This window comes from Loxodonta africana, chromosome 15 (assembly GCF_030014295.1).
Source record: "Loxodonta africana isolate mLoxAfr1 chromosome 15, mLoxAfr1.hap2, whole genome shotgun sequence".
NCBI lineage: Eukaryota > Metazoa > Chordata > Mammalia > Proboscidea > Elephantidae > Loxodonta > Loxodonta africana.
This window is the reverse complement of record NC_087356.1, coordinates 78,538,129-78,651,532: the sequence shown is the minus strand read 5'-3', so window position 1 is coordinate 78,651,532 and position 113,404 is coordinate 78,538,129. Positions and strand designations below refer to the sequence as shown.

At 49.2% G+C, this 113,404-nt stretch overlaps 2 protein-coding genes across 10 annotated transcripts; one reads left to right on the top strand and one right to left on the bottom strand.

The window, feature by feature from the left end:
* The first annotated feature begins 3,146 nt into the window (after positions 1–3,146).
* On the top strand, positions 3,147–49,359 carry PHLDB1 (pleckstrin homology like domain family B member 1). 9 transcript variants are annotated; one of them, XM_064268982.1, is made up of 23 exons: positions 3,147–3,225; positions 9,120–9,200; positions 9,885–10,008; positions 10,997–11,167; positions 18,307–18,432; positions 20,081–21,429; positions 23,773–24,054; positions 24,487–24,627; positions 24,719–24,856; positions 27,661–27,789; positions 28,142–28,297; positions 31,460–31,570; positions 31,734–31,823; positions 35,434–35,529; positions 36,034–36,174; positions 36,329–36,431; positions 37,780–38,074; positions 38,192–38,282; positions 40,657–40,803; positions 42,553–42,669; positions 42,906–43,008; positions 47,025–47,110; positions 48,015–49,359. In XM_064268982.1, the coding sequence occupies exons 2-23, from the start codon at positions 9,141–9,143 to the stop codon at positions 48,153–48,155; spliced, it is 4,197 nt and encodes a 1,398-aa protein (XP_064125052.1). In that variant the 5' UTR covers positions 3,147–3,225; positions 9,120–9,140; the 3' UTR covers positions 48,156–49,359. The 9 variants fall into 9 exon arrangements, with proteins under 9 accessions (XP_064125052.1, XP_064125053.1, XP_023413967.2 ...); XM_064268983.1 differs by lacking the exon at positions 3,147–3,225 and adding an exon at positions 3,265–3,386; XM_023558195.2 differs by lacking the exon at positions 3,147–3,225 and adding an exon at positions 5,549–5,673.
* Positions 49,287–56,582, bottom strand: TREH (trehalase). Its single transcript, XM_003418252.4, has 15 exons — positions 56,494–56,582; positions 55,254–55,354; positions 54,980–55,124; positions 54,806–54,893; positions 53,513–53,613; positions 53,300–53,392; positions 53,076–53,192; positions 52,823–52,945; positions 52,521–52,570; positions 52,214–52,408; positions 51,218–51,435; positions 50,913–51,024; positions 50,477–50,589; positions 50,167–50,220; positions 49,287–49,931 (listed from the first exon to the last, which is right to left on the bottom strand). The coding sequence occupies exons 1-15, from the start codon at positions 56,580–56,582 to the stop codon at positions 49,779–49,781; spliced, it is 1,752 nt and encodes a 583-aa protein (XP_003418300.2). The 3' UTR covers positions 49,287–49,778.
* Between the last annotated feature and the right edge of the window lie 56,822 nt (positions 56,583–113,404).

Sequence of the window (113,404 nt, the reverse complement as noted above, 5' to 3'; positions counted from 1 at the left end):
CGGAGGACTCTCTCAAAAGGAAGCAAAAAACTCAAGAGTTGACTCCCCTTTACTATACACATCCCTCCCATTCTAAGCACTCTGCCCCCTTTTCATAAATAATTCATATTTGCATTTCTAGAGCTGCTCTGAAGTTCCTGAAAGATGCACAAGTAGGTCGGTCGCTGTGCGTTGCCATTACCCAAGGGCAGACAGCGTCTCTCCAAGTGTCAGCCTCACATCCTTCCTTGGGGTGTGATGCAGAGGCAGGCTTCTAGAAAAATGAGACCAGCTTTCCAAATCAAGCTTTTATCCTCTTTCACATAACACAAGCCAAGCTACCCGACAGTGTTTAGAAGCTTGGGCCACCTTTCTGCCCCAAAATGAGGAAAGTTTTTTGTCCTGTTCATAGGACAGGGGTAAAGGGTTACTTAGGGCTTAGTCCAATTCTGGAAAGCTCCCACAGACATACTGTATGTAATCAGATTGATTACTGAACCAGGATGGGCTGTTTCAAAAAGAGGCATTACAAATTCAAGGCACTGAGAGAAATGGAAATTGGTCGTTTCCCATTCTTTAGCCCAAATGAATGCTTGTTCTCTTCGGCTCATAGGAAGGTCCTGAGCCATGGGGGTAGACAAGACCAGTCTTCTGCCCTACCCAAATTACCTACTGAGTTTGGACACAACTTTAGGTAGAGGTGTGGGTTGTACAATTTCTAAGATAAACAGGGAGGAGAAGTGCTTCTTTGCAGCTGCTAAAGCTGGGTTTGAACTTTGTCCAAAGTTGGGTGCAGCGAGGTGTTGCTGCCACCATACCTACAGTAATGATGTGTGCATGCAGGATCCAAAGAGGCCAGAAAAGGATAGCTTTCTGGAAGAGTGTGTATCTACAGGGATTTCTTGCTGTAAGGGCAGTGGTCACCTCTGTCTGCAGCTGGAGCGAGTACAGTCTGAGAGGAGGCACAGAGGCAGGAAATGTGCTGCGCAAAAGCACGAGGGCTGTGGAAATCCACGCCTGACATTCGTAGCCAAGTGCAGTAGGCCTTAAAAAAAATCCACTCTTCCTTCCACTCCCAGCCCTTGCCCTCTCCCCCTGCTTCCACTTTGGAAAGTCTGAACCATGCCTGTAAAGCTGTTTTCTACTTTCTTCCCCTCCCTTCCTCCCCCTTTCCTGAGCTCCCAGCTGCTCAGCCTCTTGCGTAACTATGAGAGATCACTGAGTTTTTTGATGGGCTCCAGATGTGGAACTGGCAGGGGGTGGGGGGCCACGGGGGTGGTAGGTCTTTGGTCCCCTGAGTGCTCTAACTGTGGGAACATAGAGCCCCAACAGCAGAGAAGAGGACCCACTGCACAGAGCCTTTGTCTTGGGGTCAGCTGGTCCCTGGGTTGGAAGGAGAGTGAGAGAAGCTGGGTGCTGTTTCAGCCCTCTCCCTCAGCATCAGCTGCTTCCATGGCAGGATTATTATTCCCTGAAATTCCTCCTGACCAACAAAGTAAAGAACTAAAATGTGGAACAGATTTATGTGAAAAATCTGTCAGGTACCCTAATCCAAGCCCTTCCCCTCAAATGTGGGGTCTTGGCACATAGGATACAATGGGTTTTTCTTTTTCTCTTTTTCTTTCTTTTTACTAGAATAGCCTGGAAATAACTGTTGTGATCTGCCTCATGAAGGGTGGCCAGAGTTAAAATATTTTCATAAGCCTCAAATAGTAGTACGAGGAGAGGAAGAATAAGAGTCTGTTTTTCCCTAAACCCTGGGGTTTCCTGGCACCCACCACGTATGCTGGAGCCTGGTCTTTCCACCTCTGTCAGCTAAAGCAGGTAGCAGCAAAGAGCACCCTTTCCCCTCCCACGTGTCATTCCTGCCTGGCTCCGGCCAGCTCTAGCCTCCAGCCATAGGGGCCCCCTGCTGAATTTTGGCCTTGTCAATGAGTGACCAGAGATTCCAGCAGTTCAGCCTCCTGCTGTTCTTGGGTTAGGGAGTGAAGGCATAAACTGAAGCCGCTGAATCAGAACAGGGTTTGTCCATCCCAAAGAGGACATGATTTTCCGCATTCCGCCACAGCTGGAATTTCTGCTAGCCTTGGGGTCTTTCTGCTCCTTCCTTCAGTGAGGAAGAGTCTCAGGGGTCCCTCTAACCCAGTGAAAAACCCAGTGATTCGGACTCAGGACGGAGTAGAACTGAGGGGACAGAGTAGCACAGGCTAAAGAGATTCAGTCTACCTGAGTTCAGCTCCCCAGGGACTGTGCAGCCAGTCTCCTGGGGCAGGGGCTGGCTTTGCAAGGTAAGGATCCGCAGTCAGCGTTGGATTTTGGGGCAGGGGTTGAAAAGGAGAATGACTTCAACCAGGCTGTTTCTAGGCTGCTCTTGGGTTTTTAGTTGCCGCTGTTTTTCCTTATTAACTTCTACTGTTACAGAGACCCAAACTACCATAGAAGGGTGTACACAACTGTATGTCTATAGCTGGCCTGGAACCTCCCAATGGTAATCCTGCTGAGCTGTGGTGGGAGTGGAGTTACAGGGGATGAAATAATAATCCCACGCAGTTTTCTTGTGCTTGACAGTGTGTGTGGCGATTCGACCTGACTTATTATACCTATGCCTAGGAAGACCTGTGAAGCCTGATGTGCGGGGTTATCAATCCATTTTACAGCTGTTCATGGTGAGGCTTGGAATAGGATAAGAAGGGATGACGGGAAAGACCTGGGGTCCCTCAGTAGACGTTCTGGGGGAGATGTTTCAGGATAGCATTTTGTAGAGGCCCGACTAGGGGATTCACTGGGAGCTGACGGAAGATTCGGGCATCTAAGGTTAAAGAGAGAGAGAGAGAGAGACTGTCAAAAACACCCTAACGCCCTCTGGGCAGAGCGTCAAGGCCTTGGCGGGGGGGTGGGGAGGGTGGTCTAGGAGAGTCCGAAGGGAAGGCGGGGGGGGGGGGGTGGGGTGGTGTGGACAGCCCAGCTGCAGAGATGAACAAAGCCAGCGCTGTGCAGGCGGGGGGGAGGTGCTGCTGTGGGAAAGGGTGGGTGGGTGGGTGGGTGGGGGGACCTTGAGCTCCAGCCCCACAAGGGCGTCTTCTCTGGCTGGCCAGGCGGACGGGACGGGACGGGGGCGGGGACTGGGGGGGGCGGGACGGGCTAGGTCTCCTCCTCCTCAACCGGCTCCCAGGGAAAAACAGTGTCCTCCTGAGCCTGAGGCCGCGGCGGCCGAGGCGGGTGAAGGGACTGGACCCCCGCCTCCAGGTAAGAACGCCCCGTCCCACTACGGCCGCCGGGCCCGGCCCGCTTCACTGCTCGGCTGGGACTGGGGAAGAGGGGAGTCGCAGGGGCCTGGCGGGAGCCCCCTGGTCAGCTCTGGACTAGGAAGCCTGGAAGAAACCGTGGGGGAGGAGAGGGAGCCCCAGGTGAGTGTGTGGGGCGGAAGGGGCTTCGCGGAGAGTTGGCTCCGCTGCTTTCCCGCCAGCTGCTTGCCTTTGCCCTCGCCGGCCGCTGCCCGCGCCGCCACCAGAGGGGGCCCACGCGCTCTGCCCCGGGAGGACGCTGAGCCTTGTCCCGTGAAGACTCTCGGAGGCACCCCCGCGCCCCTCCCGGACCCTGACAGCCGAGCGGACACTCGCGGGGTTTCTGGTGGCGTCTGTGCGCGTGTCCTCGTCCTCCTGCCCCTACACTCCCCTCTCTCCCGGCACAGCAAGACTGGGAGCACCGAACGGGGAGCGGCGATCCTCTGGGGAGTCTCTCCCCTTCTGTCCCTTGGGGTGTCCAGGAGATGGAAGGCCCTCCTCCAAGATCCCACGTCTTAAGGGGCCAGGGAGTCCGGATGTGGGATCCTGAGGCAGTGAGTCTCAGGCTCTTGTCACGCCCGTGCGGTCGGGATTGGAACCCCTTGCGGAGTTCCCCGGAGCGGAGCCGGGTTGGGCCAAGTCAGTGGGGCTCCCCCGGGAGAGGGAGGTGCGGGCTGGCCAGCTGGGACGGCCTGCGCGGGGTTGCCGGAGTCGCCCGCAGACGCTTCCGCTGAGGCAGGCGCTTCGCCCGGCTGCTACACGGCCAGGCGGGGGACTCGGGGCGGGGCGCATTCTGGGCCCGTTAGCTCAGCGGTCCCAGGCTCCCCGAGGGTGACTCATCCGGCTCACCCCCACACCATCACACACACAGACACAACATCCCCGCACACGTCAGGCATCCCACACCGCAGACGCACACCGCAGCCCACCCCACATCACCCAGGCACCCTGCCCACAGCGCAGCCCACGCATACATCCCTGTATCCCACACCACACGTTACACATGGGAAACCCTTACACACACCTACACATCAACACACTCCACACACGCTTCACACTGCACGCATCCTCACACGCAGTGCCATTCACACACGCAGCACCCCTCGCTCAGGCTCACACGCAGCAGCCTCCTGCTCACACAGGTACCCGTACCCCCATTCATACACATCCCCTCACGCATACACTCCCACTCACATACGCAGCCTCCACTTACACGCTCACCCCCTCCGCTCACACACGCAGCTCCGTTCCCGCTCACACGCACTCCCCTCACATAAGCACCTCCACTCACACACGCAGCCCCCCTTCTTTCAGCCGGGAGCGGGCGGTGTCTATGGTGCCTCTCCTTTCCTCCTCTGGCCGCACAAACAAGTGAGTCCTTCTCCCTGCCCTGCCAAAGAAAGGCCGCTTGTCCCGCAGCCGGGGCGGGTGGGGCTGCCGTGGTAGGCGGCCCAACACTGAGGCCTTGTCTCCCCTGGGCAGGAGCAGGCCGAAGGAGAATAGGGGGCAGCTCCCTTACAGAAACCCCATTCCCCTCGGCCCAGCCAACCTCGGCCAGGTGCACCTTTCCAGCACACGCCCTCCCCCAAATAAAAGACACAACCCAAAAGCTACACTCGTGTCCCCCTTCCCAGCTCTCTATCCTTTCTTTTCTGGCTCCTGCGGTCTCTCTCCCACTTCTGGGTCCCCAGGTCTGTCGCTAGTCTCCCTCTTTTTGCTTCAATTCCCCAATCTCCCCGCTCCTCAGTTTCCCCCTCTACTGCCCTCAATACCCGCTACTCCTTCCCTAGTCTCCCTCTTTGTCTATCATCCCCTATACCTGAGAACCCTTCTGCCCTCAGTCTCTCCCCAGTTTCTTTGTCCCCCAGCCTCTCTACCTCTCTGTCCCTCTGTCTCCCCCCACCTCTGGGTCCCCTGGACTCTCTGTCCTCAGTTTCTCCATTATCTTCTTTGTCCTCCCTCTCTCCATCTCTCTCTTCCTCAGCCTCTCCCCCGTTCTCTGCCCTCGGGTTTCCCTTCCACAACTCTGATGTTCTGTCCTTATTCCTCAGTCTCTTTCATTTTTCCCTCCAAATCTCTGTCTCCCCTCTTCCCCGCCTCGTCCCTCCGCAGACTCCCTTTTTTCTCTGCTCCATTTTCCTCATTCCAAGTTCTCTCCGCCTCCCCAGGCCCTCACCCCCCTCCTTCCAGCTCTGGCGTCCCGCCCGCTGGGTTCCCAGCCTCAGTTTCCTTCCCTTCCCGACTCCTTCCTCTGCCGGCCGCCCCTTCGGCGGCCCCTCCTCGGGAGCGGATGTGCGTGGGGAAGGCAAAGGTGGCGGCTGGCCGAGGGATCCCAGCAAAGCCCCGGAGGCCTCCGGCCACAGCCATGCAACGCCCGGGTGGAGGCCGGGGCTGGTCCCCCAGGACACAAGTGAGGGCCGGGCCGATGCCGAGGGGTTGTGCGGGAGCACCGAGCAGTGGGGTCGCGGAGGGCCGGGCCTTTCGCTCTGGGGCTGGCTTTGAGTCTTTCACCTGGGGCCGGATTTGGAACCCTGGACCTCTTTCAGTGCCTTTCGGTTCCAGAACTTTTCGGTCCTTCCACTCATTCGGGTGCCGAGGTCCCCGAATGGTGAGCCAGGGCGTCCAGTCGGAGAGGGCTGGGGGAGGGCGTGGGAGCTTCAGGGCCCATCCCGCGTGGCCCGGGTACCGGCACGCTCCAGCTGGGCGAAAAGGCCGGAGGGGCCGGGCGGGAGTCGGTCCCCTGCCGGAGCCCCAGCCTTGGCTCACACCGGGGCCCTCTCTGTCAAGTCCAGACACCGAGGCCTCCGCCACCCTGCGCCCGAGGAGGCGCTTGGGCATGGGTACCTGGGGGGCGAAAGAGGTCCCAGGGCTGCAAGCCGGGGGTGACCGCGGCGCTTCCTCACTCTAGACCCAGACTCGCAGCGCGGGGGCCTTTTTCTGGCAGCGGGGCGGGGCGGGGTTTCCCAGACGCCCCGCGGAGGCAGGGGCGGGCGAGTGGGGTGGGTAATTACAGCCGGGAGTAGTGGGGAGCACCTTGCTTGCAGGAAGCGGGGCTCGCCGGTCGGGGACGCCGCTTCGCCACGCCGCTTCGCCGCCCAGGCCGGGGGTAGGGTCCGTGGAGAGAGCGCCCCAGGTGGCCCCCTTTGTCAAAGCACCGCCGGAGCGCTGGGCGGATTGGTCTGGTGTCTCTTTCCATTTCGCCGGGGTTGGATTTCTGAGCTGGGGCCATAGCTCACACCTCCCAATGTCTGCATCTTTTCTTATCTTCTCGGTCTCTCTCCACGCCTCTTTCTTTATCTCTCTCTCTCTCTTTTCACCTCCTTATCCCCTTCTCTCCTATTCGCTAATCACTCTTGTTCCCCATCGACCTTATACCTTCACAATCTTTTATCTTCACTTGAAGTTCCACTTGAAGTAAATAAATGAGCACTCCACAGCTTGTTCACAGAGAGAGTGACAAATACCCCAATTTGACAGATAAAGAGACCGAGGCCCAGGCAGGTGAAGTGATTCGGTCAAGGTCAGGAAGCTCATAATAATACTTTGCATATTTATACTGCTTTGCATTTCAAGAGTGCGTTTCATAGGCATTTCTTTTTTTTTTTTAATTAACAACTTTATTGAGGTATGACTTATATGCCATAAAATTCATCCATTTTAAGTGTACAATTCCATGATCTTTAGTATATTTACAGCATTGTGCAACCATCCTCACAATTTAATTTTAGAACATTTTAAAGGGAAATCTTGTGCCTGTTGACAGTCACTCCTCATTCCCTCCCTAACCGGTTGCCTTAGAGTCAATAGCTGATTTTTCTGAAGTAGATTGCCAGGCTTTTTTTCCGAGGCACCCTTGGGTGGACTGAAACCTCCAACCTTTCAGTTATCAGCTGAACTTGTTAACCATTTGCACCACCGAGGGATTCCACACCTAGCCCTACCAAAAACCAAACTGCTGCCTTTGAGTCAGTTTCGACTCATAGCGACCCTATAGGACAGAGTAGAGGTGCCCCATAGGGCTTCCAAGGAACACCTGGTGGATTCGAACTGCTGACCTTTTGGTTAGCAGCCCAGCTCTTAACCACTTGCAGTACCAGGGCTCCTATCTAGTCCTTACCCAAAAAACCCCAGGGCTGTCAAGTCGATTCCGACTCATAGCGACCCTATAGGACAGAGCAGAACTGCCCCATAGAGTTTCCAAGGAGCGCCTGGTGGATTCGAACTGCCGACCCTCGGGTTAGCAGCCGTAGCACTTAACCACTATGCCACCAGGGTTTCCCATCTAGTCCAGGCAACCATTAATCTTTACAATTTTTTAAAAATCATTACTCCAGCTTTATCTCACAGCTAATAAATAATAAAGTCAGTGTTAGGATTCATGGCTCTTACAACCGAGCCTAAAGCTCTTTCCAGTAAACGTGATGCTCTCCTTCACAATTATATATTGTTTTGTTTTTCTTACCCACTCTCTACATACACTCTCCACCCCCAACCCATCTTCTCTTACTTTTCCTTCCTCAGAGGATGCTGAGGGAGCTCCCTGAGCAGTCTCTGTCCCTAGAAATTCTTCCCCAAGGCAAGAATTTCCTGGGGAGGTGCCAGGCAGGCTTGGTGTAGATTTCCCTCTTCCCAGGCAGTGTTGGGGCGGGCCCCAGCCCCTGTTCTGGCCTCTCTTCCGCCAGCTTGGGTGGAAATGGTGACTTGGGTGGAAATGGTGACGGAGATGATGTGGTGCAGGCCCGGAAGGGCGGAAGCTGGGAGGGTAAAATTAGTAAGTCCATGGCTGAGGCCCTTGGGCCTAACTGTCAGGGTCAGACACTCCTTGGAATGCTAGCTGCTGCTGCCACTTCCCCTCCAAGTCTTCTGGTAGGAGGCTGGAAGAAAAAGGTGGAGGGAAACCCTGTTTTCCTGAGGCCCCTTCCCTACCCTCAGTCACACTCTTCTCAGTAACATTTCAGCAGCAAACAGGAAGTTTTCGACCTTAGTGAGAGTTGGCCAAGGGATGGCATTTAGGTACATATTAGTACAAGGAGGTCATTGAACACATTTCTCAAGTACCAAAGATGTGAGCCAGGAAGAGAGGGATGGGCCAGGGGAGTTCAAGTTCTGGCTCTGCAATCTATCTTACCCCTGGTTCTAAGGGCCTAAGCTTTCTAGAGCACCAAGTCAGGATAAGAGTCCACAAATCCTGTATTCCCAGTATTAGTCACCATGGAGTTGCTTTATCAGATTGAGTTGGGGTGAGGTTGTTTCTGGTGAAGAGAGGGTACAAAAATTGAGACATACAGAGATGACAGGAATAGCTGGATTTTTCTTGTTGTGTCTCCTTTAAGAAAACATCCTACTGAGACCCCTCGGAAAAGAGACAAAGGGAGAAGAGAAGAAGGAAAAGTTGGGGGAGGGAGCACCTGTCTCAGGCCTGCCACCTACCTGGGGGCCCTCTGGCTACCAGTGTCCCAGGAGGGTCCTCTATTCTACTTCTCCCACCAAGGTAGATTTTCCTGACCCCGTTTAAGTCTCCAAATGGCTGAGAGTCATCAGGCTGCCAAGCCCTGGGTTCTGGGTATCATAGGGCAAGAAAGCACAGAAGTACAGGTTGGGCCATATAGAGCTTTTTGTGCTTAGGGTGGCAAGGGCCAGGGTGGGTAGGGTGTGGCATCTATGATGTGGCTGAAGACCTGGCACCGCCTTCCCCCGGGAAGCTCCTGAGCTGCCTCCACTTCCCTTCGGCATGAGCGTGCTGAGAATGAGGGTGGCTGGTGCTGCCCCTGCCCTGAGAATCCTACCACAAAGCCCATTCCTTTCCCTTTTCTGCCCTAGCCTCCCTGCCTCACTTGCTTTCTGCTGTGTCCCTAGGTGCTCTGGCGCCCCAGGACCATGGATGCTCTCAATAGGAACCAGGTAGGCCCTGGACGCAAGACCCCGGCCATGGTGCAGGTGAGTGGGATTAGGTACTCATGGAGGGTGCAAGAGGGCTGCAGCAGGGCTCCGGTAGCTGGTGAGGATGTGTTCTGCTCTTCTACCCACCTGTGGCCCCAGCCAAGGATGAGAGCAGCAGTTCTCTCCCTCTCTGCCCTTCCCCAGGCCCCAAGCCTATTAACGGCTCAGTCTTTATCTGAATCAGGTTAATTGGTTCACCCAGAAAATACCCTTTGAAAGTCAGGAAGCAGCTTTTAGATTGACCCCAAGCTGCAGCATTCCCTTCCATCCATACTCCACCCTCCCTTGTAATTTAGTTTGTCAGGGGCAAGTGGTGGCCAAATGGATTCCAAGGACAAGTCAACAGCTCAATTGACACCCCTCTACAGTACCCCCTCTTCTTTACCCGGCATCCCTGCCCCCCCTCTTGCTTACATTCGCCTCATCTCTGTCTTAATAGACAAAGGGGGGCACTTGAGCCAAGACTTGAGATAAATCCAGGGGGACCAGTTAGTGGCCTAGATTCAGATCTAATTACGATTTAGTGGAATGCTGCTATGTGCAAGGGTTTGTGCTAAGCCTTTCAACACCCTCAGAGCCCTCTTCAAGACTGGAGAGAGTGACGATGTGGCTGGGAATAGGGTGGTAAAGTGCTGGCCTGGAGTTTTAACAATGCTCATCCCGCACTCCCACTACCTGCAGAAAGGACCCTTGGACCTGATCGAGACAGGCAAAGGACTGAAAGTGCAGACAGACAAACCCCATCTGGTGAGCCTGGGCAGTGGGCGCCTCAGCACAGCCATCACCCTCCTGCCGCTGGAAGAAGGTGAGTTAGGACAGAGGACAGGGCGTCCAGTGCCATCTGCCACCTCTCCAACCTTGTAAGCATTCCTGCCCCGGAGTCCAGGCTCCTGCACATGCTGGAGCCCCTCTTTTGTCTGTGGCAATGTCCCTAAACTGGAGGCTGTGCACCCACCCCACGGTTTGCTTCCCTGGTCTCTGCCTCCCAGACTGCCTGCTCTCTTCATAGATAATCTGGCTCCATGACTGGGATTAAAGATTAGTTTAGACTCCAGGAGGATAGCATTAAGAGAAACAGGAGAGCACATTGCTCTTAACAGCCAGGGTGTCCCAGGAAAAAGGGGCCCCACGCCAGGGCAATGCCTGGCATGGGAAAGGTACTGGTAGAGAGCGGAAGGATAGGAGAGGGGGCAGGCCTCCCAAGATAAGACCCTGGCATAGCCCCCACCTCACCTTTTGGCCTCTGCCCTCCCTCACTCAGCTCCTGGCTGCACTTGTTGCCTGGGTGATACTACATTCCCCACATTCTCCAAATACCAGTCCCAGGGGCTCTGCTGGGGGAGAGGCTGTGGGCCGGCTGAGCTGCCCATAGTTTGAGAGAGGCTAGGTGAAGGAGAGAGGGAGTGAGGGGAGGGAGAGGCTGCAGGTGGCACAGAGAGGGAGAGGAAGAGAGAAAGAAGGAAGGAGAGTTAGAAGAAAAGAGAGGGGCATAGGGTGAAGAGGAAAAAGGAGTTAGAGAGGGGGATTTGGGGAAACTAAGGGAAGGTGTGCAGAAAAGAGGTCCCCCTCCTCTTGGCTTTCCCTCCTCTGGGCCAGAATTTTCTCTGACTGAGAGGAACTTCTGCCATTGCTGCCTGGACCAGTCACAGAGGCCCATTAGGGGTGTCCAGCGGTGGCCAATGATTCTCCCTGGAATAGGAGGTGGAAATGTACTTCCATGTGGCCCTCCTTGCCCTGTCCCTGCCTCCTCAGCCTGGTCCACCTCTCTGACTCAGTTTGCCTCCTGTCTCCAGGGAGGACTGTGATTGGCTCTGCGGCCAGGGACATCTCACTCCAGGGCCCAGGTCTGGCTCCAGAGCACTGCTACATTGAGAACCTGCGGGGCACGCTCACCCTTTACCCTTGTGGCAATGCCTGCACCATTGATGGGCTCCCTGTCCGGCAGCCCACCCGGCTCACTCAGGGTAAGGTCTGATACCCCAGAACAGAGGCGGCCTCTGTTTAGAAGCTTGTGCATATTAGATGCAGAGGAAGCTTGTTGCGGTGGTTGCCGTGGTAACTGTCCCAGTGGCCTTATTGCGGGTGGGGGTGCCCAGGTACCTCTGGATGTGCCTAAACAACATCCCAAACCCCTCCAGCATCCAGACTTGTCTTCAGCCTGCTTTTCTTCTACGGCACCCTCACCCTACCTCCCACACCATTGAAAGAGAAGAGATCCAATTCCTGATATCAAAGGGCGTGGCGAGTGATGGGATGGTTGTTGGCGGGACAGCAATTGGAGCTGTGAGAGGGGAACAGAGGCATTATTCTAGGGTGCCAAAAGGAAGTTGTTTTGAAAAGCTGTGGAGGTGGGGGAGAGGACAACATCATGGATGAAAATGGGGCAAGGGCAAAATCTGAGGACGTGCCCACCCCTGTCACAACACTGGTGACAGTAGCTCTGGGGTCATGAATGTGGTTATCACCCTGTTCCCAAAGCCAAAACTGTTATGTTAGGTAGCTCAAAACTGGGTCCCTAGTTACTATGGTTACCAGGTAGGTAGGGGGTTGGTCCAGTTGGTACTTGACAGACTGGCTGTGTTCACCCTAGAAATGGGGTTCTTCTGGGTATCAATTCATATACGGAATTGTCAAATTAGAGGAATGAGAAAAGCATATTTGGGTGGCGGGGAGAGGTGAGGTCAACATGGGGATGGGGGCTTTGGGCTAAGCCTGGCTTAGAGCAGGAGGACTTGATGGCCTGGCATTGTTTTCTGGGTATTCTTACTGGCTGGAAGCTCATTCACATGGAAATCCCCACCTCACTCCACTGCACCCCTCTCCCCTGTTCATACTCGTGACTTTAAATGGGACTCCCTTCACAACTGACCCAGGAGACCAGTCCTTGCTCCACCCTTTCTTCCTGCCCTGTGTGAGGCACAGCTGACTTGAGGGAAGCCGGTTGGACATCAGCAGCAGGAAGGCTCTTACCTTCTCCAGGGCTTCCAGATCTCTGATTCTGGATGAGAGGAGGAACCCCCATAAACGGGTGCTTGGACTGTGATGCCATCTGGTTCATGATGGTCCTCTTCAATATCAAAGAGACCATCTTCCCCAAGATTTGGGTGTGTGGAGGTGCACAGTAGAACAGCAAAGAAAGTTAGGGACAAAGTTTAAAGAAGGCCGGAGAAAGAGCCCAGCCCTTACCCCGCCACCAGCCAAATCACATCCCATTCATGGTAAGAACATTCTTGGCATTTGTGTGGTGAACAGGGTGGAGAAACTGATGCTCTGGATGCCTCTCTGTCCAGCCTTCCCAGTGCATCATGTAGCTCCCTGGGGAGAGGGTGACCTGGAACCAAGATGGAATTCTTAGGCATTTCCTATGGCCCCAGTGACTCTTCCCAGCCAGAAGCCCACCCTGCCAAGTATGCATGCTCCCACTCTCTTCTGACCCTAAACCCCCTTCCCTTTTTCTCCCCACCACCCCCATAGCCTTCTTGTCTGGGCTCGCCTGTCTCAGAAGTTGGCAGCCTGGGGAGGGGTAGGCAGAGGCACAAAGGAGCGGGTGTTCTTCTCCCCAGCCCTCCCCCTTCCCTGGGCTCCAGGAGCTGAGGGTTTCCTTGTCTCATCTCTGGAGTAAGGCACCAAGCCCAGCCCTGCCCGGCCCCACTCCGGACATTCTTGGGAGTGCGTTTCCCTGGAAACTGGGTGGCTCGGGGTGCATGTGCTATCGCTGTGTGCCTGCGTAACTGGAGTGTGTTTATGTATCTCCGGATGTGTTTGTGACTCTGGGCTTGTGTATCTCTTTGTTCGTGTCTTTCCTTGTGTTTATGGATCAGCTTGTTCATGTGGGGGGCAGGGGTGAATTCTGGACTGCGGGTACCAAAGTGTCTGTGTGTGCACTCCTATGTGTAGAGAACTCACTGGCCACATGCCTATCTGTGGGCATATGTACAAGAGGAGTTATTTTCCCTGTCCTGTTCCCCTAACCCAGCCTTATAGACGGGACCTTCCTCTTTAAAAACAGAGGGCTACTCTGGGAATAACAAGAAGCCCACTCTATCTGGGCCAGGCCCGAGATGCATCATTCTGGGCACTGTGCCCAGCTGTAGGCAACTTGGAGAGGCCCACTTCATGGCCAGCAGAGATGGCAGTGACAGGCTCTTCTAGGAGGAATATGCTTGGGCGGGGCAGAGGGGGAGGCAGGCAGAAAGCAGATTCCAACCTTTAGCCTAGAGCAATGGACATGGGAGCCTGAAGTGAGAGGGAGCCAGGAAGATCTCGGTTCCACCCCTCCCCCCACCGGGTACCTTGGCATGTCCCATGTCCCACACTGCCCTCCTCTCTACAGAGCAAGGAGTGGAGCTGGGAACAGGACCAAGGAAATGAGGAGGAATCTCAATCTGGGCCTAGGCTGCCCCACCCAGGACCACAGTGCCAGACCACATGAAAGATCTGGGAGGGACCTAAGCAGGGGAGGACCCAGAAAGCCACACAGCGCAGGGCCCAGGCTGTCTAGACAGTTGGTCCCCATCCACTCCTACTATTCACTGCCTAGTCTCCACGTGTCCTTTGCTCCCTAAGCCCTTCATTGGTGGTTAGGGCTTGTGTGAGGGCAACAGGGAGGATCCCGGAGCATGGTTGTGTGGCCAGGGTTCCTGAGATATCCAGCTCTGTGCCTCTGAGTACCAGGGTGTCAATCCTCTCCCTCTCCTACCCAATTATCGGTGATTTCTTCTGAAAACTGGAAGTGAAGCCTCCAACCTTCCTGCTATAAGGCTGATAAAGATCTTGCCTAATAAAACTCAAAGGAAGGAGAACCCCTAGCTTCCCACTTCCTGGTGCCTGCCTCCTGCTTAATTTTCTCACTGGCAGGCGTCCTTCGCTTCTGTCTGGGTCTATCCAGCTGGCTCTCACAGTTTCCATACGGTTGAATCACTCTTCCTGAGATTAAAAAAAAAAAAGGCTCCCCTTTATTTTGCATTTGACCCTATATGGTTCTCCCCTTTTTGTTCAGAAGGGGAGCAGGACATGTGTGCAGGAGTGTGAGTGTGTAGTAGGCAATGTAGGTGGGGGGCGGGGTAAGGGGATATCCAGCAAGGATGAAAAAATTGCTCATGATTCATTCCTCTACGAGGGCTGACTTCTTATTTCATAGTCTCTCTAGGGGTTGAGCGAAAGGATATCTATGAGTGTGTAACTACGTGGGGGCTTGGTGCCTGTGGGGATATGCGTGTGTGAGAATAAATGTATGAAATAGAGTGAGTGCGCTTAGCTGGGGTGTTTGGCTCTGAGTGTGCACAGCTTACATGGTACCGGTATGTATGTGAGAGAAGGTGTATGGGGCTGTGTGAGTGGCTGAGCACATGCAGTGTATCTGAGAGAATGTGGTCTGTCCATAAAATATTTCTGACGTGGCCCCTGGAACAAGAGGAGCTCTCTAGGCTTCTGAATGAGTGGTAGGTGCCTTCCTGGCTGAGAACTTCAGCCTGACCTTGGGGACTCAAGAGGCAGGCTACACTGTTTCCCAGATGGGTAAGGTGCCTTATTGGGATCAATAGGGAGCTGCTTGTTGTGGCTCGCACAACTGGAGGTTGTGGCTGGGAGGAGGTATGGTTGGTTTCTGGAGGCCTGGAGAAGTGGACTGGCTTGGAAGAGTCAGTGCCTTGGTCCAAGCTGGAGTGTGGGCTAAACTGTGGGAATGGAGGCCAGAAGAGGAGGCATTTAGGGTGGATACAGCAGCTGGGCTCCGTGCTTCTTGCATGGCATTGGCCTGAACTCCTGGGCGAAGGGCTTAACCTTGTCAACAGTGGCAGACTAAATGCCAGAGCTGGACCTAATAATGACCTAGCCAGCTCCCTGGGAGTTCCGGTCTTCTTCAGAATCTGATATACGGAGCCATGGAATGTCAGAGCTGGACCTTTGAGGTCATTGAGTCCAGCCTCCTCATTCTGTAGATAAAGAATCGAATCGGAAGCTAGAGGGTGTGATTGTCCCAAGATCACACAGCAGTCAGGGCCACAGGTGGCCCCCAGTCCACTGACTTCCTACCAGAAAAAAAAAAGGGGGGGGCTCGAAATGAGAGTCCTCACTGCTGCCAGCTGGCTCAGCCTCTGGCCTCTGTGTTTACATCTCACGTTCCCTGGTCACCTCCTGTGAACCTTTCCTCCGCTGCCCCACATTTACCCCAGCCCAGGACGCAGAATCCCGGGCGCTGGCTCCCTCTCCATCCCCCGCCCTGCCCCGCCCTCTCCATCCAGCTCCCCTCTCTTCTCCTCCATCACTTCCTTTTCCCCTCCTACTCTCCTTTGTCCCTCCCTCCCTGGCTCCCTTCCCCCCGCCGGTGGTGGCCGGCCCGCCCCTCCCCGAGCCTTGGCGGCTGCTCGCTGCCTTACTTACTGCTTGCTCGGAGCCTGCAGCCGGCAGCGCGGGAGGTCGGTCTGCCCGCTCAAAAGCCGGGCTGGGCCGGGAACCTGGAGGGCCCAGCTAGCGGAGCCCAGCGGCCCGGAGGTCCCGGCCGGGCGGTGAGTCCTCGGCCCCAGCCAGTCCCATCCCCCGGCAGCGGGGCGGGGAGAAGCACGGGCTGGGTAGCTGCGGCCAGGCGTGGGGTGGGGTGCTGGGCGCCAGCCGGGAAAGGGGACCTCGGTCCCTCTTTGGGGGCTTGAGAATGTGAGGCCCCGGACATTTCCGAGTGTGGGGTCTGGGCTTGGGGGCACTCCTCAGCGGTGTCCCGAGCAGGTCCCTTGCACAGACCACCTCCCGCTGGGAAGAGGTATCCTGGTTAGGATGAGGGGGGGCCTGCGTTATGGCCAAGGGGGTCTCTGACACAAGGGCCAAGGCTCTTCCTTTCATTTTCCCCTCACCCAGCCTCCCTGTGGACATTTGTGTGGCCAGCCAGGCAGTGACTCGCTGTGTGAGTGTGTGAGCATGTAGGTCTGAGTATGGCAAGTGTGTCTGTGTGAGTCCTTGGGTTTCTCTGAGCATCTGTGTGAGGGATGTGTGTGTTTTCCCCTTTGTATCTCTCACACATAGGATCCACTCTCTCCTTGGCCCCTTTTTCCCCCCGAGATGTGCAGCTCCCTGACCCACCTGCACACAGCTGGGCCCTAAGCCCCTCTGGGCTTTGACTGATGCGAAGGGGTTCCTGGGTTTCCTGAGTGGGCTGGCTTTTGGGGATATGAGGCAGGAGTGGACAGAGACTTTCCAGAAACTGAGGCTGGCCTGGCTCCTAGGGGCAGTAGGGGCCAGAATTGCATTAGCTGGGGGCCCCTGAATACAAATAGAAAGTTAATTTGGGCAGGAGCTGGCAGCTTTCAGTCCTGCTGCCCCCCTGCCCGCTCTATTAATATGGCTCCAACTCTGGTGCCTGCTATCACCTATTTATAGCCCAGAGGCGGCATGGCCACACCCCCGTGCTTGGGAGGGTGAGGGGCAGAGGAAGGGGCAGGCAACTCATAGCTACAGGGGCCAGGGTGGAGGGTCCCTAGATGCCAGCAGCCTCCTTGGGTGGGCCCGGAGCAGATAGGCGGGAATCCACCCAGACTGCCCACCTCCGTCCACACCTGGCCTGGGTGGTCAGGCTCCTGATCCCCACCACTGTGTCCCCATGTCAACCTAAGGTTGAGTGAGTCTGTCTAGACCCTCTGAACTCATCATTAATTAGCTTGTTAAATGACTGAAATGAGGGCTCTTTATGAAACAGCTGTGGTAATTAGGTGGACGGTGTGTGGGTGTGTGGTTGGCTATTATTTTTTTGGTTGTGATTACTCTGGGATTCTCCAATTGGTGGCTTGGCAGGGATGGCTCCCCTCCCCCAACCACCCATCAGCCTTTAATTGTTGGTGTGTGCCTATGTGGGAAGGCCTGTGGGTGTGCCAAGGTAGTGGGTAGCTTTGTCCACTACGGCTATCTGCTTTGGGGTTTTCAGCCTGCTAGCCCCCTCACCCCACAGTAATGGCCAGGGTCCCAGCAACAGGCTGCTGAGCTTCTCAGTGGGGGCCTGCCAAGGTACCCACGTGGCCTGGGATGCTCCTTGCCCTCGCCGCCTGCCTCAGCTGAACGGTCTCAGCGTCCAGGAATGTTGACTTCCTTGCCAATCTAAGCTCAGACTGGCATGAAGCTTGGGCTGCCAAGTGGCACCAGATTGGCTCGTCAGGAGGCTGGGGCCCAGGGACCCAGTGTGTGAACATATTGGAACGGTGGGTGAGTAGGTGGTAGAGAGCATCAGGGCTCTGGCTTCTCTCAGTGCAGCATCTTTTGAAGGAGCCCTCTAGCACCTGGTGTGGCTGGGAGGAGGAGTTCTGCCAGCCAGGCTGTGGTCACACCTGCTGCTGTGCACACTCCTGGTGCCCCTGGCTACATTTTCTGGCTCCCACATCCCTCCCCGCCATGCACTCACACTTCCTGGGCAGGACTGGGCTTGTGTCTACTGGCTGGGAATGTGCTAGGCTGAGGTCCGGCCTAGCAGCCTAGGCTTGGCTAGATTCTAGGGGAGACCAGGGAGCAGAAAGATGTCAGGCCAGAGGGTGCTTTGTCAGGAAGAAAGAGAGTGGCAGTCCCCAGACTCTCAGAGAGGATGGCAGAGCTCTCCTTGGGCCACACGATGATAAAGAGCCAGACATTTCCCTGTCCCCAACTCAGAGCTCCCTTTGTGATCCTGGAAGTAGTTGCCTCTCCAACTGTCCCTTTTATCCAAGGGGCAAATAGCTAGGTCACGGGTATGGGTTGGGGTGGGAGGACATGAGTGTCCATGTTCTCTGAAGAGCCTTCTCCATTTACAGAGCACATTCACGTGCACTGTCTTATTAACCTGCAAGATCAGGAGTATTGCCCCATTTTTCTGGTAAGGGAACTGGACTCGGGGTAAAGTGTCTTCACCCAAAGATCTCATAGCCATTAAGAAGAAGAGGAGTTAGGACTAGGACTCAGATCTTAGAACTCTCAAACCAGTGCTCTTTCCACTGTGCTGTGTGCTATAAAAACCTGAAAGGCCCTGTCTCAGGTATAGGTGGGGTCAGGTGCCCTGGAGGACACTTGTGAACTGTGTGGACACTGTGGGTGCAAGTGGGGACACCTGTGGTGAGCCCTGGCCTGCCCTGCCAAGCTTTTGCTTTCTCTGCAGGCTGTATGTTGTGCCTGGGTCAGTCCACCTTCCTCCGCTTTAACCACCCGGCTGAAGCCAAGTGGATGAAGAGCATGATGCCGGCAGGGGGCCGGGCCCCTGGGCCCCCCTACACCCCTGGCCCTGGTGGGTACCCAGTTGAGACAGGGGATTGGGTTGGTGGTGCCCCTTGGCCTCCTTGCCCACTTCAGTCACACTTTGAGTGTCAGGGGAGGATAATACCCATGGTCTGGGCTTGCTGCCACCTGCCATGGGCCACTGGGCGAAATCCAAGGCAGAACTGCTTGGCTGGAATTGGGGAATCATGTGCCCAATGGGTGGGGGGCTCTGCCAGCCTATGCCCCCCTGCCCTGGAAGATGGCACTCAGTCTCTGGGACTCTGGCCCTCTGTGTCCAGGAAACCAGCACCAGGGAACCAGCAACACCTTGGCCTTACCCTCAGGGTGGCCTGATGGGCAGAATGAAGCATTAGGTTCTACCTCTTGTAAGCGCTGGTGGGTCCCACCTGCTGGTGATCATGTCCTTGGGCTCTGCCCCACCCCCAGGCCAGGCCATGCCAAGCTGATGACTCAGTGCAGCAGCTGCAGTTTGTGTGTGAATTATTGATCCCCAGAGGAGAGTTGGTGATTGTCCCAGGGGACCAGCACAGCCCCCCTCAGCCCAGCTGCCCTGGGGGGGCGGGGTGCCAGTGCACTTCCCACCCGAGACTTTGCACTGGCATTCAGATGGCTGTGGGATGCAGTGCCAACATGGTGCTGGGACAGGTGAATGTATGCCAGGTAAACCTCGTGAGGGGGCATCGGTAGCATAAACAGATAGACCGGGACCTGAGGGAAGGTGGGTGGTCACTGGGATCATCAATATCCATGAAAACTTCTCTGACTTGTGGTCCCACATGGTCCCCATAGTTTTGGACTCAAACAGTCTTGCAAAGGCTGTCTCCCCTACCCCTCTCAGTCTTTTCCAGTCCCCTGGGGGATCAGAAGCCTGGTTCTCAGTCCAGTTCCTGGTTAATTTTACCCTCTCCCCCACCCCCGCCTTTGTCATACTGCTCCCTCAGCTCTTTAGGGGCAGTGGTTCCGGGGACTCCTGGTTGGTTGACTACCCCTGGGGCAGGGCCAAGGCGGCTCTTGCTGGCGTGGCTTAATGGGATAATTGGAGGCCCTGAGCTGCACCTAGTTGCCAACCAGCCTGGCTTCTAGGAATTAGCTATTAGCACCAGACCCCTCCCCTACTTCTGATTGGACAAAGTGGTGCCGCACACACCCTTCATCCTGCCTGGCCCTGGAGCCTTTGTTTTTCCCTGGGCCTCTGACTGCACCTTGGAGAATGTCCTATTAGACCGGGAGCCTGAGGAGGTCCTTCTAGCCAGCTATGCGGCAGGCCCCCATTCCCTCTGCAGGCCACCCACCTGCCCTTCCTGAAGGAGAGGTACAGGAGGTTGGGGAAACCAAGGCAGGAAAGGAGCCTAGTATGGGGTGAGTCAGCAACAACTAGGCCTAGAAGTGCCTGGCATTGTCTGCCCTGAGACATCATCACCAACTCTGCCCTGCCCAGAGCCAGAAGGGCCCTGCCTATCCATCCTGTTGCCTACAGAGGGGAAACTAAGGCACACTGAGGGCAAGTGGCTTGACTGAGGTTGCACAGCTGGTCAGTGGCACAGCCTCTGCAGCCTCACCATGCTAGGAGGAGGTAGGGGCCTATCCTCTGTTGTGCATATACAGCTCCCCGAAGTGGAGACCAGGGCCTGAGGCCCCTTTGCCTTTCCCTTCAGCTGAATCTGAAAGCCTGGTGAATGGAAACCACACCCCACAGCCTGCCACCCGGGGACCCTCCACCTGTACCAGCCACAGTTCTCTGGTAAGCTCTATTGAGAAGGACCTGCAGGAAATCATGGACTCACTGGTGCTAGAGGAGCCTGGAGCTGCTGGCAAGAAGCCTGCTGCAACCTCTCCACTGTCGCCGATGGCTAACGGTGGGCGCTACCTGCTGTCCCCTCCAACCAGCCCTGGCGCCATGTCTGTGGGCTCCAGCTATGAGAACACCTCGCCAGCTTTCTCTCCACTCTCTTCACCAGCCAGCAGTGGAAGCTGTGCCAGCCACTCGCCCAGCGGGCAGGAGCCAGGACCTTCTATGCCTCCGCTGGTTCCTGCCCGCTCCTCCAGCTACCATCTGGCCCTACAGCCACCACAGCCCCGCCCAAGCGGTGCCTGCTCCTCTGAGAGCCCCCTGCTGAGCAGGAAAGGAGGGCACGAGCGGCCTCCCAGCCCTGGCCTCCGGGGTCTACTGACAGACAGCCCCGCAGCTACCGTCTTGGCAGAGGCCCGCAGAGCCACTGAGAGTCCCCGGCTGGGTGGGCAGCTGCCCATGGTGGCTATCAGCCTGAGTGAATACCCCACTTCCGGTGCCCGCAACCAATCCACCAGCATTCCGGGCAGCCCCAAGTTCCAGCCTCCGGTCCCTGCACCCCGCAATAAGATTGGCACACTCCAGGACCGCCCGCCCAGCCCTTTCCGCGAGCCACCCGTCATCGAGCGGGTGTTGACGACCAGCCCCTCGCGCCAACTGGTGGGCCGAACACTTTCAGATGGGTCAGCCACCCGCACCCTGCAGCCTCCTGAGAGTCCCCATTTAGGTCGACGAGGCCTGGACAGTATGCGGGAACTGCCCCCGCTGAGCCCGTCTCTGTCCCGACGGGCTCTCTCCCCCATGCCTGCCCGGACCACCCCGGATCTCAAGCTAACCAGGGAAGTGGCAGAGAGTCCCCGGCCCCGGCGCTGGGCAGCCCACGGGACGTCACCAGAGGACTTTTCCCTGACGCTGGGTGCGCGGGGCCGTAGGACACGGAGCCCCTCGCCCACACTGGGGGAGTCCCTGGCACCCCGCAAGGGCAGCTTCAGTGGCAGGCTGAGCCCAGCCTATAGTCTGGGCTCACTGACTGGGGCTTCGCCTCGCCAGAGCCCCCGTGCCCAGAGGAAGCTCTCCAGTGGGGACTTACGGGTGCCTGTGACCCGGGAGCGGAAAAACAGCATCACGGAGATCAGCGACAACGAGGATGACCTCCTGGAGTACCACCGGCGGCAGCGCCAGGAGCGGCTCAGGGAGCAGGAGATGGAGAGGCTGGTGAGTGGATGCCAGGAGGCTGCCTGCTGTCCAGGGCAAGGTCTCTGCCAGGGCCTGGGTAGGCCAGCTGGCAGAGTGGGAGGGGGCCTAAGAAAGGGCCTGGCCTTCTCAGGCTTCGCCACCTCCCGGTTCACCTTAATGACGGTGCTGCCAGGTTCTAGTGCCCTGAAGAACTTTCTTGAAAATCGCTAAAGCTTTTTTTTAAATGCATGCTTATTTTGCATTTATTTTACAACACAGCATTTGTCGTAATGTATAAATTAAGTTTTACGTTATTTACCTTAGCACAGTGAAGCTGTAGGAAAACGCTCCACATTTATGGTGAGGCAATTTCTCCTGACGAGAAGGCTAAGGCCCAGAGAGGGGAATGGGTTTGTCCCGAGAGTCTGCTGTCTTTGTGACCTTGTCTGGGGCTTGTTCTTTAGAAAAGCTCCTGATCCTTCTTTATTGCTTCTCTTTGGCCTCTACAAATGGGCGGTCTTGGCTCACCTTGGCCCAGGAGAACCATTTGGGAGTGGGGATGACAGAAAGAGGGCAAAAATGAGTGGGCAGCCCTGGCCTGACCCCAGGCTGGTCTGTGTGATTGTGTGTGTCCACGTGCATGTGTGGGAGTGCATGCGGGGGCCGGGTGTGGCTCTGGGCAGCTGTCTGGAGACGGCATCTGAGCTGGGTGGGGGCCGGGATTCCCCAGATAGCACAGGGAGCTCAAGGGGCTCTGGGTAGTGCGTACACATGGAGCCCACGTACAGGAGGAGAATGGATTCAGCTCTTTCTCTTGAGAGCAGAAGAATGGAGCTCCTGGGGGGTTAGGAACCCTGGGATTGGATTGAGGAGGAGAACCAGAGCTGAGAAGGTTTGTCTGGGGACAAGGGACAGCTTTCGGTGAGGGTGTTGGGCAGTGTGTTTGTGTTGGGTAAGGGAGGGACGAGGCAGAATCTTCTTATTCTTTTTACCTTGGCCTAGAAGAGAATTGTTGGCCCACCCTGGGGTCACATCCTAGAGAAGGGCAATGAGCCTGGCACAGGCCCTGTGGTGGCTCAGACCTCACCTCCTCCATCCAGCCTCCCCATCCCCCATCCCTACTCACAAGCACACACCTCACCACCAGCCCTGACCTGCCCCACCTGCCACTTTAAGTCTTGGACGGTGCCGCCCTGCCTCTCCCTCCTCACCCAGGCTGCTTATCTGGGTCCTGAGGTGGGGTGGGGACACTAACCCAACCTCCTGGCTACTGAGGCTCGGTTCCTGGTCTTTTTGCCATACAGCTGGGCCAGTAGCAGGAGGGAAGCTCCGAAAGTGTCTCAGGGTCATGACCAAATTGTAGATGGTGACAGACACCTGAGGAGGTCAAGAGGCCCTGAAGAGCCGTGGGTGCTTACGGGGGCTGAGGGGTTTCTTCAGGGCCGGGGTGTTATGAATGGGGTGGGGGAATGCAGGCCAGGTACATGATTGCACCATCCCACCTTCACCTCCTTGGCCATTGCGGGGGAGCTGTATCTGGGTGGGAGGGGTGTGTGTGTTTGTGGGGAGAAATTAAGTGGCAGGACCATGAAGTACTCACACCTAGGTCTGTGCGTTCAAGGCAGCTGCCCATCCTACTAATAAGGAGCTGAGGGCTGCCTGAAGAGTGACGTGGAGCCCAGAAGGGGACAAGGAGGACTGCGTCTGGGGTCTGCCTCATTTGCCCCCATGTGTGTCTGGCTGGGTGTGTCCATGCCTCTGAGCATACCTTTGTGTGAACCTATGTGTCAGGTCCCCATGGGCCTGTGGTCAGCTCTCCGCTGTCTGTCTGTGTGGGTGTCCACCTGTCTGTGTGCTAGACTGTGTTTATCCATGCCTGAACGTCAGTGTGCATTTGTGCATGTCAGGGCTGGTGTTTGCGTGTGTGTGCCTGGTAGTGCAGGGCCAGCGTGGAGGTGTGTCGGGTAGTCAGTGAGGGTGTCTCTGTATGGCTTATCTGTAGGTCTTTGTGCATCTGTGTGCACGAGCGCCTGAGTGTTTGTGTCTGAGGGTGGTCCTATGTCTGTGTACCAGTATGTGTTGAGTGTGCCCATGCGTCCACGAGGGAGCCTCTCCTGGGACAGAATGAGAAGGGAAAGGAAACAGGAAGATGGGAGGAGCTGGCCACGTGGGCAGGTGACCCAGCAGCCTGGCTCGTCCTGCCCATTGTTAGGGTGCCCTCCTTCCCTCTGCCTCTAAGACCTTGGGGTTGGGGCTCCTCTGACTTGATGCCAAGCCCCTAGGGTCCCAGTTCTCCCTCCGGCCAGGATACCATGCCTGGCTTTAGCCCCACCACGACCTAGCCTCCTCCCCCTCATGCCCTGCTCTGTCCACCCTGCCCAGGAACGCCAGCGTTTGGAGACCATCCTGAACCTGTGTGCTGAGTACAGTCGGGCCGACGGGGGCCCTGAGGCTGGGGAGCTGCCCAGCATTGGGGAGGCCACCGCAGCACTGGCACTGGCTGGCCGGAGGCCCTCAAGGGGCCTTGCAGGGGCCATGGGGGCTCCTCCACGGAGCAGCGAGGAGCCTGGAGGTGCCACCCAACGTCTGTGGGAGAGCGTGGAACGCTCCGATGAGGAAAATCTCAAGGAGGAGTGCAGCAGCACCGAGAGCACCCAGCAGGAGGTGGGATGGGGTGGGCAGGGTGAGGGGGCCAGCTGGGCTAGGGCCAGCCTACTAGGAGGTGGAGGAGGCTGGTCTGGTAGTTGCTGAGGACCAGGGAAGGGGAAGTAATGGAAAAATCAAGTTTGGGAAGAGACCGAGGTCCAGAGGTGTAGAAATGAGGAAGCAAGGAAGAGAGGAGAGGTGTTGTTGAGGTTCCCAAGCTGTAAACATGATTTATGACCTGCCCTTCCTTGTGGCCCCACCCAGGCCTGGCACTCAACAGTAAATCTTTGTGCCCTCAAGCTGAGCCCTATTGCTCCCTATGCAGGAGAATTTGCCTCCTATCTCAGTCCAGCTACCCCTCCAAATGGCCTTGGAAATGAGGCTCTGTTCTCTTAGTGTGACCCTGGAAGGCTCCAGGCTTCTCCAGCTGATGACTTCCCTGCCTTCCAGCATGAAGATGCACCCAGCACCAAGCTCCAGGGAGAGGTGCTGGCCCTGGAAGAGGAGCGGGCTCGGGTATTGGGGCGAGTGGAGCAGCTCAAGGTCCGTGTGAAGGAGCTGGAGCAGCAGCTGCAGGAGTCTGCCCGGGAGGTGAGCCCCAAGGGCCCCAGGCAGAGTGGAGAGCCCCAAAGAGGGGCCTGAGTTCAGCAGCCTTGACACAGACCCTGGCATCTGCTCACAGGCCGAAATGGAGCGGGCACTGCTTCAGGGGGAGAGGGAGGCTGAGCGGGCGCTACTGCAGAAGGAGCAGAAGACAGTGGACCAGCTGCAGGAGAAGCTGGCAGCCCTGGAGACAGGCATCCAAAAGGAGAGGGACAAGGTAACTCACACCTGGCCTGGTGCCGTGCTGGGTACCAGTGGCCTGGGAGAGGAGAAAATGCCTTTTCTGGGGCCCCACACCCCTCACCTCATCCACCCTGCAGACCAGGAGGTCTCTGTGCCCGTCCAGGGCCCGGAGGCCTTGACCTCTGTGTGAAAGGTACCAGCTTCGAGGGCACTGCCAGGGGCTGGGCTGGTGTCTGGGGCGTCCTCTGGGCCTTTTTGCTACCTCTGGGTGCCTGGGTACCTGCCATTCTGGGCCCTTCATGGCCCTTCTAGGAAGTGCCAAAGCCCCGTCTTGGGCATTGAGCACAGTCCAAGAGCACTGGTGCTGGGGAGTGGTTCAGGTTTGGGTCTGACCAGCTGGAGCACGTCTCCCTCCAAGCATGACTCCAGTGCTCAGGACGTGGTCTTTGGGAGATGGCCCTCAGGCCTCTGCTTCCCCTGAGCCTTCCAGACCTGCAGCCTTCCAGATGGTCCCAGCTCTGCCCTGCCCCTTTCAGATTTCGTGCCAGCCTACAGGGGCCACTTCGTCCCACAGGGGCCATGCCAGCCACACTCAAGATGCCCAACAACGTGCCAAAAGTTCTGAAGTGGAGAGGGGCCATCTATTTCTGGATTTGACAGTATTTTTCCAAGAATGTAATTTTCCTTCAGGATTTTTTCAGAGTATTTTCCTCCTGCCTTTAATATTGAGGCTCTTAAAAATTCTTTGACCCATTTTTTGGAGCTTTGGCCCCCAAAACCACACTCCCAAATTCTGTGCCAAATTAACTCCATGCTTGCCAAGCAGGCCTGCACTAACGCCCCCTCTAATCACTGTTCTGGGCTCTCTGCATGCCCTAACTGCCAGTGCCATCCAGGCAGTGTCAAACCCCTGCCTTTGCACTAACTCCAGGGGCACCCCTGGGCCTCTCGACTCTCCCCCTAATGCTGCCTCCTCTTCTTGGTGTGACACCCCAGGGATTTGATCAGAAAGGGATGGGTAGGGGGGCACAGCTCAACCCTACCTAATGGGGCATTGGCAAGAGGGATACAAGGCTGGGGGAATTCCCTGGCTGAGGAGCTCCCCCCATTTGGAAAGGCCTGGGTTGCCCTCTCTACAGAACGTTGGCAGTTTTCTGCACAGCAGAGAGAGGCAGGTTGTCCTCCAAGTACCCCTACCTTCCCTCTGGAGCCGGAGGGGTAAGGAGCTCCCATTGTGGCATATTTTGTGGAGGGCCTGGACGGGGGCTCTCTGCCAACACAGGGCTACTCTTCCTAGCTTTCTCTTGGGACTTCCTAAATTCAGTTACCCTAACCAGAGAGTGGAAACCCAGGTGGCACAGTGGTTAAAAGCCACGTCTACTAACTCTAAAGGTCGGTAGTTTGAATCCATCAGGTGCTCCTTGGAACTCTGTGGGGCAGTTCTACTCTGTCCTATAAGGTCGCTATGAGTCGGAATTGACTCAACGGCAACAGATTTGGTTTTTTTTTTTTTTTTTTTTGGTTTAACCAGAGACTGGGACTGGGTAGTCCTCCTCCACCTCAAGCCACCTGGAACGTAGGCTATTTTAAAGGCCAAGCCCAAGGATGGGGAAGTTTATGGATTGGGTCCTGAATTGGGTCTTCTGCTCCAGGGAGGGAGGGGGTGTAACAGAAGGGTGGGTGTGTGGGTGGGGAGACAGGGTTCAGTATAGGTGCTTACTCCCAGGGGTGAAGCTCAGCATTTCACAAGGAACCTGTTTAGCCTCATTTCTGCTTGACCTGGGATTATCTGGAGGCCTGGATTTTGCCATCTCTCTGGGCCAGGTTACTGGAGGTTGTGGTGGTGATGCTGGTGAGGGCAGTGGGGATGGGTTGGTGGCGGTGGGGGTGGTTCACTTAGCTTCCCTCCCCAGCCCCAGCCCCAGCCCCAGTCCCCAGCCCCATCCCCAGTCCCATCCCCACTGTGGCTTTGGAGTCAGTGATCACAGTTTCTCCTCTGCCTGTCCTTCAGAGGGGTGACTCACCAACTCCTCCCCTCATCCCCCTTCCCACCCTCAGAGGTGTCATCTCGCCCCAGACAGAGCCATCCACCTCCTCTCAGTACCCACTCCTGGGGCTCCTGTTACCATGGCAACGGCCAAACTAATTGTAACCCTCATCCCTGCTGAGGTTCAGCTTGCAGTGCCAGCATCCACTGCCACCCCCACCCTCACCCGGGCAGGGGGGAGGGAGGTCAAGGGCAGGCTGGGCTGGGGTCCCCTCCACTGCACTGCTGTCGCTTTAACATTCTCAACTCCTAATTCGCACCCCACCCGTGCATTTAACCCTTACCGTCCCTGCCCTTTCCCCAGGGTTAGATTTTGGTCTCTGGGCAGCAGAAGGGGCGGGCGGGGGGAGCGGAATGAGGAGCTAGAGGCCCCATGTTTGTGATGCGGAACCAGCCTTGACTTTGACTGGTTTGGAGAGAAAAATGGAAGGTCTTTTTTAGAACCTACCCAAACACTTGTAGTTGAAGGGACTGCAAGAGACCACAGTTTCGGCCCTGCGCCTACTTTCTGCCTTTGACAGCCTCCCCTGCACCTGAGTCCCGTCCCTACACCGCAGTTTCTTGCCTCTCGTTTCCCCTCCCTCCTTATTCTTCCCCTCTCTCCTTCCCCCTTTCCCCTTTCTGTTCTTTCCTTGGCTTTCTCCTTTCCTGGTCCTTCTCCTCTTTCATCCTTCCTGTCCCCCGCCTTCTCCCTCCCCCGGTCCCCTTCCGTCGCGCCCGGGCCGGGCCGGAGTTGAGGAGTGTGTGTTCTGTTTCTCCCCTGTGCCGCCCTCCCGCCTCCCGCCGACCAGGAGAGGGCGGAGCTGGCCGCGGGACGGAGGCACCTGGAGGCCCGCCAGGCGCTCTACGCCGAGCTCCAGACGCAGCTCGATAACTGCCCCGAGTCAGTGCGGGAACAGTTACAGGAGCAGCTGAGAAGGGTCAGTGTCACCAGCCCCCCTCCCCCGGCCCCCCCCCGGGCCACCCGTCCAGAAAGAAGAGGAGAGCGGTGGGACGGGACCACCTGGCCCCGCAGTACCTGCCGGACACCAGGGTCGGTGCTGTGGCTTGGGGGGGGACCGGGTCGGGTTGGGGGCGGGGTCAGCCCTCTCCTTCCGGCCGCTCCCGCATCAGGGGCGCAGCCAAGCAGAGGAGAGGGGCTGGGTGGAGTGGGAGCCGGTCCGTCTGTAGTGCTCCCAGGCCCAGCCCCGAGAAGTCACTTCTCTGGTCTGGCCTTCCGGGCCGGAGTGGCCTCGTGAGCTCTCCCAATCCCGTTTGTCACTATCGTTCAAGGAGGCAGAGGCGCTGGAGACCGAGACAAAGCTCTTCGAGGACTTGGAGTTCCAGCAGCTGGAGCGGGAGAGCCGCGTGGAGGAGGAGCGGGAGCTGGCCGGCCAGGGGCTGCTCCGGAGCAGGGCCGAGCTGCACCGCAGCATCGCCAAGCGGAAGGTGTGCCCCATGGTGGCCGCAGTGCGCGGCGGCGGGGGCTGGAGTCAGTGACCCGGGTGTGGACCTCACGCAAGTTGACTTCAGCTTTCTGAGCCTAAGTTTCCTCATCTGAAAAATGAAAATGATAACAGGCTTGTGTGAAAATGAAGAGAGAGGACAGCACAGGGTATGCTAGATGTAGACGCTCAGTGAGCAAGAGCTGTTACTAGTAAGCCCTGACTCCCCTCAGCCTTCCCGTGGAAAGTGCACTCAGCTCTCATTCGGAGCTGGGCAGTGGCTGGGCAGGGAGGGCAAAGACGGAGGAGGAAGAGGAGGCTGGAAAGGAGGCCTGCCCTTGCCCTCACCGAGTTCTATCTGGTGGAAATGCTGGGATGCACGGAAGGGCCTGCGATCTGGATAGGAGAGTTAGCAGGGCCCTAGGAAGGGATCCCCCTGGGTTTCAGACTTGACTCAGCTTGTGCTTGGCTAAGGCAGCTCACCTGTCAGACTATAAAATAAAGGAATGGGTGTCCTGGGGAAACCCTGGTGGCGTAGTGGTTAAGTGCTATGGCTGCTAACCAAAAGGTCAGCAGTTCAAATCCACAAGGTGCTCCTTGAAAACTCTATGGGACCGTTCTACTCTGTCCTATAGGGTCGCTATGAGTTGGAATCGACTCAACGGCAATGGGTTTGGGTTTTGGGTGTCCTGGCTGTCTCTGAAGCTCTGGATGCTGTGATGTCTGCTCCTTATCTCAGCCATAGTAGGCACAGAAGGTGACAGGTGGTGGGGAAGATGTGTGTGTGAGGGCAGAGTAAAGTTGCGAAGGCTCCCTGGAGGAGGCTGTGTTGAACAAGGGTTAGGAACTGTGGGGAAGGAGGATGGGGAGACGGCCCTCCTAGCTTCCCTAGGGCTGGGGCCTGTGTGTCTGTGTACACCCATGTACACACGTGCAGCATGCTGGGTGGAGGGAGTGTGGGAGGTCATGGATTGAAATGGGAGAGAGGAGTCAGAAAGTGGTGAGTTGGGGGATTGATGTCTAGCCTGAGTTTGTTAATGAATGGGGAGCCCCTGGGTCTTCCCTGAGTCTATATCTCTTGCTTCTCTCTCTGAGCTGCTCTGCTGTACAGGTGTATCCACTTGTAAGGTTGATGAAGGAGGGAAGAAAAGGACACTTCGCAAGCACATGGGCACATACCAGGCATCCACCCAGGGAGGAGGCTTCCTGGGGTTGTCTCATGTTGTCCTTAGGATGGTTCACAAGTCAGGCAGTCTTATTCCCATTTTACAGGCAAGGAAGCTAGGGCTCAGAGAAGCTACATATTTGCCTAAAGCCTCCCAGCTTATAAGCTTCAGAAACAGAACTGGAATTCAGCCCTGCTGGCCCTTCCACTATACTGCACTGGGGCTGGGGGCTGGCACTTCTCAGCCTCTTCCTCTTTCCTTCTGGAGGGAATGCAGCAGGGAGCCTTAGATCAGCCAATCCCAACCCTTCAAGGTGCTGGTGGGTCTTAGCTACAGGGAGTTTGAGAGGGGTCAGCAGTAGTGGACTCCTGTTCCCTCCTCCCCATGCCCACCTGGTAACTGGAGCTCAGCCAATGGGACCCAGGGGTCACATTCTCCCCCATGCATTTCCTCCCAAACTTTGTCCAGCCTCCATCCCCCAGCGCCCTGTGTCCCACCCAGGCTTTCTCTGCCTTGGTCCCCCAGGCTTCCTGTCCTCTCCTCTCTGGTTCAGAGTGTACAGATTGTACTGGCCTTGGAGTCTAGCATATCTAGTTCTAATCCTAGCTCCACCACTTACTAGCTATGAGACCTTAGTTCCTAAATGTGTCAGTGTCCTCATCTGTCAAATGGGCATAAAGATACCTGCTTCATAAGGCTGTGGTGGGGATTAAGTAAGGTAACGAATGCAAAGCCTTAAGCAGAGTTCCTGGCTCTTAACAGGTTCTTAGTAGATGGGAGCCCTGGCAGTGAGGATTACCATCTGGCCTGCTTTGGGCTCTGCTTGGACTGACTCCAGATTTAGGACACACCCCTTCTTCATCCTCCCTCTCTCACGTTTTGCTCCTAAGGGTGGTGGTTTAAGGTAGCCTCTTTTAGGAATCCCTCTTGGGATTAACCCAGCTGATTCTTCCCAGTCCACGTTCTTCCCCCTCACTTATTCTTTTCATTTTCTTTTAGCACATGGTTGTTATCATCCCTGTGCCAGGCACTGTGCTGAGCCTTCCTGGGGTTACAGAGACAGAAAAGACACTGGCCCTGCCCTTGGATCTTATGGGCAGGGGTAGTGGAGAGTGGAGTAGAGACAGACGTGTTCATAAGTCACAATAATTCAGGGGAGATTGTGACATGACATAAACTGAGTACAGAGGAAGGAGCAAAGAAATTGAATGGGGAACCAGGGAACACTTTGGAAAGGAGGTAGCAGTAGGTCTGGTCTTTTGAGATAAGCTCCTGGTGGGTGGAGAAGACAGGGGCAGCTCTTCTGACCTAAGGGAGCAGCGTAAGAAAGGCCTGAAAGCTTGCAAGGCTGAGGGTGAGAAGGGCTGGGCTGGTTATGGGAGCCCTTGTGTTGGGTAAGAATTTGTGCTTTTTTTCTATGAGTAATGAGGAGCCAGTGACTATTTTTGAGGAGAGGACTGATGTGACTTGACTTGTGGATTAAAAAAAAAATAATTCAAGGAATATGTATTCTTTTTAGAAAGATTAGAGAATTCCAATAAGCAAACCAACCAACAAACAAAAAATCTGACTGCTGTTTTAGGAAGAGAGGTTGTGGCAGTATGAACAGCGGATCAGAAAGTTCAGAGACAGGAGGCTGGAGGCTGGAGGCTGGGGACAAGTCCAGGCCAGGAAAGCAGAGGGTAGAAGGGGAAGGAAGGGGGCAGGTTGAGTGTCTCCAGGCTTTGGGGCCCATAGGCTGTGGGCCTAGGGAAGGGAGACACCAGTGGCGATTGGGGTCTGGCTGGTAGTGCAGGAGTCACTGGTGGAGGGAGGGAGAAGTGAATGGGACCTGAGCTTGAGTTTCCCTGGGGTGAGTTGAGGCCAAGCGGAAGGGCCAGTGGACTCCCTTCACCCAAGCCCAGGGTATCCCTGTGCAGGATAGTAGCCAGTGCGGCCGCGGCCTCCCCTTGGGCACAGCCCTGTCTCCCTAGGCCTGACCGACCCCCTGTCTCCTCCAGGAGCGCCTGGCAGTCCTGGACAGTCAGGCTGGGCAGATCCGAGCCCAGGCTGTGCAAGACTCAGAGCGCCTGGCCCGGGACAAGAACGCTGCCCTGCAGCTGCTACAGAAGGTAGCCCGTCAGGCTGGGCTGGGGGCTCAGGGTGGGGGAAGGGGTGGCTGAGTGGGAAGTAGATGCAGAAGGGCTGGGGGGATTGGGCAGCCACAGAGGGCCCCTCTTCACCTGGTCTCCTTCCTCCCCCTCCTCTGTGACTCCTGCTGCTCTGGGCTTGCAGGAGAAGGAGAAACTGGCTACGGTGGAAAGACGATACCACTCCCTCACAGGGGGAAGGCCTTTCCCGAAGACCACCTCTACCCTCAAAGAGGTAACCTGCTTGGGTCAGCCCCAGCTCCAGGCCTGAGGGGAGTCCTGGGTGGCTCCGCCTGTGCGGAAGGATGGGGGCAACTTCCTGAGCTGGAGAGACTTGAGCAGGAGTGGTCCGAGGTCTGGGATTTGACCCTCTCTGGTTCCCAGCTGCTGCTTTTCCCTTGCCTTTCTGGCTCCCAGGGGCCCACTGATCTTGCTGTTTTGGGTGGTCGAATATATTTGGAGAGCTCTGGGGATGGGTGTGTGGTGTACAGCTCAGAGGTTTGTTACAGACCGGGCTGGGCAGACTGACCTTGAGGGGAGCATAATGATCTAGGGGTGCTGACCCTGAAGTGCCGTGGGCTCCAGTCTAGAGCCAGTCTTGGAGCTCAGAAATGAGCACTGAGATCCCTTCGGCCGTTCTTTCCCAGTCCTTGCATGCTTGGTGTCTGAGGACCTGTCTCCTTCCTCTCTGCCTCAGTGCACAAACCATTTGGGCCTGGGGCGGGGTGGCTGCACTGAGTGTGGGGCTCCAGCCCCTCATCACATACCCTCTCTGTAGGCTGAACTGCTCATCTCCGAGTCCTCAGAGGTGGGGCTGGGGACTGAGGCTCTGGGCCTGTTCTCAGGGTCCTCTCAGGCTGGGGCCTCCTCCGTCCCCTTAACCCCACCTACTTCCACTCAGCTCTGCCCCAAAGCGCAAGAGGTAATCACAGCTAACTGTGTGTTCTGCTGGGCCTGCTCCCTGCCTGCCTGCCTGCTCAGCTCCCGCCTACAGCTCCACCCAGGGCCCAGCTGCAACGGGGCAATAATCCTTGGGCTGGCCAGGGCTTGGGAGAATTCCTGCGCTGATCTGCCATTACAGAGTGCCTGGGCAAGCCCATGCAAAATCAGCGTGCTGATTTGCGTATTAATTTGCATGTGTTCTGCATGGCATTCCTTGGTTCTTGCAACACACTGGACCCTCCTGGCTCATTTTCCTTTATGGTGGCCCCTAGAGTACAGTCAGCCTCTGGAGTTGGGCCCGGAGGGGCTCCCCCTGCATAGGGCAGACAAGATACTGTACTGGGATTCAGCATGCGTTTGGGGTGCCTCCCATGCCCCCAACACCTAGATGAGCTTGGGGTTCTAAGGATGTGTGATGAGTATGACAGTCCCTGTCCTTCCAACCCACATTCTAATGGGGGTGTGTGTTGGCATCTTTCCAAGTCCTAGCCTGGGCACTGGGCCTATTTTTCTGCCAGGCCTTTTAGCTGCTTCCTGCTAAGGCCTCTTGCCTAGGCCCTTGGCCCTATGAGTGAGGTACAAGGGGACCCTCAGGAATGGCGTGACCAGTGGTGGATGCCTGTGTGCACCTGATGTTGGAGACGGGGTTCCCAGAAGCTGGGTCCTGACCCTCAGTGGGTTCTTGAGAAGCCTTCCCTAGGCTTCTTTTCTTGTCCTCAGCCTGGGCAAACCCACTGATGGGCTGGTCAGGAGTGCTGGGCAGGGACTGGTACCAAGGCTCCCCCAGAAGTGAAGGTCAGGAGGAACCTTCTGACGTTCAGTCCTATACTTCCCTTTCTCCTGAGCTCCCCACCCTGCTCTGGGTTTGTACTGATGTAGAGTGACAGTCCTGTAGCCTGCCCTGGCATGAAGTGTGGGGTGTCAGGCACCTGGTTGAGCCCTGTTAACCTCTTCTCTGCCCACTTCCCGGGAACCCTAGGAGTATGTGAGCCTGGCAGAGGTTCTCCAGCTGTGTGCCTGCTTGGACCCCTCTGCTTCTGCCACTTCTCCCCTGCCTGACAGCGAGGTACCAGCCTGTGCCCACCTATGCCCAAGGGCCTCCTGTGGATGCCCCTCAGGTTGGGGTTGGGGGAGCAGCAGGCTTGCCTTCAGCAGTGAGGGAGAAGGGGCGTAGAGCATTGGGGGTGGTTCCCTCAGCTCTTCCCAGGGCTCTCGTCAGCCCCTGATGGCTCAGGGAGGGGCAGATCCTCTGCCCTAGGGCGAGGGCAGCATGCCCAGAGGTCTCTGGCACTCCTGGCTCTGCAAGCTGCCTCTGCCCTGTGCTCCACACCCATTCCCTCTCACCTGTGGGCAGGGCCGTCTCTTGGGTACCAGTCCATTAACCTTTTGTATTCCCTCCTGTGCCCGGCCTTCCCCCAAGTACGTGACGCTTGAGCAGCTAAAGGCCATGTGGGGCTCCTTGCCCACAGCCCCCTCCCCTGCGTCAGGCCTGCCTCTCTGGGCCTCTGCCTCCCGGGACCTGGGTCCCACCACCTGCCTTCCTCCCGGGCTGCCCTCTTCCTCTTCTGCTTCCATCACATCCTTCCCCAAGGTTGGTGGTCCGCGTGTTCCTGCTACCCCTGGCCCACTAGTCACGTTGCTCTGTCTGTGTGTGTCTGCCCTGCTCGTCGGCTTCTAGCTCGAGGCCAGCCCGGGGGGTGCCCAGTGCCTGTGGGGCTGGCTGGCTGGCTGGCTGCCGCGTTGCTGGCATAGCACATGGTATGGTCTGAGCTGTGTGCTGACTCTGTCTCTTTGCCCTCAGAGCAGACTCCTGGCAACTGTTTTCTCACCAGTGTTTTCTTCCTTCTCTTTATGCTCTCCTCCCTCCCTTCCTTCCCTCACTTTCCTGTCTATTTCCCCTTCCTTCTTCCTCCTTTTTCCTTTCCCCTCACTTCCTTGCCTTTCCTCTCCTCCTTCCTATCCTGCCTTCCACCCCTCTCCAGATGGAGAAGCTGCTGCTCCCTGCTGTAGATTTAGAGCAGTGGTATCAGGATCTGATGGCTGGGCTGGGGACCCGCCCTGCTGCCGCCTCCCCTCACTCTTCCCCTCCACCTCTGCCTGCCAAAGCCTCCCGTCAGCTGCAGGTAACCCCCTCCGGCACTGCCCACCCTCTCTGGCCTTGCTCCTCTTTGCTCTGAACACCCCCTGCCGCTCCACCAGCTACATGCCTTAGGCTGGGGGTTAGCCCCACCAAGGTGGCCAGGGGGCCCCTGGACTCTGAGGAGGGCAGTGAGGGTCTCCCCATAGGCAGTCATCTGGCACTTGTGGCAGCTGAAACCACCCTCCTGAGTCCAGGGAAAGGGATTCTGGAGCAGTGGTCAGGTTGGGATCTGTTTGGTGCCCTGCGCTGGGCCAGGCCATGTGGGGCTCCCTGACTGTGGACCTGCTCTGTCCTTAGCGCCCCCAACCCTGGAACTTCTCACCCTACCTGAGGACCTAATGCACTCTTGGCTCTGATACAACTGGGCTAGTATGTCCTGGGAGGACTACCAGTCTTTTGCTCTCCTGATCTTCTCAGGGATGACACTTGAAGGCAGGATAGAGGGGGACAAAGACCCTGAAGTGAGAGCCCTAGGGACATGCCCAGGAGCTGCCACAGAGGACATGGGCCTGCCTGACAATGGGGGCGCTATGTGTACTCAGACTGTCTTCCCCCGCCCCAAATTTCACTCCCCTGACCTGCTGTAATGCCTAAGGTCCCTCCACTCAAGATTCATTCCTGCGAGTGAAGACATTTCATCTCTAAGACTGACCTCAGCTGAGATCCCACATTCCCCTTGGGAGGAGTTTGGTTCGTAATGTGTGTGGTACCTCTGCTTTGTACCTGACTAGTTAGAGACTTCCATTTGTTCTGATTCATCTAGTCATTACCACAGACCAAACGCTGGGGCTCAGAGAGGACAGGAGATCTCCTCAAGGCCACATGGCTGGGAAGTAGCAGAGCCTCTGCTGAAAGCCAGGTGTTTCTGACCCTAAAGACCTTATTCACAGAACGTTAGTGCTGCAAGGGAGCCAGGCAGTTATTCAGTCTAGTGCAGCCCCCTCCTTTTGCAGACAAGGAAGCTGAGGCCCAGAGTGGGAGGTGCGTGGTCCCAGGTCACGTAGCTCTTGGTGGCAGAGCTGGGGCCAGAAGGAAGCAGGCCTCCAGTTGGTCCCTTGCACCACTTTTCCTGACCGACAGTAACTCCTTGGCATAGGTCGTTTTACAAAGCCCTTTCTAAGATCCAGAGTTGGGCCAGGGATTGGCCCAGAGAGGAAAAGCATGGGAAAGAGGGCTGGCAGCTGCCGGCAGCAGCTGCCCATTGGGTTGGCACAGGAGACTCAACACGGTTGTCAGCTAGAGACAGACAGCTGTAGAGGCCTGGTGCCAGAGTGGCACCTCGAACCACAGCCAGACTAGGTGACATGGGGGTGGTGGCCAGTGAGGGTGCCAGGGTTCACCAGGCAGTATCTCTTCCCTCCAGGTTTACCGCTCCAAGATGGATGGTGAGGCCACCAGCCCCCTGCCCCGGACCCGAAGCGGGCCCCTCCCCTCCTCTTCTGGCTCCTCCTCTTCCTCCTCCCAACTCAGTGTGGCTACCCTGGGCCGTAGCCCATCCCCAAAGGTCTGAGGACAGTAGGTGGGCTGTGTGAGTGGTGGTGGGGGATGGAGAGTGCTTGGCGCACTGCTACCTGGGGAGAGGCCAAGGCCACCCCCGGAAGCTTTGGGGGAGGGCGCCCTTCGAGCTTCAGGTGCCAACTCACCACCTCCCTCTGCAGAGTTCGCTACTCACCCAGAATGGCACCGGCAGCCTTCCTCGCAACCTGGCAGCCACACTGCAGGACATCGAGACCAAGCGCCAGCTAGTTCTGCAGCAGAAGGGTGAGTGACTGCAAAGCCAGTCCACCTGCTCTCCTGGGGGGCCCTGGACGTTTCCACAGATGCCCCCATGCCTCATCCATGCCCACGCTCTCCACAGGATGTTCTTTCCTGAATTGGGATCCAGGCAAGAGCAGAGAAGATTTAGATTAAAAAAAAAAAAAAAACGCATTGCTGTCAAGTCAATTCTGACTCATAGCAACCTTGTAGATCAGAGTAGAACTGCCCCATAGGGTTTCCAAGAGCGGCTGATGGATTCGAACTGCCCACCTTTTGGTTAGCAGCCGAGCTCTTAACCACTGTGCCACCAGGGCTCCCCTCACCTAAATTTCCTGGAAATTTTTCAAAAGACTCCAGGGCAGGGGACTAAGGGGATCAGGGCTGTGGCATCTTGTTTTCTAGAAAGCCCAGCAAATAAGGGCAATGCTTGTTGACCTGAGTAGGGTTAGATATTGCCCTGTCTAGAGGTAGGGGGATGGACTTGACCTCCAGAAATGGTTCCCTAAAGATATTGGCTCTGGGGGCCCAGTAGTTTTTGTTACTTGTGAATCTGCCGCCCACATACACACCTCCCAGGTGGATGTTTTGGTGGTTTTGAAAGTCCATGTCTGTGCCTCTCCTCTCATCCGCTCTGTGTCTCTCTACCCTGCCCGGGGCCCCCTACGCCAGTTGAGTTGCTTCCTGCCGAGCCCCTTGCAACTGATGACCCAGCAGGTAGAATGTTGGCATTAGCCAAGCAGCCCAGCCCAGACTTCAGCATGGTGTCACCTGTCCAGGCCCTACTGCTTGTAGGTGGGCTGGGCTGAGCCAGGTTGGGGTGTTGGCTTGCCTCACCGCCTTGAGCTGAGCTTACTTCTGTCCTCCGCTCCGCTCCACCTCGTCTCCCCTTCCTTCTTTCCTGCTGTCGTTGCTCTTACTTCTGCATTGCAGCTGGGGTCTGCATTTGACATCTCTGGGTGCTCATGGGGCTTCTGCCATCTCTTCCTTCTCGCTTCCCCAGCAGGCAGGGTGGGCGCATGTAACCTGCCCACCTATTCAGTCCTCGGTTGTGAGCTGGAGCTGTCTGGCCATCATGCTGCCAGGCCACGACCAGAGCAGGCTCTGTGCCTTGTGTGGGCTCAGGGTGCAGAAGGAGCACTGAAGCCAGACTCTGGGGCTGTGGCCAGTTGTCCAGGTGACTGAAGCATTGGCAGGCAGCCGGACCTGGAGCTGTGGGGGCTTCAGGGAAGCTGGCGGGCATGGGGTGGCCCTGTGTAACCTCTCCTGCTCGCCTCCTACCTGTGTCTGTGGTGCTGCCAGTGTCCTCCCAGGTGGGTGGCATGCCCACCCTAACTCCGCGACCCTCCTTCAGGGCAGCAGGTGATTGAGGAGCAGCGGCGCCGACTGGCTGAGCTGAAGCAGAAGGCGGCGGCTGAGGCGCAGTGCCAGTGGGATGCCCTGCATGGGGCAGGCCCCTTCCCACCGGGCCCCTCAGGCTTCCCCCCACTCATGCACCACTCCATCCTGCACCACCTGCCAGCTGGACGGGAGCGTGGAGACGACGGGGAGCATGCCTACGATACGCTGAGCCTGGAGAGCTCAGACAGCATGGAGACCAGCATCTCCACCGGGGCCAACTCGGCCTGCTCCCCTGACAACATGTCCAGGTACCTAAGCTCCCTCCTTGCCCAGGGGTCCAGCTCTGCCCTTCCTCACACCCCTGGAGTCCGTGTGGGCCCACCACCCCTGCCAAGTGCCTCCTCAACTCCCTGTCTGTCCCCCAGCGCGAGTGGCCTGGATGTGGGGAAGATTGAGGAGATGGAGAAGATGCTGAAGGAGGCTCAGGCAGAGAAGAGCCGGCTCATGGAGTCAAGGGTGAGGCAGACTGGGGCCAGGGAGGCAGGAGGCGGTGGGAGCCCCGGAGTCGCCCTTGGCCTGCCTGGGGCCTGGGCACCCTCCCAGGCCCTTTCACACACGTTATCCTGGCAACACTCCCTTGAGGCAGAAACATTCTTTAGTTCATAGTCTTCAAATGGGGATACGGCAAAGTGGTAAGATTGGCAGGTGTCATAGCTCTTAGGAAGAGAGGCTGCAGCATATAACCATTGCCCACCATGATTTCCTTTATGAGAACCTCTTTATATGTTTCCTCTGTGGACTTGCTGTTGCCCATGGGAATTTTGATTCCCTATTACCTGCGTGGCAAGGTCCCTGTGTGGTGCACACGGTTTGTGCTAACTACTGACCTAAAGGTTGGCAGTTTGAATCTATCCGGCAGCGCTACTGGAGAAAGGCCTGGTGATCTACTTCCGAAAGGTCACAGCTGAGAAAACTCTATGGAGCACGGTTTTACTCTGTTAACACATGGGGTCGCCGTGAGTCAGAATCCACTTGACGGCAGCAGGTTTTTGGTTTTACCTGCGTGGATAGTTACGCAAAGTGGGAACTGGGGGGTTGGAGTGTAGGAAAGGAAGAGAAAGCAGATATCCAAGCGAGAGCAGCAGAGGTGTCGGCTGGGAAGCCTTGAGGAGCGGAAGGGCCTGAGGAAGTCACATCTCCTTCATGTGGGCGTGGAGCTGGGACACTAGAAAGAGGGGCCAGTGCCTGGGAAGGAGGTGAAATAAAGGATGTTCAGAAGCTGTTCTATTCCACCCTCCAAGGCCCTCTGTACCCCTTGAGACTAGAGTGAGACCCAGGGAGTAGGAGTTGGCAGCCAGAGGGATTAAAAAATAAAAGATGCTGACTGTTTGGGTGGAGGTCCAGGCAGAAAAAAATGCCTCTTAATTTTCTTTACATCAGAGTAGGGCATGTTTACAGGCATTTCTTGGCAAATAGAGGGAAAGTAGATTCTGCTAAGTTTTGAGCTGGAGAAGAAGGCAAACAGAAGTTAATGAAATGGCGGGAGTTATCACTGGTTAAGATGTGTAAAGCGTCATTGACATGGTCTGTAGTTCATGGTTTGCTTTGATGACTTTTAAAACCTTTTTATAAAGAGCCCTGGTGGTGCAATGGTTAGGGGCCCAGCTGCTAACCTGAAGGTTGCTGACTCGAACTCACCCAACAGCATCTCTGAGGAAAGACCTGGTGATCTGCTCCCTTAAAGATTACCACCTAGAAAACCCTCTGGGCAGGTCTACTCTGTCGCATGGGGTCGCTGTGAATCAAAATTGACTGGATGGCACCTAACAACAGCACCCTTTTATAATGGCTTTCATAATTTCAATTGTGATCTTAGTCTCCATCCATATTTTTTTCCCATAAAGTTTGAAGTTCAACTACAAATGTTTCTAATTTGGGGTTTCAAAGGATCTCAAATTAGTAATTGGGGAAGGGCAGTAGCATCACTAGGGGGTGCAGGAGATACAGCCTGCACTGGGTGACCCTGTCAGAGGACGTGACACCAAAATGACTGTCTATAAAGTTTTTGTGCAGTATTTCAGAAGAAATTTATTATTTATAAAGATATCCCTGTAGTTAGTTATAACAACAAAGTTTTTTTCACAAGCCCAGCTTACACATATCAATATACCTACAAGGCTAAAGCTCTATGCTAATTTACTCTTTGAACCCTTCAACGCACCCCGGCCAGAGCTGTCATTAGTACCCAATTACAAGGATGCTGCCAATCGTGTGCTTTCGTCTGCACGCGCTACAAGCACGCGCTGTTGTTTTCGTTGCTGCTGCTGTTTTTATGGTTGCTGATTTTGTCAAAATTTCCGGTGTTTTAGCTACAATATTGTGGTAATTAGCATGGGGGGGTGACACCATGAGTTACTGCACTGAGGAAGGGCTACTGAATATGTTAGCCATTAGAAAAAGTTGTTTCGATACCCCATATTGTAAGAATTCCGATAAAAATGATAGAAGTGCCATTTATTGATTGAACTCTTCCTTCCTGCCGGAGTTGGTGGTGGATATGCACAGACATGATCTCCTTTAATTTTCACTACAGTCTTAGCCCCATTTTACAGGTGAGGAAACCAAGACTTATGGCATTTAAATGATTTTGTCAAGGTCACAGAGCTTGTCAAGGTGGCAGAGCCAAGGTCTGAAGCCAGGACAGTCACACTTTAAAGCATTTACCCTTAACCAGCAGGGCCCTTGGGAAGGTGGGCTTGGGGGATGATGGCTCCTCATGCCGAGTGACCCTCCCAGGTGGATGTCTGCTGTGACTCTGTCCTGGTCCTAAGGAAGGTCAGTGGGGGAGAAGAGGGCGGCTATGGGCACTGACCCCCTGTGTGGGCGGCAGGAGCGGGAGATGGAGCTGCGGAGGCAGGCCCTGGAGGAGGAGCGGCACAGGCGTGAGCAGGTGGAGCGGAGGCTGCAGAGCGAGAGTGCCCGGAGGCAGCAGCTGGTGGAGAAAGAGGTCAAGATGCGGGAGAAACAGTTCTCCCAGGTGAGTGGATGGGAGGGGTACAGTACATGGCTGCCTTGAGAATGAGGCTGTGGAGGGCTAGGGATATCCCAGGGTACTTCTGCTGGGCTAGAAAACTTGTTCTATTCCAGAAAGGATTGCTCTTGGCTTAGCATAAGCAGATTTATGCCTGGGACTCCTTTGACCCCAAGGAACAGAGACTCACTTGAGCTTGTTCAAGCTAGTGTGTATGTGGGGGCGTGGGGGTGGTGGTGTTGTGAGGATGTGGCAGGCCTCCTTGTAGACATCAGGGGTCAGAGAAGAAGGTATGGCCAGGCCTCCCAGAGACAGGAGGTGGAGGGTCAAGAAATCAGGGTGGCTCCTCTTGGCCTCTCTCAAGGGCCTCAAGTCCCCTCATCTCTGCTTCGCAAATTTGCTCAGTACCCTCGCAGCCCTTCCCCTGGGCTCCTCCTGCTGTCCTTGGTGCTGTCCTGGCACTCAGCCCACAGGACCACCATCAGCTGATGGTCTCACGTTAACTGTTGGTTTACATCTCCAAGAGAGTGTTGAATTAGTTTCTCTTTGGGACAGAAATCCATCCTTACACAAAACACAGCACTGGGTTTTTCCTTACCCAGGAGTCCTGCCTGAGCAGAACAGAGGAAGCTAGAAGGAGAACTTGGGCTGAGCAGGGAAATCTGCCCGTATCTGATCCCAGATCCTGGCCCCTGTGAGAGCCTGTAGGACTCAGACAAGCTCTCCCTTTGTAGGTTCCCCAGGGTGAGGGTCCTGTGGGATCTGCCCACCCTGTTAACCACAGCAGGTCCCAATTCCCTACAATGCAGCAACACACATTTTAAGGGGCAGGCTGCCTGGTTTGACTTTGGGAATCAAGGAATAAATGGAAACTCTGTGAGTTTGACTTCTGTGGGTGGAATCCTTGTCAGATGCCAGGTTTCCTTTCCTGCCTCAGCCACTGGCCGCTTTGGGACTCTCTCCTCTAGCCCCCTGTCCTGAGGCTCAAGCATTGCTGGAAAAGCCACCGGAACCTGGTGTGGGAGGCGGGGAGAGTCCACCCATTTTCAGGGCACCTTCTGGAAGGTATACATTTTGTTTTTTCTTAAAACAACTTGTAATGTTTCCTTTTCTTGCCATTTTAATGTTGTGAGTCGGAATCGACTCAGTGGCATTGGGTTTGCTTTTCGTTTCTAGGAAGGAAGGATAGAAAAAAATTCCAGGTTGACTGAGAATTTTAGTGTCAGAATTTTCTAGATGGAATAGGCCTTCGTGATTATCTAGTTTAAATCCCTCATTTTACATGTAAGGAAACTGAGGTCCAAACAGGGGATATGACCCAAAATTACACAGGAAATCAGAGATCAGATTTCTTATTGGGCTCTTTCCAGAACATTCTGGCCTCTTGTTTTATTCTCTTCAGCCCAAGAGGAAGAGGAAGGGATAAGACAAGGATGGCTGTGTCTTGGTCATAGGTGGGGAAACCGAGGCACAGATTCACAAAGCAGAGATGAGGAAACTCTATGGCTGTTTATTGAGGCCAAGGGGAGCCACCCTGATTCTTGACTCTCCATCTCAGATTAAGCAGTTTGCCTAGGAATAGGCAGTCCCACAGGCACTGTAGGTTTGTCTTTGCCACAAGCCTGGTGAAGCCATGAAGTTAGGGAGGGGTGATGTTCCGGCTGTTAGGGGTTCAGGACTGAAACCAAGGGGCCTGGACTGAGAAACAAGGGGGGAAGAAAAGAGACCCTTCTGATCCCGCTCTGTGGCTCCCAGGCACGGCCCCTCACCCGCTACCTGCCGATTCGGAAGGAAGACTTTGACCTGAAGACACACATTGAGTCATCAGGCCATGGTGTCGATACCTGCCTGCACGTGGTGCTCAGCAGCAAGGTACACGGTGTGCTAGCCCTGGGGTTGGGGGAGATGGCCCCACGCTCAGAGGCACCTCCTGGGCCCTCAGAATCGTGGCCCCAGTACCTGCCCCAACACCAGAGGTCTGCTGCAGGACCTGGGGTGCTGGCCTAAGGAGGTATTGGGGACATCCCCCTGGATGCAGGGTACAGCTTGGGGAAGAAAGGCTTTAAGGCTGTGTATCTGGGTTCTTCCTTCCTCCTGCTTCCCACCAGGTCTGCCGTGGCTACTTGGTCAAGATGGGCGGCAAGATTAAGTCATGGAAGAAACGCTGGTTTGTCTTCGACCGGATCAAGCGCACGCTTTCCTATTATGTGGGTGAGTTTCCATGAGACCGTCCTGGGGGGCCAGGCAGAGCTGGGACTCCTGGGCTCTGTTACCTAGGACATCTGGTAGCAGTCTCCTATGACTCTGGAAGGAGGCCAGGCCTCCAGGTTGGGGGCTGGGGGCTCAGGCTGGGCCTTGCCCTCCTCTCCCTGTAAAATGTGCAGAGTGTACCTGGTTCACCTCCGTTTATTTCTTCTCTCATTCATTCGTTCATTCAGCAGTAACCTTGAGCATCAGGTAAGTGCCAGGCATTGTTCTAGGCTCTGGTGATAAGCAAGAGGGCCACAGCTCTGTCCTTTGGAGCTTATTGCCAGGGAGGCAGACACTAGACAAAGAGTCAAAACAAAGCACGATGAATGTGCTGGGAGCGGACACCGGGGCACTGTGGTGCGTGGGGCCCTCCTGGTCCAGGTTGGGCAGGGGACTTTCTCCCTTGGGGAAATTCCTTCAAGGACACCAAGACAGGCGGTTGAGCAGCATCAGGCAGTGATCAGGACAGTGATGGGGATGTGCAGACGGGTCCAGCCTCTCCCTCAGCTCTCTCGACTCCAGCCTTCAGCTTAGTTGCCCATCCCAGAGCTTCCTGTGGACTTTCCACTTGAAGGGTGGGATATCCTCTCATCCTCTAGCCAGGAAAGCCTAGGTGTGCTGTAGTAACACCCCGTCCTAAAGCCCCAGTGGCTTAAAACCACAAAGTTTTCTTTCTTACCCTTGATACGTGTCCATTGTGGGCCTGCGAGAACTCACACCACATCAGCATTGTCTTTGCTTCATTGCATGCCTTTTTGGAACATTGCCGGTGGCAGCGGCAGAGGGAGAAGAGAGCCCTGGTGGGTCTTGCATAAGCATTAAATGCCCTAGCTGGAAAGTGACACATATCATGTCTGTCCACAACTCGCTGGTGGGACTGTTCAGCCCTGCCCAACCCAAAGCCAGGAAGTGCAATCCTGTTAGGTGCCTGGAAGGGAGGAAAGAGCTGGAGTGTTTGGTGCCAGAGATGCCCAGGCCTGGGATGCCCTGCTTTGACCTCTAACCTGGTCCCTAGCTAAGTTCCACTTCCTCCAAAAAGCCTTCTCTGACCACCCTGGGTGGGGGAGGCAGGATAAGCAGGGCCTGGGAAGGCAGAGGGACTCTGATTGGGGAGAGAGAAGCAGGCCTGGGGAGAAGAGCTCCATTTTAGGCATGTTGAGGTTGAGGTGACTCTGGTCAGGGTTGCGGTAGAGTGACAGTCGAATCTGCTGGAAGGATAACAATAATAATAGCAGGTCATATTTATCGAGCCCTGTGTGAGCCACATGCCGTGCTGAGCACTCTGCGTGTATCATCTCATTTAACCTTCATAATAACCCCCATTTTACAGATGAGGAAAATGAGGCTCAGAGAAAGTGCCCAAGGTCTCACAGCTCTGAAGAGGCAGAGCCCAGACTGAGCCTGAGCAGTCAGACTCCAGAGCAGGCACTGGGCATACATGGCCTGGCTTGGTGGACAAAGGAGACCAGGCTCTGAGGTGGGGCAGAAACAGGGAAGTTAGCCAGCCAAGGCAGCAGACGTTTGTAAGCAGGGGGTGTCACAGCCACGATGGATGTTGTAGAAAGGCCAAGAATGCTGTGAACCCAAAAGGCGATTAGTTGGATTCAGACATGAGCTTGTCGAGAGAAGGGTTTCCACTGTGCTCAGGGGCAGGCGCCAGATTGCTCAAGACGGAGGATGGGTGGGTGGTGAGGAAGTGGGGGCGGGAGCGTGTTACTATTTCCAGTGAAGGAAGGAGTGGGAGAGAACCACTGCAGGGGTAGCCAGGCCCAAAGGACGACCCAGGATGTGGAAAGCTTGTGTTGGGTGGGGTGGGACTGGCCCCTGTCCTGTAGGGGCGCTGTTGGGGACGGGCCTGTGGCTGGATCAGGGCCCTGGCTGTGCCTTGCTCCTGTCTGCCTTGAACCTACCACCTCCTGGACCCTCCTTTCGCCACAGGGTCCAGGTCAGATACTACCTCTGTGAAGCCTGTCCTGACCCTGCCTTACCAGGAGGGGTTCCCACACTCCCTGCACTCTTGCCTTACATGGGGTCCATTCCACCACGTGACGTCAGCCCAGAGCAGAGTGATGTAATGAACCATGCCCCAAGCTGTGTGCCAGACACTGTGCTGAATGCTTTGAAGGTGTTCTGTCATCTAATCGTCATGACGACCTATGGCTCGTAGGTGCTAATGGAGCTTCCTAGCCACGATCACCCCAGGCCACACCACTAGTGATGGCAGATTTGAACCTTGGGCTGCCTGTCTGTGCTTTCTTCCCCGCTAGATTGTAGGTTCCTAGGAGAAGGGTCTCGGGCTTATCTCCAAATCCGAGTACCTAGGACTCATTTGTTCAACATTGAGCACCCACTGTGTGCCAGGCACATGGGTGTCGGTGTGGGGGAGGTGGACCAACAAGTGGGTAAAGGAGTTCTATGCAGAGGAGCCTCGTGCTGTGGGAGCACCAGAGAGCACAACTGGTCACCGCAGTGGTAACATTTGCAATGGGTCTTGAAGATCACCTAGGAGTTTGCCAAGGAAATGGGCTGGAGGAGACCATATAATGGATACCAAGCATATTGTTAAGAGAAGCTCAGCCTGGCAAGATAGAACATAGGGTTGATGCTGGGGAGGGCGGAGGGGAGTGAGACCAGTGGGAGGGCAGTGTTGGCACCAGTCTGTAAGTAGCCTTTGCCAAACTGAAGGTGCAGCTGGTTCCCCAGTGAGGGACCGGCAGAGCAGTTCGTAGCTGGGAAATTGCAGCATCAGACTTGCTTTAGGAGGTTCACCCCTCAGCGTTAGGGAGGATGGGCTGAAGGGCAGAGAGTGGGGCGGGGGCACGTTTGGCGGCTCCAGCAATCCAGGGGAGTGATGACACAGGCTGAGATAACATGGGGAGGAGCATGCGTCCAGCCTTCAGACCTGAGCAGGGATCCCTGAGACCTTTTCTTGAACGCACCAGCCCATTAGTCAATGCAGTGCACTGAGCAGTGTTTCCGTGGACGAGAAGGCCTAGGCTCTGCCCTCCTTCCATGGTGCCACTGCCTGTCCCCTCTGACCTGTCGCCTCCAGTTCTGCTGGTTTGCTCACCTCCTCCCTCCATTCCTGCCCTCCGGACACCACATGCTGCATTTCCTTTTTAAGTATTAGAGTATTAGGTCAATGCATTCATACGGTTCAGAAATGACAGCATAGTGAAAGAGAACTGTGCCCCTACCCCGTCATATAACCACTTGCATTAATCTCGTGTGTATCCTTTTGGAGTTTCTTCAGGGGAATCTTATCAAATACAAACACCTGTTCCAACATTCCCCTTTGTCTTACGTGAAAGGTGGCATGGACAATGTTCCGTGCTTTCTCCTCCTTCTGTGTCTTAGAGATTTTTCTACATCAGATATATCTACATCCAGATAGTTTTGTTGGAACGTACTTTACAGGTTTATTTCTACGTGCCGTCTGTGTCACTTATTTCCTCATCATTCTATGCATCCGTCATATGGTGCCCTGTAATTTATTAACCAGGCTCCTGGTGATGGATTCGCGGCTTGTGTCCAAACTTTTGTGGCTTCGAACAGTACTGCAATGCATAATCTTGTAAATTCGTACGTTAAGATAAATTCTTGGAAGTGTAATCATTGAAAAATGTCTCTCTAATTTTGATTGACATGGCCAAGTTGTCCACAGAGCTTTGCCCTTACATTCCCCACTCATAGGACTGCCTGTGTCTCCACAGAGTTGCCAGCCCGTGCCGTCAGGCTGTTGCGTTTGTCCATTCTGACAGTGTGGTTCTAATCCACATTTCCTGGGATTATGCGTGAGATTGGGCATTATCTGTATTTTCAGGGCTGTGTGATGGGTGGTGTTTGGGAGTCCTGGGAGGCCGGGACCATCACTCCATTTCCCAGACAGGGAAACTGAGGCCAGTGGGAACTGTCAGTGGTGAGCTTGGCCTGAGGCTCAGCAGGCCTCCTCAGCCCAGCCCTCCTTTCCTTTACAGACAAGCACGAGACGAAACTGAAGGGGGTCATTTACTTCCAGGCCATTGAGGAGGTGTACTATGACCACCTTCGAAGTGCAGCCAAGGTCAGTGGTGGAGGGCACTTGAGGGGCCGAGGGACCGTCCGGAGAAAGGGTGGGCCCAGCTAGCTCTGGGAGCAAAGACCTGCAGCCTTTCCTCTCCAGAAGCTCTGACCCATTGTTTGTCCTCTTTACACTGTCTTCCTTTCTCCCTCTCCCCTCCCCAGAAGAGGTTTTTCAGCTTCACTATGGTGACCGAGGTACTCCCCCTGTACCTGTAACCAGGACTACCGCACATTAACACCCCTTTTGCCCCCTTTGCCCCTGACCCTTGACTTTCCCCTCAACACCCCTCCCACCCACCCAGGCCTGAAGGAGGTGGGAGGTAGGCTGGGGAGAGCAGGAAGCCCCCGGGCCTAAGCACGGCTCACTCCCTCCCACCCTCTTGGGAGATGACGGCAGGTGAATTTGGGTGTGGAGGGGTCCTCAGAGACTAGATTTGATGGGGTGGTAGAGAGAAATAGGAGACTGAGAAGCCAGCCTCCATCCAGCCCACCCCCTGATGCAGCCCCAGCCCTGATCTCTGCTTCTCTGGGGACCTGGGGTGCAGCCACCCTCTTGTGGCTTTTCTCGTCTGTGCCCCCCTCCCCTTTTTTTTGCCGCGAGGAGACACTGGCCCTCACTGGCACAGCTCTTTGGGTCTGGCTCTCTCAGTATTCACTTTTAGCCTATGGGTGCTGAGGAGCAGCACACCACTTGGGGGTGGGGTATTGTCCTGACCAGGCCCTGACAGGGTCCAGAGAGGCTGAGAGAGCCCGGGACAACCCGGGAACATCCCAGCCTAGGGCCCATGTGGGCTGGCGGGGTCTGAGCCTGAGCCCCAGGGCTTCCTGGGAGCGAGGATGGGCAGGGGCAAACAGGGAAGTGTCTGGGGAGACCCCTCTCAAACCCTTATCTCTCCCCTTGGCAGAGTCCAAACCCAGCCCTCACCTTCTGCGTGAAGACCCATGACCGGCTGTACTACATGGTGGCCCCATCTGCAGAGGCTATGCGCATATGGATGGATGTCATCGTCACTGGGGCTGAGGGCTACACTCAGTTCATGAACTGACCACCATGGGCCTCCTTGGACCTTCAGGCCAGCCCCAGGACCCATGTGCAGCCACCTGCTGCTCCTCCTGCCCTGCACACAGCCACCCCAGGCCCCAGGCCTGAACGGGGAGAGTGGGGCCAGAGGTATATTCTGTGAGGAGCTCAGTTTGGAGTTTCTGGGCTCCAGCCCCTCAAGAACCAGCCAGGAGATGAAAGGTGGGGAGGGGGCTTTGCTGCCTCCTGGGAGCCTGGAAGCTGCAACAACTCTTCAGAGCCTGGCCAGCGCTGAGGGCCGTGGAGCTGCCACAGAGAGGGCCCCCCACTCTGAACTGGCACCTGCTCCCCTGGCCTACTTTCTTTTGTAAAGGACAAATTATGGTACCAGAATCTGCCAAAGATCCCCTCTTCCTCAGCTCCCTGTGCAGGGCCCTTGGGAGCTGACAGAGCCACATCAAGCATGGGGTAACAGCTCAGGTGGCGTAGTTCTCAGCCCCACTTCACCCCATCATTCTCCCACTTTTTTTTTTTTTTTTTTTTGCTCAAGGGCCAGAAAAAATGGTGAGTCACCCTTGAGGTCCCAGCCCCATCCCCTGTTGCAGACCCATTGCCATGGTCCCCATAGTGACTGGTTCATCTCCATGGTTATACTTGTTGCTGTGGTGCCATGGCTCAGCACCCACTTCAACCTGTGGGCCCCATTGAAGGGTACGTGCCACCATGTCTCCAGCCCAGACCCCTGGGCACCTTCCACCTGCCCCTGCCTGTGTCTCCAGGCCCTGACGCACAGCCTGCCGGCACCAGGCAGCCGTCTCCCTTCCACTCGTGCCTTGCTTTGAGCCAGAAGGTATGAAGCCGGGAGAGAGAGCGCCCAGAGGAGGGGTGATGCAGATGGGAGAGGAAGCTGGAAGCCCTCCTTGGTTCTGCACAGGGTTCAGTTTCTGACAGGGAAAGAGGGCTGCTCAGTGGCTCCCTGAGGGGAAGCCTGAGCAGGAGAAGAAGCAGAGACGAAGGGCCTGAGCTCTGGCCTGGCCTGCCCTCCCCTCAGCCCAGGAAGGGTGATGGAAAGGCAGAGCTAGCGAGCAAGCAGCCCTTTGCGCCTTAACACTAATCCCACGTCCCACCCCCTCCCCAGCACCTGGGCCTATGGTTGCCTGGGCTCGGGCTGGGAGTTTTTCAGTATTTGTAAGCATTTCAGCAGAACAATAAAGCATTTGAGTATGTAAGTGTTTTGGGGGTGCAGTGTGTGTGGGGTATGAGACTGGGATATTTGCAATAGGAGGGCTGTTTCCCCCAAAGCGGTATTTCTGCCCTGTGAGCTGCAGCTGCTAACCAAAAGGTTGGCAGTTCGAATCCACCAGCCATCCCTTGGAAACCCTATGAGTCAGAATCGACTCAACGGCAATGGGTTTGGTTTTTTTTTTAAAGGCTCCAGAAGGGACCCAGGCCCCAACCCATGACTTCAGGTCACTACCCTGGCCGCCCTCTACCCTCCACTGTGAACAGAGACTGGCTGTGGAGGGGGAAGGGCATAGGGTCTGCAAGGATGGAGGATGAAGAGGCAGGAGAGGGTAGAGGCTCATGTAGAGGTTTAATGATTAAAGCAGGAGGTGGAGTGAACGCAGATGAGGCAGTGCCGTCACCGTCACTGTGGCAGAAGGATGGTCAAGAGGCTCAGCAGGAGGGTCACCACCAGGCAGTGAGGTTTCCGGAGAGCTGGCCAGGCCCCCGAGGTCAGCCGGTCGCCATAGCGGTCCAGGATCATCAGAACCACTCCATTGGTCCAACCAAATCCCTTCTGGAAAGAGCCATGTCCCCAGTGGGCCAAGATCTCTGGGGAAGGCCCCCAAGTCCTTCTCTAGGGGTGTGGGACTTAGCCTGCCTAGGCCCAGGGGTATCAAGGAACACCAGTCAGATCAGGCTCCTCCCCATGGACCTACCTACAGGTGAGGAAACAGGCCTAGAGAGGGGAAGTCATGGGCCTTGGGGATAGCCCCGGAGTTCCTGTGAGAAGTTCACCCCGGTCCACTCACCTGAACTTGATACTCCCCTCCTCCTCCCGGTTGTCCACCGTTGCTGATGTCATACTGGGAACAAGAGGATGGGCTGCAGGTCAGGCAGTATGCCCCTGCCACCCCAGCCCAACAGGGAAAACAAGGATGAGATCCCCTCCTTCCCAGGCAGAAGCCCTCTGGCCTGCAGCTCTGCCCTTGCAGTGCCCGAGAATGGCCACGAGGTGCCACCACTGCCTGGCTTGCTAGCCCTGAGCTTTCCAAAGCCGGTGACTTCCCCACCTCACCCCAGCAGAGGAACCCTAGTGAGACTGGGTACAGGGCAGCCTACCTTCTCGTACATGGTTGACGTTTTGGAGTAGACATCAAAATTGGTTCGGATCCAATTCTGGGCCAGCTGGAAAGCTACTTCCTGGGCCTGGGGTGAAGGCAACTTGGCCAGACCTAAACCCCCACACCGGGTAAGACCCTGAATCTCCAGAGCCCTCACCCCAGGGGGAGCAGAGGAGCGAAAGGGGCTGTGAGACCTTCCTGGAACCACGGGCCAAACCTGCTCTTAATCCAGAGCTCATTCCACTGGACAGGTGGGAGTGGATGTAAATGCTTGGTGAGTGGGAGGCCAAGGGCTCAGAGGGGCAAGAGAAGTAGAGTACGTTGACCCCAAATCCTTTGACCACGCCTCTGCAGTACCAGGGAGGAGACAGATCCTCTACACCCAGGGAGACAAGGCCCTGGGTTGTACGTAGACTTCATCTCTGCATCCCTACCTCTGATGACCAGGTCCTGTAGCGGGGCCCATGCGTTGGGGAAGTCCCATTGTTGACTTGACTTCTGGACAGAGGTCGGGATCCCGTACTTGTAGGTCAGGATCTGGTTGTCCTAGAAGGTTCCAGACATTACCATGTCTGTGGGTGGGGCTGGACAGGCAGCCAGGATGCTGGGCCATCCAGGAAGCCAGATGCCTCCTTCCTGGCCCATCTCTTCTTGGCTCACAGCTGCCCCCTGGTGGCTGTAGTGGGACCTGCAGACTAGCAAGCGGTGCAGAGGAGAAGGGCGTGGCTGTCCCCCTTACCTCCAGGTATTTCAGAGCTTTGTCCGCAATGGCAGGGTCAGAGAAGCAGCTGGCCCAAAGAGGAGTGAGGTTGGATGGGTAAAACTCTGGGTTCTTTTTTCCATTCTCAAAGTCATAGTCGAAGCAGGCACCTTTTTCCTCATCCCACAGGATGGCGGTCAGGGCGGTCAAGCGCTGTGCCCGCAAATTTCTGTACTGTGCAGCTTGGGAGTCATTCCCTGGGGCAGTACTGCCTTCAGACATGAGCAACCAGGGCTTCTGCCCTTGGGCCCTATGCCTTAGAGGGCTCTCCTCTGGCCTCCTTTTGTAGTGTTCGTCCCCAAGGGGGAAGAAGTCCTGAGGACCAGGGGACATGCCTACCTGCAGCCACACATTCCAGGTATCATCACCACTGCTGTCAAGCGGATTCCAACTCATAGTGACCCGGAGGGACAGAGTAGAACTGCCCCATAGGGTTTCCAAGGCTGTAATCTTTATGGAAGCAGATTTATTTTTTTGTGGTGGGTTTGAGCTGCCGACCTTTGGTTAGCAGCCAAGCACTTAACCACTGTGCCACCAGGGCTCCTTTCCAGGCATCAAAGACACTGGAATTCCCTGAGCAAATGGCCCTGCACCGCTCCCAGGGTCTACACTGGCCTGTGCCTGGGCCAAGCCTCTGCTGTGTGGATACCCCTAGCCCTGAGGGGGTGGAGAAAAGCTACCTGGGGAGAAGGAGTGGAGGGAGCTTGGATGTGTGGCTAGGGTGTTCACTCACATGCTCTAGAGGCCCCCGCAGTAAGGAAGGGAGGGGAGTGAGAAGACAAGTGTGGGCTCCATCTGTGCTCTTGCCTGGTACATAAATGCTAGTGCTGGGTGACACTTGGAGGGGTGGGGCTTGAACTGGCTGACAAGCTGGAGGGCCTTTGCCCCAGGGTCCTACTTCTGGTTTGACTGCCAAGGCTGAGGCAGGACCCCAAGCTCCACCAGCATCTCCCCACCCCTTCCCTGGGTGCTCACACAGTCTAGAGTAGAAGTTACTCATCAGCTCCTCTGCTTGGCACAGGAAGGCATTGAGGTCAACAGGCACAATTTTGCTGGTTCGGGTACTGCTGAGCGAGTTGGAGTTTGGGCCTCCGGAGAACCAGCGGGAAGAGAAGTCCCAGCCAGACTCGGCCCCAGCCTTCAGCTCGGCCCACAGAGCCTCGCGGTCACCTGTGAGCACAGAGCACTTGCCCAGCCAGTCCCGACAGCACAGCCAGGCCTGCCACACCCTCTGGACACCCAGCCTTTGCCCTGAGACCACCTGCACCCTGTTGCCGCTCACCTTCCTGCAAGGTGTCTGCCAACTCTGCATCTTTGCTGTAGGACTCTGGCCTGGCAAGGAGAGGAGGTGAACAGCCTGGTGCAGGTAGAAGACCAGCCCCTCTGTGCTCAAGCCTGGAGCCATCCTGACCCAGCTGCCGAGAGCTGGGTGCTGCCCCTGGGCCTCAAAGCCCTGAATTGCTCTGGGCTCTCTGTATCACCAGAGGCCGGGCTAAACCACTTGCCCTCCTTCCCAGGGGTGTTGTGATGCTCAAACCAGAGTGAACAGACAGGAGATTGAGGGCAGGCCCTGCAATTCCTCACCTGGGTCCCCCATAAGGAACATAATAGCGATTTAGGATGTAGCTCTTTCCCCCAGAGCTCACATTGATGCTTCTCTTCTCAGTCCAAAAGTTCAATTCCAAGGCCAGGGTTTCGATGTTCTCCCTGGAGTGGAACTGGGCACCAACTCAGCTCAGAACCCAGCCCCACCCCCAGCCCTGGCAGAGCTCAGGAAGCTCCCTTCCCCGCCCCACGACCCTGGGTGGTAGGGCTGGTGGGGTGGGCCGGGACCCACAGTAGGAAGGTGATGTCATTGGTGTGTGTCACATAGCGGTCCATCATGAGGGTCAGAAGTGGGGGCTGGCTCCGCTGCAGGTAGTACACGCGCCCGCCATTGGGGATATGGCCGTAGCTGCCAAGAAGGAGGGCTGCTGAGATGCCCTCTGCCCAGCTCCCAGAGCCCAGGCTAGGCCCAAGCCTGGCCCAAGTGCTTCTCTTCTCTGCCCCATCCCCTCTTACGATTTCACCAGGTCCAGGAAGTTCTGCAGCATGCCCTTCACTGTCTCGGGCATCTCCGAGAGGAGCAGGCCCTCCATCACCCAGTAGGAGTCCCTGGAGGAAGGACAGCTCAGGTCTCACCAAGCACCACCATACTCAGGACAACCCCAGGGTCCTTGGTTCCCTGCCTCACCTGGCCCCGTAGGCCACCGGGCCCCTGGCCCCCACACTCACCAGTAGTAGAACTCAGCAAAGCGCCCGCCAGGCACAATGAAGGGGTGTTGAGAGTAGATCAGAGAGAACCACTCAGGGTGGCTGAGAACCTCTGGTTTCATCTGGAGTTGAGAGAGGGCATGAGGGAGCCTGGAGTGGCCGAGAGGAGAGAGAGGAGAAAGCCTGGGCTTGGCAGTGGAGCCAGAGGGCCTGGGCTTGCGTTCTGGCGGTGCTGCTGACTAGCCAGTGGCTTTGGTCAAGGCCTGGAGCTACTGGGTGCCCTGACCTCCTCGCTTTCCACCTGATCTCCTCACCTCCCCCCATCAGCCTCTGGAGTGACAGCAGCTGGGCAGGTATTCAATAAGCAGCAGCCATTACTGTGATCCAGGTGAGCCGAGGAGGGCGGAGCATTCTCTCCTGGCTCCCTCAGCTCCCCACTTCTCTGCTGTCACCACCAGGTAGGCTCAGGGGATTAGCCCCCACTCCTATTCTCTGGTCCAGGTGTGAACAAAACCCCAACCTTTTGCTCTGCTGTGAAGGGACAGCAAAGATGGGACTAGAGACCCTGCCGGGAGGTGTCTATGCATCTCCATCAGGTATGTTCTTTGCTCATTCCCTGCTGATTTCTGTGTGTGGTGAGGGAGGGGGTTGCTAGTGGGGGGAAAGTTCAGCTGGTCTCAGTTATTTTGAGGGGAACAAGGGACCGGGACCTCTAGGTTGTTCCTAAGGGCTAGGTAGAACAGGCACCCCTAGTGAATGAAGGAGTACTGAGTACCACCCTGCTAGCCCTCATCAGGGCACTAGGACCAAGCTGGAGGCCCTGGCACCTGCTCACTGTGCAGCCTTGGGCAAACTACTGCCCTCTCTTGAGCTTCTGAGCAAAGAGATTAAGTACATCACAGGTTGTGCTGAGCACAGATGTCAGCCACAACCACAGCAATTATTATTCATAAGACAAAGTCCTCATTCCGAGGAACTCAGGGAAGACGGAGCCTAGCAGTGGACCAAACAGTTACCAGGTGGTGTAAGAGGCAGCAAAGGACAGCCTGGAGGTAGGGGCAGGCTAGGTTTGCCTCGGGTAGGCTGGGGAAGGCTTCCAGACAGTTAGGTGAACACCTTCCTGTGAAATTCTCTTCCTAGAGAGATTTTGTGCAGAGACCTGGGGGCACGGGGGATGGAGGGGTGTCCTCAGGAAAGGAGGGCCACCTGTGCTCTGGGGTCAACCTTGGAGCACTGTAGGCCAGAGTTGGCACAACCCTCTCCAGGCCCCTCCTCCTTGGCCAGGCCCCGGGGGCAGGCCCCAGACTCCAGTACCTTCTTTCCCAGCTTCTTCCAGAGCCGGTGCAGCTCCTCTGCCCAGGCTCGCAGCTTGGCATCCGTGATCTTCTGCAGGAACTGGGAGCTGGAAGAGGGCCAGCCCCACAGGGTTCAGATGGGAGGCAACCCTGGCCCAGGTGCCCCTCTACTGTTTTCTGTCCAGGGCCTTACCTGTCTTTCCAGTCCCCAGGGATCCAGGACTGCAGCTCCTGCCTTGCTGCCTGGAAGTGCTTTGTGACGAATTCCTGCAGCTGCTGCCGGGGGATGCTGTAGTTGTGCGCCTTGGCCAGTTCCCCGAAGCTGAGCAGGACTTGGTCTGGAGAGAAGTGGGAGGAGGTCAGGGGACCCCGTGAGCTCCTCCCTGAGTCAGAGAAGCCTCTCTGCCTGGCCTTGCCCCCTGCCTCCTTTGGGTGGAAGGTTCAGAAGGTGGGCCCTACTCCCTCACCTGGAGCCATGGACAGTGGCATGTCCACAAACTCCTTGTCGTCTGGGAAGAGCTTGGCCATCTGAACTTGGTGCAGAAGGTCCCCATAGCAGTAAATCTGGCTGCAGGTTCAGTCAGGGAGGGGGATTGTCAGCCCACCACCACCCCGTTAGGGGAGAAGAGAGGGCTAGAGTCTGCGTAGACTGGTCAGTGTGTGTTCCCTGGGGACTGGACGAGGGTGTGTGTGTGTGTGTTGGGGGGAGGGTCTGGGGGGCAAAGTGGTGACGAGGGCTGAGAGAACCAGGAGAGTCTTCTTTCTATACATTAAGCAGTCCCCCTATGGCTTAACAAGACACTTGATAACACAGCCTCTCTTGACAAGAATGTTAAGATAATTGCTCAGGACGAAACATCTTTATTAGCCCAGATACATCCTCTTCCTTCATATTCCACAACTGATCCTGTTAATACAGCTTTCACAGTACATCCCTAGTGAGCCACTTCTTACCACCCCCAGTGCTACCTCTGGAGCCCCCCCCAGCCCCTCCCACCTGCCCCCCGCTCTTGTCCCAGCCACACTGGCCTTTTTCCTGGTCCTTGAATGGCGGCCTCAGGGCCTTTGCATTGCAGTTTCCCTGCTTGGGCTGCCTTCCCCCAGATCTGCACAGGGACGATCCCTCCCACAATTCTGCCCCAACATTACCTCCTTAAATACACCTTCCCTCCTCATCCTAAAACACCCTCTGCTCGCCCCCACGAGCTGTCCCCTAACTTTGCTCGTAATAGTGCTCATATCACTACTTGTCTTCTATCATTAATTTCCTTGCTTATTACATAGGGTCTGTGAAGGCAGGGCCCTTGTTTTTTGAGATCACAGCTGCACCTCAAGAAGCTGGTGGAGTGGTGGTGGAGTGGAGAGTGGATGATGTCCTGCGAGTCCAGCAGCTAGGACAGGGCCCATTCCATCTACTCTTTCAAGGTGGAAACTGAGGCTCAGGAAGGAGGTCTGACTTGCCCATGATCACAGAGTATTGGGGTTAGGGCGTCACCGCAGGTACTCTTGCCATGCCCTTAGCCCCTTTTCACACCCAGGCTAGAGAAATCGGGCAGAAAGTTTCCTAGAACAATCCTGAGGATAGCTCCGCACGGCCTAAGGAGAATAGTCCTTTCCCTTCCCTCCAAAGGGCTGACCCCCAGAGTTTGAGCTCTAGTCCTGACCTTCCGGACCCAGCCCCCTACCCCATGCTCCCCTACCTCCTACCTGTCACAGGGTGGGGGCAGGGCCTCCAGGGATCCTAGCCCCACACCCAGCAGGAGCAGTAGGCAGAGCGTCCAGGTCTTCCCATGCATGGTGGCTGTGACTGTGACCACACAAGCAAGCCCAAGTCCTCAGGCAGCTGGGGCACGGCCTGGCTTGCCTGCCAACCCAGGGCAGTCAAAGTCCACGCTTTGAGGCGTGGCCACCTAAGGAATCTGAGCTTGGTCTGCATGTGGCCTGCTGGTCCCTCCTGTTCTCAGGGGCAAGAGGAGACCTCTCCCAAACCCCTGTCCAGTCGGAAGCACTGGCCAGCCCTGCCCGCCCCTGCTCTGGATTTTTCTCTGCCGGTTCCCCATCTCAGCTGGCATTGCATGCTTAGACCCTTCTGTGCCAAGACATGGGGCAGGGGGCGGGGCTGCAAAGGGGCACCCGAGAGCCAGTGAGATAATTAGGCCACACTTCTGTGACCCCGATGCCAGTTGCTTGGGTGACCCCAAGACTGCTAACACAGAGGGTCACCCTTTTCCTTAGTATTTCAAACAGAATGGCTGGAGTTTCTGCCTTGGGTATGGTGTGAACCTCAGAGCTCGCATCTAAAAGGAAATGGAGGGAGGACTTAACACCTCGTGTCTTCATGTCCTGAGTCAACTGAATTCTCAGTGACATTTCCTGTCTGCTTCCTGGGACTATGGGCTATTTGTCCCCTCCCCACCCCTACCCCCCATCCTGGCCCAGGCCTGTTCACATCCAACTTGAGGTTGCTGTGTGCATGTCACTTTTACTTCAGATTTGAGGCCACAGAAGGGGATTACCCCATAGTACAGAGCAAAGAAAAACCTAAAATGGAACGCTGGCCTTCACTTCCTAAAAATGCTCTCAGCCATTCTCCAGCGTGGAGAATTCCTTCCTGGCCACATATCCCTTGGGCCCAGTTTTATTTCCACATCCTCCACCATTTCTCTCCCCCAACTCTAGCTTCCAGCTAACAACCCATAAATGCCTGCTAAATACTTCAGAACAGCTTACCTGTTGACTCCTTCCCAACCAAGCTTAGTCTCCCTTTGCCATCCAAAATCCCTTCAAGGAGCTGGGTCAAAGAAAGGTCATTACTCAGCAAAGTTCTAGCAGAACGTTGATGAGGGCCAGGCTCCACAGGGCAATGCCGCACCCAGGCGGGCTTCTCCCCACTCCATCTCATAGTCACGGTGGATTAGGTGCTTATTATGGGCCAGGCCCTTTCCATCCTTTGATCTGGAATTTTCACAATCACCCACAGGGTAGATAAGGACCCTTCTTTTGCAGATAAGGAAACTGAAAAGGAAACTGAGGCGGAGGTTAAATGACTGGCCCTGGTGAGAGCTGAGGAAGGAACAGAGGCCAAGCTCAGGGGGAGAGCAGTTTCTCATTGACCCAGTCAGTTCTCCTGACAGTTCTGTGGGGACAGGCACGCAGGATATCGCCCCCACATGACAGATAAGGAAGCTGAGTTTAAAGAGATTTATGTTCTTAGACTTACCAAAAAAAAGAAAAGAAACCCAACCCATTGCCATCGTGTCAATTCCGACTCATAGCAACCTTATGGGACAGAGTGGTGCTGTCCCATAGAGTTTCCAAGGAGCACTTGGTGAATTTGAACTGCCGACATTTTGGTTAGCAGCCATAGAACACTTAACCACTACGCCACCAGGGTTTCCTTCTTAGACTTGGAGAAAGTGAAATCTGCAAGGGGCCAGCACAGGTTCACTCACTCAGTCAAGCCCCTCATTTTACAGAGAACAGAAGGGCTACAGAGGAGGAACACGGCAGAGATGTGGGAGAGCTTTGGTCTGGGCCAGAGGTGAGGAGGAGCCTGCAGCGGGGGCTAGGTGGGGCAGCCCACGGGGGGGGGCAGGGGGGCTGGACCACCAGCTCACTCACTCACTCACCTCAGGGCTGACCCTCCTCCCAGCACAGGCCTACCCATTGGCCAGGGCCCGCAGCAAGCCTAGAAAGCCTCAACTCCCCTTCCCCCCACTCCTTTGCCCAAACCACTGCCACTTGTGGATCAAAAGACTTTTTTTTTTTTTAAACTTGATTTATTTATTCATTTATTTTAATTTTTATTGTGCTTTAAGTGCAAGTTTACAAATCAAGTCAGTCTATCATACAAAAATTTATATACATCTTGCTATATACTCCTAGTTGGTCTCCCCATAACGAAACAGCACGCTTCTTTCCATTCTCTATTTTCATGTCCATTCGGCCAGCTTCTGACCCCCTCTGCCCTCTCATCTCCCCTCCAGACAGGAGCTGCCCACATAATCTCATGTGTCTACTTGAGCCAGGAAGCTCACTCCTCACCAGTATCATTTTCTATCCCACAGTCCAGTCCAACCCTTGTCTGAAGAGTTGGCTTTGGGGGTGGTTCCTGTCTTGGGCTAACAGAAGGTCTGGGGACCATGACCTCTGGGGTCCTTCTAGTCTCAGTCAGACCATTAAGTCTGGTCTTTTTATGAGAATTTGGGGTCTGCATCCCACTGCTCTCCTGCTCCCTCAGGGGTTCTCTGTTGTGTTCCCTGTCAGGGCAGTCATCGGTTGTAGCCAGGCACCATCTAGTTCTTCTGGTCTCAGGCTGATGTAGTCTCTGGTTTATGTGGCCCTTTCTGTCTCTCAGGCTCATAGTTACCTTGTGTCCGTGGTGTTCTTCATTCTCCTTTGCTCCAGGTGGGTTGAGACCAATTGATGCATCTTAGACGGCACTCTCCAAAGTGGGATGCAGGATGTTTTCTTAACAGATTTTATTATGCCATTTGACCTAGATGTCCCCTGAGACCATGGTCCCCAAACCCCCGCCCCTGCTATGCTGGCATTCGGTTTATTCAGTAAACTTCTTTGCTTTTGGTTTAGTCCAGTTGTGCTGACCTCTCCTGTATTGTGTGATGTCTTCCTTTCACCTGAAGTAGTTCTGGTCTACTAGTTAATTAGTGAACATCCCTCTCCCTCCCTCCCTCCCTGCCCACTCTCGTAACCACCAAAGAATATTTTCTTCTCGGCAAAAGACATTTTTAAAAAAATCCTCAGTTGCCTGAAGGTGGGTGATTGAGAGCAGTGCACACACATTCCAGAGCGCTCTCAGACTTTGCACGTTTCTGCATTTCTGCAGGTGGCAGCAATTTTTGCAGAAAGGGCATGGAGGCTGCAGCTGGGCCAGGCACAGCCTGCTGCAGCTGCCTGGGGCGGCCTCTGCCCACCCAGGCTGCCCAGCCTCTTGTTTTCACCTCAACCACCGTTGCTTCCACTCTCCGCCTGGGAACAGGGCGTGGGGCAGGGGCTCCGGCCACGCCCAGACCAGTGGGTGTCTCCCTGCCTCTCCCACAGCGCCTCTGTCACAGCCCAGCAGGCTTGTCTGATTGTCAGCAACAGCCAGATACAACCAGGTGACCCGACTCAAGTCACACACCCTTCCTCCCACGCAGTCCCTGTGATCAATGGGGTGGATTAGCCATGTTTGTACATTTCTATGAGAACAAAAAAAAAAAAACAAAATCAAACCCGTTGCTGTCAAGTGGATTCCGACTCATAGTGACCCTATAGGACAGGGTAGAACTGCCCCACAGGGTTTCCAAGGAGCGGCTGGTGAATCTGAACTGCCGACCTTTTGGTTAGCAGCTGAGCTCTTAACCGCTGTGCCACCAAAAGTGGGACCCAGGAGACCTGGACTGAAGACTTGACTAAACCAGTGACAGGCTCTGTGCCTGTGTGCAAGTTATCAAACCATCGTGGGTCTTTTGTGCATAAATTGAGGACTTTGCTCCAGGTCAGGGGTTGCAAACTTAGATTCTGTAACACAAATGAACAAAACATGGTGTGAGGGAAACCACAGTGCGAGGGGGATGATGCGCGGCGGGACCCCAGCCCTGGGGAGTGGTGAGGACTAGGATGACCTGAAAGTCTAAAAATAGGCCAGCAGTGTCTCTGATTATTGCCATAAGGGAATATGGGCTCTTTATTTGCTAGACCTCCCAATTTTTCAAAAAAAAAAAAAAAAATGAAGGTGGAAATCCACATTTCTATGTGAAATCTTCCAATTTTTAAACAGTGACTCAAACTCTGACAATCTGCAAATCTAAGGGTGACTGTGTGTGCATTGGAGATGTGGTTGGGAGGAGACCTGTTTCTCCACTGGTGGGCCTTGTGGCCATGCTGCTGGGTGGAAACCCCAGGTTCTGCTCAGGGTGACTTGTATTGGCCAATAAACGAGAGACCGAAGTGGGAGAGCAGAAAGACTGCTTCCCGAGGGTGAGGGGAAAGGTGATTTTTAAGGGGTTTACAAGTAGGGGGTTCATACAAGTTACATCAGCAATGTTCTTTTTTTTTTTTAATCGTGCTTTAAGTGAAAGTTTACAGCTCAAGTTAGTTTCTCATACAAAAGTTTACACACACATTGTTACGTGACCCTAGTTGTTCTCTCTATAATGTGACAGCACACTCCTCCTTGCCACCTCAAATTCTCCTTGTTCATTCAGCCAGGTCCTGTCCCTTTCTGCCTTCTCATCTCGCCTCCGGACAGGAGCTCGGCAACATCCTTAATCATACTATGCAGCCATAATGGGGTTTACGTTGATTTAGGAGATAATATTGGGGCCATTATTCCCTGTTCTTGAGCGTACAGAATGTGACCCAGCTGGAGCTGGACTCACAAGGACACATCCACTGGGGCCTGAGGTATAAAGACAATAGCTAGGACAATCTTGGAAAACATCTTTAGGGGAACTTTCATATAAACCAATCATAAACAGAGCACAAAAGACTCACATATTTTCTTTTTGACTCTTACTTTTTTCTGTTAGTATTTAGTGAATAGTAAGATTTGTTGGACCAATGAGGACCCTCATGACTGTCGTTACTGAAACCTGTACCAGTGATTGTTAAGAAAGACAATTGAAAATATAGGATCACAGTTTCTAGCCAATCAGTAAAAAGGTGAAACTTTTAATGCTTTTGTCCATTTGTAACGTTAATATATACTGATGACTCTGTAACGTTCCTTGGACTTGGGCAGACATGGCTGTGGCAGTGTGCTTGTCCATTTCACCACTTTTGCCTCTTTAAACATATGCTGAATAAAATCTTTCTTTTTTGCTTTACTAAACTTTGTGATGTTTTTACCCTAGAACAACATGTAACTTCATGCATTGCCAGGATTTTTATGGCGCAGGCCAGCAAAGGAACTGGGATTCTAATGCAAAGTTGTGAGGCTAGCCAAGCAAGCTGCTTGAGCCAGCGGAATTTTCCACAGCCTTTTTGGAGACCTCTGCCTTAGGCAGGGAGTCTTGCCTTCTCCTCAAGGGTTCAGGGTCCTGTCCTTGAACGAGATCTCAGCCTGAACATTGACTCTCAATAATTTCATGCCCCTTCAAACTGATACGGAGTCCCTAGGTGGTACAGATTGGCAACATGCACAGGTGCTAATCAAAAGGTTGTTGGTTCGTATCCACCCGGAAAGGCCTGCCGATCTACTTCCAGAAACATCAGCCACTGAAAGCCTCATGGAGCACAGTTCAAATGTGACGCACCTGGTGTTATGGCGCCATGAGTCACAGATGATGCGAGAGTGACTGGTTCTTTGGTTAAACTGATGTAAACCGAACCGCCAAACCTGTTGCCATGGAGTTGATTCTGACTCAGAGTGACCCTGTAGGACAGAGTAGAGCTACCCCATAGAGTTTCCGAGGAGCGCCTGGTGGATTCAAACTGCCAACCTTTTGGCTACCAGCTAAGCTCTTAACCACTGCGTCACCGGGGGTGAAAACAGTGGGTTTCCCAGGCTTCCTTGCGGCTAGGACTGGCCAGGGCCCCAGTTCTGGCAAATGAGATGTAAGGGAAGTCACTGGAAGAGGCTTCTTGGAAAGTTCTTTAAAAGGGGATAGAGTCAGCTGGCTTTACTTTTTGACTTTTACCCTTCCCCCTTCTTCCTGCCTTGGACACAGACAAGAGGCTTGGGAACTGCAACCACAAGGCAATAAACCTGAGTTTGAGATCACATGTGCAACTTGGCAGAGCAGAGAGATGAAGAGAGATTGGGTCATGGGTGGCACCTCCGAGTCATGTCAGCCCTGGATGCCTGCTGTATGAGAAAAAACTCTGAGGTTGTTTAAGCCACCCATTTTCAGATTTCTGTCACTTACCACCAGTAACCAGTTGCCATCGAGTTGATTCTGACTCATGGTGACTCCATGTGTGTCGGAGCAGAACAGTGCTCCATAGGGTTTTCAACGGCTGATCTTTTGAAAGTAAATTGTCAGGCTTTTCTTTTGAGGTGCCCTGGGTGAACTCAAACCCCCAACCTTTTGGTTAGCAACCGAGCGTGTTAACCATTTGCCTCACTCAAAGACGTCCCTGTCACAGATGAATGTAATTTCTAACAGACCGTTCTTCTGAGCATCTCTGATCTCTTCCTGAGAGGCTTTCTGGTCAGTCCATTTCCTTTCACTCCCACGATATTTCTGGCCTGTTCTTGCATCTCAGCAACACTGTAGTATTCCTGCCTGTCTGGCCTAGCCTTGGTCTCTAGCCCTGAGTGTGAGGGTCCATCTCATACTGGCATTCAGGAAGAGGGCAAAGAGATGAGTGACAAAATGGACAAACATATCTTTTAACACAAATAACCAACAGAAGACTGATATTCATATTAGCCAGATAGACTACATACAATTTTAGAGAGCGAGAGCTCCTACACAACAATAAGAAACAGAGAGCTAACCCCATAGGAAAATAGTCAAAAAACTTAGTGGGAAATTCACAAAAGAGGAAACGGTCAGTAAATACACTAAAAAAAAGGTACTTGATCTCATTAAACATTTGGGAATGAGTGCTGAAGCCACAGCAAACAATATCATATACCTCCAGATTTGCAATAAAATTTAGAAGTCTGATAAGACCAGTGTTGACCAGGATGTGGAGCAAAGGGAGTTCTCAAATACTGCTGGTAGGAGTGTAATTTGGTACAATTACTTTGGAAAATAATTGGACGGTTTAAAAAATTTGAGTTGGAGTTGGAGGTAAACCTTTGGGAAATAGTTCAAACTTTTTTTTTTTAATAAGTTGAAAACAAACCTCTTCTCCCATCCAGCAATTTTACTCCCGGGTCTGTACTCTAACAGCTCTACATGTGCACACCAAGGATAGCTGTTACAGGAATACTCATACCAACATTGCACGTAATTGCAAAAACTGGAAACAAATGCCTATGAATAAAGAAATCTTATATCCATACAGCAGAATACAGCAATAGAAATGAACAGACTAAAGATACACATAGTTACATGGATGAATTTTATGAATACAGAGTATGACTCCATTCACACCAAGTTCAAACCAGGCAAAATGGAGACCCTCCACATGAGTGGGGCAAACACATGGGTCTCAGATGAGGGTGGAGGGGGGAGGTGGGGTCTCAGGCATCCCGCTTGGAATGGGAGGAGCCTCTGGCAGGTGATGCTGAGCACTACGCTGACTACCTTCCTCACAGCCTTGCCAGTGGAAACTGATCCCAGATCCCAGAGCTCTCTCATCTTCTATGCAAACAGCTCCTGGAAGAAGTGAGGTCAAGACGACGTGTAACTGTCCACTGAAAAATAACACTTCCAGCTTCCGGAGCGCCGGCAACATTCTCTTTTAAGACCTGATTACAAGATGTTAGCTTTGCAATTATCTATTGATTTATTAAAATGCCTGCAATGTTAGAGGCAGCACCGTCTACAAGATCACCCTCAAGTTTGATAATTCACTAGAAGGGCTCACAGAACTCAAAGCTGTTGTGCTTACGGTTTTGTTTATAGCCAGGAAAGAATATAGATTAGAATTAGCCAAGGGAAGGAGGAGTATGGGGCAGAGCCCAGGAAAGTTCCAAATGCAGAGCTTCCAGTTGTCCCCTCCTGGTGGACATTACTTTTTGCAGGAATGATGTGTGACAACAGGCACGGAGTATTGGCAACCAGGGAAGCCCCCCTAAGACTTGGTGTCCAGAGTTTTTCCGGGGGCTCCATCACATAGGTGGCCTTGACTGCCCATGTGGTTGACCTCCGTCTCCAGCGCCTCTGGAGGTTGGCCATTACCACGCAAGCCAAAGGTCCCTCCATCACATTGCTAGACTACCTTGTGTGGCCAGCCCTGGCCTAAGCAGACACTCTTATCAGGCGTGACTTTCCAAGGGCTTAGAGATCGTCTCCCAGAAGCTAAGAGCAGACACCTCTTTTTGGATAAGGTCAAATTCTTTACTTACACACTGCCATACATGTTAGATACACTTCCCTGCATTATGTTATCTTTCACGACAAAATAATTTTTAAAATTAAAAAAAAAAAAGAGTCCATTTGCTTGCTTGGTTTGGCCCTACTTGGACGGGTGGGGACAAAGCACCTGAGACTGGACTGGGGCCTGGACAGCAGGGCCCAGGCTGAGGAGCCAGCGTGGGGTACAGCCTCCAGAGGCAAAGCGGGAGGGTGGGGCCCGGCTCCACCTGCTCTGAGGAACTCCAGCACGAAGTCTCAGAGAGCCCTGCTCTTAGAATAGCTGTACACCTGCAGATGACCCGTTTCTGTTGTGGTGAGAAAGAGTTAAAAAGTAATTAAGTAAAAGGGCAGGCAAGGAACATGCTCGTCTTCGACAAGCTGGTCCCTCACGATTGTGAAACTACTGTGGTCTCACACCTCCCACTCGCTTTCTTCAATCAGTGCTGCAGCTACAGGAACTCAGGGTTTTAAGAAGCACCTGCTCGGAGCCACAGAGCCTGGGGGGTCTGCAAGCTCCCTTCGTCCTTGAAGCCTTGGCCCATGAGGCCCAGGATGCCCCTGAGTATAGTTCTTAGAGATAGGGCTCTGCTTGGAACCCAGCTTCTGCCACATTTGGGCTCCATGACTACAGGCAATTCATTTTACTTCTTTGGGCCTCAGTTTCCTCATTTGCAAAGTGGGGGTAAAAATATCTCTCTTAGAAATGCAAATCAAAACTACAGTGAGATGCCATCTCACCCCAACAAGGCTGGCATTAATCCAAAAAACAGAGAATAATAAATGTTGGAGAGGGTGTGGAGAGACTGGAACACTTACTTCTACACTGCTGGTGGGAATGTAAAATGGTACAGCCACTTTGGAAATCGATTTGGTGCTTCCTTAAAAAGCTAGAAATAGAACTACCACATGATCCGGCAATCCCACTACTTGGAATGTATCTTAGAGAAATAAGAGCCATCACATGAGCAGATATATGCACACCCATGTTCACTGCAGCACTGTTTACAATAGCAAAAGATGGAAGCAACCAAGATGCCCATCAATGGATGAATGAGTAAATAAATTATGGTATATTCACATAATGGAATATTACCTATCAATAAAGAACAATGATGAATCCGTGAAACATTTCATAGCATGGAGGAATCTGGAAGGCATTATGCTGAGTGAAATTAGTCAGTTGCCAAAGGACAAATATTGTATGATACCACTATTATAAGAACTCAAGAAAAAGTTTAAACACAGAAGAAAATATTCTTTGATGGTTACAAGGGTGGGGAGGGAGGGAGAGGGGTATTCACTAATTAGATAGTGGACAAGAATTATTTTAGGTGAAGGGAAAGACAATGCACAATGTAGGAGATGTCAGCACAACTGGACTGAACCAAAAGCAAAGAAGTTTCCTGAATACAACCGAATGCTTTGAAGGCCAGAGTAGCAGGGACGGGGGTTTGGGCACTGTGGTTTCAGGGGACTTCTAGGTCAATTGGCATAACAAAATGTATTAAGAAAATGTCTGCATCCCACTTTGGTGAGTGGCTTCTGGGATCTTAAACACTAGCAAGCGGCCATCTAAGATGCATCTATTGGTCTCAACCCACCTGGAGCAAGGAAGAATGAAGAACACCAAAGACATAAGGTAAAGATGAGCCCAAGAGACAGAAAAGGCCACATAAACCAGAGACTACATCAGCCTGAAACTGGAAGAACTAGACGGTGCCCGGCTACCACCGATGACTGCCCTGACAGGGAACACAACAGAGAATCCCTGATGGAGCAGGAGAGCAGTGGGATGCAGATCTCAAATTCCCATAAAGAGACCAGACTTAATGGTCTGACTGAGACTAGAGGGACCCTGGAGGCCATGGTCCCTGGATCCTTTGTTAGCCCAAGACTGGAACCATTCCTGAAGCCAACTCTTCAAACAGGGATTGGACTGGACTATAGGACAGAAAGTGACACTGGGGAGGAATGATCTTGTTGGCTCAAGTAGACACATGAGATTATGTGGGCAAACACTGGAGGTGAGACGAGAAGGCAGAGGGGGACAGGAGCTGGTTGAATGGACACGGGGAATATAGGGTAGAGAGGAGGAGTGTGCTGTCTCATTAGGGGAAGAACGGTTAGGAGTACACAGCAAGGTGTGTATAAGTTTCTGTATGAGAGACTGACTTGATTTGTAAACTTTCACTTAAAGCACAATAAAAAAAAACCCCTCTTACAGGGTTGTCGTAACAATTAGAGATGATGTATCTTAGGGAAGCAGAAAGTCAACCAAGGGCACCACCTGTTTTGTTAATGGGAAGAGGTGTCCCAACTGACTCCTTTTCGGCAGCTGAGATGACCTGAGGACTGTTCCCTACACTCCCCTGGGAGGGCCTGGGATCACATAGTCAGCGGCCCGCATGTTGATTCCAATGCCTGGCGACCCCGTGGGTATCCGGGTAGAACTGTGCTCCGCAGGGTTTTCAAGGGCTGATTTTTCAGAAGTAGATCACCAGGTCTTTCTTCTGAGGAACCCCTGGGTGGACTTGAACCTCCGACCTTTTGGCTATCAGCTGAGTGCTTTAACCTTTTGCACCAAGTAGTGACTCCTTGGATCACGTATCTTACAAAAATTCCAGAGGGCTCCAGAGAAGTTTTGTTTAAGGTATTGTCAGGAGACTTCCTTATCAGCCACAAAGCTGCTCCTTCAGGGTCTTTCCTGCTCTGAGCCTGGTATAACCTAAATCTATGGCCTATGGTAGAGTAGCGGGGGCCCACATAGGCATGACTTTCTCGGTTGTGGGCCAAGAATAACTCTGGTGATCAAAATAGCCAAAATAGGCCTCAAAGCAACAGAATATGACTTTGCTTGTCCTGTGAGGCCTCACCAAAGTCTGGATGGAGCCCAGACTATCCTCTTGGCTTAACCATTTGCATGAGGGCGAACAGAGACCAGGGCCTCAGTGGAGGTCCTGCCATAGATACCTTCAGCTCAGTTGAGGGGAATGGAGACCCTAGTCAGAAACAAGGAAACACCGCTGGAACAAACCTATGTCTGTCAGATGGGGGTGGAGGATGAAGAGGTGGGGTCTTAGTCACGGAACAGGAGGTGGCTCTGTAAGGCAATGCCTTGTCCATGGAAACCAAGTGAAGTCCAGACCCCTGGACTTCACATCAGTGCTTTTGTGCAAACACGTCCTGGAAGCCCTATATACAGTGCAGCTGAGGCATGGCTGCCAACTGAAAAACAACACTTCCAGATCTCCCCATAAAAGGAGCCTTTACCAGTGATAGGAGCTCCTGAGAGGAGGTTCCAGTCCACCCAGAGGAGCCTTGGAAGAAAGGCCTGGAGATCTACTTCCAAAAAAAATCAGCCACTGAAAACCCTATGGAGCACAGTTCTTCTCTGACACACATGGGGTCACCATGAGTCAGAATCCACTTGAGGGTAACTGGTTTAGGAGTGATAACTCCTGTGGGTGGCTTCTGTAATAGCTTGGACTCCTCAGGCAGTTTCTCTGCCTCTTCCCCCCATTCCAGAAGACTCTTGCAATTACACTATGGTTTGGGCAACTTGGAGAGGGTAGGTCAGGAAGGGCCTTCTGAAGGCAGAACATCCAGGGGAGATGGGAACACATACAGGCTCTGCTCCAGACGTGAAGACAACCCCAAACTCTCAGAGGTGTGGCAGGCAGCCCTAACAAGGCAAGGAGAATTTTCTTAGGATGGAGTCTGTAAAGATAGGCCATCAGTGTGCATGTTCACATGGGACGGCTGGGCATCTTGACTCCCCTTTACCAGGCACAACATCTTGTTCTTTTACGTTATGAAATGCTCGAAGCATGTTGAAAAGTTTAGATGATAAACTTAATTGTGCCTACCACCTAGCTTTGTCATATATTCTTTAGTTTTTGGTTTGTAAGAATTGAAAATAAGACCAACTGAAATATCCTGTGTACCCTTTCTTACTCTCACCATCCCCCTCTCCATTTCTCCTGGATCTGCTGTTTATCCTTCCCATTCAGGTTTTAATACTTATCCTGTGTATGTATATATCTACAAACTCTGCATAGTATTGGTATGCATGCTTCCAGACACTCACTACAGGGTATTATAGTGTATCATCTGGCAATTTTTTTTTGGGGGGAGTGTTGGTATGTTTCTGAGATTTAACCATGTTAATACATGGGTCTAATATGAGAATCAAAGTCTTTTATAAGTTTAAGAAATTTAAATTTATTTCGGTATTATAATTTTGACTTAGTTTTAACCATCTTATTTTGTGCTTCTTAATTTCCTCATGGTTTTTCTCTTATTTCCCTTCCTTTGTTTACTACTCCTATGGAATTTACTGAGTCATTTTTTTTTATATTATTATTACTTTCTCTAGTTTTATTTATTTATTCATTCACTCACACATTCATTCATTTGCTTTATTGGGTTTTTAGCTCTGCGTTTTTCACATGCACATTGACTTACAAAGTCTAAAGTTAATCAGGTTTGATAAAGGGCCAAAGTCCATTAAATGGGGAAGAGACAGCCTCGTTAACAAAGAGTTCTGGCAAAGCTGGATATCTATCTATAGAAAAATGAAACAGGATCCATATCTCACGCCGTACACAAAAACCAACTGAAAGTGGATCAAGGATCTAAACATAAAACCTAAAATTATAAAGATCATGGAAATAAAAATAGGGACAATGCTAGGGGCCCTAATACATGGCATAAATAGCCTATCAAACATAATTAAAAATGCACAAACAGCAGTAGATAAATAAACCAAACCCATCCCTGTTGAGTGATTTCAACTCATAGCGACCCTATAGAACAGAGTAGAACTGCCCCATTGGGTTTCCAAGAAGCAGCTGGTGGATTTGAAGTGCCAGACTTTTTGGTTAACAGCCAAATGCTTAACTGCAAACGGGACCTCCTAAAAATTAAACACCTATGCCTGACAAAAGACTTCTCCAAAAGAATAAAAAGAGAACCTACGGACTGAGAAAAAGTTTTCGGCCAAGACATATCCAACGAGGCTCTAGTCTCTAAAATTTATAGAAAACTTCAACACCTCAACAACAAAAAACTCAAACAACCCAATTAAAAAAATGGGAAAAAGATATGAATAGGCACTTCACCAAAGAAGACATTCAGGCAGCAAACAAACACATGAAAAAATGCTCAGGATCATTGGCCATCAGAGAGATGCAAATCAAAACTACAATAAGATACTGCAGTGTAATGAATTACTTAACATGGCCCTTCTAGCCCTGGTCTTTGTGACTCACACACAATGATTGAGTGGGACTATGCAAATAAGTTATATGAAACCTGTGATTGTAGGGGTTAAGTGTCAACTTGGCTAGGCCGTGATTCCCAATATTGTTTGGTTGTCCTCCATTTTACATGTTGTAGATACTGACCTCTACATATTGATGAGGCAGGAATGGTGTGGGGTGTGTCTTCGGTCACAGCCTTGCAGGAGGGCGTGACTCAAGTCCCACCCTTACTCCAGTTAAGCCCTTCCCTGAGGTGTGGCCTACATCTAAGATATATATGTGGATGGCCTGGCGGGGCCCTCTTTCTCTCTGCATCTGGATCCCACGATCATCCAGTTTGTGATCGACTGACCTCCTCCTTCTCGGGCTTGATCTAGAGGCCTGCCATCTGGTCTGCTGATTCTGGTGTTCGCTGGCTTCCACAGCCTGGTGGGCCTGCGGCCTATTATATGACCTAATTTGCCAGCTTCTGCAGCCTTGTGAGCCACCAGCCTGTGGTTCTAGCTGCCAGTTTGGATTCGTCAGCCCCTGAAGCCACGTGTGAAGCCTAGTCTGACCCAAAGATTTAGGACTTGCCAGCCTCCACAACTTCAAGAGCCATTTCCTTTACATGGTTTGTGAGTTCTGTGAGACGTTGCAGAATTAGAGAATCCGAAGACTGGAGGGAGAGTACTGAGGGGAGAAAGACTAACTGATGTTGGAGATGATGGAGTGGTACAGCAGTTTGGAAAAGTTGGACGTTTGGGACATTTGTTCTGATCCTTATAAAAGAAATTATTCATTTAGATACCATTTCACCCCAACAATAGTGGCACTAATCAAAAAAACAAAACAAAAAATGCTGGCAAGGTTGTGGAGAGATTGGAACCCTTATATACTGCTGCTGGGAATGTAAAATGGTACATCCACTGTGGAAAATGGCGTGGCACTTCCTTAAAAAACTAGAAATAGAAATACCGTGTAATCCAGCAATCCCACTCCTATGTATATACCCCAGGGAAATAATAGCCATGAGACAAATAGACATGCACTCCCTTGTTCATTGCAGGATTGGTCACGATAGCAAAATGATGGAAAAAACCTAAGTGCCCATCAACGGGTGAATGGATAAACAAACCGGTACCTACATACAGTGGAATACTATGCAAAAAAGAACAAGAATGAATCCATGAAACATGTTACAACACGGATGAACTTGGAGGGCATTATGCTGAGTGAAATAAATCAATCACAAAAAGACAAATACTGTATGAGACTACTTCTATAAAAAATCAAGAAAAGGGTTGCACACACACACACACACACACAAATTTTTTTTGGTGGTTAACAGGGATGGAAGGCGGAGGGATGGAAAATCACCAACTAGAAAGAAGACATGTGTTAATATTGGTGAAGGGAAAGACATTATACAATAGGGGAGAAGTTAGCACAATAGGCTCAAGGCAAAGGAAGGCACTGAAAGGAACACAAGAATAAAGGGCAATCATGGTAATTTACATGACATAGACAACTCTCCAACAATAGTAGTGACAAATAATCTATGAATGGATATATAGGTAGAGAGGTAAGCTAAAGAGGAGTGGGAAGGTGCAAGGGAGCACGCCCACCTGCAGATATAGGTTGGGTTGTGGATATTACTACATACATATTTGTAGATGCTATATGTATATTAATATAGACAATAGAACACACAAGGAGCATAGTCATGGAAACTTCCTAGACATAACCAAACACCTTAAAGGCTCAGGACATAGACCCAGAACATCTAATTGGCATAACATAGTTCGTAAAGACAATGTTCTATATCCTACTTTATTGAGTAACATCTGGGGTTTTAAAAGCTTGTGAGCAGCCAGCTAAGATACAAGTATTGGTCTCATCCCTGCCGGAGCAAAGGAGAGTGAAGAAAACTGAAGACTAAAGGGAGCGATTAGTCTAAAGCATTAATGGACCACATGAACCACAGCCTACATGACCCTGAGACCAGAAGAACTTGATAGTGCTTGGCTACCACTACCGACCCCTCTGGCTAGGGTCATAACAGAGGGTTCCAAGCAGAGTGGGAGAAAAATGTAGAACAAAAATCAAATTCATAAAAAAAAAATCCAGACTTACTGGTCTGACAGAGCCTGGAGGAACCCCCAAGACTGTGGCCCTAAGACACCCTTCTAACATGGAACTGAAGCCATTCCCGGAGACCACCTTTCAGCCAAACAATAGACAGGCTTACAAAATAAATAATAACACCCGAGAGGAACGAGTTAATTATCTGAGACCAAAAGGGCAAAATCTGCCCAAAAGCAAAGATTGGAAGGCAGGAAGGGGTAGGAAAACCAGAGGAAATGTAATGGGGAAACCAGGACAGACATGGGGTGAGTGCTGACACATTGAGGGGAGCGTGACCAATGCCTTGGAACATTCTGTGTACAAATTGTTGAATGGAAAACTTTTTCTCTGTAAACCTTCACCTAAAGCACAATAAAATATTTTGTAATAAAGTTAGTCAGAAACTTTATTGTCCCCTGAAGATGAAAGGCCTTGGAAGCACTTTAACTCTGGTCTGACCCCTATGTTTACATATTGTCACCCAGCATTTCAGGTCCATCTTATTTTCATACCTTTAATTGGTCATCATTTCCACCTAACAATATGACATATTACTACTCCCATTTTGAGGGGGGAACTTCGAGAATACCACAACTTCTACTGCTGTGTAAGAAGTAACCGCAAACCTAATGGCATAAAACAATATCCATTTATTATCTCACAGGTTATATAGGTCAGAAGTTGGGGCACAGCTTAGCTGAATTCTCTGCTTTGGTGTCTCACCAGGCACCAATCCAAGTGTCGGCCAGTGTTCTACTGGAGAAACATTCAATTCCAAGCTTCCTTAGCTTGTTGGCAGAATCTATCTCCTTACACTGAAGTTCTCGTTTTCTTGCTGGCTGTCAGCCAGGGGCTGTTCTCAGCTCCTAGAATCCACTCATCATTCCTTGTCACATGGCCCCCTCCGTAGACCTCTCACAATGTAGAAGTTTACTTCTTCAAGGCCAGCAATGGGGATAGAGTCTCTGACCCTCAAAGAAGGCATAAACCCTCTTTAAAAGCTTACTTCCTATCTTTAGTTATCTAGTGCTGCTATAACAGGAGTATCATAAGTGGATGGCTTTAACAAAGAGAAATTTATTCTCTCACAGTCTAGGAGGCTAAAAGTCCAAATTCAGGGTGCCAGCTTCAGGGGGAACCTTCTTTCTCTGTCAGCTCTGGGGAAAGCCTCTTGCCCCCAATCTTCCTCTGGTCTAGGAGTTTCTCAGCTCAGGGACCCCAGGTTCAAAGGACATGCTACACTCCTGGCTCTTCTTTCTTGATTGTAGGAGGTCCCTCTCCTATCTACTCACTTCTCTCTTTTGTATCTCAAAAGAGATTGACTCAAGATACAACCCAATCCTGTAGATCATGTCATGCCTCATTAACATAACTGCCTCTAATTCTGCCTCATTAACATCATTAAAAAAAAAAAAGTTGAGTCCATTCCAACCCATAGTGACCATGTAGGACAGAGAACTGCCCCATAGGGTTTCCAAGGAATGGCTGGTGGATTCAAATTGCTAAACTTTTTGTTAGCAGCCGTATCACTTAACCACTGCTTCACCAGGCTTCCACTAACATCACAGAGGTTAGGATTTACAACACGTAGGATAATTACATCCAATCACAAAATGGAGGACAACCACACAATACTGGGAATCATAGCCTAGTTGACACACATTTTTGGGGGACACAATTCAATCCATAACACTACCTGATTAATTTAGTCCCATTGGGGTACAGTGAGTTACTTAATGTGGCTCTTCTAGCCATGGTCTCTGTAACTCGCACCAAATGATTGGATGGGGCTATGCAAATGAGGTGTATGAAACCCTAATGTGGGGATTGCTCAGTTTTGTCATCTGCTAGGCTTAAAGGGAGACACTGAGAGAAAAAGAGTAAGAGCTGTAATACCGAAGACGGAGAGGGAGGGCTGCACCATTGGAGATGGCAAGACGCAGTGGAAGGGAAAGAGCAGCAGCAGAGCCAGGAGACAAGCAGGAGATTGCATGGTGGGCTTCCCAGCCCACAGAGTGAAAAAGCTGAGCGCCTTCAGCCAGGACGCTTGCTGGTGGAGCAGGGTGTCTCTGGGCACTTATTGGCAGAGCTAAAAGATCTTTGTAACACTTACTGGAGCAGGGCCAAGGGCCAAGGAGAGATCTGCCTTCAAGCACAACTGAGAAGAGGCTGTCCCGATCGAAGAACTCTATCCTGAGTGTTCCTGAACATGAATTGTAACCTGTTATTCCCTAATAAATCTCATAATTTTGAGTATTGTCGATGAGTTGTGTGGCCATTGGAACGAACTATTGGGCTCAGCAGAGAAGTATAGTGCACCATGAGGGGGACAAAAGTGCTGGCAAAAGGAGGTGTGTTTGACCTCTACCTCACAGGGATCAGCTTTGGGCTATTGATTTTGATTCTCCTTCCCCTTGTGAAGTTAGAGGAGGCCAGATCCCTCTACCGTGCCATTTTTATACCCACTCAGGATAATCTTCCTCTTGCAGAACTCAAAATCAACTGATTTGGGAACTTAATTATATTTGCAAAATCTCTGTCATATTCCACTAGCTAGAAGCCACAGGTCCTGCTCACGCTACCGCAATATGTTTATCTTTCCATGTTAGTGGGACATTAGTGGGGGACCTTATGCCACCCAGAGAGAATCAATAGGAGTGGAGGGCATGTTTGGACCTGGGGCCCCTGAGCTGAGAAACTCCTAGGCCAGGGAAGGATGGATGACAGTGACGTTCTTCCAGAACCAACAGAGAGAAAAAACATTCCCTGGGAGCTGGTGCCCTGAATCTGGACTGCTAGCCATCTGACTTGTCTGTCAGTTTGGCATACTGTGGTGGGTTGTGTGTTGCTGTGATGCTATGCTACCAGTCTTTCAAATATCAGCAAGGCCATCCATAGTGGACAGGTTTCTGCAGAGTTTCCAGGCTAAGACAGATTAGGAAGAAGGACCTGGTGGTCTGCTTCTGAAAAACCAGCCAGTGAAAGCCTTATGAACAGCAGTAGAAAGTTGTCTGATATAATGGCTAAAGATGAGCCCCTCAGGTTAGAAAACCAAAAAAATTCAAACTCGTTGCTGTTGAGTCTGTTTTGACTCATAGTGAGACTACAGGACAGAATAGAACTGCATCATATAGTTTCCAGGGAGAGCCTGGAGAATTTGAACTGCCAACGTTTTGGTTAGCAGCTATAGTTCTTAACCACTACTCCTCCAGGGTTTCCCCTCAGGTTAGAGGGCACTCAAAAAATGATTGGGGAAGAGCTGCCTCCTCAAAATACAGTCGCCCTTAATGACATTAATGGAGTCAGACTTTTGGGACCTTCATTTGCTAATGTGGTTCAACTCAAAATGAGAAGAAACAGCTGCAAACATCCCTTAATAGAATGTGGAATGTACAAAGCATGAATCTAGGAAAATTGGAAATAATCAAAAATGAAATGGAACACATAAAGATCGATATCCTAGGCATTAGTGAGCTGAAATGGACTAGTACTGGCCATTTTGAATCAGACAATCATATGGTCTACTATGCCAGGAATGACAAATTGAAGAGAAATGGCATCACATTCATCATCAAAAGAACGTTTCAAGATCTATCCTGAAGCACAACACAGTCATTAATAGGATAATATTCATACACCTACAAGAAAGACCAGTTAATATGACTATTATTCAAATTTATGCACCAAACCACTAAGGCCAAAGATGAGGATATTGAAGAACTTTACCAACTTCTGCAGTCTGAAATTGATCAAACATGCAATCAAGATGCACTGATAACTACCAGTGATTGGAATGTTGAAAGCTGGAAACGAAGAAGGGTCAGTAGTTGGAAAATACGGCCTTGATGATAGAAACGACGCCAGAGATCGCATGGTAGAATTTTGCAAGATCAATGACCTCTATGTTGCAAACACCTTTTTTCAACAATATAAACAGTGACTATACACATGGACCTAGCCAGATGGAAAACACAGGAATCAAATTGACTACATCTGTGGAAAGGGACAATGGAGAAGCTAAATGTCATCAGTCAGAACAAGGCCAGGAGCTGGCTGTAGAACAGATCATTAACTGTTTATATGCAAGTTCAAGTTGAAGCTAAAGAAAATTACAGCAAATCCACGCGAGCCAAAATATGACCTTGAGTATAAAAAACCCAAAAACCCACTGCCGTGAAGTCGATTCCAGCTCATAGTGACCCTATAGGACAGAGTAGAACTGTCCCATAGAATTTCCAAGGAGCACCTGGTGGATTTGAGCTGCCAACCTCTCGGTTAGTAGCTGTAGCACTTAACCACTATGCCACCAGGGATTCTGAACTTGAGTATATTCCACCTGAATTTAGAGACCATCTCAAGAATAGATTTGATGCATTGTACACTAATGGCTGAAGACCAGATGAATTGCAGAATGACATCAAGGACATCATACATGAAGAAAGCAAGAGGTCATTAAAAAGACAGGAAAAAAAGGACCAAAATGGATGTCAGAAGAGACTCTGAAACTTGCTCTTGAACATAGAATAGCTAAGCAAAAAGAAGAAATGATGACGTAAAAAGGCTGAATGAAAGATTTCAAAGGGAGATTTGAGTAGACAAAGTATTATTACAAAATATGCAAAGATCTGGAGTGAAAAAACCAAAAGGAAAGAACACACTCTACATTTTTCAAGCTGAAAGAACTGAAGAAAAATTCAAGCCTTGAGTTGCAATATTGAAGGACTCTATGGGGAAAATATTGAATGACACAGAAAGCCTCAAAAGAAGATGGAAGGACTACACAGAGTCACGGTACCAAAAAGAATTGGTTGATGTTCAACCATTTTGGGAGGTAGTGTATGATCAAGAACTGATAGTACGGAAGGAAGGAAGCCCAAGCTGCACTGAAGGCATTGGCAAAAAGCAAGGCTCCAAGAATTGACAGAATGCCAATTGAGATGTTTCAACAAACGGATTCAGCACTGGAGGTGATCACTTGCCAATGCCAAGAAATTTGGAGCACAGGTACCTCACCAACAAACTGGAAGAAATCCATATTTCTGCCCATTCCAAAGAAATGTGATCCAGCAGAACGTGGAAATTATTGAACAATATCATTAATATCACACATAAGTAAAATGTTACTGAAGATCATTCAAAAGTGGTTGCAGCAGTACATCAACAGGGGAGTGCCAGAAATTCATGGTGGATTCAGAACAGGACATGGAATAAGGGATATCATTGTTGATGTCAGGTGGATCTTAGGTGAAACAGAGAATACCAGAAAGATGTTTACTTGTGTTTTATTGACTATGCAAACACGTTAGACTGTGTGAATCATAACAAATTATGGATAACATGCAAAGAATGGGAATTCCAGAACACTTAATTGTGCTCAAAAGGAACCTCTAAATAGACTAAGAGGCAATAGTTTGAACAGAATGAGGGGATACTGTGTGGTTTCGAGTCAGGAAAAGTGTGCATTAGGGTGTATGCTTTCACCAAATATTCCGTCTGTACGCAGAGCAAATAATCTGAGAAGCTGGACTATATGAAGAAAAATATGGCATCAAGATTGGAGGAAAACTCATTATCAACCTGCTATATGCAGATGACACAACCTTACTTCCTGAAAGTGAAGAGGACTTACTGATGAAGATCAAAGACCACAGCCTTCAGTATGGATTGCACCTCAAATAAAGAAAACAAAAATTCTCACAGCTGGACCAGTAAACAGCATCACGATAAATGGAGAAAAGATTGAAGTTGTCAAGGATTTCGTTTTACTTGGATCCACGATCAATGCCCATGGAAGCAGCAGTCAAGAAATCAACCTACAGAAGATGGTGGAATAGTCAGATGCTTCCAGTGATCCCTCTTACAACAAAGATCCCCCCAAAACAAGTGAAGCAATTATATTTATGACAAGCTAGGAGCCCTGAACATCAAAGGCAAAGTTAGAAAACGGACTGAGTGGTAGGGGGAGGGAGAGATGGTTCAGAAGCAAAGAGGAGTTGCTGGACCTGAATCGCCGGGAACCCTCAGGCACCGTTCCCTGGAGCGACTGTGGCGGAGCTGGCGGTAGGGTTCCAGACACAAGTTCCTCAGGGAGAGACAGCCAGCTGAACAGCCTACTCACACCTCCAGAACCAGAGAAGAATGGCGCTCTTGGCAAAAGCTAAGTAATTGCATATATTTTACTGTGCCCCCAGCTCCCAAGCCAGCTTCAGTGGCTGTCAATTTCCCTGGGCCTGAGATACGTACTGCTGAGTGTCCTGAGACATTCTCCTGGCCTTGGAGAAGGAATAAATTTACAATTGGGGGAAAAGGTAATCTGCCAGCTCCACTAAGCTGGGAAGTTCAGGACAGAAGCAGCTCCTGTCCAGGCATAAACAGCCTGTGGCCTTTGCATACCTTTCCCCACCTGCATGGACTTGTGTGGGCCTATTTTAGGAGAATAGGCCCTTGTCAGCAGACTGCAACTGTTTCACCTGTGCCATGGAGAGGTGGGTGTTTGATATTTGACACTGCTTTGCCAACTAAACAGGGTCCTCACCTACCCACATCAGGGGCCTAAGGACTGGTGGCTCCACCCATGTCACCCAGTCACCCTCGACAGGTGTCCAAGCGTAACTGGTACCTTTCAGTCCTTACAAGTAAAAGCACTGGGTGCTCATGGTTGGTCTGCAGAACCCTCCCACCTGGGCACTCTAGGGAACAGGGACGTGCTTCCCTCAAAGACACTTGGGGGGCAGTTGTCAGGCCCCTGCCTTGTTCAGAACATGACCCCCACTGCAACCAGATACCTGTTCCTACACCAATCACCCCTGCCTCTCTAAGACTGTAGGATAAAGCCTATACCACGCACTTGATGACGAACTACCTGGATACCTGAGCTGAATCCATATAAGAAAAGTGAATGGACTCCTAGGCTCATATACCTGATAACAGATCTAGCCATCTGGTGGTAGGATGTTAGAGCCTCAAAGGAGAAAATAATCAAGCTAGCTCACTCAACCGTGTATTTGGACATATCAAAACAAAACAAAGCAAGAAACTAAGGTACAGTAAGCAAACATAAAATAAATCAGTACAATAACTTATAGATGGCTCGGAGACAACAGTCAATATCAAACCACATAAAGAAGCAGACCATGATTACTTCAACAAACTCTCAAAACAAAGAATCAAGGAATCTTTTGGATGAAGATGTATTCCTGGAATTACCAGATGCAGAATACAAAAGATTAATATACAGAACTCTTTAAGACTTCAGGAAGGAGATCAGGCAAAACACAGAACAAGCCAAGGAACACACAGATAAAGCAGTCGAAGAAATTAGAAAGGCTATTCAAGAACACAATGAAAAATTTAATAAGCTGCAAGAATCCATAGAGACAGTAATCAGAAATTCAGAAAATTAACAATAAAATTACAGAATTAGACAACTCAATAGAAAGTCAGAGGAGTGGAATTGAGCAAGTGGAAGGCAGAATTTGTGAACTTGAAGATAAAACACTTGGCACCAATATATTTGAAGAAAAATCAGATAAAAGAATTAAAAAAAAATAAAGAAACCTTAAGAATCATGTGGGACTCTATCAAGAGAAATAACCTACAAGTGACTGAAGTACCAGAACAGGGAGGGATAACAGAAAATACAGAGAGAATTTTTGAAGATTTGTTGGCAGAAAACTCCCTGATATTGTGAAAGATCAGAAGATATCTATCCAAGATGCTCATCGAACTCCACATAAGGTAGATCTCAAAAGAAACTCGCGAAGACGTATTATACTCCAACTTGCCAAAACCAAAGATAAAGAGAGAATTTTAAGAGTGGCTAGGGATAAATGAAAAGTCACCTACAAAGGAGAGTCGATAAGAATAAGCAGAAACCGTGCAGGCAAGAAGGCAATGGAATGACTTATATAAAGCATTGAAGAAAAAAAAATTGCCAGCCAAGAATCGTATATCCAGCAAAACAGTCTCTCAAATACGAAGGTGAAATTAGGACATTTCCAGATAAACAGAAGTTTAGGGAATTCGTAAAAACCAAACCAGAATTACAACAAACACTAAAGGGAGTTCTCTGGTTAGAAAATCAATAATGTCAGGTATCAACCCAAGACTAGAACACAGGACAGGGCAACCAGACGTCAATCCAGACAGGGAAAGCACAAAAATAAACCAAGAAAAAAAAAAAACGCTCAAAACGGGGAAACAGCAATGTTATTATGTAAAAGAAGACAACATTAAAACAATAAAGAGGGACTAAGAAATGTAGTCACAGATCTTTCACATGGAGAGGAAGACAAGGCAATATAAAGAAATAAAAGTTACCTTTAAACTTAGAAAAATAGGGGTAAATATTAAGGTAACCACAAAGGAGACTAACAATCCTACTCATCAAAATAAAATACAAGAAAAAAATAAAGACTCAGCAGAAACAAAATCAACAACAACAAATAAGAGGAGAAGACAATATAAACTATTCAGCACAAAAAATTAAGTGGGAAAAAGAAAATGTCAACAACACACAAAAAAAGACATCAAAATGACAGCACTAAACTCATACTTATCCATAATTATGCTGAATGTAAATGGACTAAATGCACCAATAAAGAGACAGAGAGTGGCAGGATGGATAAAAAAACACGATCTGTCTATATGCTGCCTACAAGCGACACACCTTAGACTTAGAGACACACACAAACTAAAACTCAAAGGATGGAAAAAAAATACATCAAGCAAACAACAATAAAAAAAGAGCAGGACTGGCAATATTAATTTCTGACAAAATAGACTTTAAAGTTAAATCCACAACAAAGGATAAGGAGGACACTATATAACTATTAAAGGGACAATATACCAGGAGGACATAACCATATTAAATATTTACACACCCAATGACAGGGCTGCAAGATACATAAAACAAACTCTAAAGGCATTGAAAAGTGAGATAGACAGCTCCACAACTATAGTAGGAGGCTTCAACACACCACTTTCAGTGAAAGACAGACATCCAGAAAGAAGCTCAGTAAAGACACAGAAGATCTAAAAGCCACAATCAACCAACTCGACCTCATAGACATATACAGAACACTCCACCCAACAGCAGCCAAGTATACTTTCTTTTCTAGTGCACATGGAACATTCTCTAGAATAGACCACATATTAGGTCATAAAGCAAGCCTTAGCAGAATCCAAAACATTGAAATATTACAAAGATTCTTCTCTGACCATAAGAACATAAAAGTGGAAATCAATAACAGAAAAAGCAGGGAAAAGAAATCAAACACTTGGAAACCGAACAATACCCTGTTCAAAAACAACTGGGTTATAGAAGACATTAAGGATGGAACAAAGAAATTCATAACATCAAATGAGAATGAAAACACTTCCTATCAGAACCTTTGGGACACAGTGAAAGTGGTGCTCAGAGGTCAATTTATATAATAGATGCACACGTACAAAAAGAAAAAAGGGACAAATTCAAAGAACTATCCCCACAACTTGAACAAATAGAAAGAGAGCAACAAAAGAAACTCTAAGGCACCAGAAGAAAGCAAATAATAAAAATTAGAGCAGAATTAAATGAAACAGAGAATAGAAAAACAATTGAAAGAGTTAACAAGACCAAAAGCTGGTTCTTTGAAAAAATTAACAAAATTGATAAATCACTGGACAAACTGACAAAAGAAAAACAGGAGAGGAAGCAAATAACCTGAATAAGAAATGAGATGGGCAATATCACAACAGACCCAACCAAAATTAAAAGAATCATATCAGATTACTATGAAAATTTGTACTCTAACAAATTTGAAAACCTAGTAGAAATGGATGAATTTCTGCAAACACACTACCTACCTAAACTAACACAGAGGTACAACAATTAAATAAACCCATAACAAAAGAAGAGATTGAAAAAGTAATTTAAAAACTCCTCTCTTAGTCATCTAGTGCTGCCATAACAGATATACCACAAGTGGGTGGCTTTAACAAAGAGAAATTTCTTTTCTCACAGTCTAGTAGGTTACAAGTCCAAATTCAGGGTGCTGGCTCCAGGGGAAGGCTTTCTCTCTCTGTTGGCTCTGGAGGAAGGTCCTTGTCCTCAATCTTCCCTTGGTTGAGGAGCTTCTCAGGCAGGGAGGGACCCTGTGTCCAAAGGACCCTCTGCTGTTGGTACTGCTTTCTTGGTGGTATGAGGTCCCCAACTCTCTGCTTCCTTCTCTTTCCTTTTATCTCTCTAGAGATAAAAGGTGGTGCAGCCCACGCCCCAGGAAAACTCCCTTTACCTTGGATAAGGGAGAAGACCTGGGTAAGGGTGGTGTTACAATTTCACCCTAATCCTCTCAACATAAAATTACAATCACAAAATGGAGGACAACCACACAATACTGGGAAGCATGGCCTAACCAAGTTGATACACATATTTTGGGGGAGACACAATTCAATCCACGACAACTCCCAACAAAAAAAAGCCCTGGCCTGGACGGCTTCACTGGAGGAGAGTTCTACCAAACTTTCAGAGAAGAGTTAACACGACTATTACTAAAGTTATTGCAGCGCCTAGGAAAGGACAGAATACTACCAAACTCATTCTATGAAGCCAGCATATCCCTGATACCAAAACCAGGTAAAGACACCACAAAAAAAGACATTTATAGACCTATATCCCTCATGAACTTAGAAGCAAAAATCTTCAACAAATTTCTAGCCAATAGAATTCAACAACATATCAAAAAAAAAAAATAGTAATTCACCATGATCAAGTGGGATTCATACCAGATACGCAGGGATGGTTCAACATTAGAAGAACAATTAATGTAATCCATCATATAAATAAAACAAAAGACAAGAACCACATGATCTTATCAATTGATGCAGAAAAGGCATTTGAAAAAGTCCAACGACCATTCATGACAAAAACTCTCAGCAAAATAGGAATAGAAGAAAAATTCCTCAACATAATACAGGGCATTTATACAAAGCCAATAGCCAACATCATCCTAAATGGGAAGAGCCTGAAAGCATTCCCCTTGAGATTGGGAACTAGACAAAGATGCCCTTTATCATCACTCTCATTCGACATTGTGCTGGAGGTCCTAGACAGAGCAGTTAGGCTAGATAAAGAAATAAAGGGCATCCAGATTGGTAAGGAAGAAGTAAGAGCATCTCTATTTGCAGATGACATCATTTTATACACAGAAAACCCTAAAGAATCGCCAAGAAAACTACTGAGACAAATAGAAGAGTTCAGCAGAGTATCGGGATACAAGATAAACATACAAAAATCTTTTGGATTCCTCTACACCAACAAAAAGAACATTGAAGACAAAATCACTAAATCAATAGCATTTACAGTAGCCCCCAAGAAGATAAACTACTTAGGAATAAATCTTATGAGAGACGTAAAAGACCTATACAGAGAAAACTACAAGACACTACTGCAAGAAACCAAAAGAGATCCACTAAGTGGAAAAACATACCTTGCTCATGGATAGGAAGACTTGACATTGTAAAAATGTCTATTCTACCAAAAGCGATCTATAGATACAACGCAATTCAGATCCAAATTCTAACGACATTTTTTAATGAGATGGAGAAAACAAATCACCAACTTCATATGGAAGGGAAAGAGGTTCCGGATAAGTAAAGCATTACTGAAAAAGAAGAAGAAAGTGGGAGGCCTTACTTTACCTGATTTTAGAACCTATTATACCGCCACAGTAGTCAAAACAGCCTGGTACTGGTACAACAACAGATACATAGACCAATGGGACAGAATTGAGAATTCAGACATAAATCCATCCACATATGAGCAGCTGGTATTTGACAAAGGCCCAAAGTCAGTTAAATGCGGAAAAGACAGTCTGTTTAACAAATGGTGCTGGCATAACTGGATATCCATCTGCAAAAAAATGAAACAAAATCCATACCTCACACCATGCACAAAAACTAACTCAAAATGGATCAAAGACTTAAATATAAAATCTAAAACAATAAAGATCAGGGAAGAAAAAATAGAGATGATGATGGGAGCCCTAACACATGGCATAAACAGTATACAAAACATTACTAACAATGCACAAACACCAGAAGAGAAACTAGATAACTGGCAGGTCCTAAAAATCAAACACCTATGCTCATCCAAAGACTTCACCAAAAGAGTAAAAAGACCACCTACAGACTGGGAAAAAGTTTTTAGCTGTGACATTCCCCATCAGCGTCTGATCTCTAAAATCTACATGATACTGTGAAAACTTGGCAACAAAAAGACAAATAACCCAATTAAAAATAGGCAAAGGATATGAACAGGCACTTCACTAAAGAAGACATTCAGGTAGCTAACAGATACATGAGGAAATGCTCACAATTATTAGCCGTTAGAGATATGCAAGTCAAAACTACAATGAGATCCCATCTCACTCCAACAAGGCTGGCATTAATCCAAAAAATACAAAATAGTAAACGTTGGAGAGGTTGTGGAGAGACTGGAACACTTACTCATACACTGCTGGTGGGAATGTAAAATGGTGCAACCACTTTGGAAATCAATTTGGCACTGCCTTAAAAAGCTAGAAATAGAACTACCCTATGATCCAGCAATCCCACTACTTAGAATATATCCTAGAGAAGTAAGAGCCTTTACACAAACAGATATATGCACACCCATGTTCACTGCAGCACTGTTTACAACAGCAAGAAGACGGAAGCAACCAAGGTGCCCATCAACGGATGAAAGGATAAATAAATTACAGTATATTCATACAATGGAATACTACACATCAAAAAAGAACAATGGTGAATCCATGAAACATTTCATAACATGGAGGAATCTGGAAGGTATTATGCTGAGTGAAATTAGTCAGTTGCAAAAGGGCAAATATTTTATGAGACCACTATTACAAGAACTCAAGAAATAGTTTAAACAGGGAAGAAAATATTCTTTGATGGTTATGAGAGTGGGGAGGGAGTGAGGGAGAGGGATATTCACTAATTAGATAGTAGACAAGAACTATTTTAGGTGAAGGGAAAGACAACACGCAATGCAGGAGAGGTCAGCACAACTGGACTAAACCAATAGCAAACAAGTCTCCTGAATAAACTGAGTGCTTCGAAGGCCAGCGTAGCAGGGGCGGGGGTTTCGGGACCATGGTTTCAGGAGACGTCTGGGTCATTTGGCATTATAAACTCTATTAAGAAAACATTCTGCATTCCATTCTGGAGAGTGGCATCTGGGGTCTTAATTGCTAGCAAGTGGCCATCTAGCATCAACTGGTCTCAACCCACTTGGAGCAAAGGAGAATGAAGAACATCAAAGACACAAGGTAATTATGACCCCAAGTGAGAGAAAGGGCCACATAAACCAGAGACTACATCAGCCTGAGACCAGAAGAACTAGATGGTGCCCCACTACAACGGATGACTGCCCTGATAGGGAACACAACAGAGAACCCTTAGGGAGCAGGAGAGCAGTGGGATGCAGACCTCAAATTCTCGTAAAAAGACCAGACTTAATGGTCTGACTGACACTAGAAGGACCCCAGGGATCATGGTCCCTAGACGTTCTGTTAGCCCAAGACAGGAACCATTCCCAAAGCCAATTCTTCAGACAGGGATTGGACTGGACTGTAGGATAGAAAATGATACTGGTGAGGAGTGAGCTTCCTGGCTCAAGTAGACACATGAGACTATGTGGGCAGCTCCTGTCTGGAGGGGAGATGAGAAGGTAGAGGGGGTCAGAAGCTGAATGAATGGACATGAAAATAGAAGGTGGAGAGAAGGAGTGTGCTGTCTCATTAGGGGGAGAGCAATTAGGAGTATCTACCCATTGCCCCATTGCCGTCGAGTCGATTCCGACTCATAGCGACCCTATAGGACAGAGCAGAACTGCCCCATAGAGTTTCCTAGGAGTATATAGCAAGGTGTATATAAATTTTTGTATGAGAGACTGACTTGATTTGTAAACTTTCACTTAAAGCACAATAAAAGTTAAAAAAAAAAAAAGAAAAATCAACCTACATACGGCAATTGGCAACTCTGCTGCAAAAGACCTCTTTTAAGCAAAGCAAAAGTTCAAAAGCAAAGATGTCAAGGACTAAAGTGCTACTGACCTAAGCCGTGGCACTTTCAACTGCCTCACACGTATGCAAAAGCTGGTCAATGAATAAGGAATACCAAAGAAGACTTAATGCCTTTGGATTGTGGTGTTGGCCAAGAATATTGAATATACCATGGACTGCCAGAGAATGAACAAATCTGTCTCGGAAGAAGTACAGCCAGAATGAACCTTGGAAGCAAGGATGGAGAGACTTCGTTTCACTTATTTTGGACATGTTATCAGAAGGGCTCTGTCCCTGGAGAAGGATATCATGCTTGGTAAGGTAGGGGGTCAGTGAAAAAGAGGAAGACCTTCAGCGAGGTGGGTTGACACAGTGGCTGCAACAATGGGCTCAAGCATAGCAATGATTGTGAAGATGGCACAGGACTGGGGAGTGTTTCATTCTGTTGTACATAGGGTCTCCATGAGTCGGAACCGACTCGACAGCACCGAACAACAACAATAGGATGTTAGTGCTTCACAGCATTCTATTTTACGGATGTACCATAATTTATTTAACCTATTCTCTATCGCTAAACATGTAAGTTTATTCCTTTTTTTTCCTATTACAAGCAATGCTGCAGAGAATGTCTTTATGCATAATGCATAGTTAGTACTATTTCCTTAGAAGAAATTCCTAGATATTGGATTGCAGGATCAAAAGATTCACAGAATATTCAGCTTTTGATATGGATTAGATGACATTCTGCTTGAGTAATAAAGAGCTGGGGACTGTGTCCCTGGTATTGTGTCCCAGCCCAAACCAGTGCCATCGAGTCGATTCCGACTCATAGCAACCCTGTAGGACAGAGTAGAACTGCCCCATACAGTTTCCAAGGAGCGCCTGGCGGATTTGAACTGCCGACCCTTTGGTTAGCAGCTGTAGCACTTAACCACTACGCCACCTGGTATTGTGTAGCAGAGAACAACTTCAATGCCCTAAAGTGAAGCAGCGGCAGTGATTAGAAGTAGTGCAATGGTTGTACTAATTCAGACTTGGAAGTCACATGATTGCCCATGCTCTGATAGACATGTGCTTGCCCCTGATGAAGCTGGTGAAGAGTTTGCCAGCCATAGATCCAGGCACTCAGTGGTCCTGGTTGTTGGTAAAGCAGAAAGACTAAGGTGGCAAAGGCTGTGGTCTTGCTGCTGTCAGGAGCACAGCACACATCTACCTGAGGCCTTCATTTTATTTGTTTTAATTCAGAATGCATGTGAATCCTAATGGTGTGAGCTGGCAGGCAAATAGGTCTCCAATGTGCCCCCAAAAGAGTTACATTGTGCTCCAGAGAAGAGGCCAAATACAAAAACATGCCAGCAGGATGGGTCCAGGTGTTATGGGGCTGAAACCTATACAATTTGGGGGAAGCTATTTTTAAAAATGAATAGAACTATGAACACGCAATTAGTTGCAGGGCCTTTGAAGACCCTGTGCAAGTGAGGGGGCCTGAGGTTTAAGCTTCGTTAACTTCACAGCAAATCTGCTCCTGCTTGCCAGTGACTAAGTTTGCAGGGCCTACACTTCAGTTTTGTTTCCAAACTTATTAAATTAGATATTTTCCGTTCTTTTCTCTTGCACGCGTATTAACACTTAAGAACTGACGAATAGCTAGAACAGTTGTGAAAAAGAACAAAGTTGGAGAACTCATCCTTCCTGATTTCAAAACTTACTACAAAGCTATAGTCATTAAAACAAAGTGGTATTGGTATAAGGACAAATACACAGAACAATGGAATAGGATTGAGAGTCCAGTAATTAACCCACACATCTATGGTCAATTGATTATCGACAGAAATCAATGGTGAAAGAACGGTCTCTTCAATAAGTGATGCTGGGACAACCGGATATCCACATGCAAAAGAGTGAAGTTTGACCCCTACATCACACCATATACAAAATTAACTCAAAAATGAAACAATGACCCAAATACAAAAACTGAAATTGTAAAACTCAGAAGAAAACATAGGGGTAAATTTTCATGACCTTGGATTTGGCAATGGCGCCTTAGACATGATACCAAAAGCATGAGCAACAGAAAATAAATAAATAAATAGGATGCCATCAAAATTTAAAACTTTTGGCATGAAAGGACATTAGTGAAAGAATAGCCTATAGAATGGAAGAAAATATTTGTAAATCATATATCTGAATAGCATCAATATTCACAATAACCAAAAGGTGGAAACATCCCAGTGTCCATCAGTGGATGAAAGAATAAACAAATTGTGATATATACATACAATGCAATATTATTTAGTCATTGAAAAGGAATCAAGTACTTATACATGCTACAAAGTGGATGAACTCAAAAACACTATACTAAATGAAAGAAGCCAGACTCAGACGATTGCATATTGTATGATTTCATTTATCTGGAATATTCGGAATAGATAAAGCCATAGAGACAGAACACAGATTGGAGATTACCAAGGACTGAGGAAAGCGTGGATAGGGGAGAAACTACCTAATGGTAAGGGATTTTACTTTGGAGGGATGAAAATGTTTTGAACTAGATTAAGGTGGTGGTTACACAACATTGTTGTTGTTGTTGTCTTTAGGTGCTGTCGAGCCCGTTTCAACTCATAGCAACCCCGTGTACAACAGAACAAAACACTGCCCAGTCCTGCACCATCCTCTCAATCGTTGTTATGCGTGAGCCCATTGTTGCAGCCACTGTATCAATCCATCTCATTGAGAGTCTTTTTCTTTTTCGATGATCCTCTGCTTTACCAAGCCTGATGTCCTTCTCCAGGGACTGCTCCCTTCTAATAACATGTCCAAAGCATATGAGATGCAGTCTTGCCATCCTTGCTTCTAAGGAGCATTCTGGTTGCACTTCTTCCAATACAGATTTGTTTGTTCTTTTGGCAGTTCCTGGTATATTCAATATTCTTTGCCAACACAAAATTCAAAGGCGTCAATTCTTGTTCACTTAAAATGGTTGCTTTTACGTTATGTAAATTTTACGTCAATAAAGTACTTTTTTAAAAGTGGAGCAATGCATTCAATAGAAAAAAATAAGAATTGAGCAGGTCTTCAACAAAATATTCACTTTTTGGAAAAGTTACTCTGGTTTAACCTCACCTTACCTCAAATAACTACTATGTATTGTTGTTGTTCCCAGTAAACCCTGGTGTCCTAGTGGTCAAGTGCTACGGCTACCAACCAAAGGGTAAAAGGGTAGGCAGTTCGAATCTGGCAGGTGCTCCTTGGAAACTCTATGGGGCAGTTCTACTCTGTCCTTTAGGGTCACTATGAGTCGGAATCGACTCGACGGCACTGGGTTTGGGTTTTTCAGGTTATTGTTGTTGTTAGGTGCTTATCAAGTTGATTTTGACTCATAGCAACCCCATGTGACAGAGTAGAACTGCCCCCATAGAGTTTTTTAGGCTGTAATCTTTACAGGAGCAGATAGCCAGGTTTTTCTCCCATTGAGTCGCTGGGTTCAGTTACAGGAACACAAAAGATGCCAAATCCTACTAGCAGCACACCACAGCCTTGTTGGCAGTACAGAGCCTGGTGCACTGAAGAGGGTAGCAGAGAAGTGGGAAGTAGGAGGGATTCTTTTAGCATTTATTGAATCCCTCTGTGCCAGGCACTGTGCTAGATGATTAGATTGTCCTGTTTCACCCTATTGCCTGTCATGGGGGCAAACATACCCTATTTTTTTTTTTTAATAATTTTTATTGTGCTTTAAGTGAAAGTTTACGAATCAAGTCAGTCTCTCACACAAAAACCCGTATACACCTTGCTACACACTCCCAACCACTTTCCCCCTAATGAAACAGCCTGCTCTCTCCCTCCACTCTCTCTTTTCGTGTCCATTTTGCCAGCTTCTAACCCCCTCCACCCTCTCATCTCCCCTCCAGGCAGGAGATGCCAACATAGTCTCAAGTGTCCACCTGATCTAAGAAGCTCACTCCTCACCAGCATCCCTCTCCAACCCATTGTCCAGTCCAGTCCCTGTCTGGAGAGTTGGCTTTGGGAATGGTTCCTGTCCTGGGCCAACAGAAGGTCTGGGGACCATGACCACCGGGGTCCTTCTAGTCTCAGTCGGACCATTAAGTCTAGTCTTATGAGAATTTGGGGTCTGCATCCCCCTGCTCTCCACCTCCCTCAGGGGTTCTCTGTTGTGTTCCCTGTCAGGGCAGTCATCAGTTCTAGCCGGTCACTATCTAGTTCTTCTGGTCTCAGGATGATGTAGTCTCTGGTTCATGTGGCCCTTTCTGTCTCCTGGGCTCGTAATTGCCTTGTGTCCTTGGTGTTCTTCATTCTCCTTTGCTCCGGGGGGGTGAGACCAATTGATGCATCTTAGATGGCTGTTTACTAGCGTTTAAGACCCCAGACGCCACTCTTCAAAGTGGGATGCAGAATGTTTTCTTAATAGATTTTATTATGCCAATTGACTTAGATGTCCCCTGAAACCATGAACCCTAGGCCCCTGCCCCTGCTACGCTGGCCTTCGAAGCATTCAGTTCATTCAGGAAACTTCTTTGCTTTTGGTTTAGTCCAATTGTGCTGACCTCTCCTGTACCGTGTGCTGTCTTTCCCTTCACCTAAAGTAGTTCTTATCTACTTATCTAATTAGTGAATGCCCCCTCACACCCTCCCTCCCTCCACCCTCTCGTAACCACAAAAGAATGTTTTCTTCTCAGTTTAAACTATTTCTCAAGATCTTATAATAGTGGCCTCATACAATATTTGTCCTTTTGCAACTGACTAATTTCACTCAGCATAATGCCTTCCAGGTTCCTCCATGTTATGAGATGTTTCACAGATTCCTCACTGTTCTTTGTCTATGTGTAGTATTCCATTGTGTGAATATACCATAAAAACATACCCTATTTTGAGGGGGGAAATTCTGGGATACTACAACTTGAAGTTCACGTAAGAAATCACTAGCAATCTTGGCATGAAAACCACTGTATCACTTAGACTTCCAACAGGAAACAGAAGGCACGTTCCAAATAGGATAATCTGAGGAGGGTTTATTTACAAAAGAGACTATTTACAAAGAGGTGGGTGTCAGGGAACCACAGGGATAGCAGCCAGCCATTACCACCTCTAGGCTTGAAGGGATGAGGGAGGAAGTAGTGACTGGCACACACAGGAAGCAAGTTGTATTCGGTGGCAACAGTGAGAGGAGTGATCTGGTTGTGGGACACAGCCAGCTTACAGAGAGGAAATAAATACCGACCGCACTCTCCTCTCTCCCTCTGATCTCTACTGGGACTCCACCTGGATGCCAGAGGCACAGGAACCCATCAATGTGAACCATGCAGGTCAGCCTCCTGGAGCAGAGGGCAGGGCGGAGAGGGCTGTGGAGTAGATCTGGAAGGGCAACCAAAAGGTCAACAGCACAGCCCATCACTTTTGCCCCTCAGCATCCATCCAAGTGAAAAACCTGTCTCCCTGACACAAGGAACACATAAACTCCTACCAGCTATTGTATCATTGTGGAATGATGTCAGTCAGTCATACTCCCAGCTAAAATCACTGATGTCTCTCGAATAAGGGAAAAAGAAGCAATTAAGTTTCATGAAATGGAGCTGCTACAGTACCCACCTCTAAGGCTGATCACAAGACCTAAGTAGGTAATCATAGTTGCTTTCTTCCACCATCCATTCTGCATTCACCTTTCTGCACAGGGCTCTTTACCTGGTGGGCAAGTCAGATCTTCACTTTTGCAAGCTGTGAGCCCTTGGTTGCCTTTTATGTTTTGGGTTACTACAGTTTTCCATTAACCAGGAAAACTGGACTAAGGGGTGCTCCAGAGATGCTTCTGCTTCCACACACCGTTCTTCTTGCTCCTATTTAGTAGTAGCAATCCAATTTCACCTTGGTAATCGGGATCAATCACTCCACTCAGTGCTGTAACCCCTTTCTTTGCCTGCTGGATCAGTGGCATGTGGAGCTCCAAATGAGCAGGGGGTAGTTTTCAATTCATCACAACCGTGGCTGTGTTCCCTAGTAACAATTTTTCTTTTCTGGGCACCAGGACCTCCAATTCACTAATCTCAAGATTGTGGTGATGGGTAGCAAACATTTTCTAGTGGGTTATTAGGTATAATAGTGAAAGGGGCCATTCCACCTCCACCCATTTGTTCTCAGACCCACTCATCCTGCCTGTGGGGAATATGGTGTCATGTATTGGCCACTTATTTAAGGCATATACTGTATCTTGTGGGAGAGCACCCATATTTTGCAGGGTGTCATCTCTAAGCAGATAATTTCACCACACTATCTAGCCACAGCCCTCCACCAGACCAGGCTCAAATCATGAATCACACTACAATCAATAAACAATACTGACAACTTGCACAAACTTCCCTGAAAGTCCTTGGACCCATGGTTATAAAGAAATACTATTAGACTGACTTGGTTTGTAAACTTTCACTTAAAGCACAATAAAAATTAAAAAAGAAAGAAAGAAAGAAACACCATTAATCATTAAGTTTCCTTCCTTGACCACGTGTCACCCATGCAGATACTGCCGCAAAACAGCTCGGGCTAATTCCAGGCCTATTGGAAATAACCCTCCCAACGGTCCTCCTCCATTACCTGGTCATAAGGCCAACGGTGTGGGTGGAGGGAAAGGCAGTGAAGCAGTAGGATCAGGTTCCGCGGGAGTCTGAGCCACCAGCTTGGGCATTTTATTTGTGCCCTGGTCTTAGGCCCAGTTTTATATGTACCAATTCTATCTTAGAATATTACTGTCTCTACCCAATTTTATTCTTCATGTCAGATAACACCTAGTTTGTTTAAGCAGTTTGGGTCATATTATCATTTGGTGCCTGTCTTAGTTATCTAGGGCTCCTATAACAGAAATACCACAAGTAGATGGCTTTAACAAACAATAATTTATTTTCTTACAGTTTAGGAGGCTACAGGTCCGAATTCAGGGCACTGGCTCTAGGCAAATTCTTTGTCTCTCTGTTGGCTCTGTGGGAAGGTCCTTGTCTCTTCAGCTTCTGTTTCCTAGTTTCTTGGAGATCGCCAGGAGTCCCGGCGGTGCAGCGGTTAAGAGCTGGGCTTAAAACCAAAACGTTGGCAGTTGGAAGCCCTACGGGGGAGTTCTACGCTGTCCTAGAGGGTTGCTATGGTTTGGAATCAGCTCAGCGGCAACAGGTTATTTTCTTTTTTTGAGATCTCCACGTGGTTTGGCATCTGTCTTCCCCCATCTCTGCTTGCTGGCTTGTTTATTTAATCTCTTTTATGTCTCAAAAGAGATTGACTCAAAACACACCCTACGCTAATCTTGCCTCATTAACATAACAAAGACAACCCATTCCCAAATGGGGTTATAACCACAGGCATTGTTGTTGTTGTTAGATGCCATCCAGTCTCCCTTCTGACTCCATAGCAACCCCACGTACAACAGAACGAAACACTGCCCCGTTCTGCGCCATCCTGGCAATCGTTGTTGAGCCCATTGTTGTAGCCACTGTGTCAATCCATCTCCTTGAGGGTCTTCTTCTCTCTCACGGACCCTCTATTTTACCAAGTGTGATGTCCTTCTCCAGGGACTGGTCCCTCCTGATAACATGTCTGAAGTAAGTGAGATGAAGTCTCACCAACCTTGCTTCTAAGGCACATTCTGGCTGTACTTCTTCCAAGAAAGACTTGTTCATTCTTCTAGTAGTCCATGGTATATTCAATACTCTTTACCAACACCATAATTCATGGGCGTCAATTCTTCTTATTCACTGTTCAGCGCTTTCACGTGCATATAAGGCAATTGAAAATGGCTTGAGTCAGGCTCACCTTAGTCCTCAAAGTGACATTTTTGCTTTTTTAACACTTTAAAGGGGTCTTTTGCAGCAGATTTGCCCAATGAAGTGATTTCTTGACTGATGCTTCCATGGGTGTCCATTGTGGATCCAAGTAAAATGAAATCCTTGACAACTTTAATCTTTTCTCCATCTATCATGATGTTTCTTATTGGTCCAGTTGTGAGGATTTTTGTTTTCTTTATTTTGAGGTGTAATCCATACTGAAGGTGGTAGTCTTTGTCTTCATCAGTAAGTACTTCAACTCCTCTTCACTTTCAGCAAGCAAGGTTTATCATCTGCATATAGCAGGTTGTTAATGAGTCTTCCTCCAATCCTGATGCTGCATTCTTCTTCGTATAGTCCAGTTTCTTGGATTATGTGCTCAATATACGTATTTGGTGAAAGTATATAACCTTGATGCACACCTTTCCTGACTTTAAACCACACAGTATCCCCTTGTTCTGTTCCAAGACTGCCTCTTGGTTTATGTACAGGTTCCTCATGAGCATAATGAAGTGTTCTGGAATTCCCATTCTTCACAATGTTATCCATAATTTGTTATGGTTCACACAGTCTAATACATGGTCAACAAAACACAGGTAAATATCTTTCTGGTATTTTCTGCTTTCAGCCAAGATCCATCTGACATCAGCGATGATATCCCTTGTTCCACGTCATGTTCTGAATCTGGCTTGAATATTTGGCAGTTCCCTGTCGATGTGCTGCTGTAACCGCTTTTGAATGATGTTCTGCAAAATTTTGTGTGTGATATTAATGATATTGTTCAATACAGGTTAGAATTTGCAACACATATTTTTGGGGGACACAATTCAATCTATAACAGTGCCCCCATAGTCAGGCATTCAGCCTCTACCAGAGGCCAGTAGCAAGCCAGGAGCTACTTTTCAAATGGAGGATAGCTGTCATTAGAAGAAGGCAAGAAGTTACTAAAAACTCTCAGAGGCATGTGCTGTGATTCTCCTATTGGAGCTTTCTAGAAGTTCTATTATGCATCCCTTTCTGCTGTAGACATTTCACATTAACATTGGGGCTGAGTGAAGCCCAAGTGGTAGGGATGCTCGCACCACAGCTTGGGGCTACTACAGAGCCCTTTCTTGCTCTGGGGCCCACACAAAACTGTCAGATTTATGGGTTGCTTAACTGTTACAGATTGAATTGTGTTCCCCCAAAAGATATGTTGAAGTCCTAGCCCCCATACCTGTGAACATGACCTTGTTTGGAAATATGTCTTTGCAGATGTCAGTTAAGTTAATATGAGATCATACTGGAGGAGACCAAAAAAACCGCTGCCATCTAGTTGATTCTGACCTGACCCTGTGGGACAGAGTAGAACTGCCCCAGAGTGTTTCCAAGGAGCGCCTGCTGGATTCGAACTGCTGACCTTTTGGTTAGGACCCATAGCACTTAACCACTACACCACCAGTGTTTTTGGAGTAGAGTGTGTCCTAATCTGAGTGGTGTCCTTATAAAAGAGAAGAGACACAGAGGAAAGACAGCCATGTGAAGAGTGAAGTAATGACGAAGTTAGGCTGCAGCTACAAGCCAAGGAATGCCTGGGTCTACAGGAAGTTGAGAGAGAAAACAAAAGATATTTTCCTAGATCCTTTGGGGAGAGAGTGGAGCTATGACACCCTGAATTCAGACTTCTAGTCTCTAAAACTGTGAGACAATAAATGTCCGTTATTTTAAGCCATCCGCATTGTGGTGCTTTGTTACAGCAGGCCTAGGAAACTAATGCGCTAACAAATGGGCTGAAGGCCCAAATGTGGTGTGTGGTGTCCCTTCAAATTCAAAGCGGCCTTCAAGCATTGTTCCTCTTTCTTCATAGAAGAGATACAAGTTTCAGCAATGTCTCTCTCAATTTAGGAGGAATAACCTGAAATGTCCCTGTCATATATAGAATTGCATCCCCCAAAAAATATGTATCAACTTGGCTAGGCCATGATTCCCAGTATTGTCTGATTGTCCACCGTTTTGTCATTTGATGAGACTGTCCTATGGCTTGTAAATCCTATCACTACGATGTTAGTAAGATGAATTAGCGGCAGTTATACTAATGAGATCTACAAGATTAGATTGGAAATCCTGGTGGCGTAGTGGTTAAGAGTTACGACTGTTAAGCAAATGGTTGGCAGTTTGAATCCAGCAGGCACTCCTTGGAAACCCTATGAGGCAGTTCTACTCTTTCTTATAGGGTCAATATGAGTCAGAATCGACTGGACGGCAATGGGTAGTGGTAAATGGTAGAAGATTAGATAGAGTCTTAAGTCAATCTCTTTTGAGATATTAAAGACAGAAGCAAGCAGAGAGACAGGGGGACCACATCCCACCAAGAAAGCAGCACCGGGAGCAGAGCGCGTCCTTTGGACCTGTGGTTTCTGCACTATGATGCTCCCAGACCAAGGGAAGACTGATGACAAGGACCTTCCTCCAGAGCGGACAGAGAAAGAAAGTCTTCCCCTGGAGTCAAGCTCCTGAATTCGGACTTCTAGCCTACTGAACTGTGAGGGAATAAATTTCTCTTTGTTAAAGTCATCCACTTGTGATATTTCTGTTACAGCACCACTAGATGACTAAGACAGTCCCCTACAATTGATCCCCTAGAAACCTGACTGATACGACAGGTCCCTGAACTTTTGCAGAGTTTTCCTCTTATCCCGTGGTACACATGTTACAGAGATCATCACCACTGCCTTTCTCATGTCCTTAAAGATGGTGTTAATAACTGAACTTTCCCTAAGGATGCAATATTGCTTTTGGCTTGCTATCTTTGGGAAAGGGGCAGTTCAGGGGGGTTCAATTTGGCCCTTCCTGACAATACAGATTATATTTAATGGATCAGGGAACCAGTGTGGAGATTCTGTCAGTTACTAAGTGCATTTATTCTCACTATACATTTTGTTGAAAACTGGATATTTTAATACTTTAATGTGGTAACTTTGGAAATCAGATTGTCCTCCTTCCCCAGGGTTTGCTATATATATTTTTTATTGTTGACTGGCTGTAATAGTTCATTGGCTTAGTGATTTTTCCAGAAGATATTTGCAAAGACCATATTTCTTATTGTGTGGGAGCTGGAATCTCTCTCCCTTTAGCTTATGTTCGGCTAATGTTTTGATGGAGATTTCCTTGAACCAGGAGCTAAAACAGAAACAAAACAAAAACAAAAAAATCTAATAAAATGTCTCCCAGTCTTTGCAGATTGGCCCTGTGCTAGGGTATTCCTTCAACACTTAGCCAGGCTTACACTGAGCCTGGGAGTCCCTGGGCGGCACAAATGCTTAAGCGACCAGTAGCTGGAAGGTTGGTGGTTCAAACTCACTGAGAGATGCCTTGGAAGACAGGCCTGGCAAGCTGCTTCCAAAAGGTCACAGCCCTGAAAACCCTATGGAACAGTTCTACACCGCACACAGGGGTTGCCATGAGTCAGAATCGACTCCACTCGACAGCAACTAACAACAGCAACACACTCAACCTAGAGATCAGCTTGAGGTGAAAGCTTCAAGGTTTTCTCTGGTCTTTTCTGAGCGTGTTTCTTGCCCTGGGTATGGTGTGGTTTGACGTGGCTTTCTAAGTCCCCCTATATACACAAGTGCTTTTGAATAGCCACATTTCCCAGAGAAAATCTCTACCCTGCTTTTCTTCTCAGGCCTTAAATGGTCTACTGTACATCTAAACTCTATTCTTTTGCTTCAGGCAGCCATGGGTTGCTCAGTTGCCTGATAGTGTTTTCTGTTTTCAAGCAATGCCTGTTGCTTCTCTGCCCTGAGCAAGTTCCAGGATAGGTGAAAAGGGGCACCCCAGCCAGATTAGAACAGACAAACACGACAATTTATAAGTGAAGTATGTTCTTCTTCTTCCAGAGTCAGGGACCAGGGCCCTATACTGGGATGGTGGACTACTATCTTCAAGACTGCTGCTAAGATGGGAGAGGATAGGGCATGCGCAAGTAAAAAAAAAACTCTCTACCATTTTTGAGTTGTCTTTTTCAAGATTCGGTATTCACTTCATTGCTGTAAAGCTTTGTTTCCTAGAATTCTGATAAAGTTGGTTCTGACAGTTTCTGCTTATTTGTTTTCATAGAAATTGACTGAAGTTTATTTAATACACAATTTGCGAATTGGGGTTAATATTTTGACTAGTGAGTCAAAAATATTCTGAAGATAAAAGGAACTTCTAAAATTCTTATACCACATCTTATCAGCATTACCATGGAAACAGGGCCAGAACATTGTTTATATAATAACAATTTACCCTAAAACACAGCTTCTAGTCTGACCTTGGAGTTTCTATTCCTTAAAACTGACTGCACACAGATACTTCTTCAAAAGAGCCCAATGCCTAAGGCTAACCAGTTTTTACTAGTTTATCTAAACTACGGTTAGACTTGTAGGGGAAAAAAACCCACAAGGTTTAGTAAAGCAAAAAGAAAGTTTTATTCAACATATATTCAAAAAGACAAAAGTTGTGAAGCAGACAAGCATGCTGCCAGAGCTAATTTCTGCCCAAGTCTAAGGAGATATTACAGAGTGAGCAAGAATGGGAAAATGGACAAGCCTGCTGCCACAGCCATGCCTGCCCAAGTCCAAGGAAGGTTACAGAGTCATCAGTATATATCAACATTACAAATGGGCAAAACCTTTGAAATCACCTTTTCACAGATTGGCTAGAAACTGTGATCCTACATTTTGAATTGTCTTTCTTAACAATCATTGGTACAGGTTTCAGTAACGACAGTCAGGAGGGTCTTCACTGGTCCAACAAATTTCACTTCACTAAACGCTAATAGAAAATGGTAAGAGTGGAAAGTCTTTTGTGTTCTGACTTAGTGAAAGTTTCCCTAAAAGATGTTTTTCAAGATTATTCATCTATTGTCTTAATTGCAGGGCCCAGTTGATGTGTCCTTGTGAGCCCTTGTGAGCCCAGCTCCAGCTGGGTCACATCCTCTATGCTCAAGGACAGGGAATAATGACTTCAACATTATTTCCTAAATCAGACTTAAAGGTGACTTTTAAACAAACAAACAAAAAACAAACCTGTTGCCAGCAAGTCCATTCCAACTCAAGGCAACCCTACAGGACAGAGTAGAACTGCCCCATAGGGTTTCCAAGGAGCAGCTGATGGACTTAAACTGCCAACCTTTTGGCTATCAGTCGAGCTCTTAACCACTGTACCACCAGTGCTCCAAGGTGACTTTTAGGAGACCATTTTCTTCAAGGCTTAAGGTTCAAAAAGACACGTGAGGGCAATGGCCTGGATGGGTTATACCAACCTCCATGAAAGCCAGAAATCTGGATTCCAGAAGAATTAGAACTGTTTCTCAGTTTCCCCCTTTTTATCAGGATTCTGCTATAGAATCATTGACCAAAAACATTCAATAATGGTAGCCAGGCACCATCTGATTTCTTCTGGCCTTGTGGCAAAGGAGACAGTTGTTAATGGAGGCAATCATACATGGAGTCTAGTTCCTCCTCCACCTGGCTGTCCTTTTCTCTGCTGCTCCAGGTGAACAGAGACCAGTTATTGCACTTTGGGTGGCTGCTTGCAGGCTTTTAAGACCCTAGACACTACACAATGGACTAGGAGGCAGAACATAAATATTAAGCACAATATTAGGCCAATTGACTGAAATGATCAACAAAATCATGACCTTAGGTCTTTGAGCCAAGGAAACAAAACCCAGGAGGATTTGGTTATACATTGTCAAAGGAGAAAATCTCATACCATGTTAGGAGTGAAAGAAAAGGAGTTTTATTGAGGAATAGCAACTCAAGTTGGGCTGCACAAAGTAAAAACTGCAAAGTGCTCCTCCACTCGTCATTAGGTGGAGGTGAGATTTTATACACAAAGTCTAGCATGACCACAAACAAACAATTTTTCCATTATCATTTGAACACATAATTCCTGAGAACAGGCTGGGCAAACGCTTCCAATAACAGCTTCCTCACATGCTTCCTGGACCATTCTCAGCAAATATTTTTCATGGACAAAGAGTAATCACATTGTTTCGCCTCCTTCCTTGTTTGTTCAAGAGCACTCCAAATTACCCCATTGCTGTGAGCTCAGCCCAAATGCCTCTAATTGAGGTTCTGCTAGCCAACATATGCAGCATCATCAGTAGCTGCTCTTCATATGCCTTGGCAGCGACTACCTTCTGCAAAACCTCAGATTGCGTAGTATTAACATACGCACAGCAACTTTTACTTATTAAGGCACAAACTCCACCTTAGGAGACTAACAGAAAACCTAATGCTATTCTATTTTGTAAAGTCACAACTTAAGTTTATCAACAGAAACTTCTAGCTCGAGAGTTAAAAAACCTAAACTCATGTAAAGTCTGATTATTTCCTTTAATAAAAGAATCAACTATTTCAGTAACTAACAGCACTATGCTGACTATAAAGTATCCTGTGGAAAGGGTTTTTCTAATCTCCTAATTCTTCTTTTATTCCTCGTAAAGTTTCTTTCTGGTCTTTACATTCCTCTCACATTGCTTATTTTATCTTTTGGTTAATTAATTATATATAAATACACAGGAATAATCAGTCCAGTCTTCAGATAAAAAAAAAACAAACCCATTAGTTAAATAGTTCAGGAGAAAGGACAAAATGGTTTCTCATATCCAAAAAAACAAAAAAGAACATTAAAACATTAGCAATATTGCCCATTTAAAATCCAAATAATCTTTTAATCCATTTATTTTTATGTAGTTAATTTCTGTTGCACATGATTCTGGATCAGAAACAGTCTGAAAATCCATCAGTTTCTACACAAGAGTACTGGAAATCTTGATTTAGCCCAGTAGTGCCCGCATTTAAAATACCACAAGCCTTTTCATAAATCCGTTATAGCTCATTTTTCGTCGAAACACTCTGGTCAAGCACTTTCAGGGAGCCAGCAAAGTGAAAACTATCTGCAGATGACAAAACTTAAAAATGGCCATGGTTAATTTATTAACAATAATAAAACCTGCAGAGGATTTGCTATAAAATAATGCAAAGCAAAATAAAGTTAGTTCAAAAAAGTTTAGACAAAGATATCTCTGAAAATAATGATTAACCTTGTTTTCAAGAACTTCAGATATAACATAAAATAATCTTGAGACATAATACCACATAGTTAGGATATACCAAGAATATATCAAGATTATCAAGTCTCTAAATATCTGAATATTCATAAAACAATGAGAATTCCCTAGTTAAACCACTGGCTTTGATGCTGCTAAATTTAAATTAAAGAGATAAAGCTGTAACCAAGATAGCAATTAAAAAAAAAATAACTAAAATTATGACTAATAATATTATACTTTTGTTGTCCAATATCAGGCAAAACATAGTGTTTTTTCACCTCTTCTTCTTTTTAATTGTGCTTTAGATGAAGGTTTACAGAGAGAATTAGTCTCTCATTAAACAATTAATACACACATTGTTTTTGCGACATGTCAGCACTCTCCCCTTCTCGACCTTGGGTTCCCTATTACCCTGTTGCCCTGGGCTGGTGTGCCCATTTAGTCTCATTTTGTTTTATGGGCCTGTCTAACCTTTGGCTGAAGGGTGAACCTCAGGAGTGACTTCAGTGCTGACTACTTAGGGTGTCCACGGGCCATACTCTTGGGGTTTCTCCAGTCTCTGTCAGGCCTGTAAGTCAGGTCTTTTTTTGTGAGTTAAAATTTTGTTCTACATTTTTCTCCAGGTCTGTCAGGGAGCCTGTATTGTGAGAGCAGTCAGTGGTGGTAGCCAGGTACCGTCTAGTTGTGCTGGACTCAGTCTGGTAGAGGCTGTAGTACTTGTAGTCCTTTGGACTAATCTTTCCCTGTGTCTTTGGTTTTCTTCATTCTGTCTTGTTCCAGACAGGATGGGACCAGTGGAGTATCTTAGATGGTCGCTCGCAAGCTTTTAAGACCCCAGACACTACATACCAAAGTAGGGTGTAGAACATATGTTATACCAATTGAGCTAGATGTCCCCTGAGACCATGGTCTCCAGCTCTCAGCCCAGTAATTCGGTCCCTTAGGGATGACACATAAATTTTTAACCCAAAGAAAATTAAGCATTTCTCTTAATTTGACAACAAGTTTACATTTAACTCACAACATACAAACAAGCTTTATTATTTTTTTTTAACAGTTTTTCCTTACAAAGCAGAAACAAATCTTTTGTGGCTTTCCATGAAGTTTCAAAGTTTTGAGGAGTTTATCATAGGTCACTGAGAAAGAATAGTAGCTATTTAACCAAAATGGCAATAAAAGATTTTAAAAGTAAACAGCTTTTTCAAAGCCATGAGGCTTATTTTTCAGCATAAACTCAGGAATGTATTCTAATGAGACACCACACCGTTGCCTTCAAGGTGGATTACACAGAATAATCAAAGAAAATTTTGTCATTTTAACACCAAGAAACCAAATTTTGGCTTTATATACTACTTGATGCTAAAGCTCTTAAAAATCTCATAAATTAACCCATCAATCTTTAGCCATGACAGATAAAAACTTTGAACACATCAAATAGAATTGCCTTTTTAAAGATTTTATTTTTTATTTTTTTGTTATTGTTGTTCAAATATATACAGTAAAACATATACCAATTCAATAGTTTCTACATGTACCATTCAGTGACACTGATTACATTCTCGAAGTTTTGCGACCATTCTCACCCTCCTTTTCTCAGTTGTTCCTCCCTCATTAACATAAACTCACTACCCCCTAAGTTTCCTATCTAATCTTTTGAGTTGCTGTTGTCAATCTGATCTCATATAGACAGTTTTTAAAAAAGCATAATGCTCAAGGCAAACATTTTTTACTAGTTAAGCTAAGTTATTGTTTGATTTTAAGAAGACTTCAGGGGATATTTTTAGTTTAAGGTTTAAAGGTTATCTCAGGGCAGTAGTTTCAGGGTTCATCTACCCTCCATGGTTCCAGAAAATCTGGAGTGCCTGATAATTTGAAATTCTGTTATGTATTTTCCCCCTTTTGATAGTTATTCTCATATACAATCTTTGATCAATAGAATTCCCTTTTTTATAAACTTTGTCTTTGGCTGGGTTCTCTAGACAAGCAAAACCAGTGAAGTGTATAACCCAAAACCCAGTGCCATTGAGTCGATTTCGATATATATATACTTTTTTTTCCTTTTAAACCAAACCCGTTGCTGTCGAGTCAATTCTGACTCATAGCAACCCTACAGCACAGAGTAGAACTGCCCATTAGTGTTTCCAAAGAGCAGCTGTTGGAATTGAACTACTGACCTTTTGGTTAGCAGCCATAGATAGCACTTAACCACTGCACTACCAGGGCTCTCTCTCTCTCTATACACACACACACACACACACAGGTTTATCTCAAGGAAATGGCTCACATGGTTGTGAGGCTGGCAAGTCCCAAGTTCATGGGTCAGGCGTCAGGCTAGAGGCTTCTCATGACTCATGTAGCAGCAGGGGCTGACAAACCCCAAACAGGCAGGTAAGACGGCAGGCTGCTGGCTCACAGGCTATGGAAGCTGATGAATCCCAAGATCGGCAGTAAGCTGCTAGATCAAGTTCCAAGAATTGAAGGGCAGACGCAGGATCCAGATGCAAATAGCCTTGCTGGAACATTCATTTATATACTGCAGCAGGCCATGCTCCCAAGGAAACTCCCTTTCAACTGATTGGCTGCTCATAGGAGATGTCATCATGGATGTGATTATGTCATTACATAACTGTCAAATTACATCATTATATAGGGTCGCTATGAGTCAGAACCGACTTGACGGCAGTGGGTTATAGCTGCCAAACTACATCATAATTGCTAAACCACTGAGAATCATGGTCCAGCCAAGTAGAGACAAAAACTTAACCATCACAAGCCTGTTAAGTTTTCTGTCTTTGCCACATATCTCTTATATTACAACATTTTAAAGTGGCAAAATGAACACATTTATTGCTGTTGTTAGGTGCTATTGAGTCAGTTCCAACTCACAGCAACCATGTACGACAGAATGAAACACTGCCTGGTCCAGAGCCTTCCTAACAATTGTTGTTATGCTACAGCCTACTGTTGCAGCCACTGTGTCAATCCAGCTTGTTGAGGGTCTTCCTGTTTTTCACTGACCCTTACTTTACCAAGCATGATGTCTGCCATGTTCCCCCAAAATATCTGCCAACTTGGCTGGGCCATGATTCTTGGTATTGTGTGATTGTCCACGATTTTATGTGATTTTCCTGTATGGTGTAAATCCTATCACTATGCCATAATAAAATGGATTAGCGGCAATTATATTGATGAGGTCTACAAGATTAGGTAGTATCTTAAAGCCAATTTCTTTTGAGATATAGAAGAGAGAAGTGAGTAGAGAGACATGGGGACCTCATACCACCAAGAAAGCAGCTCCAGGAGCAGAGCCCCTCCTTTGGACCTGAGGTTCCTGCACTGAGATGCTCCCAGATCAAGGGAAAACTGATGACAAGGACCTTCCTCCAGAGCCGACAGAGAGAGAAAGCCTTCCCCTGGAGCCGGTGCCCTGAATTTGTGAGTAAATAAATTTCTCTTTGTTAAAGCCATCCACTAGTGGCATTTCTGTTATAACAAGCACTAGATGACCAAGACAATGTCCTTCTCCAGGGACCTGGTTCCTCCTGACAACATGTCCAAAGTAGATGACAAAGTCTCTCTATCCTTGCTTCCAAGGAGCATTCCTGCTGTACTTCTTCCAAGACAGATTTCTTCATTCTTCTGGCATTCCATGGTGTATTCAATATTCTTTGCCAACACTGTAATTCAAAGGTATCAATTCTTCTTCAGTCTTCATTGCTCATTGTCCAGCTTTCCATGCATATGAGGCAATTGAAAATGCCATGGCTTGTATCAGGTGCACTTCAGTTCTCAAAGTGATATGTTTGCTTCTTAACACTTTAAAGATGTCTTTTGCAGCAGATTTGCCAGTTGCAATACGTTGTTTGATTTCTTTACTGCCGCTTCCACTGGCATTGATTGTGGAACCAAGTAAGACGAAATCCTTGACAACTTCAGTATTTTCTCCATTTATCACGGTGTTGCTTACTGGTCCAGTTGAGAGGATTTTTGCTTTCTTTATGTTGAGATTGAGAAGCAATCCACACTGAAGGTTGTAGTCTTTGATCTTGATCAGTAAGTGCTTCAAGTCCTGTTCACCTTCCGCAAGCAACGTTGTCAACCTGCCTACAGCAGGTTGTTAATCAGTCTTCCTCTAATCCTGATGCCGCATTCTTCTTCATATAGTCCAGTGTCTCAGGTTATTTGCTCAACACACAGATTGAATAAGTATGATGAAGGGATACAACCCTGATGCACACCTTTCCTGACTTTAAACCATGCAATATCTCCTTTTCAAACAACTGCCTCTTGGTCTGTGTACAAGTTCTGCATGAGCACAATTAAGTGTTCTGGGATTTCCGTTTTTTGCAATGTTATCCATAATTTGTTTTGATCCACACAGTTGAATGCCTTTGCATAGTCAAAAAAAATACAGGTAAATATCTTTCTGGTATTCTCTAGTCTCTTGTTTCAGCCACAATCCATCTGACACCAACAGTGATATCCCTCATTCCACATCCTCTTCTGAATCTGGCTTAAATTTCTGGCAGTTCCCCCATCAACCTACTGCTACAGCTGCTTTTGAGTGATCTTCAGCATAATTTTACTTGTGTGTAATATTAATGATATCGTTCAGTAATTTCCACATTCTGTTGGATCACTTTTCTTTGCAATGGGCACAAATATGGTTCTTTTCCAGTTGGTTGGCCAGGCAGCTGTTCTCCAAATTTCTTGACTTAGATTGAGTGAGCACCTCTAGTGCTACATTCATTAGTTGAAAGATCTCAACTGATATTCTGTCAATTCCTGGAGCCCTGTTTTTCACCAATGTCTTCAGTGCAGCTTTGACTTCTTCCTTCTGTATCATTGGTCCTTGATCATATGACACCTCCTGAAATGGTTGAACGTCGACCAATTCTTTTTGGTACAATGACTCTGTGTATTCCTTCCATCTTCTTTTGAAGCTTCCTGTGTCATTCAATATTTTCCCTGTAGAATCCTTCAATATTGCAACTCGAGGCATGAATTTTTTCTTCAGTTCTTTCAGCTTGAGAAATGCTGAATGTGTTCTTCCCTTTTGGTTTTCTAACTCCAGGTCTTTGCACATTTCATAATAATACTTTACTTTGTCTTCTGGATCCTCCCATTGAAATCTTCTGTTCAGCTCTTTTGCTTCATCATTTCTTCAGTTTGCTTTAGCTACTCTACTTTCAAGAGTAAGTTTCAGAGTCTCTTCTGACATCTATTTTGGTCTTTTCTTTCCTGTCTTTAAAAAAATGACCTTTCGCTTTCTTCATGTATGATGTCCTTGATGTCATTCCACAACTCATCTGATCTTTGGTCATTAGAGTTCACTGCATCAAATCTATTCCTGAGACAGTCTCTAAATTCAGGTGGGATATACTCAAGGTCATATTTTGGCTCTCTTGGACTTGTTCTAATTTTCTTCAGCTTCAAGTTGAACTTGCATATGAGTAATTGATTGTCTGCTCCCCAGTCAGCCCTTGGCCTTGTTCTAACTGATGATATTGAACTTTTCCATTGTCTCTTTCCACACAGGTAGTCAGCTTGATCCCTGTGTATTTCATCTGGCAAAGTCCATGTGTATAGTCACTGTTTACATTTGTAAAAAAAGGTTTTTGCAGTGAGGAAGTTGTTGGTCTTGCAAAATTCTACCCTGTGATCTCCAGCATTGTCTCTATCACCAAAGCCATATTTTTCAACTACTGATCCTTTTTGTTTCCAATTTTCGCATTCCCATCACCAGTAATTATCAGTGCATCTCAATTGCATGTTTTGATCAATTTCAGACTGCAGAAGGGGGTAAAAATCTTCAATTTCCTCATCTTTTGCCTTAGTGGTTGGTATGCAAATTTGAATAATAGCTATATTAATTGGTCTTCCTTGAAGGAGTATGGATATTATCCTATCACTGACAGTGTTGTATTTCAGCATAGATCCTGAAACTTTCTTTTTGAGAATGTAAGTGAGGCCATTCCTCTTCAGTTTGTCATTCCCCACATAATAGACCATATAATTGTCTGATTCAAAACAGCCAATACCAGTCCATTTCAGCTCACTAATGCCTAGGATATTAACCTTTATGCATTCCACGTCATTTTTGATGACTTCCAATTTTCCTAGGTTCGTACTTCATACATTTCACATTTTGACTATCAATGGATGTTTGCAGCTGTTTCTTCTCATTTTGAGTCATGAAGGTCCCAAAAGCTTGACTCCGTTCAGGTCGTTAAGGTTGACTATATTTTGAGGAGGCAGCTCTTTCCCAGTCGTCTTTTGTGTGCCTTCCAACCTGAGGGGCTCATTTTCTGGCACTATATCAGACAACATATATAGGATTTGAAGCACTTACTGATGATGATCAAAGACCACAGCTGTCAGAATGGATTGCACCTCACCATAAAGAAAACAAAAATCCTCACAACTGGACCAATAAGCAACATCATGTTAAACGGAAAAAAGATTGGGGTTGTCAAGGATTTCATTTTACTTGGATCCAGAATCAACACCCACGGAAGCAGCAGTGAAGAAATCAAAAGACACATTGCACTGGGCAAATTGACTGCAAAGATTTCTTTAAAGTGTTAAAAATTAAAGATATCACTTTGAGGACTAAGCCATGGTGTTTTCAATCACCTCATATGCATGCAAAAGCTGGACAGTGAATAAGGAAGACCAGAGAAGAATTGATGTCTTTGAATTGTATTGGTGAAGAATATTGAATATACCATGGACTGGTAGAAGAACAAACAAATCTGTCTTGGAAGAAGAACAACCAGAATGGTCCTTGGAAGCAAAGATGGCAAGACTGCGTCTCACATACTTTGGACGTGTTGTCAGGAGGGATCAGTCCTTGGAAAAGGACATCATGCTTGGTAGAGGGTCAGTGAAAAAAGAGGAAGACTCTCAATGAGATGGATTGACACAGTGGCTGCAACAATGGGCTCAAGCATAGCAACAATTGTGAGGATGGTGCAGGACTGGGCAGTGTTTTATTCTTTTGTGCATGGGGTCGCTATGAGTCGGAATGTTCTGCTGCCAATTTTTTCAGAAGTATACTGCCATGTCCTTCTTCCTAGTCTGTCTTAGTCTGGAAGCTCTGCTGAAACCTGTCCACCAAGGTGACCCTGCTTATATTTGAAATACCAGTGGCAAAGCTTCCAGTATTACAGCAACAGGCAAGCCACCACAGTATGACAAACTGACAGATGCATTTATTAGCAGACCCAAAAATATTTATATCCTTTCTCTGTGGCATGAAAAGCAAAAGTATATAAACTTAAGTTATAGTAAATATCCATTAAGTCAACTTAATTTCAGTAAAATACCTAAAGATTTTGAAACTATCTTTATGAAGTCTAAAAAAAACACAAAACATAATTTGGAAATAAAGTTTGTCAAAATATTATAAATCTTTATTGAAACACTTATGTTATCCCATTTTTCCAATCTAACACTATCCCTCTAAGATTTTATCAACTAGTTTTTTGGACTCAAAGTCTCTGCTCAACCTGACCAATGCATTGATATGGATATAACCTTAAGCCTCTGGCTAGGGGTGAAAACATTTTTCCTATTTTAGGTGTGCTTTTATTGGGATTTTTATCTTTTGGCTTTTTAAAAATTCCTCTACAATAGAGAAAACTTGTTTATGAGTCTTTTATGTTGTGGGTTCACTCAGTTTCTAATAAGTGTATTAAGACAGCATTTTTCCTTATTTTAATCCTCATCAATGTCTACGTTATCTATCCTATTTCATTAATATCTTTAAAAGATTATCCACCCTGTTGGGAGGGGTCCCTTGACTTTTTTTTTTTTCCTGTACTATTTTCTTGGTAAGCAGTTTAGCCTTCTCTTCTTTCTTTAACTTTCCACTCAACCTTCCTCTAAACTTTCACAACCTTCCACGTTCATCCAAATTTTCTTTCTATGCTTTCCTCTTTCTCATTACGGAACTACCAGTTTTTTACTTTCCTCTTTTTGCTTAACAAAACACATTCTATATCTTAAAAGATCTTGGAAACTGCTTTTACATTGACATAAAAATCTTTGTCAGAATGAATTCACTTTTATTAGTTCCTGGGAATATTAGGATTACTAAGTTTATGTAAGCATTGCCTTAGGCTGGGTTCTCTAGAGACGCAAAACCAGTAAAGCGTATAAATATATAGAGACAGAGATTTATATCAAGGAAATGGCTCACACAGTTGTAGAGGCTGTAGCATCCCAAGTCTGTGGGTCAGAAAGGAGGCTTCTGATTCACGTAGCCCAAGATCGGCAGGCTGGAGAGCAGGGCTGTTGCTCACAGGCTGTGAAGGTCAACAAATCCCAAGATTGGCAGGCTGCTAGCTCAAGTCCCAGGAACTGGAGGTCAGATGAACAAGAGCCAGCCGCAGGATCCAGAATGAGCAAAAGCCCCAGAGCCCCTGCCTGAAGGTCTGCCCACACTCAATGGAGGCCACGTGCCCAAAGGAAACTCCCTTTCAACTGATTGGCTACTCACAGCAGAGTCCATCATAGGTGTGATAATGTATCAAATCTCAGCAGGGAAGTGATCACAACATTATGACTGTCAAAACACTGAGAATGATGCCCCAGCCAAGTCGACACAGTCTTAACCATCATAGCATTTACTTATCACTAAACTGATCAGAATAACATTATTTGTAGAAATATTATAATCTAATTTAATAATACCATCTGGAGGTAGGAAAATATTGTACTTTTATAACTTTATTTTCTGTGTGCTTTAAGGAATATTTTAGAGAAGCAATTTAGAATAATTTTTACCTTTTTAAGGCCTTATTATACTGTAAAAAGGTAGTAGTAGCATTAGAATCCGTCTAACTTCATGAGGGATAATAAGAATCAAGATTAGCCCAAGGCTGACTCCTATAAGGTGGAGGTTAGGCATACCTCCACTCTCCAAACTTTTTACTAATTCTGATGCCAGCTGTCCCTCCCACAGCACTCTCTACTTCATTATAACTCATTGCAGTGACTACACAGAGCTCAGAAGACCATACTTTCAGTTAAATGGTTTATTAAGGAAGTAACAGGATACAACATGGGATCAGGATCAACAGGGTACAACTTGGGATCAGGAAGCATGTAGGCAAAGTCTGGAAGGTTTGCCTGGAATGGAAAGCACTTCTCTCCCTGCTTTAGTGCAGGACAGCCCTCTCAGCTTCCCTCGTCTCTGCAGAAGAGGGCCTTCTCTCTGCTGTGCACACGCCCTCTCAGCCATGCAGGTCTCCTTTCAGCTGCCTGAGGACAGGCTCCTCTTGGCCCCATGAGGACAGGCCTCTGCCTTCAGCCTCTCCACTGCTAACTGATACAGCTCATAGCCAGTGTAGAAGTTTTGTTCATCTCTCTTAACTGCATTCCCAGCAGCACGTTTCTGCCATCACCACCAACTCTGCCACAGGGCCCCTTTCAGGCCTCTTGCTGTCTTCAGTGTTATAGCCCTTGACTTGTGTTACAGTTCCTTTAGGAGGTTCCTTACCTCCTTTCTCTCTGCTTTTTCTCTCTTCTTTCTTCCTTCTGCTTCTGTCTGCCAAGCTCTATGGGGTTGACTTCATATATAAGCGAACTCCAGGTCAATTTCAAGGCACAGCCCTCCCCCCAGGGCCACAAGCTGACCAATAATACTCTCTCGGTAGGCCACAGGCACTTCATTTGCATATTAGGCTATAACCACTTCATTTGCATAAGTATTTTGACCAATCCCTGCAAGGTGTGTAAAATAGAACAGTCACAGGGCAGGCTGCAGCCCAGCATCAGACAAAAGGTATCAAATCACAAGTTGTTTACAGCTTGCCCAGGAAATGTCAGTCAACCTGGACAAAAGCAACAAACCTTCTAGGGTAGAAAACTAGGGCAAAGATAACTCCTCAGAGCTTAGGGAGAAAATCTCTCAGGATGTTTTTCCAAAGAACCAAGGTAAAATGTCACATAAAGGAACTCATTTCACCATAAATACCAATCAAAATAAACAATCCATCCTTTTTCCAGTGCACTTTTCAAATAGACCAATTTATACTAAAGTTTCTCAGAGTAGCCTCTAAAGCCCAGATCATCCTTAGATAATCATGCCATTTAGAAAGACAGGTACACATAGTAAGCTGTTTTTCTGGAAGGGGAAAGAACTGACACTTAAAAAACTACGCTGTGAAAAAACTGACAACAGTCAGCCTCTGCCTCCAACCAGGCACTGGACGGGAACTCATACAAAATGCTCCGTATAGATCAGAATCAAGCTCTCTGAACAAAACGAGACAGAAAAACCACATAAGCTCACATGTTTGTGAGGTCAGCTCAAATAACCAGGCTTATACTCTTATTACTTTGAGGACTAAGGTGGGCCTGACCCAAGTTATGGTATTTCCAAATGCCTTATATGCATGTGAAAGCTGGGCAATGAATAACGAAGACTGAAGAAGAATTGACGTCTTTGAATTACGGTGTTGGCAAAAAATATTGAATATAATATGGACTGCCAGGGAAACAAACAAATCTGTCTTGGAAGAAGTCCGGCTGGAATGCTCCCTGGAAGCCAGTGTGGCAAGACTTTGTCTCACTTACTTTGGATATATTACCAGGAGGGACCAGTCCCTGCAGAAGGACATCATGCTTGGTAAAACAGAGGATCAGTGAAAAAGTGGAAGACCCTCAAGGAGATGGATTGACAAGGTGGCTGCGACAATGGGCTCAAACCTAGCAATGATTTTGAGGATGGCATGGGACCAGGCAGTGTTTCATTCCGTTGTACATAGGAATGCTATGAGTTGGAACTGACTTGACTGCACCTAACAACAACAACATACTCTTAAAGGAGCCCTGGTGGCACAGTGGTTAAGCACTTGGCTGTTAACCAGAAGATTGGCAGTTTGAACCCAACAGTCACTCCACAGGAGAAAGATGTGGTAGTCTGCTTCCGTAAAAATTACAGCCTTGGAAAAACAGAAGTTCCTCAAAGAAGAAAGACTAGACAATGCAAATGGGAACTCATTTGCCTCAAGTGGAAGGAAAAAGTCAAAGCAGATGGGAGTTCTTTTTCCCAAAGCGATCACTGAAATTCCAAATTACTTTTAGTATATTCAGCTTATAGCGTTTTTGAACACGAACCCCAAACCAGCATCCCGGTAGTGGGGAGCTGCAAGCTCACTTCTCTTAGATGCCAAGGGTCCTATCCCTTAGGTTAAATCTTCAGTTTCCTAGAGCCAAATAAAATTTCTAGCAGGGAGTCTGCCTTTTGGTCAGTGTTTTGTTTTACAGGGTACCTTCTTTGCATGAAAGTTTTCTTGTGTCTGGAAAAAAAAAAAAAAAAAAGCCTCCTGATGCTTCCAGCCCTTCTCATGTCCCAGTTTATCCTTTTGTGATTGTTTTTCTGTTGGTGGTGAGAGCCGTAAAGGCCCTTAAAGTGCTAGGCTCATGCCCACACATTTTTGTGGTTCAAAGAACTCTGGGATTCCTTTGTAACAACCATCCGAAACCTAGTTTCAATTTTTCTGAACCTAGTTTATTCTGACAGCTAGAGACCTAGTCTCTTACAACTTCCAATCAATTTCAATTAAGCAGCTGAGTTGCAATGCAAAACTTGAGAGCTTAAGACCCAAGAGTTCTTACCATATTCCCAAAGAGCCTGGAGAGTATCAAGGAGCAAAAAGGAATGTTCTATAGTATGGCCCAGTTCCTGTGGGAAGTTGTGTTCATAATCCTACTTCTGACACCCTTTTTCATGTTAAAACAAAAATTGTATTAAGCCCATAAGAGGAATTAATCGAAGTTCATTTAATATACAATTTGCAAATTGATGTAATATTTCAACTAACCTGTTGCTGTCGAGTCTATTCCAATTCATAACAACCCTACAGGACAGAGTAGAACTGCCCCATAAGGTTTCCAAAGCTGTAAATCTTTATCGAAGTGGACTGCCACATCTTCCTCCCATAGAGCAGCTAGTGGATTTGAACTGCCAACACTTTGGTTAGCAGTCTAGTGCTTAACCACTGTGCCACTGACAAAGGAGTCAAAAATATTCCTTCTACTTGTTTTTAAATTCCGTGGGGGGGGGGGGATGGGAACTTAGAGCTGCCTACTCTGCCATCTTGCTGACATCAATCTCACTACACTTTCCAGAACTGGGAAATAACCACAAGACGTACTTACAGGTCCAACGGATCCAGCGGTAGGCATATTCTGACCAAGACTTCATCCATCACCAGACCTCCATATGCCCCTACCCTGACTGGTGAACTGTGGTGGCATTTCGGGTCTCTGTGAATCTTCCAAGCTCAGAGGAGGATCTTAAAACCCTGGAAAGTGT

Excerpts from the sequence above, each read along its gene's own strand:
- TREH (XM_003418252.4), bottom strand. The coding sequence starts at position 56,582 with ATGCATGGGAAGACCTGGACGCTCTGCCTACTGCTCCTGCTGGGTGTG. Across the intron at positions 53,614-54,805 it reads GGAAGAAGCTGGGAAAGAAG|ATGAAACCAGAGGTTCTCAG; the intron begins GTACTGGAGTCT and ends TCTCAACTCCAG. Across the intron at positions 50,221-50,476 it reads CGTCAACCATGTACGAGAAG|TATGACATCAGCAACGGTGG; the intron begins GTAGGCTGCCCT and ends TCTTGTTCCCAG.
- PHLDB1 (XM_023558195.2), top strand. The coding sequence starts at position 5,554 with ATGTGCGTGGGGAAGGCAAAGGTGGCGGCTGGCCGAGGGATCCCAGCA. Across the intron at positions 18,433-20,080 it reads CCCCTACACCCCTGGCCCTG|CTGAATCTGAAAGCCTGGTG; the intron begins GTGGGTACCCAG and ends CTTTCCCTTCAG. Across the intron at positions 21,430-23,772 it reads AGCAGGAGATGGAGAGGCTG|GAACGCCAGCGTTTGGAGAC; the intron begins GTGAGTGGATGC and ends CACCCTGCCCAG.